This window comes from Elgaria multicarinata, chromosome 4, assembly GCF_023053635.1.
Source record: "Elgaria multicarinata webbii isolate HBS135686 ecotype San Diego chromosome 4, rElgMul1.1.pri, whole genome shotgun sequence".
In the NCBI taxonomy this organism is placed as follows: Eukaryota; Metazoa; Chordata; class Lepidosauria; order Squamata; family Anguidae; genus Elgaria; species Elgaria multicarinata.
The window spans coordinates 20,958,442-21,102,620 of NC_086174.1; the positions used below are offsets into that span (position 1 = coordinate 20,958,442).

General features: G+C 44.3%; 2 protein-coding genes across 3 annotated transcripts; one reads left to right on the forward strand and one right to left on the reverse strand.

Moving 5' to 3' along the window:
* The first annotated feature begins 29,479 nt into the window (after positions 1-29,479).
* Positions 29,480-95,403, forward strand: MRPS5 (mitochondrial ribosomal protein S5). Of its 2 annotated transcripts, none has more exons than XM_063123915.1 (11): positions 29,480-29,616; positions 41,936-42,073; positions 46,611-46,736; positions 47,864-48,097; positions 51,964-51,998; positions 71,831-71,921; positions 75,731-75,777; positions 78,521-78,578; positions 80,964-81,026; positions 89,576-89,744; positions 91,778-91,793. In XM_063123915.1, coding segments are annotated over exons 1-11 (1,032 nt in total). In that variant the 5' UTR covers positions 29,480-29,546; the 3' UTR covers positions 91,779-91,793. The 2 variants fall into 2 exon arrangements, with proteins under 2 accessions (XP_062979985.1, XP_062979983.1); XM_063123913.1 differs by lacking the exon at positions 91,778-91,793 and adding an exon at positions 94,817-95,403 and having other exon boundaries at positions 29,484-29,616; positions 89,576-89,712.
* A 10,097-nt stretch (positions 95,404-105,500) lies between these two features.
* Positions 105,501-136,740, reverse strand: MAL (mal, T cell differentiation protein). The gene is made up of 4 exons (XM_063125541.1): positions 136,654-136,740; positions 111,859-112,026; positions 107,530-107,655; positions 105,501-105,575 (listed from the first exon to the last, which is right to left on the reverse strand). Exons 1-4 carry the CDS (start codon positions 136,738-136,740, stop codon positions 105,501-105,503), a joined length of 456 nt encoding a protein of 151 aa, XP_062981611.1.
* Between the last annotated feature and the right edge of the window lie 7,439 nt (positions 136,741-144,179).

Consider the following 144,179-nt stretch of genomic DNA (forward strand, 5'->3'; position numbering starts at 1 on the left):
AAAGAGGAGTAAGAAAGAAAGAAGTCCCAGTGTTGGCATCCTATTAATGGAAGGATCTTCTCAGAGAGCCTCACCTGGCCAATTGTAGTCTTTTCAGTTGCAGGTGAAGACCTTCTTTGCATCCCAAGCATTTTAATCCTTTGGTTGTGTTTTTAAATGTGTTATTGTACTTTTCTATCTATCCACTGCTGCTGGCTTTTGCTGTGCTTTTTCTTTAGTTTTATTCTGTTTTAAACATCTAAAGTTTAATATTTCATCATGTTGTATTTTATGGTTTTAATTTTTGTTAAGCACCCAGAGAGCTTTGGCTATTGGGTGGTTTAGAAACATTAAAACCAAAAGGCTATTTGTGGCAGCTATCTGGAAGATCTGAGCAAGATTTCATACAATCAAATAACCAAACATGTAAGTTGTCTTTCAGCCTAGCTCAAGTATGTCTTTGAGCTGATGATGCAGCAACAAATCACAACTGACTGAAAGCAATGTGTATATTAACTGAATCCAAGTGCTCTAAAACTACCATAAAACTTATCGTCAGTGATGCTGGCCTGAAGCATTCTGCCATAAAGAACTACTACTGAAAAATGCAGGAAGATGCAACACTTGGACAAAACCAAGAAACCCATACCTGCCATCAACTGAAAAAAAAATCTAAATTAGGGACATTAAATCTCCTTGCCCTGACTTTGAAGCCTGCCATTTGTTTCCATCCATCTACTTTAATGTTTACATTCATCCAGATGATATTCCTAAATGCAGGGGAAGAACTGCACCTTAGTGTTAGGGTTCTTCGCCCCAGGGACGGGATCCAATCAGCCTCTAAGCACGACTCCACACTTCTGTGACAGAGGGTTCAAAAGCGCTTTATTGATTATTAATCAAGGTCCGGTCTCTTGAAGGCGAGCAGTCAGACAAAGAGTCAGGGAATTCGGTATAGCATTTGTAGCCTGCAAAGGGCAGCGCCTAGTAACAGCATGAACCAATCAGAACATAACACTGGGGCATAACGGTCTTCCTAATCTTTGCTAAACAACCCCGTTGCTCGACTGTAAACTAACCTTCGTGCTGGAGCCAGAGGCTCTTGTTTTTGGTAGATAAGACAGACACAAGATGGCACCCTTGAATACGTGGCGCCTCGCTTGCTATATAATGGCTGCGTCATAGTTTCCTTTTTAAAATGGAGTCACTTATGCTAACGGTAGAGGACCTGCTTTGCATGCAGAAGGTCCCGGGTTCAAGCCCCGGCAACTGCAGATAGGGCAGGAAAAGCTCAGAATCAGAGGCAGCAAGCCTGTATACAGCAGTTGCTGGGGAACATGGGTGGGAGGGTGCTGTTGCACCATGTCCTGCTTATGGGTCCCTGGTCGACAGCTGGTTGGCCACTGTGTGAACAGAATTCTGGACTAGATGGACCCTTGGTCTGATCCAGCAGGGCTCTTCTGATGTTATGTTCTTAAGTCCCGCCTGAGACCCTGGAGAGCCACTGCCAGTAAGTGTTGATAATACTGGGCTAAATGGACCTATGGTGTGATGCAGTATGAGGAAACTCCCTACGTTCCCATCTGCTAACAGCGCATTCATGAAAAACCATTATGTTAGCTCTGCTCATGTTTGTACAGACTTTATCATTGTGCTCTGGCATTTCCTATTTAGTTTCCTGGAAAATAAGCTAAAGGCACAATCTTATGAAGGTTTAGACAGAAAGAAGTCCTACAATTCCCAGCATGCCCCAGCCAGCCAAGCTGGGAGTTGTAGACCTTTTTTCCTGTCTAAATATGCATAGGATTGAACCTAAGTTGCTCTTGTGCATGGAAGATGCATTTCAGACTGTAGTTTCCATTCCACCCATGTGCAGCATGATACTGTACATGTGTGAGAACAGCTGGAATCTTTGTGCACATGAACAGCATGCTACATACAGATCAGAGCCTCCTCCCCATGTTAGTGGGGCACAGGGAGAGCTGAATTCATTTGAGCAGTCCCAGGTCTACCAGTCGAGGAGCTCTTCAGTCCACTGCAGCACCTACAATGCCCCCTCAAGACCGAGGAACAGCTTCCAGAAAATTCTGCTGAAATTTCACAGGTGTTTCTCCATAGGCGAATCCCAGGGGAGGCTGGTGGCTCTGGTTTCGGTAGGGCTATGAATCCCTTCTGGGTTTCAGTCAGGACCAGCCAGAACTTTAGAGAAGCTCTCCAAGGTGCTGAACCAAGTGCTTAAATTGGAGCCACCAAGCTCCACTGCTGAATTCTAGATCTGACATTTTGTATGAATGCATCTAGCGTCGGCATAAGACAGCCTTCCCCAACCTGGGTCCTCCCAGATGTATTGGATTACAATTCCCATCATTCCCAGGGCCATGCTGGCTGGGGATGATGTTATTTCATTTATGGCATTTCTGTATCCCCCCCAATAGCCAAAGCTCTCTAGGCGGTTTACGGAGATTAAAGAACTTAATAATGCAATATTGTACATAATACATACAAACCATATAAACAATCAGCACACACACATACATACATATCCAAACAAGGTTAACAATCATTAAGAAATCCCATGACCTGATTAAAATCGTTGGGGAAGGCTGGCTTCAGCTAATGATGAAGATGACCCAGAAACATCCCACCCAGTGGTCTTTCTCAGCTCCATGATCAAATCCAGACTAACCACTACTCTGGAACTTTGGCCGTATGTTTTGGTGGAACTAAACTCCAGTCCCTCTCCATCCCCAACTCAAATATGTTCAGACCAGAACCACAGTGCTCCTTCTTGCAGATCTCTAGTCCCCTAAAAGGACTGGGACCCTCAAATACAGCTGCAATTTTTAGTTCCACCTTCAGTATAGGTGAACAGGCTCCTCAACAGCAGCTGAGAAGGTTTCGTCGAGATGCTGCAAATCACCGATAAGCAAAAATAGTGTTAACATTTCATATTAACGAAACTAAGTGCTGCAGGTCTTGAAGATAATAGACATCAAGTTGTCATTCTGAATATTTTAGGGAAGAAAGAACCCCACCAGCAGTCACTTCTCATCCAGAAAAGGGAGGAAAGACGATTTGCCCAGAGAATATTTTAGCAGCTCATTAAACACAGCTGCATATTGCGTGCAGTATTAAAGCAACTCACTAAGCAATTAGCCAAATTTATGACAAGGCTTTTTGCGCTAATATTACTCACACGGATGGATGTGTCTTTCTTTAACTGTGCTGCTGAGGGTTTCATGGGAAATGTGAACATGTAGGCTGCATTCAGACATAACACCAGACCATGCTTTGGTGGCTACATGTGGACCTACACTGATTTAGAAATGGTGGCTTGTGCAGGGCTGCAAAACTGACTTGCAAACCACTGTCTGGATTCAGAAACCACTGACAAACCACAATCCCAGCCATTGCTCTGCCTCAAGAGGCTGCTGGACCATGGAGTATGGGAGTGGATTTAAGAACTTTTGAAGCTGAGTTCCAAGTAGACAGAAAACCAAATCAGACAAGCAGATTGGCTGTTGTACATTTTCAACCTCAAATCATGGTATGGCTTCTTAACCATGGTTAGAACACACCATGATTTGGCATGATGCCTGTATCCAGTTCGGACAATGCCTTAGTACAGGGATGGGCCACTGGCGGCCCTCCAGATGTTTTGGCCTACAACTCCTGTCAGCCCTGGCCAGCGTAGCCAGTGCGGATGGCTGATGGGAGTCGTAGGCCAAAACTGGAGGGATGCAAGGTGCCCATCCCTGGTTTATTATTTTATTTATTTATTTAAAACATTTGTATCCTGCCCTATATCATTAAGATCTCAGGGCGGAGTACAGATAAAAGCATACAGTATAGAACAATAAATATACACAGCTAAGAACAACTTAAACCATGAACCAAGTTAAAACAATATATAACTTAAACGCAGTAAAAACAATTAAAACAGTTAAAACAATGTGCCCCCCTCCCCTCTACTCTTCTAGCATAACCACAAGGAGGAGATGGGAAGCATCCATCTTTAAACTAATCAGAACTTCTCATTATGTCCAGACTCATAGTGAATAAACCAGAAACTATAGTTTGGATCTATATGAGGAAGCTACAGTTTGATCTTGGCTTGTTTGAACAAACCATAGTTTAAACTGATTTTGGCTTGCTTGAACAAACCATAGTTTAAACTAACTAGATTTTCCCCAAGTTCACGTATAGTGGGAAGGTCTGGTTAATTTAAAAGTGGAAGCAGAACTTTCATATCTCTTCCTTGGAGCCACATCAGAGGAGGGGAGAGGAGAGCATATGAGACAGAGGCTTATGAACATAACGTCGAATTAACCTTCCCCAACCTGGGTCCTTCCAAAAGTTTTGGCATACATCTCCTATCATCCATGATCATTGGCCATACTGGCTGGGAGTGATGGGAGTTGTAGGTCAAAGCATCTGGAAGGACTCAGATTCAGGGAGGCTGCCACCAGCAATACCAGAAGCAGCACATGAGCCTAGATTCTATCAAGGGTAGGACATGGCCAAATGCAGAAATAATAATATCTGCATCATGAAAAATGACACCTTAAATTAAAGAGTAAATAATTCATTGCTGAACTTTCAGACATGCATCATTATACCTGCATTACAGTCTCAGTAGATACAAGAAAACTGTAGCCTTGGGTTTTCTGTGTGAACACCTTGGGGTGACATTTTAACTGTATCTGTCACTACAGTATCCCACTCATTTGTAACATGAATGTTGGCAAGGAATAAGTGACATTTAACAAGAATCACTTTTCCCAGAAGGCAGTGTGTCTGTCACCATGGTAATGGGTGAGCAAAATATTTCTCTTTCAAAAAGAAGAAAGAAATAGCTTTGCTTGCATCGTGGTAAATGTTTCATGATGACAAAGTGGGTTTTCCACTTTGGTAACTAGGCCTTGGATAGGACTTCTTCCAGGTCAATTCACTTTTCTTTAATATTATCACAGATAAGAATAAAGTGACATATAGAGCAGATCTGGAAGCTATGATACTGCAAAAGGAACAGGAAGCATCTCTGCCATACATTTCTGGTTTAGCTCAAGCTCACACATGTCTCTAGTGGGTGTGAGAGGGTGACCCAGATAATGACCTTGAACAGGGGTGGGGAGAAGATATATCTCCAGATGTTTAGGACTTCAACTCCCAGAAGCCCCCGCCAGCATGGCCAATGGTCAGGGACGCTGGGAGCTGAAATCCAAAATATCTGAAAAGCAAATTTCTGCCCACCCATGACCTAGAAGACATGAGAGCAGAGCATTTACAGAATGAAATTGACTTAGGACACAATCCTATGCAGGTTTAGACAGAAAAAAGCCCTACAATTCCCAGCATGCCCTAACTATCAATGCTTGCTAGGGCATGCTGGGAATTGTAGGACTTTTTCTGTTTAAACCTGTATAGGATTGTGCCCTTACACAAATGACTTCTTCCGATTTGGTCTAGCAAGTTCGCCATTCTGATTCCTTGGAATTAGATGAAGAGGCTCGGGGAAAATTAATAAGTAGGAAAAAATATTCTACTTGCATGTTGAGATCTTTGCTTCACATTTCACCCTTATGAGATTTGGCCAGTGAGATTACAAAGGCTCTGGATCAAAAGTTTTTAAAAATCCAGCTACTGATAATAGTTAGATATTGAATTCGCTACTCAAAATTGTGCTTTTCCATGATGAAGCCTTTGGTACCGCCCTGATATCTCCACTCTAACTAAGCCTATGTAGATGTAACTCAGGGATTCTCAATCATTTTAGGTCCGTGGGCACATCTGAATGTGTGTTGTGGGTGCTCTCATAAAATGCCTGCGCACAAGTGGGGTGGCTTTGCCATTCATAAAATGGCTCCCATGTTGGACATGGCCTGTCACAAAAGACTCATTTCACATAAAGCAAACCAATGAGGTTAAAAGAAAAGTAATTTGTTCCAAAAAAATCTAAGACCTTAGCTAGACGTACCTGTGGTTCTGGGGGAGAGGAGGGGAGACCTCGCATTATGAATAAAGCGAGATCTCGCCCTCATTTACATGTAAGGCACGACGGCCTCAAGAAGAGAGGTGTCGCATCCGCCATTTTTTTTTAATTCTTAAAGATCCTGTGCAAAGGTAAGTGGTTTTTTTTTTAATTTTACCAACTTTCCCCGCTCGCCCCACCCTAGCCCTTATGGGCACAGCTCCCAGCGCCGCACGAGTAATCACGCGGAGTTGGGAAAAGCCGTGGAAATGGGCCACACGCTCCCTGGGTGTCATCCCCTGTGCGTATCAGCCCGGGATAACCACTGGTCTAGCTAAGGCCTCAGTACAAGGCAGAGGTGGAAGTCTGAGCTGCAAACCATAAAGCCACTGTTTTGAACCCCAACAAAAAAGGGCACTGGAGGCAACCCTTCACTTTGCAGCATGTCAGCCACCTCATTAAAAAAAAACAAGAAGAAAATAAAATAGAATCAATCATAGAATAGCAGAGTTGGAAGGGGCCTACAAGGCCATCGAGTCCAACCCCCTGCTCAATGCAGGAATCCACCCTAAAGCATCCCTGACAGATGGTTATCCAGCTGCCTCTTGAATGCCTCTAGTGTGGGAGAGCCCACAACCTCCCTAGGTAGCTGATTCCACCGTCGCACTGCTCTAACAGTCAGGAAGTTTTTCCTGATGTCCAGCCGGAATCTGGCTTCCTTTAACTTGAGCCCGTTATTCCGTGTCCTGCACTCTGGGAGGATCGAGAAGAGATCCTGGCCCTCCTCTGTGTGACAACCTTTTAAGTATTTGAAGACTGCTATCATGTCTCCCCTCAATCTTCTCTTCTCCAGGCTAAACATGCCCAGTTCTTTCAGTCTCTCTTCATAGGGCTTTGCTTCTAGACCTCTGATCATCCTGGTTGCCCTCTTCTGAACACGCTCCAGCTTGTCTGCGTCCTTCTTGAATTGTGGAGCCCAGAACTGGACGCAATACTCTAGATGAGGCCTAACCAGGGCCGAATAGAGAGGAACCAGTACCTCACGTGATTTGGAAGCTATACTTCTATTAATGCAGCCCAAAATAGCATTTGCCTTTCTTGCAGCCATATCGCACTGTTGGCTCATATTCAGCTTGTGATCTACAACAATTCCAAGATCTTTCTCGTTTGTAGTATTGCTGAGCCAAGTGTCCCCCATCTTGTAACTGTGCATTTGGTTTCTATTCCCTAAATGTAGAACTTGGCATTTATCCCTATTAAATTTCATTCTGTTGTTTTCAGCCCAGCACTCCAGCCTATCAAGATCACTTTGAAGTTTGTTTCTGTCTTCCAGGGTATTAGCTATCCCACCCAATTTGGTGTCATCTGCAAATTTGATCAGCGTTCCCTGCACCTCCTCGTCCAAATCATTAATAAAAATGTTGAAGAGCACTGGGCCCAGGACTGAGCCCTGCGGCACCCCACTCGTTGCCTCTCCCCAGTTTGAGAAGGTTCCATTGAAAAGTACTCTTTGAGTCCGATTCTGTAGCCAACTGTGGATCTACCTAATAGTTGTTCCATCTAGCCCACTTTTAGCTAGTTTGTTAATCAGAATGTCATGTGGTACTTTGTCAAAAGCTTTGCTGAAGTCAAGATATATGACATCCACAGCATTCCCACAGTCCACAAGGGAGGTTATCCTATCAAAAAATGAGATCAAATTAGTCTGACAGGATTTGTTCCTGACAAATCCATGTTGGCTTCTAGAAATCAGGCACCAAGAGAGGTGTCCAGGGGCAATGTAGTGAAGGCCCCAACCTAATAAGAAATCTTCTCCTTACCAAGGATGTGGGGATTGAGGCACTTTTCTGGGCTTGATCTGTTTTGGAGAGCTCAATTCTGCTCAGACGTTTTGTGAAATAAGTTATCTGCCGGGGAGCTGTTCATAGTCCTACAGACCTTTTTATCTGACAGATGCCTTGTCTTGCAACTTGCTATACCTGTTGGATCACCAACAGCTCTGGTCCAGGCCTTTGGCTTCAGTTCACCACTGAAGTTCACCTCTGCCTACAGGACTCATAGCTTATTTGAAATAGCTTATTTATGGAATTCCGCCATTGCTGGTAACCATTTCAGCACTTTCCCAGCTGCTGTGTGACTGTCCACATGTAAATATATGTACTGATGATACCTTCTGCAGAGCTCAAAACAATATTCACAGCTTTGAATGACATCCCCGTGTGGATCATTCATACCATTAAGTTTCTAGTACCAAGCTCTCCTGCTGTTTGATCGATTGAACAGTATTGTGCATTGCGCAGTATAGCATTGGATTGTAATATGATCTCAGAAAAATCATTCAGGAAGGGTTAAGTCATTCTTTTGAATAAGTTTAACCTTATAGTGGCCATTCATTTGTAAAGTAGATGTGTCATTGCCGTTCCTGGCTTTTACCATATTGCTGCTGAAATCTTGTCTTTAAAAAAAAAAAAGAATGAAAGAAAAATCCTCACGGTCCAAATTGAATACCCAAATATGAACACAGGAATTACCATTAGCAGCTGAAGCTAGCTAAACAGTCAATTATATTTCAATGCATTTGATTGCGAGTAGGCAGATTTTATTGTATGAATATTAATAAACACCGTTTGTTTCAGTGCTGGGTTTTTCATCTTGTTAAATGTACTGTGTAACTATGGAAACTATGGAATCCAGTTAGTGCAAGTTACACACACACACTTAAGCAAAGGAACAGCAGAAATAATGCTTCTTGGCAAAGTTTTGGAAACCTACAAGAGCTGTGAAATCTGCTGAACACAGGATTATGAAGTAGGTCTTTGTTTTAAATTAGCAAAAAGCAAAAGGGGGCTGCAACAAAATGTTGCAGTGTGGCAAAGTGCTCCTGTTAACAGTTCTAGCCAGCCAGACATACCCTTTTCCTGAATATTCCATTCCATTCCCTCTTCCTCTAATGTTCCATCCCCTCCCCCAGGGGACTACAATGCTTTGGTCTATAACTTCCATAATTCCTGACCATTGGCCATACTGGCTGATGCTTCAGAACATAAGCAAAGAAAGCCATGCTGGATCAGGCCAAAGTCCAGCGCAACAAGCATTCTGTTCATACAGTGACCAAGGGAAACCCACAAGCAGGACATGAATGCATCAGCACTCTACAGCCCAAGTTCCCCAGCAACTGGTTTACATACACATTTTGTCTCTGATACTGGAGATAGAATATAGCCATTTTCTGTACAACTGTTAAAAATACAGGAGCCCTGTCCTCCTTTTCATATGGACACCCTACTCATAGGTGTTCGGATCATGGGTGTTCGGATCATGGGCACCCAACTGGGTCTATCGGATGCCCAGAATCAGTCAGGCACCTGCAACATCCCTTATCCACATCATGCATAATTTTGTGCACCTCTATCAAAACTTTTTTCTAAGCTAAACAGTCCTGGGCGTTGTAACCTTTCCTCGTAAGGGAGTTGCTCCAGCCCCAGGACAATTTCAGCTGCTCTTTTCTCCGCTTTATGGGAGTTGTGGTCCAAAACATCTGGCAGGCACCAGAATTGCCTTGTCCTGACCTAACCCATGACATGAAATCAAGATTTCGTGTGTTCCCATACCATTGCTTCCAGTTAACAAGGAAATGTACAATGCCATGGCATCTTGACATAAAGGAAATGTTTAGACACACTATAGAGGAGGAGAATTTGACATGGGGTTCCATTTCCGCTGGCAGGGTGCAAGCGAATATTCTTTGACAATCATAAACTAGAGTCCAAGTTTGAACAACTGGGTTTGGGATGCATCCTCTCATCTCTTACCATTGCCATCCTCATAATTTCCATGGAAACAACCTAATAAGCATGCTTCCCTCCATTAAAAAAATTGCCTATTCTATGGAAACATGGAAGCAGCAGCAGATAACCTTGAACGCTGTTTGTTCTACTGACAATGAATGTAAATAAAACCCAGCCAGCTGCCTTAGAGACAGAACAGGTCTCTTAGGATAGTACTACAGAGAATAATAAGTCACACAAATTGCATTGAGTTTTGTTTAAACACACACGTACACTAGTGAATTAGGTTTAAGGTCATGGAAGACACTGAATGTAAAAAACAAAACAAAAAACAAGCCACTGAAATGTTACTCTCGCTTGTCAAGTAAGGCTTCTTGCTACAAAATTGGGTCCATAAATTGATATTGATTGATAAATAATAAATTGATGAATAATTCAAGCTGCCATTCTAGGCACAATTACTTGGAAGTATGTCCCATGCATTCAATGAGCCTTACCTCTTCAGTGATTATGCATCGGACTACATTTTTTAAATTATAAACCCTAGGCCAGCCTCCCCAACCCAGTGCCCCCAAGATGTTTCAGGGTACAACTCCCTGCATTCCTGACCATGGGCTGATCACATATATACACCAAACCCCCCAGGTTTGCTGTCAGTGAGAATGGGATCGCCCAGGGTGAAGTTCAAGTTTTGCCTTCTCTGTAACACTGTCTCCAAGTGCCATCCTTTACTTTTCCCCATAAGAGTGGGAGGCAAACACTGATTGAAAGAGAAAGTGAAGGCATGCCCATTAAGGTATGGGTGGTGATAAATCAGGGTGACTATATGAAAAGGAGGACAGGGCTCATGTATCTTTAAAAGTTGCAGAGAAAAGGGCATTTCAGCAGGTGTCATTTGTATGCACACAGCACCTGTTGAAATTCCCTCTTCAACACAAAAGTTCAAGCTGCAGGAGCCCTGCCCTCTTTTGTATCTGGTCACGCTAAGCAGGGCTCCTGCAGCTTTAACTGTTGTGATGAAGAAGGAGTTTCACCAGATGCTGCAGGCATACAAATAACACCTGCTGAAATTCCTTTTTCAATACAGCTGTTAAAGATACAGGAGCCCTGACCACCTTTCCATATAGTCAGCCTTAGGGTGACCATCATACCCGGAAAAGCCCGGCGTCCTCTGGCAAAAGGAGGCTTGCCCGGCACAACCAGGGGTGGGGGCCAATTTGCCGGGGAAAAGGGCACCCACGATGATGGTCAAGCCTCGTTTTTCAGCCGCTTGCTTTTCCAGGAACAAGTTTCAAATCTCACAACACGGAAGTCTAGCGAGATTTGAGACTGGGAAAGAAAAGCACACCAAGAAGACCCTGGCTGGCTGGCTATCTGCGCAGCTGCACCAGCAGCGGGGCCTGGCAGCGCCAGCAGCATAGGCACCAGGCCAGCAGCATCAGAGGCAGCCCCAGGCCAGCAGCAGCATCGGTGCGGCCCCAGACCAGTGCAGCCCCAGACCAGCCACAGCAGAGGCATCTGACCAGTGGCAGCAGCATGGGCACCAGACTGGTGGCAGCAGAGGAGGCGGAAGACCAGCGGCAAAAGCACCACTGCAGCAAAGAGGTACCAACCAGAGGCTGCTCAGTCGGTCCTCCTTCTCCAGCTGCGGCATGCACATGGCTGCCCAGGGCCTGCTCTCCCACCTGGGAGTTCAGCAACCAAGCTGGCCATCCTCCTCCCCAACCATACTCAGCCGCGTGGCGCACCTGGCTTGAGCTGCCTGGGTGGGCCTGTTCCAGCAGCCCAGGGCTCCTAGGGTGACCATAAGAAAAGGAGGACAGGGCTCCTGTATCTTTAACAGTTGTATTGGGAAGGGAATTTCAGCAGGTGTCATTTGTATATATGGGGAACCTGTGAAATTTCCTCTTCATCACTACAGTTAAAGCTGCAGGTGCCCTGCCCTCTTTTAAATCTGCTCACTCTAGTATAGCTCCTGCAGCTGTAACTGTTGTGAGGAAGAGGGAATTTCACCAGGTTCTCCATATATACAAATGATACCTGCTGAAATTCCTTTTTCTATGCAACTATTAAAGATACAGGAGCCCTGTCCTCCTTTTCATATGGTCACCCTAATGGGCTCCCAGCCATTGCCATCCCTCAGCCATGTCACTCAAGCGGCTTGATTTGGGGGCCTGCTCCAGTGCAGCGCTTTGTTGATGTCCAGCAACTCCAGGAGAGGAGGGCAACTGTGTAAGCCGGCTGCTTGGGTGGGAGACAACGATGATAAAGATTGATGATGATAATTATGCTGAGGATAGTGATAATGATTGATGATAATGATAACACATTTGGAACATTCGATGAAAAGGACTGAAGTTTATGCTTAAGTTAAATGCCTTGGCTAGAGATGTTGGAATAAGCAACAGCCATTTGCTGAAACTATTGTACGGAGGGAGAAATAACTGGTTGAAAAGTCACTAAATGATTAATACATATGGGGAGCTGTGGGGGTTGGTTTTGGTTTCGGTTTTGCCTACTTTACTTTGCCTGCTTTAGTTGTAAGAAGAAAAGATGCCTGTTCATGTTAAGCAAAAAGCCTGTTTAGAGCTTGCCGTTGTCTTCTGTCTCAAGTGTGGTCAGACAAAACTTACTCTGCAATGAGATAAAGGGCAGTGATGACCTGTAAAAGTTATATTTCACTTTTAGACCATAATGAGATACTTTCCATCTAGCATCACAAGACTGGTATATAAAATAAGTGGTGAACAGTATAACAGCATATAATACTCTCACCAATGAACAAGTTGCCTTGTTGTTTTTATATGTGCCATTTGCCTGACTTTAAATAAATTGAGAGGGCACCTGGGAAATGTAGTAATGTGCTCTTGTGCAGGGTTTCATGTATAGTAAATAATGTCAAGTAGCAGAACTATGACTGTCCCAAACATGATTAATTCACTAGGACTCTTGTTCAGGTAGTACCTTTAAATTTTAAAGATGCTCCATTTAAGCTTGTGTGTGTGTGTGCGTGTGTGCATTTAAGCCTGGTTTTATAGATTCAGTTAAAAATATTCCAGGGCACATCAGGAGGAAGGAAAGTCTTAAAATTTTTACAGCAACTAAAAAAAATGTTAATTTCCAATACATTGAATGTCTTACATGTTCTTTATTTCAGTGGTTTTAATATTGACATATTATATAGAACAAGTTTGTCTTAATTGTGTGGTATAGAATTAGACAGGTGACCAAGGCCACGTCCCCTTGGGGCCCAGACATGTCAAGATGGCCCCACCTTGGGGGCTGGGCACGCCTCCTTGAGGGCAGCCATATTGTCCTCCTTTTTGGTTTCCAAAATATGGCCAGCCTAGATAAATCATTGCCACTCCCTGGTAATACAGCCATTGCAAATCAAGCCTTTGTTTTCTCATATCTATCCTGGATTCTTTTTCTTTGCCACAGTAGACCAGGAGAACAGAACCACTGGCCCATGAGACACCCCCATCGAGCCTGTGCAGCATCTTGGGGTTCCTTCTGGGGATGGGGCTTAAGCTCCAAGCCCCATCCCCTGAAGAAATACCATCAGAGGGCATCCCCCCACTATCTCAGATCAGAGACAACAGCAGGGGTTTCAGAATTAGCAGCAGCGTTGAGGGGCAGCCTTGATCCTTTTCTCCATGCTAGGAGGTGGCCCAGTTCCATGCCTCCTTCCAGCATGAAGGGGGGAAATGGGGTGATGTCAGGGCACGGAGCCACACTCCATAACATTATCCAGCCTGTAGCAAGCCTGGTAGGGATCAATCTGCCCTTCCAACACTAAAACAGTACCGCTCCCTGCACTAGCATGTAATGGAACATTGTTGGAAATATTGTAACCTTGTCAGCAAATTACAGAAAGGGGGCAGTGTTACAGTTTGCTAGTTAACACATGGGAACTTTGGGCATAGCTAGCCTTAGGATCTCTATAACCTACACTGTGGTTTCCTGCTCCTCACCATCCTGCCCCCCCACCTCTCTCTCTCTGACCTCCTCCATTGCTGGGAGCACATGTGCTTGCCCTCTCATACTCCTGCCTGTGTAATGGCACACCAAATGGACTGAACAAACTTAAGGTGGCCATATGAAAAGGAGGACAGGGCTTCTGTATCTTTAACAGTTGTTGTTGTTTATTTCATTGTTTATTCGTTCAGTCGTTTCCGACTCTTCGTGACTTCATGGACCAGCCCACGCCAGAGCTTTTTGTCGGCCGTTGCCACCCCTAGCTCCCCCAAGGTCAAGTCTGTCACCTCCAGAATATCATCCATCCATCTTGCCCTTGGTCGGCCCCTCTTCCTTTTGCCTTCCACTTTCCCTAGCATCAGCCTTTTCTCCAGGGTATCCTGTCTTCTCATTATGTGGCCAAAGTACTTCAGTTTTGCCTTTAATACCATTCCCTCAAGTGAGCAATCTGGCTTTATTTCCTGGAGTATGGACTGGTTTGATCTTCTTGCAGTCCAAGGCACTCTCAGAATTTTCCTCCAACACCACTCTTCATCACAACAGTTAAAGCTGCAGGTGCCCTGCCCTCTTTTAAATCTGGTCACTCTAGTATAGCTCCTGAACCTTTAACTGTTGTGAGGAAGAGGGAATTTCACCAGGTTTTCCATATATACAAATGACACCTGCTGAAATTCCCTTTTCTATGCAACTGCTAAAGATACAGGAGCCCTGTCCTCCTTTCGATATCCTAAACAAACTGTCACCCTAAACAAACTGCTTTTGAACCCCTACATCTATATGCAAGAATGTTTGCAAGTAAAGCTGTTTTCTTTCCTTTACTAACGAATGGTGTGGTCTCTCTCTTTAGCCTTGTGTGCCCGTGGGACTGGTGAATGCTCATTCCGTTTTGTCTTTTGTTTTTTCTCTGCTAACTGCCTTTTTAACAGAAAGATGAGAAAGCCAGTTCTCATCAACATTGAGAACTGGCTTTTATCAATATAATGCCAGAACCAAACAATGGAAGCTTATCTCGGTGTCCAATTCCCTAAACACAAATCTCACAAAGTAATATTCTTAACAAGGAGGGAAAGCAGAAAATAATCTGGAGCCTTCACATCCAAGATGGAGTCACATTGGCCAGTCCCCTACCAATCAAGCCAATTTCTCTGTCTTCACGACTAACACTTTGGAAATCAGCAGAATCAATAAGCTCAATTAACTCATGTGAATTTGCACCAGAAGAGCTGAATGAGCAGGATAATTGCCAAGAATTTCTGTCACTGAACACAGTGTTAAAATGAGCATAATTTTCAATTAGTTGAAAAGGGTAAAGCAATTGACTGTGTAACATTATTAAAATCATTCCACCATGTTCTTTATTTGAATAGCTTCACAGTTAACATAAGGACCCCTGGGTAGGAGTTGTGGTGGCGAGGAGTATGATGGGAGACCATTAGGGTGTTTACATGAAGCATCATGCTGCTTTTTCAACAGAAATTGATTAAGTCGCAGTTACCCAAAGCTTAAAACACACACACACACACACACAAGCAAAAGTCATTTTAAGATTTTTTTCCAGCTCCTATTTATGTGAACCATGGGAAAAAAGGATTTCCTGAAACTGTTCTGTCCCACTCAGGTTTTGTTTTTGCTGCTACAGTAATCACTCTCCCTACTGTTGCAGCCCATTTCTTTCCCCCAAAATCTTCTTGTGTTCCTACCCAAAAGTCACTGTGTTCTTCTGCCCTGGCTCTGTCTGTTACAAATTGCTGGCATTACAGGGTGAGATACAGATTGAGGCTCAAAAACCTAGAAACCTTTATTTAGATAAACTGCAATTAGATACAATTCATTCACACTTTCTACATTCACTCAAATCGTTCCCCATCGACAGTTGTCACCCAGACAGCAGATTGAGCAGGCACAAGAGTCTTCCCCACTACGGTGAGATGTAATGTATTCTATTTAAACTAGTATAAAACCCATGTCGCCTTGGGGCTAGTAGTCTGAGAAAACAAAGCAAAAATTCGCTAAATCAGTCTGACACATAAAATCCGCACTGAATCTTCTTTCAAAGGTGAAAACAAAACAAAAATGAGCAAAATCTTGTCGGGTACACAAAGGTAAAAACAAGCAAACAAAAATATTCTTTTTTAAAAGATCATTTAGCATTTCTTTAAGGTTGAGTCTGAAAATGCAAGATGCCAGATTAGGCGCTGTTTGGCACATCATTTTGAAAAAGACCATTTAGCATTTCTTTAAGTTTCAGGGTAAACAACACAGCTGCTGTTTGGGACAGAGGAAATAAAGCAGCACTGAACCATAGACTCAAAGGAGACTGTTTGGCGCAGAGCAAATAAACATACTGTTATGTTACTAAAGCTCAAGCTTTGAACGTTTTTGAAGTTTCAGAATTTTCTGCACATCTACATTGCTCAAGCTTCAGTTTTAAAAAATTGACCAAAATCAGTCTAGTAGATCTCTAGTAATAAGCGTTACACTAACGTATTCTTATATACATTGTAGTTATTATTCCTTAATTCGCATCATAGAATCATAGAATAATAGAATAGTAGAGTTGGAAGGGGCCTATAAGGCCATCAAGGATCAATGCAGGAATCCACCCTAAAGCATCCCTGACAGATGGCTATCCAGCTGCCTCTTGAATGCCTCCAGTGTGGGAGAGCCCACAGCCTCCCTAGGTAAATGGTTCCATTGTCGCATCTATACATATAAATTAGCATATGCAAATGTTATGCAAATAAGTGTTTTTTTTCTTATCTTTTTTGGGTGATGTGTAAGTGGCTATCCTGCATAGTTCTGAAGGCTGACTAAGTTATTTTGGCACTTGAGGCAGAAAATCAGACAAGTGCCTATTTCTGGGAGTAAAAATAAATAAGCTTTCAACTGGCTGCCCTTTTCTGAACCTTCAAGACCAGGTGCCTGAGGTAGGGATGCATGGATTCACCTGCATCCAACTCGACTAATGTTAACTCCACCACTGCTGTCCACCTCCACTTGCAGCATCCCATGAGCTTCCTTTGAGGCTCAGCATCATCCGCCCTCATCCAGAACCTCCATTGCGTGCTATTACTCTTTCATAAATGGGTCCTTTATGGCCGCCATTTATACAAGGGGGGAAATCTGTAATTTCTGGCGCCTTCTTCGTTGCACACAATGGAGGCTCCGGACAGGGGCAGGCAGCTGCCCGGCGCTGCTCAGGCTACATGGGCATTCGAAGTGCGAGCCCGCAAACGCACTGCAGATGCCCAATTGGGTCTGGAGGGGGCCAACACAGGGGAGTCCACTGGACTCTTGGACCCAGTCAGGCACCAGCAACATCCCTAGCCAAAAGTGGCCACTTCACTCTACCTAAAAGTAGAGTGTTTTATCTTCTGGAGAGGAAGGTGTTTGCCTGCAGAAATGGAGCCCCTTCCGAGCTCTGGAGCTGGCAAATGAGACGGTGAAGCTGGGCAAGGGGCAGCCATCATGGCTCAGCTCCAATGGAAAACGCAATAGCAAAGGATAACCACTGCAGCCTCTTGTTTGCATTCATGGCCATGCCACAAACCACAGTCCTGATTTTGTTCCTAACCCGTCAGGTACTGCACATCCTTACGCTTCTCCTGGAACTTGACTGAGCAGAAACGTGGAAATCACAGGCTGTACTGGCCATGTCTCCGCTCCAGTTTGCAAAGTGGAATTTATGTGTCTTCCATCTTAGAAAAGTAGCTCAGGTCCCCTGTTTGTAATAAAAGTGTGGAAATGTCTTTGTTCCTCCAACCAAAGGCCTGTATTTATAAACCAGCCTTATAGTGTATCAGACCATGGGTCCACCTAGCCCAGTATTGTTGACACTGACTGGCAGTAACTCTCCAGGGTTTCAGGTTGGATTCTTTCCTAGCCCTACCTAGAAATACCAGGATCAGACCTGGGTCCCTCTGCATCCCTGGCTTCTAAGGCCTCTCCCTAGGGAACCTGGTTGCGCAAGCGTCAGAGGTGTGGTGATTCTGACATTACTGATGAGCAACAACAGCTCCCCTCCCACGCGCCTTATTCTGACACACACATACACCCTCAGGCAGACGTATACACATGGCACACAGGCACCACGAATTTCCAACACACGCCACTAAATTCCAAAGAACGATGTGTTGCATTCACTATTTCTTTTAAGAAAAAGAATAATCCAGAGTATCAACCCAAATCTGTCACATCAAGGCATACATATTTTCAGATGCTTGACAAGAACCTAGAATTGTAGTGCAAGGAACTGCCAATCACACGAAACCAAAATCCCAAATTGTGCAAAGTTATCTCTTTGTGTTTTCTGGTTCCTTGGCCCATTTGTTATTAGCTCAGTATGGAAGTGTTTACAAGAGTGCCGGGGTTTAAAATGATTTTAGTACAAATCACCACATGTCAAAACAAACAAACCAGGAGCTGGAAAGAAATATGTCATTTTCCTTCTGTAACATGCAGCTTTACAGTCCCATCTGTTTAGACTGAAAGGCATCTGAGCCTCACTTCCAGGCCGGCCATGACAAAGTGGAATACTGGCACAACTGCCAAGGCCCTGGTTTGGAGGGCCCACTACCAAACCATCCCAGACCAGACCTCCCTTCCCTATTGCCAGAAAAATAGGAGGGCTGTGTGTGTCTCCTGCCCCAAATCCTTTCCCTCTGCTTATATTTGCCCCTAGTGGAAGCTGGTGGCTCCAAAGTCAGTAGGGCGGTGAATCCACTCTTGCTTTTCAGTCAGAACTAGTCAGGAGCTATCTAGGCACTTTGCACCTTGGATGGCTCCGTAGAGTTTTGACTGGTTCTGACTGAAACCTGGAGTAGCTTCACCACTCCATTGACATCAGAGCCACCTGCCTTCACTGAATGATGTCCCTTTTACTGGAAATAGCACCTTCAGAGAAAAGAATCCAGGTACAGAGCCCTAATCCAGATTGGCAGTGCTTTCTGGAATGGGGCCTGCCAATGCTTTTTCTTAGGAACAGAAGTGGCCCATTTAAGCATGCTTTTTAGAAAGTTTAAAAAAAAACAATGTTCAAAATTAGAAAAATTGCAAAGCGTTGTTTCTCAAGCTCTCATCTCCTGGGCAATGTCTCTGCCCCACCTCTGAAGGTGAAATCACCTGTTCAGGCAAAGGCATCTGCAGTCCTCAAGAAATATTAACACTCTTTTTGTCCCATCAGTGTCCAATCAGACTTTACATTATGCAAAACCACTGTGATAGACCATTTGCCGTAATCAGAGAGCAAGTTCACAACAGCATATATGGAAATACCATTAAAATTAGAAACCAGCAGACCACCAGTTTCATGAATGTTGGGCCAAGGTTGTGGACTGACTCAGTTTCTAAGGCACTAAGTTAGATGGAAGACCAATTCTAGAGCTGGTTTCTTTGAGTTTAATATTATGGCTTTTAAAATGCTAAGAGTGGGTATTTAAACAGATATAACACTAAATTTTGAGTAAGGTGTCTTCCATTTAAATTATTGACACACGTTTATGACCCTCTCTTGAATTGGGCAATGCATTTTGTCTGGAAATCTATTTTTAACTGAGTACGGTGGAGGAACACAACCCTAATTCAATTAAGACTTGTCTCAGTCTATTCATAATCAATACTTAGCATGATCTGTAAGGCTTCCCGTTCCTTTAAGGACCTTTCACAGATCTCAGGCAGATGCTGCAAAGTTGTGTGTGCAACCGCCACATTACAACCACTCCTTACATGTGCAGGAATTCTGGGGTGCATGGCAGGGATTCCACATTCTTTTCAGGGATGGGGGGCAGCTCCCTATGCACAGCCACCCAGGGCCAACGCTACCATTAGGCCAACTAGGCAGCTGCCTAGGGCGCAGACCTCAGAGGGGCACAGTACTGCCCTTTAAGAGTCACAGTTTTATACAAATTAGTTGTTTTAAGAAAAAACACAATAAAAGGGAAATATAATAGTTCAGAAACTTTTCTTGAACAGCACAATCGAATCATAGAATCATAGAATCATAGAATAGCAGAGTTGGAAGGGGCCTACAAGGCCATTGAGTCCAACCCCCTGCTCAATGCAGGAATCCACCCTAAAGCATCCCTGACAGATGGTTGTCCAGCTGCCTCTTGAATGACTCTAGAGTGGGAGAGCCCACAAGTTGGCAAGTTAAATTTTTTTGGGGTGTGTGTGCAAGTAGCTCGCCTCTACGCATCGTGTTCGAAGGGCAAGGCGCCGATAGGAAGACTACAGCCCCTGTGGTGCTTTGCATGCGTAGTAGGGATCGCTCCCTCCAGGTGCGGGCGGCGGCTGGCGTCACATTGGCTAGTCGCCCATGAATAAGGAGGTGAGAAGGGTTTGGCAGAAAAGGGGGAGAAGAAGGGGAGCACAATTACTGGTGCCTGAAAAGTTTTATTTTAAGAACCCACCGGGTTTGGCAGTGGGGCAGCGGAAGAGGGACTTGAAAGCTGAAGAAGAGATCCTCCTAACGTTCGCCACTTTGATTCTGGAAATGCCACACAGTTGGAACTAACATGGATGGAGGCTGAGAATATTAAAGAGGCCGCTCTACTCAGCCTATTTTCCCTAGGATGCTTTCGAAGCATGGCAATAAATGAACCGTGTCCCTATGTGAGCTTCGCTAACTTGGAGACAGAAACCGGAAAGGTCTGTAAGGGTGCCAAATTTTTAATAGACCGCTGTAGCTGTGCCTTTAACAGGCGCTTGGCAGCCTGCAGAGTAAAGCTGCAATCCTATGCCGTTAGGCACACCCATTGATTACAATGGGTTTAGGAGTACCTAAGGCACAATTTTATGCATGTTTAGACAGGGGGAAAAGCTTTGCCTAGGGCGCACAATAGTCTGGCACTGGCCCTGCAGCCACATTGCGTATGCAATATTTTCTCAACCGTTTGGTGAACTGGAAGACATTCAATGGCATGGATGGCCGCTTGCAAAGAAGTTAGAGGTTGGATTGTAGCTCAGTGGCGGAGATTTTGTGCTTGGCATGCAGAAGGTCCTAGGCTCAATGCCCAGCATCTAATCGGTAATGTGAGACACCTCTGCCCAAGATACTACAAGCCAGAGCAGGCAATTTTAGGCTGGACAGATATATATTCTGGTGTGGTATAAGGCAGCTTCTTAGGTTGCTGCCAGTGGGGGAGTGAGACCCAAATCCATAGGAACATGAGCTCAGGTTGTGTGGGCACACAGTCCGCCTTTTTGTCCAGTAAACTAGCATCACAGATTGCCAGTTTGATTTTTTAGCTCCTGATTGTCAACATTCTTGCTTACACAGAAACTTACGACCCATTAAGACAACAATAAATGAGAACAGCCCCTTTTGTGGGTCATAAGAACATAAAAAGAGCCCTGCTGGATCAGACCAAGGGTCCATCTCATCCAGCATTCTGTTCACACAGTGGCCAAGTAGCTGTCGAAAGGAAACCCACAAGCAGGACATGAGTGCAAGAGCACCCTCCTGCCCATGTTCCCCAGCAATTGGTGTACATGGGCTTACTGCCTCTGATAGGTTAGTAGTACGTCACATATTATTGAACTAATCCCAAACAATGGAAACAGTTTCTGGAGCTGAGATCCAGGTATCCAGATGAAATCGTGGTTAAAGTTAAAACCTGCAGCGTGGTCCACCCACGAGACCAGTATCTGCTACCAGTACGGATAATGTTTCTGTTCTGCGCCAACGCACTCAGCATGTCCTGTAGTGGAGGTAATGAGTTCCTAATAACTGAAACTTGCAGAGATTTCTTTTCATTAGCACTGCAGCAGCAGTTAGTTCTATTATTACTTCACTGCCGAGTCACTAAAATGAGCTTAAGCATTCCAAAGTTGCCCCACAGAGTTTCTGAAGTCGGTGCGGTAAACCAAGAAAGGGAAGGGAAAGAGAGACTTCTCCACCATCGTTGAATTGCATCCATAAGTAATGACCCCAAGGACACATAATAGGAACATTGGAAGCTGCCTTATACTGAGCCAGATCCTTGGTCCATCGAGCCCACTATTGTCAACACTGACTGGCAGTGGCTCTCCAGGGTTTCAGGCAGGAATATTTCCAGCCTTACCTGGAGATGATGGGAATTGTACCGGGACCTTCTGCATGCAAAGCATTAACTCTACCGTTAAGTAATAGTTATCCACTGCCAATTACATTAAAAAAATAAAAAATGACTTTGGCCAGAAAGAAAAGCATTAAGTCTTTAGAACATAAGCCAAAAAAGTGCCTCTATATATGAATCCAACGTAAATCGAGGGTAATTAAACTGTGTTCGTTTGTATTAGATTTACCCCGCAGTTCATTGTACTGCAATGATACAATATGGTTATCTAATTGACCAAAGAATACTGTTCAAATGACTTCTACTTGCTTGTGCATCAAGCACAGAAAAAAGCCCTAACTACACTTCAAGAAAACTATATTCGAGTTATACCATGTTACCTCCCCTAATTCAATCAAAGATGCCAGCAGTAGCACTTGAATAAAGCAGAACTGAATCAAGAAAGTGAAGGGCTTGGTGAACTTCATTGAGTCATAATTAGATAGTCCCCTGGCTAAAATAGTCAGAAGTATAAAAGAGCAGAGCAGGCCAGGCTTCTAACAGAATAAAAGCATCACTACCACAGTGTGATCAGAGTGCTGGACTAGGTGGACCCTTGGTCTGATCCAACATAGATCTTCTTATGTTCTTATATCCCCAAAATACCATGACTGAAAAAGTGTGGCTACTGTCAGCGCCCAATGCCAGATTTCAGGGGAACTGGGCTAGGTCCCCTGCATTGGGCCTACCAGATGGCTCCTTGCCCATGGCCCACCAGCGCTACCCTGGCCACTCAAATCTGATGCACACATCTAGAGTACCCTATTTCTTCAATTCTAAGATGCACTTTCTTCCCATATAAACATCTCTAAAAATGGGGTGCGTCTTAGAATCGCGGGTGTGTCTTAGAGGGTTTTTTTCTGTTGGTGGTACTGAAATTAGTGTGCGTCTTACAATCGATGGTGTCTTACAATCGAAGAAATACAGTATATGGCAAGAATGGGGAAACAATGTTTTGGGACTGCAATTCCCATCATCCTTCACCATTGGCTAGGGCTGATGGGAGTTGCAGTCCCCCAAAGTCCCCCAACCCTGTTGTATAGGAAAAGGTGATCCTATGCAACTTTTTCTCACATCTTTATTCCAGTAAGGCTTTGGCGGAAGGAACTCGCCGGCATTAGAATTCTCTCTAGCCCTTTAAAACAAAATACCTGAGAAGTACTGAGATATAGTATACCCTCTCATGCGGCTGCTGTTCCATAATAGGATAGCTTAGTCTAAGTACTTTCATTAGTGATCTAACACAGATAATAAACCCCAGGGTTCCAATAAGATGCTCTATCGCACATTGCATGTCCCTTGCTCTTTGCAGATCTCTGATCAGACCTGGATCCACCACACTCTGCATTCAATTTCTCCTTTCCCCACCCCCTCCCCTCTCCTTTAATCCTGTGCGTAATTTACTACAAGCACACAAATCTGAGAAATTATTACTTTTGCCGGAGCCTCATTACTGCCTCTTGATTCTTTTACTGGTTAAACTTCATGCCATTATGTAAAATACCACGAGCGAATGACAGCTGATTTCCTTAATCCCCTTCAGGCAGAGTCCCTCAGATGCATCAATGAGAAATGTATTCCAGGGGAGAGAACACAAGAGGCGGCTAAATTAGGATTTGCCTCCTTTGCCATTCAGAGGACAAAGTGAGAATTATGTTTCTTGCTTTTATGAGCCTCGCATTTCTGCAAACAGCAGAGAGAAAAGGAATGAAGAATGGGCCTCTCCTATGCTACTTTCTTGGGGCCTTCTGAAAGACAAGTTGATGGCCATTTATTTACTGTAATAATGATTGTTCCACAAGAAACATGGGGAAGTAACTTCACTAAGGTTCAGGAGCTACCATGGCCAGACCTGGGAAGGCATGTCCACGTCCAGAGCTATCCCAATGTGGTGAGCCTGGGCTGGGTTGACCCAAGACATTTTGCTTCCTGAGGTGAAGAACAAAATGGCACCCTCTCCCATTCTATGTACAAAAACCAACCAGACTGTTTCTTCAACAATGGCAATGGAACAGGATCTTCCCCTGCACCTGAAGGAACAGGCTAGCTTAGGGGATGCAGGCCAGGCCACTTGGTACACGGCTCTCTTCCAACACCTGAGGTGACTGCCTCATTCTGCCTAATGGTAGAGATGGCTCTGAGCCTGGGGTCCCCAATGTTTGTGGGTCAGTAGGCACATTTGGAATTTTGAAAGAATACCATGGGCACTTTCACAAAATGGCACGGAGCCTGACAGACACCAAGGGAGGTATGCATGAGGCACAGTGGTTGCCCACAGACCCCACGTTGGAGTCCCCAAATGAGGGCTATTCACAAGGTAATGAAGGGCTCCCAGGGACTGGAATGTTCCACTCACCTAAGGTGGCCATTGGCTCTCCTTGATAGGAAGACTTCCTCTTCAGGCTGGGACTTTGCTAGGGTAACCACTTGTGCATCACTAAAAAAGAGGACAAAAGTGGACATTGTTTTGCATAAAAATTTGCCTGTCCTAATTTAGATGCATAGACAAAATTTAGTAGGGAAGGTTGTAACTGATGGGATTGGTTTAGTATTGCTGCCTCTTATTAGAAAGGTAGTTAGCAGGGGGTGGGGAAGGCCAAAGAGAATGAGCTTTTACCAGTCCCATACCCACACAAGGCTAAAAGAGAGGCCATGCCTTTCTTTAGTGAAGAAAAGATAAAATGTTTTACTTGTAATATTGTTACATTTACTTATTTATTTTATTATTGCATTTTTATCCCACCTTTCTTCCATCGTGGAACTCAAGGTGGCTACATGTGGTTCCCAGGTGGCCTCCCTTCCAAGCACTGACCAGACCCAGCATTGCTTAGCTCCAACAAGGTGGCTGCTTCATATACCTCCAGACCATGCCCTGGGGCCATATATAGACGCAGGTACAACAAAAGGAGTTTGTTCAGTCCTTTTTGCGTCCCATTACACATGCAGGAGAGAGAGCAAGCACACCATGTGCTCCCAGCAATACAGGAAGGCAGAGTGAAGACCCATTCACACACACGGAGGGGGGTGATTATGGGACCTATGTGGCAGGAAGAAGTAGGAAAACCACTGCAAGGGGGCCCATCACACAACTGCAAACGATGGGCTGCCCTGTGGTTCACTTACCCTCCCCAAAGCATGAGTCCCACGTCATCCTCCTGCCACCTCCATCAGGTATCCCGACAGTTGGTGCAGCACAAAAATGTGTGCACAGGCCACTCCATCCATTGTAATGCAATGGATGCCATCCAAAAAGTCTGTGGTGGCAGCAGCATCGGTGGAAGTGGTGGACACTCTTGCTGGCAGACTCTATTGTTGGCCATTTTTTTCTCGGTTGCACAGCCAAATGAGTGGTTCCTGTCACATGATGCAGGAACCACCCCAACAGCCCACTACCTCCACTGCAAAAGGTAAGCAGTAGTCATGGGTACTTGAGCCATCATGAGTCAGGGGGTGTACACACAACATACTAAGCGACTGTGGATCACATTTTTGAGCAATCCATGGTGGCCTAGCATGACATCTGAACATGCCCAGATAGAGGGGAAGAAAGAGGAGGAACAGGAAACCAGTGTAGGCTATCAAGATCGTAAGGCTAGCTATGCCAGTGCATTAACTAACTATAACACTGCCCCCTTCCTATAACTTTCAGACAAGGTTGCAATATTCTCATTGCTACCACTTGCGTGCTTGACAGCCAGGGAACAAGTAGGTAGCATCATCTCCTGTTCCTCCTTCTCACCACCACAGTTGTCTGGGTCAGAGCGACAGGCAGGTGAGGAAGTGGGCTGCAGCGGTGAAGAGGAACCACTTCAGGGGGCTTTTGTCAATGGGCCCCTGTTAGGCTGTAGGTCCTCAGCAAGTGCCCAACCATGCCTACCCTTGGCACAGACCTTGGTGGTTTAATTGTCAAGCCATGTTACTCTGCAGCTGTGTTGCAGTGAAGTATCGCTGGTTATGTGGTGGGCATATCTATAGTACATGTGTTCATTTATGGAATGTTGGGTTGCAGCTTTCAAACAGTCGCCTGGATTTTAAACATTTTAACTTTAAAAGTATGTAATTGAATGAAGTTGCAAATCAAAAGAAGAAAAGCATTACATGAAATATTACCAGCCAGTGCTGGCTCCAGGTTTTTGAGGGGTCTTGTTTAAGGCATCCTTGGTCGTTCTTCCCACCCCACCCCAGCGAGCCTACCTTCTCACCACAATTATCATGCTGGCTGGGACATGCTGGGAGTTGTAGGACTTTTTCCTGTCTAAACATTCTTATAGCTTCATCCCACGTACCTGTTTCCCTTGAATTATCCCCTACAGCGCTAAGCTGTCGCCATTGTTGTTGTTAGCTAAATCCCACCCCGGGTGGCAGCGCTCCTAAGATCCTTTGCATACCAGGAAATGGGTTTAAGGGGGGAAATGTAAAAAATCATAAAAGATGACCCAATCCAATTCAAATTTGGTATGCTTAAAGCTCTCCTTAATATCTATTACTGTGCCAATTTTGATGTCTTTAGCTTTAAAACTTACACAGATGTAAGCATTTGTTTAATTTTTCTTTAAATATATCAAATCCTGCTCCTGTGCCCCCAGTGGCCGCTCGGAAAACAACAAATGATTCGCTCCAAAACTAGTAGCAAAATAGGTCGATTCTTTTGCCTTTATAGCACAATTAAAGCAAGATGCATGGGAGTACTTCACAGTCAAAGCAGATTATAAACTGGAAAACTTCAGAGTACTTCACAATAAAAGCAGATTATAAGCTGGAAAACTTCGGAGTCCTTTGCACGCAATTTGCAGTAATTACACAGTATAACGCTGGTGTGATAAAGTTCATAGATTTGCGCCCTTCAACAGCTATTCTTACAGGGAAAGTGTTATGTAACCAGTCTGTAAGAGCTACTGAATTCTGAACAGCAAGCGGATTTCTCCAGGTTGCCAGTTATGTCCATCAGAGCAGAAGCTTAATTAGATTTGTATAATCTAAGATTGCTTATCAGAACTGAATAATTGACGGAGTGCAACAAAACTGTGTGCGGGAGAAACTCTCTCGGTATAATTTGTGATGGGCAAATTGGTTTTTATAATCACCTTGCACCGCAGGGCTTAGATACATTTTAGCACTAGCGCAGAGGTTATTGCAAGAATAGATAAATCCAAAAGGTGCAGGACAAGGAAGATAACCTCAGGTCTCCCGTCTGTTTTCCTACAAAAGAAACAGTATCTAGCAGAAGGAACGGAGAACATTGGAGGGGAATGTGAAGGTAACGAAAAGCAGGGTTTCGGGAGTACCGCTCAACTCGAAAGAGCATAGAAGACGACTCATGGCTGTTGCTCTACTCCCAACTTCCTCTGAGTGGTCAGTTCCAGGGGCACAGTATTGGGTGGGTTACACTATGCCATCACGACCAAAACAGGAATGTTTCCATAAGAATGCCCCATCTAGAAAGAAATACTAGGAGTAATATTTGTATGTAATAAAGCATACTACATAGGATGCTTCCAAAAGAGGTGTTTAGTGTGCAATCGCACTGCCCTGTTCACACAATTTTGCAGGAGCTCCAGACATCGTAGCCTTCTATTCCTAACCACTTTTTTTTTCTTTTTTTTAATCATAGAAATCCATTAAGTAAGAAAATAGCTGCACAATACTTTCTGATTATTAGTGTGAGGCCTCCGCTGGCTGGAATCACCCTCTGTGGTGAGAGAAAAGGTGGGAAGAAGTGGTGGGAAAACATGGGAGGATTACACATGGCAGATGTTGCTGTTTTCCATGCACATACACATGTAAAATCCCATGCGTAAGGCAGGGCAATGGCGCTGTAAAAGCCCCTGAAAGTAAAATCCGTGCTAGGAGCCCTCTATTTGGAAGCACAGTCTTTGTTTTCTATAAATTGAGGGCATATTTTGGGAGTCATGATAATCTAGGGCAAGAGTAGGCAATCTGATGCCCTCTAGATGTTTTGGACTACAATTCCCCAAACCCTTGGCGATTGGCCATTTTGGCTCAGGCTGATGGGAGTTGTAGTCCAAAACAACCAAGTGGCCTGCCTGATCCAGCAGCTTTTCTATTGTGCACTATCATTCTGTACTCATGGTTGCTTACAGGTTCTTTAGATGCCGTCATGACCCTCCAGTTTCGCTTCTGTTTGTAAACAACACTTTCCCTGAGTTTGGGTTTTTTTAGAGCAGGGAAAATGCTATTTCTGAAAGCAAAAGACAACAGTTTCCACTTCTGCATTTGCGCCACTATTCTGCTATATTGCGGTGCCACCTAGAGGTTATGTAGTGGAAAAGCAGGAAAGGAAATGTTCCTCCCATAGTGCTCAGATCTCAATTCTGCAATCGAAAGTAGATATAGCGGATTAACAGCCTCATGTAGAAAAGGCCCAGGCATTAATGTAATATTACCCCTAGCAAAGATGGAAAGAAGTCCCACGGATTGTCCTGTGAAATAGGAACAGGAGTTGGTGGCACTGGGGGTGGGGGGAGTGAGTACAACATTAGAATCTGCTCCTGTTCAACTGGTTTTCAGACAGTGAGTGCTATGAAGTCTCCAGACGAAAAGCAGAATATAAATGTACTAAGTTCTGTTTTTGTTTGTATTTTATGCTTTTTAATTTTGTATATTTCTTTTAATGTTAACTATTTTTAATTTTTGTAAACCACCCAGAGAGCTTCAGCTATGGGGCGGTATATAAATGTAATAAATAATAGTAAGTAGCAAGACGGACCTCCCTGCCCCAACCACCCCACACTCAGTATCGGTAAAGGAGAGCACCGATGCTGTACAAACATTACAATGAAAGTTAGCCTCTAGCTCAGCTGGTGGGGAATATGCAGCCGTCTAGATGTTGTTGGACTGCAACTCCCATCATTGGTTGTGAAGGCTAAGGCTAATGGGAGTTGCAGTCCAACAAATACCTGGAGGGCCATATGTCTCCCCACTTTCCCAGTCTAGATCAATGATCGGTTTATTAATTAAGGACGCATTCCTAGGCATATTCAGATCCCAAAAAAGTCTACAGCATTCCCCAGCCAGCATGGCTGGTTGGAGAATGCTGGGAGTTGTGGGTTGTTGTTGTTTTGTCTAAACATGCCTAGGATTGCAAACTAAATTTTATAAAGCAAATAGGTATCTTATTTATTTATTTCATTTTTATACCGCCCAATAGCCGATGCTCTTCCTCGGAGTGTGTGTGTGTGATATTTCCTCTTTTTTAGCAATGCATAAGTGGCCATCCTATATAGTTTTGTTAGTTGTTCTCTTAAGGCATACTCTTTTCTGCCTAAACGTGCAGAGCATTGTGCCCTAAGTAGCATTTTCTACATTACTTTCTGCGTACAGCCTCCACTCAGAGCCCCGTTCGCGAAGAGCCGGGGAGTAGTTTCTCAGACCTTCCAAATCGAACCCGGAAGTGACACTAAAACCGCATGGGACTGTAACCCTTTGAACGGGTTCTAGCGTCTGGACTGCCTTGGCTATGCACGCAGCGGAGTTTGGGTCCTAACGGGAAGCGCCCCATCCACCCACGAGGGAAGGAGAGTCTGTCTTCAGTACTGCCTGTCGTGCTGACTGACTCGCGTGGCGCGTCGAGACGTTTTCGTCCCCGTTGATCGCTGTCCTGAGCGCGCCGAAAAACGGAGCTGACGCCCCCCGCTGCGGCCGCCGCCCGGAAGATCATCCAGGTGCGGGGAAAGGCGGTGTGACGGAGTACGGTGGCCGCGAAGGGACGTTGCAAACATGGCGGGGGCCATCGCTGCGGTGGCCCACAGAGCCTGCAGCGCCGGAGTCCTTAGAGCCGCGTGGAGAGGTGAAGTCCCCGTTCTGCTTTCGTGTTTCTGCGGCGAGGTCGGGGAGGTGCCGGTGCAATTTCTCACACGAGGCCGCCGCCCCGCGCTCCCCTGGGCCGTCGCTTCTTCGGCCTGCCCCGCTCCTCCCGGCATTCGGGTCTCTCTACCTTCGCCCGCTGTTGCCCTGACAGCGGCTATAGGCGTAGCATCGTTGATAACAGCTAGATCCGAAATGATAGGGAGAAAATGAATAGGGAGACATCTTAAAATGCTAGAACCCAACGGGGTCATCCCATGAAGGTGATTGGTGGGAGATCCAGGACAGATAAAAGGAAGTACATCTTCCCACAGCCATAATTCAACTGTGCAGTTCTCTACCGCAAGATGTTGTGATGGCCACCAATTCGGATGCCTTCAAAGGGGGGGGGGCGGATAAATTCATGGACGAGAAGGCTATCCCTGGCTATGTGATGGCCATGTGCTACCTCTAGTGTCAGAGGCAGTATACCTATATACGCCAGTTGCTGCAGAACAAGGGTGGGAGGGTGCTGTTGCACTCATGTCCTGCTTTTGGGTTTCCTCTGGGCAGCTGGTTGGCCACTGTGTGAATTGAATGTTGGGCTAGATGGACCCTTGTTCTGATCCAACATGGCTTCTCTTATGTTTTCATACAATGTTTGCTAGTTGGTCCTGCAGAGTGAGCTTAATCCCAGGCCTAGGATTGCAATCTAAAGCTGCAAACCAGTACATGTTTATCTGGGAGTACGCCCGGTTGAACACAGTGCCCAATGTTAGTCATGCTTAGAATAGACCCAGTAACCTAGGCTATTTCTACACCTGCCTTTTTTCCAGGGATCGTCCCAGGATTATCCCTGCATATGCAAATGACACACAGGGGATCCCAGGATCAGGCATGGACGATCCCTCCATTTGCCCGGAATAATCCTTAGGTGTAGAAAGGGCCCTAGGTTCAGAACCTTGGATAGCCCCTTTAGAGTTCTGTCTGGTTCTGACTAAAACCCACAATGGGTTCACAGCCCCACCAGAATTGGACCCACCACCTCCACTGATCAGTTCCATTTCACTCTTGAGACATATTTCAGTGACATATACTGTATGTATTTTCTCATATACTTGCTAAGGATAATCACTGAAAAACATTAATTACAACTTGCTTAATATTGCATTTACAGTTGGGATGCATTCATTGTTACTAAGTAATTCATACTTTGATGCAGCATTAATAATCATCATCATCATTAAGCACCTTACTTATTAATTAGGCTATACAATCAATATAATGATCTCAAGTCTGAGCTGTCCTCTCTTGGGCCAACCTAACCCCTAATGGATCTCCTTTGACAAAGGGCGTTACTAGACGAGGCTCTAGCGCGCGTTACCTTCCGCAGTCACGTCGAGGCTTCCAGATGACGTTCACGAGGATCCGCCGTTATCCCGCGGTGAAGCCTCTTTCTCCCGACTTTAAAAAAGTGAGTTTTAGGGCGCCTTTTCCTGCTGTCCCGCGGTAATTCGGAGTACGTGTGGGAGGATGTGAGGTCACTGCGGTCGGCACTGGTCAGGAAAAGGCGTGCTAAGGGGGAGTGGCCAGCGGCTTCGGTCAAGCCGCCTCCGCCATTTGCGCGCAGTCCGCCAGCTGGGGCAGCGCGGCGGAGCGGCTTTTTTTTATTATTTCCCCAGTGACAGTTTGCGCAGGACCGGAGGACCGGAAAAGTGGCTGGTGACTCCTTGCGGTGGGCAGCTACCGTGGCCGCATAATGGCGGTGCTGTACGCTGCCTGTTAGTGTGGGTACCAGGCTGGCAGAGGGCAGAGCTGTTTGTGGGCTGCTGCCATGGCTACGGCCAGATGTGGGTTGGCTCCTTGGGATGGGGCACAGGGCACAGAGGCGGTCATCTCCGCCGACACCTCAGAGGCATGATGGGAGATGTAGGCACAGAGTGGCCATGCAGACGATTGACCTCGGGTCATATGACACCCGCCACGACCCCCATCAGGAAGTGAGCGCATCAATGTTGACCCTCAACAGCACCAGCAGCACTTCAGCTGGCACTGGCACTGCCGCCGCTGCCGCCGCCAGGGCCGGCGGCGGCATCGCTGACGGCTGCGCAAGTTTGCGGTCTTTCGGACGTGCGCAAACCGTGCAGCGAGCGAAAAAAAAAGCCGCGGCAATCAGGCCGGTGTGGCTGCGCAACCGTTCTCGCGGCGGCAGCAGCACAACCGGCGCAAACTTCCGCCACAAATCGAAGGCAGGTGAGGAGCATGAGGCGTCACGGCTGAACGGGAAAAGCCGCTTTCACCGCTCCTCAACGACGGAACACCCGGTAGGTCTAGCAACGCCCAAAATGAACTAACCTGCCCATTCACTGTCATCATAAGAGTTCCTGCTCCAGCACCTGGTTTCAGAAGCTAACCTCCAGTTATGGAATATGTTCTCCCCAGAGACACTTGTTTGGCTCCTATCTCATCATTTATGTGCCAAGTTAAAACCGTTTTATCCTCTTAAGCTTTTGAAGAGTACTACTTCATTGCTTTCTCATTTTCTTGCAGCAGGTGATATTGCTGTTTTATGTATCTTTATTAGCTCAATTGCTTTAATTTATGTGGATCTTATTTGACATTATTTTATTTGTATTTTTTAATCTTCATTATTCTTGTTTTCATTAGTAGCTTAAAAGGTGCAGAAAAGAATAACCAATGCCCTTATGAGGAGGTTACGATGTCTGGGATTGTTTAGCTTAGAAAAAGGATAACTATAGGGAGACATTACAGAGGTGTGCAAAATTATGCATGGTGTGGAGAAAGTGGATAATACTAGAATCTGCAGTCATCCTGTGAAGCCGAATGGTGGGAGATTCAGGATTGATAAAAGGAAGTATTTCTTCACACGGTGCATATTTAAATTATGGAATTTGCTACCACAAGATGTAGTAATGGCCAGTAACTTGGATGTCTTTCAAAGGGATTAGACAAATTCATGGAGAAGAAGGCTGTCAATGGCGAGTGGTCATGATAGGAATATGCTACCTCCAGGATCGGAGGCAATATTATTATTATTATTATTATTATTATTATTATTATTATTTATTGCATTTTTATACCGCCCAATAGCCGAAGCTCCCTGGGCGGTTCACAAAAACTAAAACAATTCAAAGTGTAAAACAAACCGTATAAAAACATGAGATAAAATACACATTAAAACGAATTAAAACATACCATACATGATTAATACTTCCTGAAAACATTCTAAAATTTCACTGGATAGGCCTGCCAGAATAGATCAGTCTTTATTGCTTTTTTAAATTCTAAAAGACTGTCAAGTTGACGAATCTCCTCCGGCAGGCCATTCCACAGTCTGGGAGCAGCAGAAGAGAAGGTCCTCTGGGTAACAGTTGTTAATCTAGTTTTTTCTAGCTGAAGTGGATTCTTCCCAGAGGACCTGAGTGTGCAGGGCGGATTGTATGGGAGAAGGCGATCCTGCAGGTAGCCTGGACCCAAACCATGTAGGGCTTTAAAGGTAATAACCAACACTTTGTACTTTGCCCGGAAACTAATCGGCAGCCAGTGAAGAGATTTTAAAACTAGTGTAATGTGGTCACCCCTAGGTGTACCAGTGACCAGCCTGGCTGCGATATTTTGGACTAATTGAAGTTTCCGGACTAGGCACAGAGGTAGGCCCATGTAGAGCGCATTACAGAAGTCAAGCCTCGAAGTTACCAGTGCGTGCACTACCGTCTTTAGGTCTTCCAACTCTAGGAAGGGGCGCAGCTCTAATATGCCTCTTGGTAACAGTTGCTAGAAAACAAGAGCAGGTGGGTGCTGCTGTGCTCATGTCCTGCTTGTGGGGTTTCCACAAGGGCAGCTGGTTGGCAACTTCGTAACAGAATGCTGGACAAGATAAGCCTTTGGTCTGATTCAGTATGGCTGTTATGTTAACATCTGAGTAGCCCATTTGAGACATGTACGTGTTTATTTTGGAATGGAAGCTGCCTTTTGTTGGGAAGATAGAAATACACATGTTGTAAATAAATATACAAACAGCAGCCTCTTGTGTACATTATTACAAAATAAGAACATAAGAAGAGCCCTGCTGGATCAGACCGAGGGTCCATCTAGTCCAGCACTCTGTTCACACAGTGGCCAACCAGCCATCGAACCAGGGACCAACAAAGCAGGACATGGTGCAACAGCACCCTCCCCCCCATGTTCCCCAGCAACTTGTGTACACAGACTTACTGCCTTGGATACTGGAGGTAGCACAATACCAGGGCTTGTAGCCATTGATAGCCTTCTCCTGAATCAGGAGATTCCTGGCTGGCTGGTGATATTTTTTTTAACAGAGACCATGTTTTGAAATGAGCAATGGCTGAAGGGCAAACGACAATTGGCTGAGCCTGCTAGCACCATTACAGACAATTATATACATGTCCACTCAGAAATAAGTCCCGTTGTATTCAGTGGGGTTTTCTCCCAGGTAAGTGTAGGATTGCAACCTTAATTTCTCTTCTCCCACCCCTGGTTGTGAACAGTGACTGTGAACTTCCTTGCTATGTACGTCAGCTACTCAATCCAGGACACATGCAAAGCAGCCGTAGGTTAAAATTGCAGGTGAATTTTAAAGTGTTTGAGTCACTTAGTAATCTTCCTGTATTTTGGTTAACACACATTACCAGCATTCACAAATTATGGTATTCCCTCCAGCTAGGGCTGGGGAAAACATTTCCTCACCTGCCTACATCAGCATCTATTCAATTACCCAGTTCAGATAACACGCTAAGCCACGGTGGTTAAGCACTTTAAGCTAAACATGATGGCTTGGTGTATTGTGTGAACCATTCCTAACCATGGTGGCTACATAACCACGGTTTAAACACACTCCTTAACCATTTTCTGCAAAGGGATTTGTGGCCAAACCATGGCTTAGCATGTTTGAACAGGCCCAATGAAATTGTCAAGTTTTCCCCCTAGCATTTTCAGGAAACTAACCTTGGTGAAAGAAGTGCTTTCCTAGTCCCCACAGTAGAGGGGGGCAGATGTGGCACTCCCAATGTTTTGGCCTTCAAGTCTCATCATCCCTTATCAACTAAAACATCTGGAGGGTCACAAGTTGCCCACCCCTTTGCTACAGAGAGGGGGATCTTTGTCACGTGGCTGTCTTCTTTTTAAAACAATTTGGATTATTGGGAAGAACTTGCTGATGAACGATCCCTCCTGCTTTTGCAGCAAACAGTGTGTAGCCCAATATAGCCTAGCTGCCTTTGCGCTTTAGCCTTCAGTATACCTAGCCTACAAGGAAGAGAGATTAGCTTGAGTAGAAAAAAAAACATTCCCAAATGTGTACAACCCTGTGGGAAGTCAGCAATGTGTGGAGGATTAAAAATTTGCTTGAATTCATCTGTTTACAAGTGACATAAGTAATCCAGGAAAGTTGGAATAGATTTGAAAATCCACCTTCCTGCATAAGCATGGATCCATTGAAAATCCTGGTAGAAGTACATTTAAAACTGCATTTTTGTCATTTATTTATTTATTACATTTCTATACCGCCCAATAGCCGAAGCTCTCTGGGCGGTTCACATTCCCACATGTTATTCCCATATGTGCATCAAAAGTGGGAGATGAATTCAAAAGCCCTTTAACCTAGGCTGTGAACTCTGTGCTAGAAAGCATCTTAAGAACATAAGAAATGCCATGCTGGATCAGACCAAGGGTCGATCTAGTCCAGCACTCAACTAGCAGCCTGTGTAACAACATACAGATTAATCACAAATAGTGCCAGACCTGTTGCATAAAGTCTGTTGCTCCATGCCATTTCAAAATCACCTTATTAAATGAAACATATGGGCATGTATATAAAAGCTACCAATTTGTCAAAAGAACTTGAACGTAGTAGACTCCTGTTTAGCCTTTTTTAAAAAGAAGCAACAGAGTAGTGGTTAAGACGAATCCAAAATATCTGTCTGTATTGTATATGTATGTAAATTCCAGTATTCCACTGAGGAATTCCCAAATTGGGTCGAAACGCATTTGGTTTGGTTTGGTTTTAAAGTTTTTATTTGAGGGTATATATGATATTACACAGTTAGGATTTATTTGAGGTATACAGATCGTTTTTGGTACGTAGTATATTAAAGACTTTTTAAGCATTTCACTCACTTGTACCAGATTATTGATAGTGGAATGATTAGAAGCTTTCCCACCCCTTTCTTTCCAGTTCACAGAAGTACATTTAAAACTGCATTTTTATCATTCCCACATGTGCATCAAAAGTGGGAGATGAACTCAAAAGCCCTTTAACCTAGACTGTGAACTCTGCGCTAGAAAGCATCTTAAGAACATAAGAAGAGCCCTGCTGGATCAAACCAAGGGTCGATCTAGGCCATCACTCTGTTCACACAGTGACCAACCAGCTGTCCACCATCTTGAGTATGTGGTAAAAATGTGGGGCTCTTAAGACTTGAACCTATGCTGGCAGCTGGATTAGCCGGGAGGCTGTCCGTATAGCAGGAGAACTGCCTTGCTTTTGCTATCAGCCGTTGTGAAAGGATATCAAACTGTGGTTCTGCTCCTTTACTTTGGTTTGCTTTCCTTAAGAAGAGTAAAAAAGAAATTACACATGGAAAGGCTTGACCTTTTTCTTTGGTTAGGGTAACCTCCTGTCAGACTCTGAGGCATCTCTAAGCTAGGATTTTCTAAAAATAAAGGGCACCCATTATGTTCTAAGGTGTTGTCATATTTTGAAGTAAGGGGCATTTGAGCAATTGTGTCCCCAAAATGAGGTAACATTTTGAAACAAATGCAGAGCTGTGATTAACTGGACTGTACATTCCCTTAGGGCCTTGTTTAATGCACATCTTCTGTTTTGGAATACATTTTACTTTTTGCCTGTTTGGTTTCTGTTCAGATGAAAGACAGAGAAAACGTAAGGTGAAGGAGTTTGTTGCCTTGTAGAAGATAAAATTAATAAGAGTGGATGTTTTTAGAGCTGCAGTCTTGCAGCTTAATCAAGTTTTGTGCACATTAACTTTCTGAGAACATTGCAGCTATTTCAGCCCAGGGTTTTCCATTCAAAATCCTAGAAAAAATGTGTTATTTAGGGATGGGCAGAGGGAGTGTGTGTGTGTGTGCCCCCTCATATGATTATTCATGAGCCACCTCACTAGTTCTACATATTGACCTGGTTCACAGATGACCACAATCCTGAATATGGGTTGTTGTTGTTGAATTAGCGGTTGTCATAATGTGCAAACCCTACACTTATGTTTAACTGTGGATTGTTATGTACGAACAACCCAGAATTCACAACCCAACAACAAACCATGGTTTCTCTTCCTGAGTTGTTTGTGGTTAACAAACCATAGTTAAACCATAATGCAGTTTACACGAATTGACAACCCACAGTTCAATGACAACCCATATGAACCTGGACATATTTAACCCATACTCAACCTGTACTCTGGATTGTCATTACATATGAACCAGGTCTTTGAGGGACTATTGATATAAACCAGTGGTGCTCAGTTGTGTTTCAAAGAATCCCAAGGTTCCTCAGGGTCTTAGCCATACTGCCTCCAATGAAAAGGTCAGCAATAGCTGGCAAGTTTCCTTTGCTGATAGTTTATCCATCCTATCATCCTTCCCCTGCAATGTGAAGCCATAAGGGGAATTTGGAATGTATTCTCTTTTTGCAGTATAATCTCAAATATATCCAAGAAAGGATCTCTGAACCTTGCTGTGAATCTTGTCTTCTTTCTTCCCCTGAAATCTGAATGGGACTCCATCCTGGTAGTATAGCTGAGTAACTTTAATGGAAATCTAATTTTAAAGGAAGTTAATCATATCAATAACTTCTTGAAAAAGTTAGTAATATGGATCCTGAAACTGAAAACACTTCATGGAACTAGTTTTAAGAACAGTTCTTGGTTTTCTAAAGCTTATATATGGTTCACACAGACTACAGTTGAGTATGGGTTGTCATTGAATTGTGGGTCGAATCGTGGGTTGCTGTTACATATGAACTCTGCACTATGGTTTAACTATGGGTTATTAACCATGAACAACCCGGAGTTCACAGCATAACAACAAAGCATGGTTTCTCTTCCTGGGTTGTTGACACATGTGACTCAGGCCTTCATAAAATCACTTGCCAATTTGTTAGAGTAAGGATGTTTTTAATCCTACAAATAAGAATGCCCATAGAGCTCAATTACTGTGTATTATGAGGTTTACAGCCCAATCCCATGCAGAATTAGATATGTCTGACCCCATTGAAATCAATTGGCTTAAGCATAGGATCTCTGTTAGCATAAATCCATTGAAAATAGCACCTAGATATGAATATGCATGTAATTGAATAGACTGCTTAAAAGGTAAAAGCATGATTAATAACAATTCTTTAATTGGTTGTCAAAGGGTTGTTAAGTAGGGTTGGTTGTCAACCCTACTTAAGACTAACAATGATGATGACGACCGTAGTTATCGGTTGTGTAAACAGCTCTGAAATTAGGTACCTTCCAGTGTTATAACTCTTGTGTTTATCCTCTGCTTATCGCTTTTCTTTCTAATTGCCTTTGTATGCACTTGCCCATTCTCATCCAGTTGAAATCAATTTCTGTATTGAACAGCTTTTGTACACAGTTGTCTTCATTTTCTGTTTGCTATACTGATATCGAACTTGTTCTTGGAATCAGCTGCTTCTTCTCCCTCATGCTCATTCTCTTGAAATAGTTTTCACCAAATACTGATTTCCCTCTCAGTAAGGGTTGTGCTCCAGGTATTCAGGTTTCAGGACTCAGGGGAGCGAACAGGTAGCTGGCTGTCAGTCCCAGTGGGCCAGAAGCATATGTGAACTATAGGCAAGCACTGGAGGAAAGTACTCCTTCAATATCAGACAGGGATCAAGCTCCAAGGAGGGAGAAACTTAGGCATTTTTCTCATACCAGAGACAGGTTGCTCAGACTGGAGAGCAAGCCCTAGGGGTAGGGCTTTATAGGACCTGGTGGGCAGGGATTGGCTCTTGGGATCAGCTGACAGTGCTCAGGCAAGCTGGTACTGCAACCCTGATGCACCTTCAAACCACAGAGCTCAGTCTGCCAGGCTCGCAATAGAACTAGAGTTCTGGTGGCACCCAAGCCTGGTGTCTCTACGCAAGTAAGGAGAATAAAATAATGGTTTTAGATTCAGAGCTGCCTCGTGTTTTGGAAACATGCAGATATTCTTCCTGATAATCAAGTCAACTGTGGTCTATCCGCCCCCAGGGCACTACTTGTCTGTGGGAGCTTCAGTGTCCAATTATCATTCCTCCATGGAGCACATTGAATGGCACTGAGCAAGTAACTATCCCTTGTCTAAGCAGTCTTCCAGTATTCTCATGGGGATAGTTTCAGAATTTGAAAATATATCTGCCAGACAAAAATTTCTAGGGTTTGTTCACATCAAATAGAAGCCTGCGTTGTGTTTTCTCTAGATGTTAATCTTTGTAAACTGCCCAGAGAGCTTTGGCTATGGGGCAGTATGTAAATGTAAATAATAATAATAATAATAATAATAGTCAGAATTTGTTATGTTATTAGCTGTATTGGTGACCAGATACATTCCAGATATGGGTGACTGTGGTAACAATAGCAAAAGTCTTGGTTTAACTGGAACATGGGGAGCCAGGTCAGACTGTTTGTCTGTTTAGCCCAATGTTGCATACGTTGACTATAAGCAGTTCTCTGGGGGCCAATCACCTGTCCTACCTGAGCTCTTTTTTATGTGGAGATGCAGAGATTGAACCTGGGATCTTTTGCATGCAAAGCCACTGAAGTATGGCCCCTCCCCTAAAAGAGCTCCAGAAATTATAACTCTAATGCAATTTAGACTTTTCGTCTTGCATGGGGTTATGATTACTAGGAGACCTCGTGAGCCTCCCTCGGTGGAAATGTGAGGGCCAGGATAGGACCTGGATTGTTACAGTTGGGTAGCCCCAGGGTATCAGGCTGCAGAGACTTAGAAACTGTTGATTATTTTTTAATACAGGAACCTTAAAAACGTAGATCATGAATTTTGTCTTCTGATTGTAGAACTGAAAGGAGGTGGGGGTTCACTGGGAAGGAAGAACATGGTCCTTCTAGAATGAAAGTAGGAACATGCTTTCTCTTGCCTGCAGCCAGTGCCCTTCCTCCATCAGATGGGCTCCGACCTTCAGACACAAGAGAAGCAATAGCACTGGATGTGCGTGGAGCACCTCCATAGATACAGGAGGCTCCCTTCTTCAGACCATTGCTCTACACAAGCACAGGGGAATGGACACGTATGAGGAGAGCATTCCTCCTCATCTGTAGATTCCACCCAGAATCAGAATGGCTGAATTCATTTTTTGTTTTTTAATTTTTTATTGTGAATATTAACAAAACAGAACAGAAAATAAATCATGGAAAAGAAAAGAAAAGAAACATTGCATATATAGGAATATCGTCGTTTTTTTCCCGTCAAGTGTACCATTCTTTAAAAAAAAGTGGGGGAGAATTATGCATAGGTTTCAAGAAAAGCAGCAAAAAATATCCATGTATTTATCCACTTGCAGGTTGCACCTATATAACACCTGTTCAAATGTTGATAGCATTGTTAAGTCCTCAGTCCATTGCATTATGGGAGGTGAGCATTTATCCTTCCAACGTGATAATATAAGTCATTTAGCTGTCATAAGGGCTCTGAAAATCCATCAGTGAATTTGGTTTAATCACCCATGGACCATGTGGCTATCATTGGCAACTAGACTTGGTATCTATATGCTAACTCCAGGATCAGAGGGGGCATACTTCTGAATAACAGTTCCTGAGGAACGCTATTGCCCCCATGTCCTGCTAGCGGGCTTCCCAAAGACCTCTGGTTGGCCACTGTGTGAAACACGTTGCTGGACTAACTAGGTCTTTTGTCTGTCCCATGTGACTCTTCTCATTTGCTTTAACTTCTGCAGTGCTCCTACTGAGAGAGGAGTTGAAGTAAGGAAGGAGCTGGAATATTGACTCCTAATTCATAGAATCATAGAATAGTAGAGTTGGAAGGGGCCTATAAGGCCATCGAGTCCAACCCCCTGCTCAATGCAGGAATCCACCTTAAAGCATCCCTGACAGATGGCTGTCCAGCTGCCTCTTGAATGCCTCTATTGTGGGAGAACCCACCACCTCCTTAGGTAACTGGTTCCATTGTCATACTGCTTTGTCAGGAAGTTTTTCCTGATGCCCAGCTGGAATCTGGCTTCCTGTTACTTGAGCCCATTATTCTGTGTCCTGCACTCTGGGATGATCGAGAAGAGATCCTGGCCTTCCTCTGTGTGACAACCTTTCAAGTATTTGAAGAGTGCTATCAGGTCTCCCCTCAGTCTTCTCCAGGCTAAACATGCCCAGTTCTTTCAGTTCTCACCCTCAGGGCAGAAGTACACAGGTGCGTGCAACTTTCCGTCCTCCAACAAAATTAAGTGGCAGATTGGGAGGAGGAGAGTGGCTCAGTTTTTGGCCCTCCAGCTGTTTTTCTGCTGAAAATCACCTCACTACTTTTCCACTTGCTGTCAGCAAGATACAGATACCTGTTGACAAGCGGTAAAGGAAAAGTTCCCCCTTTCTATAGTGGTCCTTCCATCCTGAGGAAAGCTCCTATCCTTCCTAGAGAGCTGTGGCCGCGGCAACAACATTAAGGCCCAGAAGGCTACTGTTCTGATACCAGAGAAGTAGGTGGATTGATTTAGGCCTCAGAAGCAATTGCTTGCTTTTTAAGACACCAGACCTTAACAGGCTAAGCAGCCTTTCATTGATGACGATGGTACCTTTCTGTGCTAAATGTCTCATATAGCATGGGGAGGGGGGGATTTGTTGTTAAAATTGCAGTGAATCAGTAAGATTAATAGCTTTAAAATCTGTTAATGGACTTTAAATTACCCTTGATTTGTCAGACACTTAAAAAATGTTAATTGCTTTTAATACAGAACCTTAGCATGTAGGTCACATCTGCAGAACTGTATGTGTGAGAGTGGGTGGCTGGATGACATTAGTGGGTGTGGCCACACCCACTGACATTAATGCCCCACCCATTTAAGCTTTTCTCCGTCAGGGGTTCTAATGTAGATTGTCTTCTAAAAGAGATTTCCTGTTCTCTATCACACATTAATGATAAGAACAGCTGAGCTCCTTTTTTATGTACACAGCCCATCCAAAACACAAGCAAAGTATATTTCCTCTTCAGAAGTATTGTCTTAATCATCTAATCAATTTATCAACTAACATTTCTGCACTTGAGTGGCAGCCCTGTTTGTGAAGATAACAATGCTATGTTTTTGTCCACAGGCTGCACCTCGATTCCAGGGTATGGAATCAATTGCCAGTATGCTACCTTGGCCCGTGCTTTACAGAAACATTGCTATGTTTCTGCAGGTCGTGATGTAATGGTTCAGCAGAGCAGACAAAGCAGCTTTTTCAACAAATGTAAGTCTTTGTGAACGATAAATGAGACTTGCAACTTAAAACTTGAAGCAAAGTTGGTATTGTTTTCCTCCTCTCCTGAGCCACAACGAAGAACAAGATGGCGCCCCCTACGATTCCATGTACTACTTTGTTTCAGGCAGGCAGCCCTGCACTGATGCCCTTGAACTTGAGCATAAATAACTTGGTACAGATCTAATTTCAGCAGGATATCTTTGCTTGAATTGTGGCTGATTATCATTTCCTTTTTTTCTGGTGCACACATCCTGATTTTACCTTGTTTTTTAATCATTGTGGTCCAAAACAACTGGAGACCACCATGTTGGGGAAGGCTCCACTACAGGATGCCTGGTTAAGGGCTGGATGCAGGAGGGTCCCATCATGGGCTTCGAGCTATAAGAGAGAATGGATCGGGCCCTTCTTTTAAAAACAGTGAATCAACGTATTAACACAGGTAGGCTGCCCACTAGAGGCCGTATCAAATGCAGCTGTTGCGCAAGCAGCCCTGCTTGAGGAAGTCCCCAAACAAGTGCCGATTCTAGAGGAAGTCCCAAAACAAATGGAAACACTAGTTTCTTAATCAAGACAGGATCAGCGAGGCAACAGGCATGCAATGGAATTGGTGGAGGCGCAGCACCCCTGTTGGATTGTGCCCAAGTAAGCCTAGTAGGGGTCAATTTACTACGGGCATGTCTAAACGAGGGGGTGGAGGGGTATGATCGCGAGATCGTCCCCCTTGTCTGCACGCGGCGTCCCAGGAGGAAGAGGACATTGCGCCCGCCATTTTGTTTTTGTTTTTAAATTGGAGAAGAGCTCAGGGGCGCTCCCAAGACCACGGGAAAAATCAAAATAAAAGAGTAGGGCAATATCCTGGTGCAAGGGGAGGGGGTTCATCCCTCCCTGCTCCCGGGATGTCCTGTGCGTCATGTGGATACACTGGGATGATCCCAGGACGATCCCTGGGATATCGTCCCGTCTAGACATGCCCTACATTTACATGTCACCATTCTGCCAATGCAATCAAGGTGGCTTACAATTTAACGGACACAATACGAAGGTGAAAAGAGACAAGAAAGTGAGTGAACTGAGATGCCATGGCCTTTGTTGAGAGAGGTCTTGGAGAGGATGAGCCAAATAGCAACGAAGTTCCATCTGAGCCAATGGAGGAGGGCTTGTTAAAGCAGCCAGGTGAATCATTCGGATGTATTTCCAAGTAAACATGTTTAGGATTAAGTTATCAGTCTTTGTTATAATCTTGGCACACTTTTACTTGTTGTATTAACTGTAAGGAGTCTAGTGCCTCATGCATGTTTTGGTTTCCATGATAAACGTTTGAGGGCTCTCTGCTGTGCCTGTGGCTAGTTAAAGAGCTCCAAGCTCAGATTTTTGGGAAATTACATGAAATGATCAATTCTCTTTGATGCTGGCTACACACTGTCACGGCATGGGGGGCTGCAGGAGACTGGAAGTAGCACTTAGCAGTATTGTCACCACAAACTGTGAATTGATTCTCTCCTCTTCCACCTTGACTGTGGAAGAGGGAGGGTGGGCAGTTACTGCTTTTTTTAGAAGGGATGATTCATGTAGTTGATGGGAAAGAAAGGAAAGAAGCTAAACATGGTATACAGAACGCCAGGAGAGATGAGAGAGGAGTACCTGGGTGGGTTGGAGTTCGAGAAGGAAACAGGAGGTCTGTGCCTGTAGCAGAAAAGGAAGCTGAGAAATGACAACTGGAGGAGCTTGGGAGAAATTTGCCAATCCCCATGGACTGGTCTCAATGCAATTGACCTCAGGCCACATAAGTGTCCATAGTCCCACGGAGAAAGTCATGTGTGGACCTGGCCTATGTCATTCATGCTGTAGTCACCGCCAGGTTAGATCACTACACAATTGGAGGAACCGGTGGTCCTCCAGATGTTATTGGACTCTAATTACCATCAACCCCAGCCTAAGAAATCATGAGAGTTAATCATCAACACTTGGAGGGCCACAGGTTCCTGAGCCCTGGGTTATGGTGATCTGCTGTTTGTGGCACTGCCCTGGAAGATAGTTCAGAATAGGTTCTGAGGGGGGCTGGCTGATTGGATCATAGTAGACTGATTTTGTATCAGTTACATTAGTTGCCAGTCTACTTAGGATTTCAGTTCAAGGTGCTGGTCTTGACCTTTAAAGTCGTAAATGGTCTTGAACTAGAATATCTCAAGAATCACCTCCCCTCCCTCCCCAAATGAGCCTACCTGGAATCTTCTTTACATGTCTGAGGCCCTGCTCCAATCCCATTTCCTCATCCATATCCACCATAGAGATACATTGAGCAGATTCCTTTTCAATTGTAAAATAACCACGCAAGAGAGGTCCACATAGGCCTATCACAATGAAGACAATTTTTTAAAAAAAATAAATCAATGGTTGTTGTTTTTTTAGAGTATTGTACTTCTTAGTATGAAATGGTGCTGCCTCCTTTTTAAATCTTTTAAAAAATCTGTCCTAGCTTGTGCGAGTGTAATTATTCTTGTAATTTTTGCTTGATTATTGTGTATCATTTAATTTCTTACTGTGAGCCACATACTTCTTAGATAGTAAGTACACGGGCAACCTTTGGATTGATTTTTGAAATGAAATGTGGGCAGACCTTCTTGGTGCTACCTTGATGCAGAAATATACCTTATCTGCTTCTGGTTTACACTTTCTCCATGCAATCATGTGCCTGCAGATGGCTCACATGAGGGGAAAAAAAAGAGAGAGCTGAAAAGAATCTGTAGCAGCCTAAAGAAAGGGACAAAGACTGGCATGTTTAACAGAACTGGAAGGAAAAGATCAAGAATGAGTGGGGGCATAGAGGGGTGATCAACAGGGCTGGCCCAAGACATTTTGCTGGTTGAAAAAGAACAAGATGGCGCCTCCCTCCCATTCTTGCACAAAAGCCAAGTGGATTGGCAGTTAAATGCTTGTGAGACAGCATCCTCTACTACACTGAAGGCATCAGCCTGGCTTTCAGGTTGGAGATCAAACCATACAGAAGCTATCTCTCCCCTCCAATATTTTGCTGCCATCACTCAGCATCTACTGCCTGAGGCTACTGCCTCACTGTGCCTAACGGTAGGGCCAGCCCTGCTGAGCAATAACCTGCACAGCCACTCTCTGGACACACAACTACAACAGTCCAGGATTTGGGGGAGCAGAGAGACAAGTGAGAGCCAAAAGGGAGGGAGGGAGAGTTAAGGGGAAGAAAATAGGGCAAAGTCAGCTAGGAGGGGAGTATTGGTGCTGGTAGACACCCGATTATACAGCTGCAGCCCGTCTTTATAACTGCATTTCCATGTACATTGTTACAATTGGTAGGCATTTGGCAAGTGATGACAATAATGACTGTTCAGTATTGTTGTGGAGTTTATTATTTATTTATTTATTTAATTACATTTATATACCGCCCCACAGCCGAAGCTCTCTGGGCGGTTTACAACATTTAAAAATAGTAAACATTAAAAGTATACAATTTAAAAACACACACACACACACACATAAAAACAGTATAAAAACAACAGTATCCATTTAAAAACAACAATTGTGGGGTCCATTAAAAACAAACTTAACGTTGTTAAATGCTGTTAAAATGCTGTTAAAAATGCCTGGGAGAAGAGAAAAGTCTTGACCTGGCGCCGAAAAGATAACAATGTTGGCGCCAGGCGAGCCTCATCGGGGAGATCATTCCACAGTCGGGGGGCCACCACTGAAAAGGCCCTCTCCCTTGTTGCCATCCTCCGAGCTTCCCTTGGAGTAGGCACTCGGAGGAGGACCTTAGATGTTGAGCGCAGTGTACGGGTAGGTTCATGTCGGGAGAGGCGTTCCATCAGGTATTGTGGTCCCAAGCCATGTAGGGCTTTTTAGGTTAAGACCAGCACCTTGAATTGGGCTCGGAAGCATATAGGCAGCCAATGCAAGCGGGCCAGAATCGGTGTTACATGCTCAAACCTCCCTGTTCCAGCTATCAATCTGGCCGCCGCATTTTGCACAAGCTGCAGCTTCCGGACCGTCTTCAAAGGCAGCCCCATGTAGAGGGCATTGCAGTAATCTAATTTGGAAGTTACCAGAGTATGGACAACTGAAGCTAGGTTATCCCTGTCCAGATAGGGGCGTAGCTGGGCCACCAACCGAAGTTGGTAGAAAGCACTCCGTGCCACCGAGGCCACCTGAGCCACGTGTGTGACACGTGTGTGTGTGTGTGTGTGTGTATATATATACATACATACATGCCCCCATATATAAAAATAATTGTCCAGAGCCCTAATAGATAAGGCTGCAGACACATACGCTTGTGAGCTTGGTTTTGATCCCAGTAAACGTTCTCCCCAACCCAGTCTCGGCAGAGCTTTGACACTTTCTGGAGATGTAGCTGGGCTGACAAGCCTCAGATTAAATGACACCTGAACATGTTATTCCCCATCTCCCCCCAACCCTCAGCCGCCCGCCCATCACTTGAACGACTGTTAATAAGAAGTATCATTTCGATGAATTATGCATGAAATCTGTTTTATCACAGTGACAGCTGATGAACTCTGGAAAGGAGTTTTGGCAGAAACCGGTGCGGGTGGAAGGAAAGGAAGAGGAAAGAGGACCAAGAAAAAGCTCAAGAAGGATCTCAATAGGGGCCAGATCATTGGCGAAGGTAAATTCATAAAATGAGCAAGAGTCCAGAAATTCTTATCAGTCCCTCTAATAGGTGGTGAGTGCTGATAGAACTGGAGCCAACACAGGGCCACTGAGAAATTAGAGGGTGATGTTAACACACTGGGAGAGAACCCTGAGGCTTGCAGAAGTACCAAGAAAAAGAAGGACACTTTAAAAAGGAACAGTTGATGGGATTATAAAAAAAGCATTCCACAAAGCCGTAAAAGGACTAAGCCTGCAGAGTTTCGTGGAATGCTGAGTGTCAGTTGGCAAAGGAAAGAGAGACTATGGAATGCTTTGCTTAGAGGAAATGGCTGGCTGGAACCCTGAGCAGGAGGTGAGGATACATTGCAACATCTTTCAAGTTCCTCCACTGAGAGGAAGTAAAATGACTCTTCCCTGCAACCCCCCCATAGTGTTGGCTGTGTGAAGCTTCTGCCACAGAACAGGCTAGAGAAACAGGAAGAGCAGATGATGGGGATTTTACGGAGGATGAGAATAGCCTAATGGGATTTGGTAGCCAAAATTTACCTCAGGAAATTTGGTTCCTGATTGAATGGAGTTAACTCTGGGTGAAAACAGCCATTTCTAAAAATGTGATGGCACCATTTTCTTTTGTTACCCTTAAGAACTGAAAATTCTAGAAACTTGGGTTCCTGCCTCACTCACCTCAAATTCCCTAATGTAAATGAGCTCTTTTAACTCCTGAATGTTTTGGTCATCCAAAATTGCCTTGAGGTTTCTTATAAGTTTATCTGCCGCCTCTGCTGCTTTTCTTTTGTGATTTGCTGCTGTGTCATATTGTATTTTTATTGTTTTTGCTATTGCCGTAAGTTACACGGAAGCTGCTTGTGGCAAAAGGCAGGAGATACATTATATAAATGAGGGTTTTTGTAAAGATATTCCTGCTTCTCAATCCACAAATATGACCTTCAAGTCAGCTAAATCATTTTTATAACTAAACTTCATGCATGCTCTTTAGCTTAAGTGTAGTTTAGCGGTGAAAAGTGGGGGTGGTTCTTTCTGGAAAGCAGTTAGATTTGAACATCAGAATGTTTTGCTGTTAGAGCTGTGAACTGGAGGCATGCCAAGTGATTAGATATTCTTGTGTTCCGATACCCTTAGGACATTCTGGTTTCCTTTGGCCTGGCCTCAATGCTCCAGTGATGAAAATGGGAACTGTCCAGAAAATTGCTCAGCGAGACAAAGAAGAGCAAGAGACGCTGGTGGCCAAAAGAATCCAGCAGCGGGAAGAGTGGGACAAGAAAAGAAAAATGAGAACGAAGAGGGAGAGGGGATGGAGCGGAGCCTCCTGGGGTGGTGTCAGCCTAGGGCCCCCCGATCCAGGCCCCAATGGAGGTAAGATAATTAGGGAAGGGAGGGCTAGTTTAATAGAGAAAAGAAGTTTCATATGCTATATATATATTTATTTTTATTTAAAAAATAATAAATCAATATGTGAGGGCCTTCTCTGCAGTGGCCCCACACTTTTGGAACAAATTCCCATTGGAGATCCGCCATGCACCGTCCTTGTAGACTTTTAAGAAGGCTTTGAAAAACGTATTATTGAAAACATATTAGTTTACTGTGGCCTTCTTGTGATATGAGTATTGTTGCTGCTGCTCTTGCTATTATTGTTGCTGGTTTTATTGTTGGCTTTTATTGTTTTTAATTGGAAGTTTATTGTGTTTTATCATAGAATCATAGAATAGTAGAGTTGGAAGGGGCCTATAAGGCCATCGAGTCCAACCCCCTGCTCAATGCAGGAATCCACCTTAAAGCATACCTGACAGATGGTTGTCCTGATGCCTCTGTTTTATGTTTTCATTGCTTTTAGTATTTTCCCTGTTTTATGTATTTTATTGTGTAAGACGCGTTGCGAGGGCTTCTGCATTGGCCATCTTGGCTAGGTTGATGGGAATTGTAGTCCAAAACATCTGGAGGACACTAGGTTGGGGAAGGATGGAATACATGTTGCACTGTACACCAATGATAGTGTTTGGTTATCTAAAAACTTTTGATCAAGATCTAGAATTAATTAATTGTTTAATGATAGCTCCTATAATTTGCAAAACAGCTTTTTGAAAATCCATTCATTCTCCATCATTGCCTAAATTTGAGAGTATCAGTCAGCCAATCTAAGGTTACACATTACAGAAGATCAAAAGAAGGAACCTCCTCAAGCAATTTTATTAAATGAAGGACTTTATTAATGGCTGGAATATTGAATTTTAATTATTATCTTGTAAAAAATTCAATTAGATATATTGGGTATATTAATTTTTCACTTTTCCAGTTGCTCAAGCCAGTTTACAATGGACAATTTTAAAATGCAGATAAAACAAACAACATCAAGAAAATCTAATCATCAAATTAAACAGTCACAGAAGACTTTTCATTGGCTCAGCCCATTGATCTATTTAACCTCGTACTTCTGCTCTGGCTCGTAGTGACTCTCTGGGGCAGCCTTCCCCAGCCTGTCATCCAACTCCCAGCATGCCCCAGCCAGCAAGGTTAATGGTCAGGAATGATGGGAGATGTAGTCCAACACAAATGTGGGGACGCAAGAGAGGGCCTTCTTGGTAGCCACTCCCAGGCTGTGTTAGTCCCTTCCGAGGGAGGCTAGGTCTTCCCTCTTTGTTGACCCTCTGCCAGCAGGCAAGCATACTAAAAGCAATGAAAACATAAAACACAATAAAATTCCAATTAAAAACAATAAAAGCCAACAATAAAACCAGCAACAATAATAGCAATAGCAGCAACAACAATACTCATATCACGAGAAGGCCACGGTCAAATAATAGGTTTTCAATTATATGTTTTTCAAGGCCTTCTTAAAAGTCTGCAAGGTCGGTGCATGGTGGATCTCCAATGGGAATTTGCTCCAAAAGTGTGGGGCCACTGCAGAGAAGGCCCTCACATATTTATTTATCATGCATGCCTTTGTCATGTAAGATGGTCTCTTGCTGAAGAGACCATCTTACATTTTTAATCACTTGGGTGCTTAATTGTATTTTACTGGATCTGTTTTTATGTTATGTTTTAATTAAGATTTAGTTCTTAATCTGTATTTTATTATTATTAGCCACCTTGAGCGCCATTTTTGGTAGAAAGGTGGGATATTAATTAAATAAATGCATATATATTTTTATTATATTTTATTGTAATTGTATTAAGGCTGTTAGCTACCTTAAGTACCATGTGATGGAAAGGCAGGATAACAAATTTAAATAATAATAATAACAACAACAACAATAACTCCAGCCCAATTAACTGCAGTGCAGTGATGGTATGGCTAAATAATAAATGTTGTCTAAAGTATTTTAGTTCAGCGTTGTTTCCTTAACTCTTGAGAAATGCTGCAATGGTTGCAGTTGACTGATTACATAGATTTTTTTCCTGGCAGCCTTTTAAATTGAAATTCAACACAAGACAACTATTACACTGAGACATTATGACTGATTTGAAGCGGCTGGGGTGGGTGTTTCCCCCCGTTCCCCCTGTAATTGTAGAGGCACATGCACCAAATAAGTCTTCCTCTTGTTTGTTTGTTTATTTGTTTGCTTTGAATCATGGCAAACTGTTTGATAGTTTGTCGTCCAGGATATTCATTTCTACAATAATACCCTCTTGTGGTGTCAGCATGGTAGAAGTGAGCCATTTATACCCTGGCTGCTCTTGTTAACGTTAAAACACTCTTTGGTGTATGCATGAATGCTCAGCCAGCTTCCAATATTCCTTTGGCCAGCGGTGCGTGCAAGGAGGCAGCTGAAAATTCAGCCTGAAATGTCATCATCTGGGCATAATCTGTTTGTTTCGTAACATGGCATGCCCATTTAAATATATTTCAGACCTCCTAGAAATGAAAAGGGGCAAAAGAAGTAGTATTTCAACCTGGTCCTTCTCTCCACACTTCCATTTGAGTTTCAGTCTTTGTTACGCTTGCCTCTCCCATTCTTCCTTTCTTCCCGTTGCCTGCTCCTAACTCCACTGAAAGTCAAATTATAAACGTTGGGGGAAAAGACCTGCCTTTTTCATTGATATTTCTTTAGGGCTGGAAATAGAAAATTAGGAGAGGCCCTTAACTGTGTTAGTTAGGGGTGGAGGACCTCAGGCCCAGGGGCCAAATCTGACCATCCTGGAGTCCCAAACCAGCCCTCAGGGGTACCTCCAATGGCCACGCCCCTTCCCCCAATCACCAGTTGTTGGGTGATTTCCTACCTTTTGTGCAGTTTGTCTCCCATTTTAAAAAGTTGAAATGCTTCCTCTTAGAGCTTGAAGCTACAGTATTTTTTGCATATTTTTTTTGCCCGCCCCCTTTCCTTTGGCCCCATCCATTATTGGAATGTAGCCCCTAAGAGCTTCTCCAAAATTGAATTCCACCCCCCGGCTGAAACAGGCTTCCCAGCCCAGGTGTCGGTGTTTTCATATGACCGCTGTCTAATATTCTGCTGCTTGGGCTGACACTTACATGGGCCATGTTAGAACCCAGTAGCCTATTCACCTAGGACACAGATCAATAATAATAATAATAATAATAATAATAATAATAATAATAATAATAATAATTATTATTTCTTACCCTTTTCTCCCTCCCGAGGCGGGGAACAACATTGAATACAAATACTATAAAATACATAAAACTGATTAAAAACATATAAAACTAATACATTATTAAAATAACAACCAGACATCTTAAAATTCGACTGGGTAGGCCTGCCGGAAGAGATCAGTCTTTAAGGCTTTCTTAAATTCGGAAAGACTGTTGGCCAATCTCTCCCAGCAGGCCATTCCACAGTCTGGGAGCGGCAGAAGAGAAGGTCCTCTGGGTAACAGTTGCCAGCCTAGTTGTGGCTGACTAGAATAAACCCTTCCCAGAGGACCTGAGTGTGTGGGGTGGATTGTACAGGAGAAGGCGATCCCGCAGGTAACCTGGACCCAAACCATGTAGGGGTTTAAAGGTAATAACCAACACTTTATACTTTGCCTGGAAACTAATTGGCAGCCAGTGAAGTGATTTTAAAGTTGGTGTAATATGGTCACCCCTAGGTGTGCTGGTGCACATAAGTGACCTTTTGAACATCCACGTGGGTAAGTGCACTCCACGCAGCTTGATCACAGTTAAATCAGACCTCAGCAAGGTAATATTTGGTGCAGCGTTTGGAAGACAATGTACAAATGTACTTGTGTTGTACATCTCTGACACGCATTTCCTTAACCAACAGAAACATATGAGGATTTCGACTCCAGAGTGATTGAGGTAAGTGTTGTAAAGAAAAAGAAAAAAAATCTCCCAAGGATGTACGTTTTTAAACGTGAAAGGAAACACTCCACTTCTAGTCTTCTTATTTGCCCTTTGATAACAGCTCTATAGAAATGGGAACTAGGGAGGCCAAGGGGATTCTGAAACAGTGTTGTATTACAACTGCACAGTAAAAAAGCGCTCTTCTTTTCACTCCCCGCCCCCTACTGTGCCACGGCGTCAGACTCAAAAGACGACAGGGTTGATGTTGAAAAGCAACACTCTTAGTCATAATTTAAGGAGAGCATTTTTTATAGAGAGAGGGAGAGGAACACTTCTGTTCCATTATCAAGAGGCATGAAGTCGACGGTTAGGTTAACCACTTGAAACAGAGAGAGAGAGAGAGAGGCTCTTCTCCAGATGCTTTTTCATTTCTTCTACATTCTTCTTTCCCAGTCATGAAGCCATGCTTTAATAAAACAACTTTATCTCCCAGCTCTTGGACAAAACAATAAACACGTCAGGTTTTTTTTTCATCTTAATAATATCCTTCCGTTCCACCGTTCCTTTTGCCTTTTTCCTTGTGTATAGATATATTAGATAGGACACTTCTCTTCCAACGGATGCATTCCTGTGATCACTGGTTTAGGCTTGCCAAAGCACCTTCCTTACTAGCATTCCTGCTTTCTCCTTTTCCCTCTTGCTCTCTTTTTTTCTGACTTTGCGCCTGCATTTGTCGTCTTCCTACCTTTAACCCACATCCCCTTTGCATCTGTGATGTTTTACTGCATGTGGCTATGTGGTTAGGTGTAATATGAAAGTTTATTAAGGTTTGCAAAGTTTAAAGAAGGTACTCACTGTGTGTTTGTAGCAGAATGGTAAGTATGAAGCCATAGAGCAGCCTTCCTCAACCTGAGGCGCTCCAGATGTGTTGGACTACAACTCCCAGAATGCCCCAGCGGCTGGCTGGGGCATTCTAGGAGGTGCAGTCCAACACATCTGGAGCGCCCCAGGTTGAGGAAGGCTGCCATAGAGGGTGAGTGAGTGCTGGATGGAAGGAGAGTGCTGATTAGATGTTTGAGTGGAGTGTCTGGATTGGTGTGAGAGAAGGGGAGGAGTCAGAGGACTGTATGGTATATATGCTGCTGCTGACAGGAGAGAAGGTATGAGATGAAATTAGATGATATATGAGAGAGAGTTTTGGAATAGAGATAGGAAGGGTCTGCGTGGTTTGTTGTTTTGGTGGATTAGAGTGTGGGAGAGAGAATAGTGTGGTTTAGAAGGGGTAGAGTAGGTAGGAGTACTTATACGGTTATATTTGAAACACTGAAATGAAATTACCATCTGAAACCGTTATGCATTGTACCTTGAAACCATACGCTTGAGAACTGAGAGAAACCATTAAGCTTTTCAACCTGCATTAACGTCTTGTTATTAAATTACATTCATTTACACCTGGTGTGGTCATTAGAGTACAGGTCGATATATGGTGGCAGCGGAAGGGAGAAGTTTGTGGCGAGAGTGCAGATCTGTATAGCTGTGGGGCCTAAGCAGAAGTAGGTGCACCACAGGGATGGCTGTAGCATTCCAAACCCCTGACGAAGGCACCTGAGCTGGGTCCTTTGGGTTCCAGAAAGAATAAGAATGATCCAGAGTAAACCCAGTGCAGAGGTGGTCGTCACAGCATCATTCTGTTAGAATGCAAAATTGTGCTTGATAGGAGGCAGCTGCCCAGCAAATGTGTGAGGCTGAGCTCCCCTTCTAACCCTTCATGCATTGACCAGCTATTTGGAAGTGGTAACACTTTCCTTTGCAGAAGGCCCTGATCTTAGGAGATTCCAGAGCCTTGGTGATCTATAGCAGCCTTCCACAACGCCAGTGGCCTCCTGATGTGTGAGACTGCAACTCCCAGCATCTTCAGTCAGCATGCCAGTTGGCCTCCTGGCTGGGGATTATGGGAGTTGCAGTCCAATACATCTGGAGGGCACAAGTCTGGGGTTTATAGGCTTATTACAAATCACGCCAGCAGTATTGTTTGCATTCCCCTTGCTGATGCCTTACACGTCTTTACGGGACCCACCTTACACTTTCAGAAATGCTGGTCCAATACATTTTTAGAACTTTCAATAATTAAACATCTCACTGAGTGATTGCTTGCCCTGTTTGTCCCATTGTTTTGGATGACAAAATATAACAATGGGGCATTTCATATGTTTCCTCGGGGTGTATGAGGAAACATATGAAATGAATGTATAATTGGTAGGAAGCTGCAAAGTCAGTCACAGCTCCTTTATGATGTACATATTTGCAAACTTTGTAGGTGTGCACCTAAAAATATAAGACGTGAAGTGCTTCTGTTACCAGTAGCTCTTTGTTTAGTGTTAGGCAAGACAGTTCCAGACCATGTTTCAGTTTTCATAAAATATTTTTGCAGCCTTTCTGCATCTGCTTTCTTTTTAGTTGCTTCTTTGAAATGTACGTTAGGACTTTTTTTCTCCCCTCCGACAGGAGCAACCCGAAATGGCGCGCTGTACACAGTTAACTGTGCATTGAAGTCCGCAAATTGCTGCATCTGCAAATTGCAAATTGTTAGAACATTTCCACTTAAATGTCAGTTTTGGTTTATTGTGACTGGGAGAAGGTAGAGATACTCATTGAATGTGCTTAGCAGCAAACTGAATTACAATTCCATGTGGGCTAAAATTTGAATTTTAAAACAGCGTTGGTTGTTTTTCAATAGCGTTTTAACTGTTTCGGAGAAAGACAGATGCAGGAATTGTGATGAATGTCAGTGCTGCTTGCTAAAGGGGGCTTAACATCTTAATTGAGGTTTCTATTCCACAACTAAAGATGAATAGGTTAACATATGCTAGAGTTGGCAGCTGATCGACAGAATCCAACTGACCAGCACTTTGAAACCACCACCCCTCATCACCCTGACGATTTGTCTTGCGGTCAGGAGTGAAGCAGATAAGAGATGGAAGAGGTGGAATAGATGCCAAAAAAAAAGGGCAAACTGAAAGATAAAGGGGCTGGTGCAACTCTCCCATGAGTAAAAGTTACAAAATTGGGGGCTTTTTAGTTTTTTAAAAAAGAAGCAAGTCAGGGGGAACATGTTAGAGGTCTACAAAATAATACATGATGCATTCAAGAGGCAGCTGGACAACCATCTGTCAGGTATGCTTTAGGGTGGATTCCTGCATTGAGCAGGGGCTGGACTCGATGGCCTTAGAGGCTCCTTCCAACTCTACTATTCTATGATTCTATGAACAAAGTGGACAGGGAAAAATCTTCCTCTTTTAAAATACTAGCACCTGGAGTCATCCAATGAAGCTGAATGGTGGGAGGTTCAGGAAGATAAAAGGAGAGAGTTTAGTGTAGAGGATAAATTCCTGGAGGAGAAGGCTATCAATGGCTACCAGCTCTGATGGTTATGTGCCACTTCCAGTAGCAGAGGCAGTAAGCCTATGTACACCATTTGCTGCTGCACTGATATCCTGCTTGTGGGTTTTCCATGGGCAGCTAGTTGGGCAGCGTGTGAACAGAATGCTGGACTAGATGGTTTGATTCAACATGGCTCTTCTGATGTTTTTAAGGCGCTGTGTCCTGCTTGTGGACTTTTCATAGGCATCCGACTGGCCACTGTGCAGACAGAATGCTGGACCAGATAAGTCTCGTCTGACCCAGCTCAGGTCTCCTTATGTTCTTAAGAAGCGTGTGAACAAGAGGAGCAGAAATCACCTCCTTGCTCTTGCACAGCTTTTTCCCTTCTTTCTAAACTGTTGTCTTGGGTAATGAGAGAGAAAGAGCCTAGAGTGTATGGGTGAGATGGAGCACCCATACACAAGGGGAGGAGCAAATTGAGTGCAAATACCAGCATACTGTTCATTCTCAGTAATCCCAGGATAAGCCAGGAGTCCTGGCTGATTGTTATGTGCAAAGCCAAGCCTCAAACATGCTTTTGAAGCCCAGCTGAGTGCATATAACAGCTAATGGCTCAGTTCAGACAACACGTTTCTCAATGGTGGTTTTAGAACTCCACGATGGAGTTTTTACACCACCATTGAGAAATGTGTTGTCTGGTGGGAAAACTCCACCCCACAGTGGAGGTTTTTTTGAAAACACTCCATGCTGAATATCCACGCTGAGCAGAGGAGAGTTCCTGCACAACCATTGTGTTGTGTGTTGTGTGGCTTGCCCCGTGGAGTTTTCTGTTACCTTGAGTTGACTTTTCCCACTGGCTACAGAGTTCTCTGGCAAAAAGGAGTGAGTGCCGCTCTAGGAGAGATGCCAGGATGGTTGTTTTTTGAGCTGAGAGGGTGGAGGAATTGTCAGTCAAATGTCGCAATGGATTTTACTCAACTCCACGGTAGCCCACAGTCACACAATGGTGGAGTTAGAACATGTGTTGTGGGGAGTATCTCCTAAAAACTCAACCGTTGAGTTTTCACACTGCGTTGAGATTAACTTGTTGTCTGAACTGAGCCAATACCTTGTCCATCTAGCACCTCAAACCAGTAAGAAGGTGAGAGGCAAGGAACAAACTAGATAATAGGTTTTGTCTTGTGACTACTGGGAGGCCAGAGAGAAAATATTGTTGTAAACCGCCCAGAGAGCTTCGGCTGTGGGGCGAACATTATTATAAATGTAATTAAATAAATAAATAAATAAATAATAAAATACTCTTAAGGCTTGCTGGGATTTGTAGGCCTTTTTGCTGTCATACTATGCATAGGTTTGTTAAATTGCTTTCTACCTGTGGTATGAATTTAACACATTCTCAGCCTTCTCTCATACAACACATGGCCTTGAACGCCATGTAGTGTTGGCCTTATCAAGCCCCACAGTTGCTTGCCAGCACATTTATCTGGAAATCTTTACATGCTGCAAGGCTAAATCAAATGCTCATGTGTGCCCTTGAATTGAACATATGTAAGCAAAGGTAGCTGTCTTCTGCTGAGTTAGACCACTCTATATGAAGATTGCTGGGAGAGGGAGTAGAGAGCTTTCTCTCGCCGTCCCACGCCCAACAATCCTGATACCGCTATCTTGCTCCCCTAGAGATCCTCATGCAGATTGCTCTTTATTTGCTGGAAAGAGGGATCTCTATCACAGGTAGCAATAATTTCATTAACAGGAAGGGGGCGGGAATTGAGCAGTGGTAGGCGGGTCAGGGCACCTGGGAGCCATATTTAAGGTCTTGGGGGACCATATGGGGCACCTGGGCCGCGGTTTGTGCACCCTTGTTATAAGGCCTAGAAGATGTTAAGAGATGAAAACTGGGATCCTTGGGAGAGTGACAGATTTGGAAACCAGTGGGTGCACATGCCCCCTCCAGCCAAAGGGTGGGAACAGAGCTTAAAAAAAGCTGCTGTTGAGCTGCTGAAGGAAACCACAGCTGAGAACTTCATGTTTAGTCCTTAATGCCACAGACCACTAAGCAAGCTGTTATATTTCCTCCCAGCCCCCCACCCCAATCTTCCCAGAGGTTTTAGAATACCAAGAAGCTCGCAGCAGGCGACTCCAGGCAAACGCCCGAGCGTGTTTTTATTGCAGATCTGCTTTAACAAAGTCACTTTGAATTTTACTCTGAGACCTAATTAGCAGTGATGGACAGCGAAACCTTGTTTTTGTTTTAAAGTGCGCAAGTGCAGGGAACCACACTTTTTATTGCAACTTGGATTTTATTTTCCATCGTAAGAAATTAAATATAAGTGACGTTCCAGGCGGTGTCGGTTTAGTTTTAAGATGACTGCATGTTTCACTTCAAGTAATAAAGAGCAGTTAATAATGGAAAGCAACAGATTCTCGAATACAATGGGAGTGAACAGCTGCTTGCAACAATGCATAGATCTAGACAAATGTATTCACATTGCTTTTATGTTATTTGGGGGGGGGGGGGTTTGCTTCTTTCCAAGATTTCTGCCAAGCTGAGTAGTACAGTGCCTGTTTTGCATGCAGAATGTTCAATTCCCGGCATCCCCAGGTAGAGCTGGAAAAATTCTTTCCTGAAACCCTGGAGAGCTTCTGCCCGTCAGGGTCATCAATAGTAGGCTAGATGAACCCATGGTCTGATTCCGGGCTTTGGCCTGCAGCGAGATGGGTGAATACTCACAGTACAAAACTGCTTCCTATGGTGATTTTAATTATCCGGAACCAGTTTTAATACCTGTGAGTTGTTTTCATCAAGGGAAGCATTCCAAGGCTTTACTTAGAGAGGCACTGAATATTTTCCAATTCTGGTTTTTGGAGCAGAAACTAGCAATTTGGGTAAAGTAGAAATGTTCTCCACCGAAACACTGAGATTGTGTGAACGTTTAGCCCTTTCAATTCTGTTCAGTGCCAGTTGTTCCCCATTTTGCTTCTTCTCAGCAAGGAGCCATTCTCATTTTGGCTGAGTGACCATTCTTAAGAACATCAGAAGAGCCCTGCTGGATGAGGCCAAAGACTGGCCTCATCCAGCATTCTGCTCACATAGTAGCCAACCAGATGCCTGTAGGAAGCCGACAAGCAGGACATCGGTAAAGTAGCACTCACCCGCTCGTATTCCCCCACCGCAACTGGTATTCAGAAGCATAATGCCTCTGGAGCTAATAGATAGCCAGCATGAGTAGTAGCCACCGATTGCCTTATCCTCCATAGTTCCAGAAGTGTGGCTTGGATAAATCCATTTTAAAAAAGGAAGAAAAAGAAATCCTAAACAGAGGCAACTTCTCACGGATCCCTAGTTGGAGTTCTAGCAGAGATTCTTGTTCCCCAGCAAGCAGCAGTTTGCTTGAGTAGCAGTTCTAGGAAGTCAGATAAGCAGAAGTTGAAAGGCAATGAATGGTTGCGACAATAGGGCTCCATTCAGACTTAAGCCATGCTTAGAGGAGATGTCAATAAGTAAGCTAATTAGGGAAACTACCCTTCCTGTGCTCACCCAGCCCCGGCTTTGGCTAAAGGGGCTGCAAGTAGTCCGCCACACTCGTGCCTGCTGGGTAATTCTGTGCTCTTCCGAAATGGTCCTGATGGGAAATAGGCTCCATTCTCCGTTTTCTTTGGAAATGAAGTGTTTATGCCACTGCCATTCTTGGTGAGTCCAGCGCAGAGCCTCCATGGGAGAAAATGGGGACAATATTAGGGCCATTTGCTTTCTCCTCGTTGTCTCTACTGCTCATACCCTCCCAGCAGTCTACCATTCTTTGGTGATTGTGATGATGATTTACTGTATTTTTATCTAGATTTTCAGAGAGTTATTGATCCTATTCAGATGACAGGTTAACCCACGGTGGTTCAGCATTTTGAACTAAACATTGTGGCTTAGCACGTCGTGTGAACCATTCCTAACCATGGTGGCTACATAACCATGGTTGAAACATGCTCACTAACCATTATTATCCAGAGGACCTTCTCTTCTGCTGCTCCCAGACTGTGGAATGGCCCGCCGGAGGAGACTCGTCAACTTAAAAGTCTTTTAGCATATTTAAGAAAGCTATTAAGACCAATCTCTTCCGGCAGGCCTACCCAGTGGAATTTTAGGATGTTTTAATAATGTGTACTATGTTTTTAATCAATTTTATGTATTTATACTTATTGTTCTTCCCCGCCTCGATCCAAACGGAGAGGCGGGTAAGAATTATTATTATTATTATTATTATTATTATTATTATTATTATTATTATTGGGTTAGCGGCCTAACCATGGCTTAGCGTTTTGTCTGAACAGGCCCACTGTCTCCCAAAGTGGCTCACAGCAATCAAAGAGAGAGCAAAAGAGGTGCAGCCATCTAAAAAGTCAAGGCACACAAGGGGAAGGGAATGGAGGGGAAAGGAAGAGGAGGGAGATCAGTTTTTCAAGTCCAGAACAAGGTGATGAGCTGCAAGCCGGCATTTAAATGCACTTCAGGCCAAGCTGATCTTCCCTTTCTGGTGTTCTTGCCTCGATAGCAACTTGTAGCTCTTGTTTCTTTGCCCCATGGATGGGGACAAAGTGTTCTCTCCTCTTTCTTCTGCAGTCCCAGTTGCAGCAGAGTCTTCTTTCTGTCAGGAAGGGGGAAGCAAGTTCCCTGCAACTGCTCCTGCGTTGGCCAATAGACAGGCCTGGTTGGCCTCACCCGTGGCTTGGTGTTCTTCCTTGGAACAGAGTGTGTAGCCTCCCAGTGGCCCTATGTCCCTTGGCTGAAGCCAGTGTGCTTCTCTTCTACTCTCCAGTATCAGGACAACCGCTGGGAAATACTGTGCTCCTCCAAAATGCTCCCAAAGTAATCTATGCTCTCAGTGTTTCTAGGAAGCGAAGCATCTGTTCAGCTACTGGTCCAGGGCTGAGAAAATAGTGAAGTCTTCACAGGGGTAGGGAGATAATGTTAAGGTCCTTTCCCGCTGCCCATTGTCTCCTCTTCCCACCAGTCTTAGGTGTATGATGTCTTCATTGTGTTGGTAAATTTGGATTGCACAGCCACTTGCATGCATTTTCTAAGGGAAAGGGAAACGTGTTTTAAATACATAAGCTACTGGGGAAGAGTCCACCCAAACACATCTTGAGAGGATATCCTTCAGTTCAGATCAAGTGGACACATCTACATTACACATTTCAAGCAGTTTGATACTGCTTCAACCATCATTGCATCCTCCAAAGAATCAAGCAAATTGTAGCATGAGGAGGATAGTGAGAATTTGTGTTAAGAAATGCTCAGACAATCCTTCATAGAACCACTGTCCCCAGGTTACCTTGATTGGGACCATGGCAGTTAAACCAGTTTGAAACTAGATCAAGCTTTTAGTCCAGGCATGCCCTAAGCAGTAGCTTGAAGAATAACATGGAGCAAAATACACACATTTCTTTCTGCTGAGCTTTCATCAATAGGGAATGACTACGGTTTTTATAGGACAATCTTGTGACAAATTATGCAGGTAACTCTTATTTTTCAGCTCTTAAGTGTACCTGTGAGAGTGCTTGCTTCATCTTCACGCATAGCTCAGAATTGAGCTTTTAAGTTTACTTTTTCCCAATGAAGAAGAAACTATCAGATGATATTAAGCAATAAAGATGGCTGTATTGTATTGCACTGTGCCCCCTGCATGTGGTGCTTTATGGTAATTTCATTAGATTGAAATAAGTGCAGAGTGCTTAAGAACAGCAGGAGGCATGTGATTTTCCTTGGGTTTCTACAGTATCGAAGAGCAAAAAATATTTTTCAAATGCCTCATCACTAACAAGAAACCAGCTACAAGCTGTAGCAAGTAATTAGGAATCCTTGCAATTTATGTAATAGGCTTCTGAAATAACTACTATTCAAGTCTAGTTCAGTCTTCCCAACCTGGTGCCTCCCAGATGTGTTGGACTGCAACTCCCATCATTGGCCTTGCTGGCAGGGGTTGATGGGAATTGTAGTCTAACACATCTGGAGTACACCAGGTAGAAGAAGTTGGGTTTAGTTAATATGGGGGGGGGGGTTTGCTGGCGTTCCTGACTACCAGTGAGAATCCCTCTTCAGTAAGGCCTTTTCCACAGCAGGTAACACCTTCCGTCACACATAGTAATGCTGCTACCAGACCTTTAAGCTGAGGTCCAACCTGAGGACACACTGGCTTTATTATAACCTGTATGATTCTGTAGCCAAGAACAGATGGCATAGGATTTTATAAAACAAAGAAATCTTTATTACTTACAGCGTTAAGATGGTAAAGATTAAATAAATAACCTTTAAAGCTTCTATGTATATCCTCTCATACACATAAACCTTAGTTACCCTCTCTTTCTCTCTCTCTCTCTCTCTTACTCTTCACATTTTCTACAATTTATCTGTTCACAATAAATCTCTTCACAGACCCTATCCTGGTCTCCATCCCGATCTAAACTTCTCCCTATCTGACCTGCTTATATATCACATACACTTCCCCGCTCATTCAGCCAATCCACTCATTCAGCCAATCATCTCACATATGCAAATGCACCATGCCTCATGTCACTCATCTCACTCTCACCCTAGTACACTCACCATAGAACTCAAGAGTCATAACAGGAATACACACCTGTAGCTACAAATTCATAATATTCACCATATGTAACATCAAAGGGGGTTGGCTGCATGTGATTATTTCTCTGTGTGTGTGCAGCTCTTTTCCTAGTTTTCATTCCTGTGAGCAAGGAAAAGGGTCGTGTAAGAGTGCTTGAATTTTGGCCTACACTAATAAGCATTTCCCTGAAAATTAATTATACTGTAGAAGAAAAGACCCTTTGCGAGCATAGATGCCAAAGCAGCAGCACTAGTGTTTTATGAACAATGAATCCTAATGCTATCCTTCTGTAAACACTGATTAACATGTCTTGCTGATGCAACAAGGTATTAATAACTGTGGGTAGGGCTGTTGTATTTTTTTAATAGCTGTACTAATTCTTCTCTAATTTGTGCCATCAGACTTTTCTTTATGTACAGGTAGTGTGTGGCAAAGAGTACATGGCCTGCCCTTGAGTCCCTAAAAGATGTCTTTCCTAGAAATGTTATTCTGATCCCCATGCGCATGCCATAAAAGCAGTGCTTGATGGCAGTGTACAATAATTGCAAAGCTAGCTATTTAAACACCAGCTGAATGAGAGAACCGGACTTAATGAATAGTAAGTAAACCAATGTGGTATGAAAGCTCATAACAAGTCCCTCTGGATTTTGTTCAAAGGCAAATGAAGGGTGTTTCCTAAAGATGTGTGCTTGGCTACTAAATGACTCTTCCTTTACCAATGGCAAATGTGAGGTTGACATTCCTTAGGATTCATGATTCCTCCGCTGTTCCATAAAAACATGGAGTGCTTTATGGTACTTCCACTCTTATAGCCTTGTTTTGAGATTGCAGGTCTTCTCTGTAATGAAAGTCCACTTATATTGAGTGTCTTGTATGTTTCTGCATATATTTCCTTTGATTCCACTGCATTCTGAAGGGTCATGGTTCGTGGCAACATTTCAAGGGATCCTAGTGATATAGGGAGGGATGTTGTATCACTTTATCATCTTGCCTTCAGCCACATTCCCATGTAATGCTAAGCTCAGGTCAGAATGTGGCCCCAGCTAAAAAATGAGTTGGCTTTGGGAGATCTTTGGGGGGGATCGGAGCCAAACAAAGGTATAATGCAGGCAGGATCTTCCTGATTTACAGCTTGCCCTGTCAACCTAAGAATGAAATAATTTCTGCCTCTTTCCTTTTTTGGTTGACAGGTTAGCAGGTGCAGGGTGATTAAGTGTCAGTATTAATATGCTTTGTATCTGTTTTTTGTTAGTGTTGCTCTTGCCAAAGGAAAGTCATCCAGAAATAGTTTGTTTTTCCTTTTATTGACAGACTGTAGGGCATTTCTGATGTAACTAGTGGACATATTAACACACACACACATAAACACACAATTTTTTATCATTATTTATTTATTTATTTACAATATTTATATACTGCTCCCCATTGAAAATTTCAGAGCGGTGTACAAGATAAAATAAAATAAAAACAGAATAAAACACTTTATAATAGATTTTAAAAGAAGCAAAATGTACAATAAACTGGTCATTAAGGAACGGCTTCCTGGAATAATGTCATTTTCAGGAGGTGCTGAAAGGAATATAAAGTTGGCGCCTGCCTGACCTCCAGAGTCAGGGAATTCCATAAGAGGGGGGACACCACGCTGAAGGCTATCATAATTTATACATCTACAGCAGTCATGATGTACAAAATCCCAACTGCTTTGTGAGACACGTACATTTGGGTGACCGTATGAAAAGAAGGACAGGGCTCATGTATCTTTAACAGTTGTATAGGAAAGGAATTCCCTCTTTTGTAGCCCTGCCTTCTTTTGCATCTGGTCACTCTAGTATGGCTCCTGTAGCTTTAACTGTTGTGATGAACCTGCTGAAATTCCCTTTTCTATACAACTGTTAAAGATACAGGAGCCCTGTCCTCCTTTCCATATGGTCACCCTAATGTACATCCCTATCAGATTGATTTGTGGTAGTGTGTGTACACATACTCCTCTGAGCATGTGCATGTACACACAGTGCACAAAATCTGCTGCAAGGGTGCCCGTCATGACTGAGTTCCATGAAACAAGTTGCAACTAAGTTTAAGTCCCATTGCTTTCAAAGGGACTGGATTGAAGCCAAGGGGTCATATCCAAAGGTTGTATTCCTCCAGAGGAAGCTCCTTCCTTCAGAGGAAGAGATCCCTAGTGGGCAACCTGTGGAGATTATCTGGTAGCCAAGGAGAACATTTGTATTGGCCCATGTTTCTGTAGGTATTCATAAGGGTTTAGTTATATGAACACAGTTACTTGAACAGGGATTTCAAGTATACCTCTGCATGCAGAGCTATGGGGAAAGGGATTCACAATGTGCAGGGACAAAACATATGGCTCTGAATTCAGTATTTGAGTTATACAATTAAGGGCCAAACCAGATATGATCTCAGGAGATCTGTGACTGGATCTCCAGTGTTTGTTCATTTTTATTGATGATGATAATGATGATGATGATGATGATGATGTAGTAAAAACAGCCCAAACTGGACTGAGACCATTCCACTAGAGTTGGTGGGAGAGATTTTAATCCGCCTCTGTTTTTAATCACTCACCTGATCACCGTAGGTGACTAGAAATTTCACCTAGGTGACTGAGCAGGCGGCCAGAAAAGGGGGCGGAGTGCTCAGCCCCTTCTCCAGCTACTTGCTTAGTTTCTATGCTGGGTTTGGAAGAAAAGGCTTTGCCTAATGTAGGAATCAAGTGGGCTGTTGGGGAAGAGATGGACCACTTGGCCTTTTCCCCAGCAGCCCACTGTGTTTCTACACCAGGCAAGGAGGAGACGAAGCCGCCACAACCCAGCTTAGGAACCTATGAGATGCTGATGGAAGCACAGACCACTTCCTCCTCCTCCAGCAGCCCAGTGCATTTCCAACCTTCTGCTGGTCTACCAAAGAAGTGCAGTGGGCTGATGGCAAGGAACAGAGGGATCCGTGCCTCCGCTACCAACCTGCTGCATTTCCATACCAGTTGTGTAGGAAGGAGCATTGTCGCCTCTGCGCCTGGCATAGAAAGCTACAGGCTGGAGCAAACCATGGCTCTGTTGCCAGCCAGTTTGGTTTCTATGCTGGACTCACAGGGAGATTTAGTGCTTCCTTTCGGAAGCCCCCAAATGAGTGGAAACGCTAGTTTCTGGATTGGGACAGGTTGGCGGAACTCACTTAGGTGAGCTCTGCCAACCTGCCCCATTCCAGAAATGAGCATTTCCTCTCATTTCCAGTTCCTAGAGGAAGTGTGAAATCCCCATTGCACAAGCAGTGGGCGTCATTTGCGGAACAGAACCGGCGGTGGCCCTTGCTTGTGCAATGGCCCACTTGGATGCTGCCTCCTGCCCACCTTGCACTTCTAGCCTGCAAAATGTTTTACTAGCTTGCTTGTTGCCCCTAGGCCGGGGTAGCAAAGGACATGCAGAGAACTCTGCCCTGCTGATCCTCCACCAGCCCCTCTTAGGAATAATAATAGGCAAGTAAAAAATGTTTGCAGGCTAGTTTAAAAAAAACATTAGAGGAGGGAATTAATTTACAAGGCTTTTAATTCTTTCCCCTCCCCAGCCGTCCTATTTTCCTGATTTCAATCACATGCATATCCAGCCTGCCACTTGCCTGTGCGGTTCACATGGGACAAATAACAGCTGGGCGTGTAATTTTAATTGGGGCTGCTTTTATCTTTTGATAAACAAAGCAAAAGATCCGGATTCTCTTCTCATCACATTGGTTATGGCCCTTTAATTGTTTCAAATATTTGTCCAAAAGCAGTGTGATGGCATGAATAAAGATACAGATAAGTAGTGAGCATCAGAATGTGCATAAGCTATGGAGCCACTGCCAGGAAGCCAGTGTGACTCACAGAGGCCATGCCCAGAAGTCCCTCCCCCTGAACACGGGAGCATCTTGCAGATCACCCCTGCGTGGTTTCAGTCTCATCCACAATCCTCAGGCTTTGAAATGTGCTCTTTTCCTCTTCGATGTAAGCTGCACGTGTCAGAATTACACCCGTCGCTGCTCGCTCTGTGCCTGGGTAAGATACCAAGCGTTAGCTCTGTATTTCAAGCTGTTTCCCCTCTACCCGCCAGGTTAAAAGCCTTAAATTGATTTGCCAAGCAGTAAGCATCTTACTTCTGCGTAAAGACGTTTAGGATCGAGTTGTCTGCATTCTCAAGTACAGGTCTGAAATGGGTAGCACTGAATTATAAAGTAAAATTTGTGGATCCTGTAGGGCTTTGCAAAGCGATTATGCATTTTTAGCCGCTTTGATTTTTACTCCAAAATGTGAGCGAGAAAGAGGAAATAACTGCCTGCACTCAATGGGGGGGGGGGGGGAATGCCTTGTTTGATGTCAGGACACTTGATGTAGTAACAGTCCGTGGCTGCCTGTGCACATTATCAAGCTTGAAAGGCCTTTACAGAGTTTTAAGAGAGATGTGATAGCTCTGATTGTGATGGGTGACTGGGCACATTTCCCTTCAGAGCTGTACAGAAACAGCTGACACGGGGAGTTTTCTTTCCTTTTTCCCCCCTTGGATCAGCTCTCGTTCTCGGCTGATGCATTTCCATGTGCTGCGGTTGCCACCTTCTGGAAAAGGAGAAGGAAGCTTCCGTTCCCTACCAATTCCATCACCTTGGTGTTCCTGGGGAGGGGGAAATCTTGCCTCTCTGTGGGCTGCTTGCTACAACCACCATGATTAACCCATGATTAAAAGCAGGCCATGCGATCAGGTATTCCCAGGCCCTGTATTGCAGGAATTATTCCTCATCCGCCTTAACTATGGTTAACAATGGCCAGATTTCCTCTTAACCTTCAGGTCCTAATTTAAGTGAGAAAGCTGGGTGAGCATCAGCTACGGTTAACACTGATGTAGCTCTGAATGTAAGGAAGGTGAGGCAGGGTGATTTGTGCTGAGAATCACATGATGCTGTGGACTCCTCCCAATGTCTTATAGCGCAATCCTGTGGAGGTCTACTCTGTAGGAGGAATTTTCCGGTGGTCTTTAATATTAAGAGGTACTGAACATAGGCATAGGTTCCTGCAATACTTTGCAACAGTACTCCTTAAATTCCCCGCTACAGTAGGTGTAAGGAAGATCCGGGGATAGACATCCAGAATGATTGACTTCACTCAGACTCACAAATGCAGTGAAACTGTTATAACTTTAAAACATTTATTAAAACAATTTAAGAAAGTTAAAGTCAAATAGACATATGAACCTCCATTCAGCAAAGCAAATTGAAAGAACATACTCAGAAGACTAGCAGATTTCTGCAGAACAAGACAAACACAGACTCTGAGAAGGAGCTCTTCTCCACACAGACCATGTCATGTCCGAGGGAAATGGAAGACACGTTTTCCCTCTGTGCTCAACCTTAAATGCCCAATTTGACATCATCAGTTCCTCCTATTGACATCTTCTAAACTCCTAAACCCATTGGACCACCTCATAATTTAGACCAGTGGTTCCCAAACTTTTTTAGGTCACCGCCCCCTTGGTTCCACAAACTCATGCCCAGCGCCCCCCTACTCTACACTATAAAAATCATTATTCATAATAGTGGTTTTCAACCCACCAAGGAAGATAATAACAATAAAATTCAAAACAGTAACAATTAATTGAATACTTTATTCAAAATCCAATTGGTGTGCCCTGCCATGCTGGCTGCAAACAAAGGCATTCGCTCTCTTTTCCCTCCCTCCCTCTGCAAGCCTGGGGCGGATGCTTCCCATTTAGAGGGGATTCTAGGAGTTGAAGGACTTTTTTCTGTCTAAACATGCATAAAATTGTGCCTTTAACATCATGTCACACTAGCATGAATACAGGAATCAAATAGGATTTCCTTCTTCAGTGGAACACACTTACTTAGGAGTAAGCACCATTTTGTTATAGGAAAGGATAATGTATTTTAATTAAAATTTTAAAATAAGTATCTGCCACCTGGTACAGAGTTTTCCTATGGAAAATCTGGCTTGGACTGAAGTAGAGGGGCACTAATCTTTCTGTACTTATTGTCTTTAAATATGGTTAAATATCCCACAGTTACCTTGCTATTCTATTTCTACAATTCATTTTCTCCTGTCTTTTCTTCACCCTCTCTTCGTTTTCAGGCTGAATCCTATGCACATTTACCTCAGAGTAAGTTCTATTGATCTCAGTGGGGCTTACTTCTGAGTAGACATACTTAGGATTGTGTTGCAGCTCTGCTTTTATGGTGACACAAAATGCACATATACCATGTTTACCAAAAGAACGCTTGAAAAAAGGGGGTTGGACACCCTGAAATAAGCAAGGGCAGATAGGAATTGTTTCAGCAAGCATTCTGGAAAAAGGTGATGCTGAATCTTCTTTAGCCAGGAAAGACCTGGGGAATTGCAATTCTCTCTCCCTCCCCCTTTCCTTTTCTCTCCCAGTCCTGTTGTAGTCCAGATTTTTTGGGGGGTGGGAGCACACACACAGACACACAGCATATCTCTCTCTCTCTCTCTCTCTCTCTCTTCAACCCCCCCCCTCCCCCCAAGCCTCACAATAGCTGCCGGGCTGATTAGGACAGGAGGGCAGCAGCTCAGAGGGGAGATGGCCCCAATCTGCAACTCCTGACAGGGGAAGGGAGCCTGGTGATACCTTGCAGCAGCACAAGCAGTCCAGCTCCCCATCCAGCCTGCCGGCTGACTGCTGTTCTTGGCAGCTGCTCTGCCGCCCGCTGTCCTCCACATGCTCCTTCCTCTCCGCCGCAGGGCTGCTGCTCCCGCCTTGTGCAGCAACTATCGCGCGAGGTCTGCCGGGGCAGCTTGTAGGAGGGAGCAGCTCTAGCCGAGGGAGCGAGCGAGTGAGCAGGCGGCGGTGGCTTCAGCAGGAAATAAGCCCTGGGCCTTCTTAGGCAGGAGAAGAGTGGGCAGAGCAGCTGAATTCGCCACTGTTTCCTGCTCTACTGCCTCCTGTGGGCGCTTCCCCCACCCCCTACTTTTGGTGGGGCCGCTGTGGGCTTGAGATAGGAGGAGAGAGCGGCTGCGTGAGTGAGAAAGTCCTTCCTGAGCAAGAGTGGTGTGGGGAGAGCAGCTGAATTTGCCGCTCTTTCCTGCTCGGTCCCTGGGTTTTAGGACCTTCTGGAGAGACCACCTTGAGGGGCCCCCTGCCGCCCCTTTGCCTGTTAGCGCCCCCTGCCAGCGCCCCCCTGCAGTCCCTTTGCCTCTTAACGCCCCCCTATGCAATCCCACCACCCTCAAGGGGGCAATACCGCCCACTTTGGGAACCACTGATTTAGACCATCCTCTCCTGAATACCTCCTCCGCTTTCTCAATTAGTTGTTTATGACAATGAAAGGTCACGTTCCCTGTTCTTGTGGTTAACCTGTCTGGGTTACGTCTCTGTTCTTTTGTATAACCTCACCTGTCCTTTACCCTGGACTCTTCACGTAGTTCCCTTAAAAGGAATACATACAGTTCATATAAGTCACAAATTCATATGACTGATGTCTTTTGAGCAATACCAAGTTGCAAGTCTTCATGAGTAATGTCATTGTGCAATATCAAATCATACTTCTAAATCATTTTCTATCAGGCCTTATCCAAACTAAATCATCTAACCCTTGATGCAGTGTTCTATTTGTGTATGCCTACTTGCACTACCCCATCACTTGTACACCCATTTATACCCATTCTATGCCCACCAAAGCTTCTTTCTTTCTCCATGTTATGCCAACAATCTTTTATAACCCCAATCTTATACATATTTAGTAAAATTTCAAATGAAGAAATAATCTTACAACTCCTATTGAGTTCAGTAGAGCTTACTCCCAGATCCACGTGTATAGGTTTGCAGCCTTAGCCGTCATTAAGACATTGTAGAGCATTGTGTTTTTGTACTATCCCAAGTGCATGTCTGTAGAAAGCAAGGAGGAATTTTTAAAGAGCGCCTTTCTGGCCTTCAGGGATTGTTTTCCTCCCATAAAATCAGTGTATGAACTTTGGATGCCTACTAGCAAACTCTGGCAAATAAAGGAGGAAAGATTTAGGAGTAATAAAAGTCAGGCTTCCCATGGATCTAGGTTGTGCAGATAGCTTATCAGGGAAAACTGAATGCAGGCTCTGCAGTAGTAGAATATTTGTTGACTCAGCTGTGCTGTTGTTAAACAACAGCGATTTTACAGTGGACTTCACTGGTAAAGGTTAGCTGATGATATCTGCTGAAATCCTCCCCCATGTTGATCTTTTCTCTCTTTTCTTTTAAAAGGCTCCCTCCCTTCTTTTTTAAAAGAATGCATGTGTTACCTATTTTATATCCTTGTATACATTTTGGGATTGTGCAGAGTTTTGGTGCCAGTTTAGCAGTACAGAATCTTAGAACCAGAGCATCATAGAACACTTGCAGTGTGTGTGTGTGGCGGGGTGGTGGTGGTAATGTATGGATATGGTTGCTGCAATATGAAGCTGGGGATTTGGCCAGTTTAATTCAACCTGGGAAAAGGCCTATTTAATCTGCTTGATTCAGACTCCTTTCTGTTCCTGTGGACAGGCTCTGGTCTTGATAACTGGGCATTGCTGCTGATGGATTATGAATTCTGCCACAGCAGAGCAGAGCATTCAGGTCAGGATGAAATGGGACTTGCGTTGCATTTGAAAATAGCTGAGAGAGACGTTTCTAAGAGCCTCAAGATACTATCTCCAGACGTGTTGCACTACAGCTCCCAGCATTGCCGAGCCATCGTGTATATATACATCCAAGACTGAAGGCAGCTTACAATAGAATTGGATTGCATGTGGATGCATATGAAAAAGACTGTGGTGCATCTAGCCTTGGGAAGTTACAATATTCCCAGAAAAGAAACATGTCAACTCCAGGGAAGTCAGCTGGACTGTTTGCCACAGGGGGCACACTTGTAATGGTGATCTTGCAGAAAGACCCATTACCATGCAGTGACCCTGTTCAGATGACACAGTAAGCCATGATGGTTAAGCTTTTTGAGCCATAACGTTTAGCTCAACCGCCGTGGCTTAGCGTGTTGCCTGAACAGGGTCATTATGGCTTAGCGTGTCATGTGAACCATTCCTAACCATGGTGGCTACATCACCACGGTTTAAACATGCTCGCTAACCATTTTCTGCAAAAGGATTAGTGGCCTAACCATGGCTTAGTGTGTTGTGTGAACAGACCCATTGCCCGATTTGGGAACAGCTCCATGTGGGCTTTTTCAGAATTCCTCCTATCTGATATAGGTCCGAAGCAAGGAGGCAGGGAAGAGGCAAGTGGGAAATGGTTTATCTCTATAAAATGAAGAAAACCCTTCAGTAAAATCTTGTTCATTTGTTATTAACAGCAAGCTATGCTACATGTAATATGAACAATTATAAATATCAACACAGAGCCAATAAGTCAATACATAGTATCAATATCAGTTAATTGCAGTATAACTAAAGCACCCCTAGAACACTATACAAATAAACCAGACTAATCCAATATCTTTAGCCCAATTAGGAGAGAGGACAAAGCCTGGTGCAGAAATAAAATACAATGCATGCAATGCCCAATAGATCTCTATTCCCCTCTAAAACGGCAGCATAAGGGTCTTTCCAAATATTTGACCTTGAACAATTTACTTTGTGTGTCTGCACTCATCCCCCCCCACACACACACACACACATACACACAAAACCTTCTAACAACTTTCCCAGGCTGAGAGAAATGAAACATTGTGGATATGGATGTTCGCAAACCAATTAGAACAGTTCGAATTTAGTCCAATGAAATGACACTCTTTTTCCCCCCAGTTCTTTGCTTTTTCATTTTTTTAAATAAGCAGCAATGAGACTTAGTTTTTTCCTGTTGTGTTCTCTTTCAGTTGAAAAATGTGTTCAACATGACCGCAAAGGAAGGAAGAAAAAAGTCTGTTAGTGCCCTGGTGGTGGTGGGGAATGGAAAAGGGGCTGCTGGTAAGTGGATTTGCTCCGGAGGCGCTGGGCTTAGAACCAGAGGGTGAAGTTGCAGGGAAGCAGAATTTGGTTAAACATTAGGAGAAACATCCAAATCAGCAGAGACTGCTGGCTCTGATGTCAGTGGGGCAGTGAATCCGCTCCGGGTTTCAGTCAGAACTCCAAAGGAACTGTCCAAGGTGTGAAGTACCTTGGGAGCCTCCTTTAGAGTTCTGACTGAAACCCGGAGCGGATTCACAAACTGACATCAGAGCCAACAGCCTCCACTGGTCCAAATGGTAAGAGCTGTTTAACAGTGGAACAGACTGCATTGGGGCATGGTGGGTTTTCCTTTGCTTGGAGGTATTTGAGCAGAGGTTGGACAGCCACCTATGAGGATGCAATAGTTACAAGGCTCCTACATTTGAGTGTGTGTGTGAACTAGATTAGTGGTGGGCAGAAGGTAGATCTCCAGATGGTTTGGACTTCAATTCCCAGAAGCCCCTGCCAGCATAGCCATTGGTCAGGAATGCTGGGAGCAGAAGTCCAAAACATCTGGAGATCTCCTCTCTGCCCACCCCAGGACTAGATGACCTCTAAAATACTTTCCAACTCTAAAATACCTTCATAGAATTCTGTGATTCTATGAATGCTTTATTCTTAGAGAGCAGCTGAATACAGATTTCGCACCTTAATACAGAAGAGCTGGTATAGCATCGCAGCCTTATGTCTGCAATATGGGGATAATACTGTTGACCTACATTGCTGTAAGGACTAGTGAGACAGTGGACAGGCTTGCACGTAACAAGAAGCCACTGTGGGGGGGAATTTCTCTGTAGAGCTTCTCACTGACATAGAAGCCGCCATTTTGAATATTCAAGCCATAGCGGGGTCGCACCGTAGCTTGTTGATACATGTTAACCCAGCAAGGGAAGGCTGTTTGGGTGCTTGATAAGCCACCCAGAACCCATGGGCCCCACACCACTGACACTGTGCTTCTGGTGGGAAGGTGGCGGTTCACCCAGGGCCTGCACTGATGCTGGGATAGCTTGACCACAGTGATACGGGCATTAGCAACTGTAGTGGAATTGCTCCGTTTGGCTTAGCAATTCTCTGGCCGGAGAAGGGGGGTCTGACTCAGCCAGCCCAGACACACACCCCTTCACCGCCGCTTGTTAACCCTTTACAGTCTAGGTTCTCAAGGAAACCACGCCACACTCCAGAAATAGGGACCAAACGCTTTTATTCTTGACACCACACACTTTCATAAGGGTCCACTCATTAAGGTTAACACTTAAGATGTTTGAGGGAAGAACACGGACAAAGGAATGACACACATAGGACAGCAGGGACTAATACCTCACCCTTCCTTTTCACACGCTCAAGCCTAACAGAATTCGCACTCACTCCCCACTTAACCACCCCCACCAGCCGTAACTCCAGCAAGGTCCCTTGCCCAAATTGTACCCAAACCTATTCTAAAACAAAACAAAACACTTAACTCTGCGACTCAACCTTTGTTGCTCACCCGACTTGGCTTTACGCCACTTGAGCTAAACTCCTTCCCTCAGCGGCCGTGTGGGGCCTCCGCCATCCAGCCGGTCCGGCCTGGATGCTCTGACTCACCACACACACGCTGGTCTCCTAACACCCACAGGAAAGAGACCGGACCCTCAGGTACCTAAGCCTTTTATCCCTTTCTGGAACCCCCTTGTCACCAGACCCACCCTGACCAATAGAAACCCCATCGCAACCCACACCTCTCCCGAAGGGAGGGGGGAATGCTCCCAGACGTTGCACAGCTGCAACTTGTTACTCTCCCTGCTAACAGTCTGGGGAGGCGTTATCAGATGCCAGGCGCTTCCCTCCCAGCGCAGCCTTGGCATTTCACTTGCTACTCCCTTTTCAGTCACCAAGAAACCCCTCTCCCTCTCCCTGGGATGAAGCAAAAGATGTTCTCTTAAAGGAACCATGGGCTCAGCCCATGACAGCAACCTCAAGGCTGGATTACTGCAATGCGCTCTATGTGGAGCTGCCCTTAAGACTGCTCCAGAAGCTGCAGCTAGTGCAGAATGCAGCAGCTCGGCTGTTGTCAGGAGCTGCCTCCTTTCAGCATATAGCTCTTTTGCTGAGGGAAATCACTGGCTGGCTATTCACTACCAGGCCAGGTTTAAGTTTTTGGTACTAGTGTACAAAGCCCTAAACAACTTGGGACCAGGATACCTGAGAGAGCACCTTCTCCCTTACCATCCTGCCTGATCACTGAGGTCATTGGAGGGCCTGCTCCTGGTGGTTCCACGTGGACCTCTGTCCCGGTTAGAATCCACCAGGAGCTTATAGTGTAGTGGACCCTTCTCTGTGGAACTCCTTGCCCCTAGAGGTCAGGCAGCCGCCAACACTAGGCTGCTTCCGGCGCCTCCTGAAAACTCTGTTTCAAGAAGCCTTCCTCAACTGACTAGCCACTGTTTTTCTAGTTTCTTTGTTTTTAAATTGAACAATTTTATCTTGCTTTTTAAATCTTCTTTCTTTTACTGTTTATGCCTATGTTCACCGCTCTGGAATCTGTTTTAAATAACTGAGCGGTATATAAATATTGTAACGGTTCAGCTCACAGCAAGGGTGGTGGAGATGTAGGGTAAGGGGATGCCAGTGCATTTTGCTCCAGGTCCGCATACTTGCAGTTGATTCAAATCCCTGCTTCTGATATATGAATGAGCTGAAAGGGGAATAAAACGGACCCTTTGACAACTCCCATTGTGCCTGGGAGTTGACCTTGTTAAAGAGTAACTAATCAGGTTAAGTGTTCTGAAGTATGCTCAATGCTTGATTTTCTGGGAATACTTCTTCCCCCCCCCCCCAGGAATTCTTGAGCTTCCATCCCAATGGCATTTTTGTTTCCTTTATTTGTGTCTCCCTCTGGCCTTCGTCCTTTATGCTTGCTCTTGCATGGTTTCAGTCTGTACTGACCATAGCAGCTGAGCATGTCATCTGGTCTCTCATGTGCCGTATTTCAAGCTCTGAGTTATTTTAGATGTCCATCAGCTAAGGGATAGAAGAGGGAGGTTCTCTGCAAGGACGCAAGTAGAAAAAGTACACAGCATTGCCTAAAGCTGAGAAAGACCAAAGATGCTAAGAGAGATGCTTTTGCCCCTGAGTACAAGACTGATTCTCGTCCTCTAACTTGAGAGGACACTTTGGCCTTTGCGGCATGCAAAGTTCGACGAGCCCTGTTTGAAACGTTTGCTGATCAGGTGGCTTTTTCTTCACTGTCAGCAATTTACTCGGAAATATTCTTAAGTTAGCAAGGAGAGGCACATCTCTTGCAGCCAGAATGTAACCCAACTTCCTAAACTCAGCATCAGACACAAATTTATTTTTCGTAGGAGTAAAAATTTAATACCGTTGCTGCATTCTCAGGATATACTCTAATATTGGTTTCTTTGCCTTTAATTACTCTGTGGTTGCCGACGGCACTCTGCTGGATGAAAACAAGACCTTATGCCATTTAGACTTTTCTTGAACAGAAAGTGGTCCTTGGATTATTAAAGGAGAACATTTAGTATGGGTTTTCTTCTTTTTGTTGAAAACTGGCAAGTCTTTCCATGGAGAGAAGGGAGAGGTAAAGAATTTCACATGTGCCTCCTAATGCATTTGGGTACATCTGCAGCTCTTAATGGCCAGAGCATCATTGGGGGAAACCAAGGTGAATATGGAAGAACACCTCAGTGCTACATTTGCAAATGGAGAAAGGAGGGCTCCTTTGGGGTCAGTTTTGCAGGTTTCCATTTGTGGCCTTTGTTTACTAACTAACCTCTGCTTGCATCCATCAGGTTTCGCACTGGGGAAAGCATACGACAGAATGGTGGCGTTAAGAAAAGTATGTCATCTGAAAAGTAAACGTAATCTGTTGTGATTAGTTTGACATTCCTTACCTAATTTTGATATATAAATGTATAGTTTTGTGGTTGTGTGAGAACATTTTCCCCTTTTAAACACCACCACCCCTCCTTTAAAAAAAAAAAAGACCGTGAAAAGGATTGCAGGTTGCCAGTCAGTTCATCTAGTGCTTAGATGTTTCAGCTAAATACAGTATTTTGTTTTTCTAAATCATTGCCTCCTACTTTCTCCTGGGAGTTCTAGGCCTGCAACACCAATTTTTCCTTTGACTCAAACCTGATGTTCCAGTTCCCCACTGAAATAATGTTGATCAAATAAGTCTAATAGTCTTAAGACAGGTGTTGCAAATAGGCCTCACCTGGTCACCTGTGTTGTGGAAAGCATTGCCTGTAGGTGACCACAGTGGTGCGTGTGCAGTGCTCAGTGGTAGAATCCATGCTTTGCATGCAGAGAGTCTAAGGGCTCATCTACACCAAGCAGGATATTCCACTATGAAAGTGATATATAAAAGGCAGGGGCCACACTACTGCTTTATAGCGGTACTGAAGTGCAGTGCAGGATCTACGCTACTGCTTTATAGCAGTACTGAAGTGCACTGACAACAATCGGGGCCCATGACACATCTAACAGCCTAGCTACAGTTATCCATGCTCTGATAACCTCTCGCTTGGATTACTGCAATGCGTTATACGTGGGGCTGCCTTTGAAAACTGTCCGGAAGCTTCAGCTGGTACAAAATAGGGCAGCCCGTTTACTAACAGGTACTGGCTGGCGAGATCACATTATGCCAGTCCTTTTACAACTACATTGGCTGCCAGTCCAGGTCCGGGCCCGATTCAAAGTGCTGGTATTGACATTTAAAGCCCTAAACGGTTTGGGGCCAGGTTATCTGAAGGAACACCTCCTCCCATATGTACCTACCCGGACCTTAAGATCATCTACAGGGGCCCTTCTCCGTGAGCCCCTGCCAAAGGAAGTGAGGCAGGTGGCTACTAGGAGGAGGGCTTTCTCCGCTGTGGCACCCCGGTTGTGGAACGAGCTCCCCAGAGAGGTCCGCCTGGCGCCTACACTGTACTCCTTTCGTTGCCAGCTGAAGACCTTTTTATTCACTCAGTATTTTAACACTTAATTTTAACTTAAATTTAAATTTTACTGTTTTAACTCTGTATTTTAATCTTATAATCAACTTTGCTGTGTGGTTTTATTCTGGTTGCGCTTTTTATACTGTATTTCATAATTGTGTTTTTAACCTGTTGGATGTTTTTTGTGGTTTTAATTTTTGTGAACCGCCCAGAGAGCTTCGGCTATTGGGCGGTATAAAAATGTAATAAATAAATAAATAAATACACCAAGCAGGATATAACACTATGAAAGTGGTATGAAAGTGGTGTATGGTATGTGTCAATGGGCCCCAACAGTTGTCCGTGCACTACAATACCGCTGTAAAGCAGTAATCATCTGCTTGGTGTAGATGAGCCCTATGTTTCAATCTCCAGCATCTCCAGGAAGGAGTGGAAAAACCTCTGCCTAGAACCCTAGAAAACCTCTGCCTGTCATTGTCAATAATACTGGGCTAGATGGACTTAGGGCCTTGCTAGACCTGCCGGGATAAGCCGGCAGGGCGACGGCACGCTAACTTTAACGCGTGTTGCCCAGCCTCCTAGACGCACGACGCGCAGGGACGACGGAAGCCCTGCAGCGTCGGCCATTTTTTTTTAAGTTTAAAGGGGCCACGTGTGGCCCGAAGACTGCAGAGAAGGTAAGAGGTTTTTCTTAGTTAATGCCCCCCCATCCGCTCTTGATCCCTTCCTGATCTTTCTCTACCTCCATGTCCCGTGTGTCGTCTCTCCTCCTTCTCCCTCCGTGTGTCTGTGTCCTGTATCGTCTCTCCTCCTTCTCCCTCCGTGTGTGTGTCCTGTGTCGTCTTTCCTCCTTCTCCCTCCGTGTGTGTGTGTGTGTCCTGTGTCGTCTCTCCTCCTTCTTCCTCCGTGTGTGTGTGTCCTGTGTCGTCTCTCCTCCTTCTTCCTCCGTGTGTGTGTGTCCTATGTCGTCTTTCCTCCTTCTCCCTCCGTGTGTGTGTCCTGTGTCGTCTCTCCTCCTTCTCCCTCCCGGGATCTCCCCCGGCCGATGGGCACAGCGCTCAGCGCTGTGGCCAGTCCGCAGCTTTTTGCGGCTACTCGCGAGTAAGCGCATAGCTGCAAAAAGCCACGGAAGTAGCTAGACATTCCCCAGGCCGGGGCTGGGGAAAAGGCACGCCATAAGCGACTTTGCTTATGGCACGTTAGGGGAGGCTTCAGTGCGGCCTGGGGCCGGATTCCCCTGTGCGTCATGTGGAAGCACAGCAGGGAAACCAGCTCTCAAGGCGCTCTAAGGCCTCGTCTAGCAACGCCCTTAGTATAAGGGAGTTTCCTATGTTTCACTCAAAGCCCTACAAAACTTGGGCCTTTTAGATTCCAAATGCCTAACCTAGCATGTGTGGGCAGATACTCCGACAACTTTTCTTTACCATTGTTAGGTGGTACTTCATAACATCACTTTTATCTCGTTTTAATTTATTGAGCTAATTTGATTTCAGTGCAATACATAATGGGCAGAAATCGTTTTATGAACATGTCTTCCTTTTTATATGTAATTTGATTTAATGGTAAAATTGAAGTGGTATATTTATGTAATCATTTCTTAATAAAAAAACAACCCAATAATTTTCCTGTCCCTTACCCCAGGCAAAGAACAGAGCTATTCACTATTTGCACTATATTGAAAGATATGAAGATCACACAAGTAAGTATTAAAATTTTAAACTCTTTAAAATAAAAACTGGTTATATTACTACTCCATAAATTAATACATTTCTCATTCCTTCACGCTGTTCTCCGTCACTGGGAAATCTGGTACTTTTTTTTGTTTTGGCTTGATGGAGTTCTGCGGCGTAAATGACTCATTTTTTGTTGTTCTCTAAACTGTTTGGCTGTTCTCCAAACTCCAAGAAGTATTTTGCACATTTTGGGGGAAGGTTCTGCAAACTGCACAAATTTCTGAGCAATCTGCACAAATTACAGCTGCATTTGTGCAATTTATACATTCGGCCGTGATTTGCACAAATTGCAGAATCTTCCCCTGCATGTGCAAAATTCCTTGAAAATCTGCAAACATGCCTGATTCCCTGCAGATTAAGTTGAATGCTGCAGCAGGAAGTAAAATGAAGTCCTGTGGGCCAAGCCTAGGAAAACCCATCAAACTCCACCCTACAAACAGATTTCTCCTACGTCCGTAGGCTGTTTAGCGTTCATGTCCAAAAATGTGGATCAACATGAGAAATTGACCCAGTTCAGACATAATGGGAAACCATAGTTTTCTGCAAGAGCTGTGGCAAGCCTCCGGTTCATGCACTTTCCCTTCCCTCTTTCACGCCTGCAAGGAGCAGATTAGAAGGTTCTGGTTTTAAACTACCTACAGTTCCCCATGACAACCAGACTTGGAGTACTGAAGTTTATTTAAACTATGGGCAGGTCGGTATCAAAACGTGTTTTTTGATCCTGGCTTGTTTTCAAACCATCGTTTATACAAATCCCAGTTCCATGGGTCCAGTTGTCACTAGGAAATATAGTTAGTTTAAAATCAAAAGAAGAAGCTTCTGATCTCACAAATGTCAAAGCGGATGAAAGAAAATTTTGGAAACCTGAAACTCACCGCAGAGCAGGGAGCCATGTTTTCCTGTTAGGTCTGAACTAGACCATTGGAACGTCTTGCCAATTATTTTATAAAAGCCAATGGTCATTGCTGAGCATTGGTTTACGCATTCCTTTCTCTTTATTATGTTTATATCCTGCTGTTCTCCTGTGATGAAATTCAGTCAATCATAACCTAAATTGAACAGCAAAATAAATCTGAGGGACCCAACTAAATCTTCACTAATATGTCCAAAACATGTTAAGGCTATGTTTCAATTTTGATCATCACCTATTCAGTGAATTAGCTCATTATTGACAATTTGTGATCAGATCTTATCTGAACCCATTTTATATATAATGGGTGCAGATAATATTTTATCAGTCACCATCTGATTAGTATCATTTGACAAAAAAATAACGTCTATTTAAATATTAGTAGACATCCATCCATTTTAATCTGGCACTACCCACAAAATGGCACTAGATAGGTACTTGCTACGTGTGTGAATGACTTATCTCAGAGAAAACATGATAGAGAAAACTTTCATATTACCTTAAATAAAGGTGATGGCTGGAGGGGCCACCTCAGTTGTGGCACCCATTTATAGAACTTTCTCTCCTGGAGCGTAGATGATGATGATGATGATTTACTAGTGTAGTGCCCATGTCACCAAGGGCACTAGTAGACCTGCTCCTTTCCCGATTTTTTGCCCTTCAATCCCCTCAGCATGATGGAGGAGATAATGAATAATGCTCATGAATAATGCAAATATGGCTCATGCATAGTGAATCCCCTGTCTGAAATTTGCATGCGGTGTGCCCCGTCCCCCTCCTTCGCACGCCCTGATTGGCCATCTCTGCCCCCTTCCCCCTCCCAGCCAGGAGTGACAGCCTAACTGTACACCTGCGCCTTGGGCCCGCCTTCATGCCACACTGATTGGCTGAGCAGGGCTATTTGTCATCCCACTGGCAGAAGGTCTGCCCTGTTTGGCACAAAGGACATTAATTACTATGAAAGCTCGAGCCTTGAACTTTTTAGACGTTTCAAAGTTTTCTGCACTTCTACACTGCTCAAGCTTCAATTTAAAACAAAAATTAGTAATATCAGTCTCGTAGATCTCAAGTAATAAGCCTGACATTACCATATTCTTATATAGGGTTTTGCTGTTTTATTGATTCAAAGCTGCAGTGGCTGCAAACTGGAGGGCACTTACGTTACTTTAGCTCATTTTAAATGTTAAAAAATGCATATATCACTTTGTATAAACCGCTTTTCAGAAAGGCTTCAAAGCGGTGTACAATAACAAATGAAAATGTATCCATTTCCTATTCTGAAGTACTTCCCATAAGTGTGCTTAAGTTTTATTGAAATCAGTGGGATTTCAGCATGCTTAATTTTTTCTATGTGCACCCAGTGATGAAAACTTTGCGCTAGGCTAAGCAAAACCTATCGTATTTAACGCCTCCTTTCTATAATGCTTTTTTTTCCTCCTAGTTTATCATGATATTGCAACCAATTTTAAGAAAACAACTATCCGGATGAAGAAGCAAAACAGGGGTAGGTAAAAATATAACTGATGTAGAATTTAGTAGTATTTTCTTCCAAATGAACGTGGCCAGTGTTTTCTTCTTAACATCAACTTTCACGTAACGTGAAACAGAGTCTGCTAATATTCAAATTAATTTATCTGGATTGAAATTCAGCATGCACAGCAAAGCAGATTTAACTCCCCATTAAGTTCAATGGGCAGAAGTCCCCAGTGAATGCACGAAACTTTGATTAGACTGTTGCAGTCACAAATTGACAAATGGATAAATTCCCATTTATGAAAATAAAAAGAGCCCTGCTGGATCAGACCAAGGGCCCATCTAGTTCAGCACTCTGTTCACACAGTAGCCAACCAGCTGCCTGCAGGAAGCCCACAAGCAGGACATGAGTGCAACAGCCCCCTCCTGCCCATGTTCCCCAACAACTGGTGTGCATAGGCATATTGCCTGTGATACTGGAGGTAGCACTTAGCCATCAGGACTAGTAGCCATTGATAGCCTTCTCCAGGAATTTATTAAACCCCGTTTTAAAGCCATCCAGATTGATGGTTATCACTATGGGCTCATCTACACCAAGCAGGATATTCCAGTATGAAAGCGGTATAAAAAAGGCAGGAGCCACGCTACTGTTTTATAGTGGTACTGAAATGCACTAACAACTGTTGGGGCCCATGACGCATCTACACCAAACAGGATATAGCGCAATGAATACTGTATGAAAGCAGTATGTGGTATGTGTCAATGAGCCCCAACAGTTGTTAGTGCACTCCAATACCACTATAAAGCAGTAGTGTGGCTCCTGCCTTTTATATACCACTTTCATAGTGAAATATCCTGCTTGGTGTAGATGAGCCCTATATCTTCTGGAAGTGAATTCCACAGTTTAACTCCGTGCTGTGTGAAGAAGTGCTTCCTTTTATCTGTCCTTAATCTCCCACCAATCAGCTTCATGGGATGATCCCAGTTTCTAGCATTATGAGAAGAAGAAAAATGTCTCCCTGTCCACTTTCTCCATGCCATGCATAATTTTGTACACCTCTATCATGCCTCCCCTTACTCACCTTTTCTCCAAGTTAAACAATCCCAGCTGCTGTAGCCTTTCCTCGTTTTCTGCACCTTTCCCAATCCTTTTCCAACTTCATGGGATGATCCCAGTTTCTAGCATTACGAGAGGGAGAAAAATGTCTTCCAATCCACTTTTTCCAGGCCATGGATTATTTTGTACACCTATACGATGTCTCCTCTTGCGGCCATCTTTTCTGAGCTAAACAGTCCCACATATATTGTTACGTTTCCTCAAAGGGAGTGGCTCCAGCCCTTTTCTGCACTTTTTCAAACTCTACAGATGTAGTGACGAGACCAGTACACAGTATTCCAAGTGTATTCGGACCATAGATTTTTATAAGAGGAGCATGAATGGGGCACTGATGGAAGTGGTGGTGTTCATCATTACTGGTAGTAATAGGCATTGTTCCGTAGGCTGAGCACTCCGTGGAGTGAAGTCCACATAATCCAGTGATGACCCTTAAGCTTTTTTTATAATACTGGTGACGGGTCATGCACCAGTTAAGTGGTGAGTTAATACTGGTGAAGGATCACTCAGAAAAAAGGAAAGATGGGGGAGTACCAAATGCAAGAATGTGAAGAGTAAACTTGAGCAATGTTCTGAGGACAGTCTCTTGGCCCAATTCATCTCTGTTGGTGCTTCTTTGGGGACAACTGATTTAGCTCTTTCAGAAAATGACCCAAAATATCTTTCACACCCTCTCAAAAAGAGGAGGGTCACACAGGTGCATAGCCACGCAAGACCATAGCAGTATACCATTGATTGTGAACGTAATGGCCGGTAACACACGCTCTGTCCTAACTTAATGAAACAGTATGCAAGATCTGGCAAAGGGGAGGAGGGAATCGCTTTAATGCAGCAATAATACTTTGATCAGGCTGCAGGCAAACTTTGAGTAGCTAAAAGCATCCCTGTTTTCAGGGCTGTTTTTACATCACGATTTTGTGGGAGATCAAAGAAAAATGCGGGAAGTGGCAATTGGTGAAGAATTCATTTTCCTGGGACTGTTTCCTTTCTTTTGCCTTTAAAAACAAAAGGGTTCAAGATTCTATCCTTAGACTGCAACGATACATTTGAAAGCATGTGAACACTGCCTGCTGAAATCTCAGAATCGAGAGGGATGGTGAACCAGATTTTCAGTGATTGGGGTGGGTGGATTCCAACGCCCATGCTCTTTCCCATGACTAGCAAAATAATAAATTATGCAGAATAAGAGAACATGCAAATTATTCAATTTGCATAATTTATACAGGCTGCTAAATTCAGGTTTCCTTGGCACAAAAATTCAATTGCCTGGGTGAGGGTTTCTCATTTCTTAAACGCAGAGTCCTATTTCCAAAGTTAAATGCAAAAGGAGCTAGCAAAATTGAGCCTTGCTTGGATGGATTGGGTTGCAAGAGAGACTGCAAGTCTCCTTTCTTCCCAGATTATTGTATTGATTTTTGCTGCGGAATTACCATCTATTACCCTTTAAATGGAAATATTTTACTAGGGCTTTTACTTAGAACGAAATCGTCCTCTTAAGTTGCCCAACGTACGCTTGCTTCATGTGGCTCAGGCCTATAAATCTTCTAAAAACCCAAGTGTGATCTAATGCATTTTTATTAAAAAGCCATTAAGACGGCTCTTCAAGATTATTCCCATCTGCAGCGCAAGCTTGGCGCTCAGCAAATGGAGGAAAGGAAAACTATTAGCAGGCCACAAGATTTGCTGTACTAATATTTCCCCTTCCCCCCACTCCCCATCCATAATTGAAAAACAAGCGATAGCCATCTCAAGCCATTTGTTCTGCCATTTTGAGAAAGTATCGATTTCATGCTTGGAGACAGAATCAGGTTTTCGACATAATTATGTTTGACTGATCTCTGAAAAGGCCGTTTATCAAGAGTTTCATTTGGTAGCAGCCCCCAATACGCAATGTTGGAAGTGCCAGCTTTTCCGCCTCCTCCAACTCTAAATTGGTCTAGGTTATTTCTAGCAAATGAATATCATAGAATCATAGAATAGCAGAGTTGGAAGGGGCCTGCAAGGCCATCGAGTCCAACCCCCTGCTCAGTGCAGGAATCCACGTTAAAGCATCCCTGACAGATGGCTGTCCAGCTGCCTCTTGAAGGCCTCTAGTGTGGGAGAGCCCACAACCTCCCTATGTCATTGGTTCCATTGCCGCACTGCTCTATCAGTTAGGAAGTTTTTCCTGATGTCCAGCCAAAATTTGGCTTCCCATAACTTGAGCCCATTATTCCGTGTCCTGCACTCTGGGAGGATCGAGAAGAGATCCTGGCCCTCCTCTGCGTGACAGCCTTTCAAGTATTTGAAAAGTGCTATCATGTCTCCCTTCAGTCTCTTCTTCTCAAGGCTAAACAAGCCCAGTTCTTTCAGTCTCTCCTCATAGGGCTTTGTTTCCTGATTGTTCAGTTTGCATTGGGAAACAATCATCCGCTAGCCTGGATTTCTTTGAGATGTGAACTCAGTAAAAACATTGCTCCTGCCCAGAGACGGAAGTGTGGTTGGAGCTTGGAGAACGATCTTTCTTCCATGCCACCAAAGAGAGATGTGTCCAGATAATTGTGGCTCCAGTGCATGTGAACCATTTTGTGCAAATAGAGGCTTCTCTTGCTTTTTGCCTCTACATCAGCATAGAGCATACTTCTCTCTCTCTCTCTCTCTCTCTCTCTCTCTCTCCCTCCCTCTGTCTCTCTCTCTCTCTCTCTCTCTCTCTCTCACACACACACACACACACACTCCAAAAGCTGTGTCCGTGCTTTTCTCTGAGGGTTGTGTGACACAATTTACATCTGGATGAGGTTCCACTCCCCCTGAAGGAGCAGGTTCATAGCTTGGAGGTTCTTCTAGAACCATCTTTGTCACTTCAGGCCCTGATGGCCTCAGTGGCACAGAGTGCCTTCTACCAGCTTCGGTTGGTGGCCCAGCTACGCCCCTATCTGGACAGGGATAACCTAGCTTCAGTTGCCTATGCTCTGGTAACCTCCAGATTAGATTACTGCAATGCGCTATACGTGGGGCTGCCTTTGAAGATGGTTTAGAAGCTGCAGCTTGTGCAAAATGCAGCGGCCAAATTGATAACTGGAACCAGAAGGTTCGAGCATATAAGACTGACTTTGGTCCACTTGCATTGGCTGCCTGTATGTTTCCGAGCCCAATTCAAGGTGCTGGTTATAACCTATAAAGCCTTACACAGCTTCAGACCACAATACCTGACGGAATGCCTCTCCTGACATGAACCTACCCGTACACTATGCTCAACATCTAAGGTCCTCCTCTGGGTGCCTACCCCGAGGGAAGCTCAGAGAATGGCAACCAGGGAGAAGGCCTTCTTAGTGGTGGCCCCTCAATTATGGAATGATCTCCCTGACGAGGCTCTCCTGGCACCAACATTGTTATCTTTTCAGCGCCAGGTCAAGACTTTTCTCTTCTCCCAGGCATTTAACAGCATATGTGGAGTTTTTTAACTGACCCCAGATAAATGGATATTGTCTGTTTTTGTTTGTATTTTATGCTGTTCATGGTTTTAAATTTTGTATATTTCTTTTTAATGTTCACTGTTTTTAACTTTTGTAAACCGCCCAGAGAGCTTCGGCTATGGGGCGGTATATAAATGTAAATAATAATAATAATAATAATAATAATAATAATAATAATAATAATAATAATAAAAATCTGCTGTGTTGTGAAAGTGGGTCCGTGCAGCATTTGTCAAGTTCAAGAGGCATGAAAGTGGCCTTTTGATTGCTTCAGCAGCTGCTTAGTTTAGCTTGTGCTCCAGCCCGCTTTTACCACCTCACTCCTGATGCTGTTGCGTGTCATAGTAAAGATAAGCTGAGTTGATCATTTGTCAAAGGTTTTTGTCACTCCAACTTAGCCTCAGTTACAGCATTCTTAAAAAGTACTAATTGAAGCATTCATGAAGTTGAGAAAACCACGGATGGGTAGCTGGCAACAAAATGTAGCAGTCTGAAGACGCTTACAATGGAAACTCTATTCCATTCCTCCTCCCAACCCAGTTTTCTGTTGTCCATCACCACCAAACAATGGGTCAAACATTCTCTGCCTACTGAACATACTCAGTTTTCATAAGACTAGGGGTTTTTTGGGGGGGGGGGAGTTAGAGTAGGGTGTGGGATGTCCTCTTAGGTATTTTATACTTCTGCAAATGTTGAGGTTCCCCACACATGCTGTTGTCTCCTTCTTGTGCATGGATGGTGCCATATTAGCTATACAAGGACCAGCCCTTAATTAATAGAGATCACCAGGATTCTTTAATGGATGTGTTTCATTTTTGTTTTCCATTCATTCGTTCATTCATTACATTTCTATACTTCCCAATAGCCAAAGCCCTCTGCGCAGTTCACAGCACGATAAAATAGAACATAAAAACCATTTAAAATTCAAAAATTTAAAACAGTTTAAAAACAAGTTAAAAGCGATTGACAATAAAGCTACCAGATCTTGATGAGGAAAACTACAAACACCCCATCATAGGTTGTCAAATGCTTGGGAGTAAAGTCTTGACTTGCCGTCAGAAAGATTGTTGCTGCCAAGCACACCACAGTGGGGAGGGGGGAATTCCACAATGAGGAGCTACCACCGAGAAGGCCCTTTCTCCTTGTTGCCTTCCTCCAAAACTAACTCGGAGGAGGCAGTCAGAGAAAGGCCTCAGATGTAGATTGCAGTGTATGGGTAGGTACTGCAGTCCCAAGCTGTGTAAGACTTCGTAGATGAAGTCCAGCACCTTGAACTGAGCTCAGAAACGTACAGGCTCTTCCTTTGATAATCTCAGGGCATCTCATATTGAAGTCTTTGCAGCTCCCCTTCAGGACCGCTCCAGCCCACACCGATTTCGCTTCAACAACACTACAGCATCAGATGTAGCTGGATCATTCTCCCCCATATGACTGTGGGATTTCCATTCCTCTGCCTTGAGAAGCAATCTTCATGCTATCAGTATTATGGTGCCTAGCCCACACATCACACCACATACGCGATGAACAGTGGTAGCAGTGCACAAAACAGCGCATGACTTGGCTCAAAACTGGCCGGCAGGCTTGAAGCTTCTGTCATTGCAAAAGATGGAAATGAGTAGCCAAAGAACCCAGTTTTGATGACAATCCCTGCAGCCTGCCCCTTTATGGGTACCACTTGGACCAGTTTTGCAGAATGCAAGAGCTTTGGGCAAGTGGCATGTCTAAACGGCAAAATAAAGCACCGCTGGGGTTTGCTTAGCCACAGAGCAGCGACCAGCCGTTTCAAGATGAGGCAGCCTCATTCGCGTAACAAGCCCATGTTTCCACACACACACATACACAACTCCAGAAATTTGTGCCATTCAGACCCTGTTACTTTTGCAGAGATTTCATAGCAAGCGTTCCTTTTAGCTTTCTGGAAGCACTGACCTCTTCCAAGAGTCTCAAGCGCTGCTCTTGTTCTATTCAGGCTCTTACAAAGAACAGCTTAATGGTGCGGAGGACGGGGAGTGGGAGTTTCTACCAAAGCTCAATTATTCCAAAAGGGTAAATCTCATTTTAGATCATTTGCGGCGGAAGGCTTTGAGGTCAGAGATCTGTAAAACCTCACTGTGAATTTCAAGTTCCACCGTTGCTATAAATGATGCAGAGAGGAGAGAGCTGATTCCATGCATTTCATCTCCATCCTTGGCAATATCTGGGTGGGATTTCCCATCCCCCACCCCACCAAATTTGGGATGTTTCAACACAGACTCTTACATCCCTTTGAATAACAGTCTAAGCCGAAGGCCCCAAGTTGCACCGTTGGCTTCTGGAAGGCAAGACATAAGTTCAAGAGGCATGAATGCAAACTGGATCAGGCATTAAGGGAGAGGACATGTGTTCTCTGTTCTTTTCTTTTTTCCCCTTAAATCAGATCTGATCAAAGTTACAGCCTGGGGGCTGCATGTGTCTCTGATTTCTGTTAGATCCTCTATTCGTAGGAAGGGGCCGTTCTCGGGAGCTTTGCAAACTATCTGTGGATTGGTTTGGCATGACCTCAGGGTGCAAATTAAGGGTGCCACCGCTAGTGCAACAGATAAAGAATCTGATCTCCAGACGGGAGGCAGGCTCTACCCTAGGGCCAACTCACCCCTTTGATCACCCCTCTCCACTAGGTAATCCCACCCTTCACATCTGTTGCCCTCTTTAAACTGCACCCCTTTTTTAACATACTTTCCCCCCCCCCCCAAGGTAGTAGCAACTGGAAACAAGTGAAAACGCTCATGGATAGGGGCTGCGGGAGCTGGAGGCCAACCACATTTGTAGGGCCACAGTTTTCCCCACCCCTGGTGTAGATCATTCTTGCAGATGGGACTTAGTCAAAGGAACTGGTGGATAAGGAGGAGGAGGAAGGACTTGGCCAGAGTTTGCAGCTGGACATGTAAATAGGAGGTTGAGTAGGTAGAGTTGGGAATGGAGTCATGAGCACTGTAGAAGCAGGGTAGGGAGCACCAGCTGTCTCTGTGCAGGTGCACATTTAAATCATTACCCTGGTAGCCAAATGTTAATTAAAATATTTCTCCACAGTAAATTAGTTCAGAAAGTTTCTGATTAAAAAAAATGCTTTATCGGCAACTAGATATCCTAGGAAAATGCCTTATGCAAGACTTCTTGTCCACTTGGCCTATGGGTAGGCAACCTGGTACACTCCAGATGTTTTGAACTACAGCTCCCATAATCCCTGACCATTGGCCATGTTGGCTGGGGCTAATGGGAGTTGTGGTCCCCAAAAATCTGGAGAGCACCAGGTGACCTGCCCCCTGGTCTAGCTCAAATATTGTGGCTCTGACTGGCAGCATCCCTCCAGGATCTTGGGCCGAGATGCCTTCCCTCTCCCTTGCTTACAGAACCTTTGAAGTGGAGGTGCCAGGAATTGAACCCAGGACATGCAAAGCATGGCCTCTACCACTCTGTTACGAGCCCTTCCCAAACTGGTTTTACAGAAGGCCACTTTGAAGAAGACATGGAGGGTGGTGAGCCAGGGCTTTCTCCCCCAAAGTGGACCACCAAGAATTCCCATTGCCAGTACCCATCTTTCCCACACACATTTCTCTTGCTTCTTCAGCCAGCTGATACTTCCCATGGGGACTGATCTTGATCCAGGGCCTTCAGTTACTGGTCATTATTCTAGAGAAGTCTTATTAGAACAGTTGTAACAGCAAAGAACCGCCCTGGCTTCAAGACAGCTGAACAAACATAACAATGGCTGCTTCAGTATTATTTGGTTCTCAAGGGACCCACCCTCGACAGATTGGACACCCCTCATGTAAGATATTCATCAAATTTTGGAGACTTTAGCGAATTTTGGAGACTTTGCCTATTCCGTGCTCAGGTATAGGCACAAACACATAGTCCAAAACTGCATACTCTGAATTTTGTAGTATATTATTTCATGCTAATAGCAATTGCTTACAATAATGAGTTTACTGCACTCTTTTTTTAAAAACTCTAATCAACTACTTTTCCCAGGATATGGTCTTCACTGTCACCGAGCTATCATTACCATCTGCAAACTGATTGGGATTAAAGACATGTACGCCAAGCGTTATGGATCCAGGAATTTACTGAATCTCACTAAAGCACTCTTCAAGGGATTATCAAAGCAGGTAAAACTGTGTGATTTAAGACTTGTTCATTAGTATATAAGATTTGGTTTTATCCTGTGGCCCATTTTTATTTATTTAAGTATATAAAATACATTGACATGTAAATACAGTTCTGGAACTCTTGAGTATATTGTGACATATATTTAGGCAAGAAGACCCCCATTGGAGATGCAACTTTCTTCAAGTAGACCAGGGTCTCCAGAATTTTTTGGACCTGTGGGCACATTTGGAAATTTGAGAAACTGCCGTGGGCACCATAACAAAATGGCTCCCATGAAGGTTGTGGCTAGTCACATAATAGCTGCTGTGGGGGCTCAGCTAGTAAAAAACACACCAAGTAATTCACTCAAGAAACTTGAGTACAAGCAAAGGAAGGGTGTGAATTTCCAAGCCAGTCCACATGCTAGCCAGCTGCAGGCCTTTTCCTCCATGGTTTAGCAATATTAAGAGAGAAAGATACTTACCACAGTATTTTCAAGACCTGAATTTCCTTGCTTTCAGAAAGGCCTTTACTGCCCTCCATTTCCAAACAATGCCTAATTTATTTATTTATTTATTGCATTTCTATACTGCCCAGTAGCCGGAGCTCTCTGGGCGGTTCACAAAAATTAAAACCATTCAAAGTATAAAACAACAGTATAAAACCATAATATAAAATACAATATAAAAGCCCAACCAGATAAAAACAGCAGCAATGCAAAATTACAAATTTAAAACACCAAGTTAAAATTTGTTTATAGACTGTTAAAATACTGGGAGAATCAAAAGGTCTTCACCTGGCGTCTAAAGGCATATAATGTAGGTGCCAAGCGAACCTCCCAGCTTATCTGGAGGGGAAGTATAAAGGGATTCCCTGTGCCCAGCAGACAACAGAACCAATTACCTAGGGAGTAGCAAGGGGGTTGGACTCGATGGCCTTATAGGCCCCTTCCAGCTCTACTATTCTATGTTTTACCCCACAGAAGCACAACAAAGTATCCATTTAAGATTGCAATCCTGTGCATGCTTACATGAAACTCAGTGGGAATTACTTGTGAGTAGGCCTACCTAGGAATGTTCTGCTCATCCTGTCAACATACACAAACCTTACCACAGCCCTAAAAGGAAAGAAAACGTTTTCCATCCTGCAACCCCAGATGCAACCATTCCATTCCCCACCTGCCCCCCCCCACCTGCCTCCTCCTCTGCCATCAGAGCCCCTGCCTGGGAAGATGCTCTGGGTGGGTGTGAAGTATAAGAAAAGTGGCTGGGAAGGGAGGGGGAAAAAGAGCAAGGCTGTAGACTAGAATGAGGAAGAAATACGGAGAGAAAGGAGAGAAGGAGAAAAAGAGCAAGGCAAGGGACTGAGAGAGAAGGGGAAGTAGTGAGAGAAAGAGCAAAGGCTAAGGAGTAGGAGTGGGGAGAAACAGTGAGGTAAAGCGGTGCAGGGAGAAATAGTGGGGCTCGAGGCTGGGAGGGAAAAGGAAAGAGCAAGGTAGAGGGGAGAGAAGGAGCAAGGCGAGGGTGTAGGGGGGGCAGGGAGAAACAGCAAGGTAAAGATGTAGGCAGGATCTACACTACTGCTTTATAGTGGTACTGAAGTGCACTGACAACTGTTGGGGCCCATGACACATCTACAGCAAGCAGGATATTGCACTATGAAAGCGGTATGTAATAGGCAGGAGCCACACCAAGCAGGATATAGCACTATGAAAGCGGCATACGGTATGTGTCAATGGGCCCTGACAGTTGTCAGTGCACTTCAATGCCACTATAAAGCAGTAGTGTGGCTCCTGCCTTTTATATACCACTTTCATAGTGGAATATCCTGCTTGGTGTAGATCTATCTTTAGAGGAGAAATAGCCAGGCTGGGAGTGAAGAGAAATCATGAGATAAAGGGGTGAGTGGGGGAGAGAGAGAGAGAGAGAGAGAGAGAGAGAGAGAGAGAGAGAGAAGGCTAGGGATGGAGAAGGGAGTGAAATAGTGAGGAACGGGTTTGTGGAAGAGGAATTACAAGGTTAGAGTCTGGGAGTGTGGGGAGAGAGCGAGAGCTCAAAGGGAAAAGGTCTGTATGGATGGAAGAAGGTTGGGTGGGGCCAGGAAGCAACTCTTTCCTTCTCTACCTGCCCACAGAACAGCTGTTCAGCAGCAGGTTCAGGAACAAGAAGGAGAACTTGGCATCCTAACATTTTTTCAAGTTTTTTTTTATTATTATTAAATATAAATTTTTGAAGAGGGGAGAAGTTCTGTCAGGCGCCACATTGGAGACCCATGAAACAGATTGTGGATAAAAGCATTGCAGCACTGCATTTTTCCACCACCCCCAAAAAATGCCCTGGCTGGAAATGGGACAGGCGTATGACCAGCACAGTGCCCATCTACGATGAAGCCATAAGTGGCCGCAAGTAAGATAGCTACAGGAGTCTTGTGGGGAGAAGAGAAGACCAGTAGGCTGGGTAGGGTGCGGCCAGTTTGATCGGCAGTCCCAGAGTTGCTTGACTGACACTTCTGGGTGGCTATTGAATGCAGCCATGGAGCTGACAACCTAACCCAGACTGGATCCAGAGGAAGACTCCTCCCTATCTGCATCATGGTCTTTCCCCCTAAATGGCAGCTTTTGAATGGGAACAGGGAGTGACTCTCACACTAGCCTCTTCTTAACTCTATGGCAGAGGCAGCTTTCATGTGATAACTGTGAGGGAAAGGCAGAGAGTATTACTGTGACAGCGACGTCTCCTCACCCATGGAGAATACCCTTAGAGGCACAAGTGGACATCTGGGAGTTCTTTACACAGGGGCTCAAGGCTCCTGATGCCAAGCCTGTAGCAATTTTTAACTAAGGGGGTTTGAGGGGGGACATAGGAAGGCAGGTCAGCCACTGGGCTGGATCCAGTGAAATTAATGTGACTTCAGTTCATAGAAACATAAGATAGTAGAGTTGACAGGGGCCTATAAGGCCATCGAGTCCAACCCCCCTGCTCAATGCAGGAATCCTGATGACTGATTAAAGTCCCATTGATTTCAGTGGCTCTACTCTTAAGTATGATTTCCTCTGGATCCAACCCTATTTGTCCATTTAGCCCAGGGGTGGGCAACTTCAGGAGGTGGTGTCAAGGGCCCTTTTTCTTCTGCAGGCCACAGTGGAGTGCCACAGAATCCATGGGAGTAAAGGGAAATCAGCAGTTGTTTGCCAAAATTTAGAGGCGAACCACAATAGACACAGGAAGGCAGATTCCGGCTGGACATCAGGAAAAGCTTCCTGACTGTTAGAGCAGTACGACAATGGAACCAATTACCTAGGGAGGTTGTGGCCTCTCCCACACTGGAGGCATTTAAGAGGCAGCTGGACAACCATCTGTCAGGGATGCTTTAGGGTGTATTCCTGCATTGAGCAGGGGGTTGGAGTCGATGGCCTTATAGGCCCCTTCCAACTCTAGTATTCTATGATTCTATGAGACCATAGTGGTTTTCAGGCTAAATTTGACCCTTTTAGCACTCCGTAGGCACTACAGTCTATTGTAAATATAACTAGAACCATGAACCTTCTGCATGCAAAAGCATGTGCTCTACCACTGAGCTATGGACCCTTCCTTCCTTCCTTCTTTCTAATCCAAGGGCATTTAAAGAAGACATCAAGTAAATCAAGTTTAAATTTGCTTTCCTCACCATGGCTTTGCATAGTCGCCATAGTGAATGGATTGTTTGCTTTCATCATTAGTATTTTTAACATGCTGAGAAACAGCTAATCTTCATCTGACCTTCTATCCAATTTGTATTCAAAGGAGTCTTCTAATGGTGGGAAAGGGTGCCATATGGTTTCTGCACCAATCTGTGGCAAGTCTAGTTACCATTGAAAGGGCATTTTGATGTTTTGAATCATCACCCTGTAGGTTTGAAGAGAGTTTCTTTATACCCAGATGAGAGCTAGGCATTTCAATGGGTCTTTGGGAATTACTCATTTGTTAGCTTGACTGCTGTTGCATTGCTATGGAAAGCTATCCAAACAGGTGGAAGACAAAGGAGAATGCATTCAGATCTATTTTTAAAAATATGGCCATTAAAAGCAATAGGACATGAGCAAGGTTGTGTGCCCCGAGGTTTGCACAAGAATAGGAAAGAACACAGAAGGGGGGGTAGAGGATACGGAACACAGCTTCATGGGATCTCGGCTTTCATTGTTAAAACATTTCTAACACTTCTGGTGGCAAAACAAATAAAAGGTTTAGACTTCATTAGAAGTCATCTAGCCTTTTTTAAAAAAATCGACATTATGTCAGGGGTGGTGAGCGTGTGGCCCTCCAGATGATGTTGGATTGCAGTTCCCATGAACTCCAGCCACCATAGCCAATGGGGAGAGAAGATGGGGGTTGAAGTCCAATCCAATCTTTCTCTATCCCTGCAGTATACAGATCCTTACAGATAAAGAAACTGTGGAAGAAGAGGTAGTGAGAAAGCCATTTCTGTGGAATCACAGAAAATAAAAATGGTTTCCTATAGCTGGTTATCTTTCCCAGAAATTGATGGCTCCCATCTCATTATTTTGGGCTGTACTAACATCCCCACCACCACCCCGCAAGTCACGAGACTTGAAAAACCAAAATGCAATTATTTTGTTTCTTGACTTGCTCTCTGGGTTTGTAGCACCTGCCCATTTTTAAGTTTACCCTTGCATCCGTGATGGCTAGCAACATGTATTATATCTGTCTGTTGTTGTAATGCATTTTGTCTTGGACACCACCTTACAAGTGGCCTAAACATATTTAAAATAAAGAAACACATTTTGAAATCTGGGATTATCAGAGTTTTTGCTGGTGCCTGCTTTGTGAGCCATATGCAGCTCATATTGGATCCTAAAACTTTGCTTCGGGTGCAATCCTATGCATTTAGGACCTTTTCTGTCTAAGCCACTCCCTGCATGCCCCAGCCCACCATGCTGGCTGGGGCATGCTGGGAGTTATAGGGCTTTTTTCTGTCTAAACATGCACCCTTCATTTGTATAAAAAAGATGGCAAGTCTCTCTTGCCACTTGTACTAAAGCCTAGAGTTGAGTGTGCAAGATTGAAATTCAAAAAAAACCTGTGTTTCCTATGGCTTAGAACACTCTCCTTTTACTTTCCCAAACAGGAAACTCACCAAGACCTAGCAAATAAGAAAGGGCTCTACGTTGTAGAATTTCGCGAGGAATGTGGCCTCCTGCCCATCATAGCTGCAAAACCCCAGGGGGAGCTCAGAGAAGACCCTGAGCCAGCGGATGAAGTTCCTGATGTCCCACTGGAGTGGAATGAAGTGAAGGCAGCACAAGGAATGAAGAAGAGTGACTGGACAAATGTCAAAAGAACAATTTGGTAGTCCGGCTCAATATTAAGATGTACAGTACTAAGGGAGATCCAGCATAATCACATGATACCGAAATATTTGGGAAGATAAGTGAAGGTGGTGAAGATCCAACTGGGTTCTCATGATGATTGCAGCCATTGTAACTTTAGGGGCTCAAAACAACTTGGCCATCTGTCTTCAGCTGACAATTCTGTTTTGAATGCAAGTGTCTGATGTTGCGGCAGGCTGTGAAGTGGAAATTGATCTGTTTCGTAATTCCATCCCCTCTGTTGCTGTTGGGGAAAAGGAGTCCGTAATCAGCATTTTTCCCTCCACGAATAACTTTGGGAACCTTTCAGTCAACATGACAGAAATAAAGTTATAACCAAATGTTATCTTGCCTAACTTCCGTTTGTTTTGGTTCATGTTTGGAACTGCTTCTTATCACCTCTAAGAAAGGGGTCTCTTGGCAAACTGACTTTAATTGGCACTTGGCCAGGCTTGTGCCAGAAGGTACATTTACATGGTTGATATGCAAAGGAGAAAATAATGTACAAATGTAGCAGGTGGAGAGTTGGAAGGAATCTCAGCAAAACCAAAACCTTTTGGGGAAGCACCTGTATAGGAGGGCCATGGCTCAGTAGTGGAGAAACAGGCTTTGTATGCTGACGGTCTCAGGTTCAGTTTCTGGCATCTACAGTTTAAAAGAATCACAGGTAGCTGGGCTCAGAAAGACCCTGAAGAATTGCTAAATAAATAGATAATACAAGGCCAGGTGGACAACTAGTTTGACTTGATATAAAGCTGCTTCATACATGTTGCTAATTCAGGCCACCCTGGTGTGCAATCTGAGATGTGCTTCCCAAGATTTATTATTTTATTTTATTTTATTACATTTATATACCGCCCCACAGCTGAAGCTCTCTGGGCAGTTAACAACAATTAAAAATGGTAAACATTAAAACTATACAAAATTTTAAAACCATCAAAAACATAAAAAACGTAAAAAACAGTATAAAAACAACAGTATCCATTTAAAAACAACAATTCTGGGGTCCATTAAAAACAAACTTAACGTTGTTAAATGCTGTTAAAATGCTGTTAAAAATGCCTGGGAGAAGAGAAAAGTCTTGACCTGGCGCCAAAAAGATAACAATGTTGGCGCCAGGCGAGCCTCATCGGGGAGGTCATTCCACAGTCGGGGGGCAACCTCTGAAAAGGCCCTCTCCCTTGTTGCCATCCTCCGACCTTCCCTCGGAGGAGGACCTTAGATGTTGAGCGCAGTGTACGGGTAGGTTCATGTCGGGAGAGGCGTTCCATCAGGTATTGCGGTCCCTTGCAGCACTGCAAACAAACACGGGGCGCAGACCTACTTGCATGAAATAATGGGATCCAACTGCTACACCTTAGTATGTTCTGCAAGAGTGCAGGCGATCCGTGTTGTGCCTCTCAAGATTAAACACTCAGCCACATCATGGTAAGCCCTTAAAACTTGTCACCCAGACAATTGTTTGGAATACTTAGGGGGCTCAGCCAGCTTTGGGAGGTGTATATAGCCAGTTGAAGAGAGCAGGGGAGAGTGAATGTATATGTGATAAAGAAAGTAGGGTGAGATGAGGAACACTGTACCTGTGTCCCAACTATGGCCTCCTCTACACCAAGCAGGATATTGTACAATGAAAGCAGTATATAAAAGGCAGGAGCCACACTACTGCTTTAGAGTAGTATTGAAGTGCACTGACAACTGTTGGGGCCCATTGACACATACCATATACCGCTTTCATACCACTACATCCTGCTTGGTGTGGCTCCTGCCTTTTATATACTGCTTTCATCATGCAATATCCTGCTTGGTGTAGATGAGGCCCAAGTCTGCAGCTTTCTGCAAATCTGCAATGAAGACACGCAGAGCACACCTTTAATTCTGTACTTATTCTATTAATAAGTGCTGATCAACTTACAAATATTTTTTTCCATTAAGAAACCATATCAGATAAATGACATTTCTGTTGCCAGTCTCTTAGATAATATTGTTACCTTTTGTCTAGTGCATAACAGAAGTGTGAGATACATGGGTCAAAATGAGATTCAAGAATTATTCCCAGCAGGATGGAGAAATTTCAACCTAGTTTTCTGCACAATCTCTCTGTGTTTATCCTTTTTAATGCAGAAGAGTACTGGTGCATTTAACAGACTCATATCCTTCCCCTGAAGGAATTTCAAATACTCGGTTAGCTTTTTAGTCCAACAAAACAGTGGCTCCCACTGTATGGCTGCTTGCCGATCAGCGAATTTTTAAAAACTGCAATAAAAAATACATTTTCTGATTAAGGAAGATATATTGAGAGCATGCTCAGGTGATAAATAATGGTTCGATATCAGCTGTTTTGGTGTTTTAATACTTAGTATTACAAAATGTTGTTTTAAAATCTATTTGCATAATGCAATCTACATGTTGAAAGCCAGATCTCATCTCTCTGTCAGAACTAGGAGAGATTTATGCACTTGAAGGGGAAGGTTTGACTCTCAGTGGCTAGAGCCAGAAACCACATTTAGCCTGCCACCCTATTGGTGTTTTTGAGTGCACCCTTTTGTTTGTTCTAGATGCATGAGTGGTTGATGGGGGAAGGTCTATAGCTCAGCGGTTGAGCACATGTTTTTCTGGCATAAGGCTTCAGTTTCAATTCCCAGCATCTACATGGACCAATGACTCAAGGTGGCTTCATATGTTCATTGCCTTTTACTTATATTGGGGGAAAGTTCTGCACTTGCACACAGTTTTCTACGGAGAGCATTCATGACGCTAGGTAGCCAGGTCTTTACTCACACGGTTCCCTTAGAGCAGGAGTGGGGAATGTGACTCTCCAGATGTTTTGGCTTACTGTTGGCTAGGCTGATGGCAGCTGTAGGCCTAACCACATGGAGAGCCTTAAGTTGCCCACCCCTGTCTTACAGCAAAAGATCTCTGTACACACAGCATTCCAGGGTTCCTTGAAATACACACACACACTTACCCTGCTGTCATAATGACTGGCATGTTGCTAGTGTATTATAATCATCTTTTTTCTCTGGGATCTAATTCTAACATGAAAATGAATTCAAACAGAGGAACAAATTTATTTAGTACATTTAGCGTATTGAGTGGGGGTGGGGGGTTGAACTCGATGGCCTTATAGGCCCCTTCCAACTCTACTATTCTATGATTGATTCTAAATCCTACCATTTCTCCATTAAGGTGAGGTACATAGGGAATCCTAGGAGGTCTCCCATCCAGGCACTGACCTGACCCAGAACTGCTTAGCTTCAGGCTACGTCACATACCTTAGAATAGAAAAGAGCTGCTTGTCACGGTGGCTATATGCTACTGAGCTTGGTCCACCATCAGATGAAAAGCCAATGGAAGGAGCTCAATGCTGCTGTGACAAAACTAGGTACAGCTTCAGTTATCCATTGGCAGAGCCAGATTTATGACTACTATAATCCCTGCCATGCTGTCACCCAGGCAAACACACACACGCACACACACGCACACTTTAGACCCCTGTTTTGTACCCAAGTCTCTCCAGTACATCCAAAGCTGTTCATTTGCCACATCAATATGGCATCATTTGTGGCTAGCCACCGTGAGGTAAATGTTCCCTATTTTGGCTTCAGCTGTCACCCAGAACTTTCCTTCTGCTGCAGACCTAATGAGGGAACTCACTGTTTCAGATTTGCCTTAGGCCTCTCAATCAGGCTTTATAAAAGTTTACTGAGCTCTTCTGGTAGGTCCCTTGGGCTCTACAGGCTATAGCTTTAACTTGAGGGTTGTGGGATGTTTCGTCTGCTTGACAACTAAGTGCCAGAACAAATTCCCCTTTAGGAAACACAGCCTGTGTTTTTTTTAGTCCAAGAAGGCTCCATGTCAAATATTTTATCTTAGAAGCATTCAGAGATTAGCATCTTCCAAGCTCTCTCTCTCGCTCTCCATCTCTCTCCATCTGCCAGAGAAAGGGGAGTTTTAAGCTGAGCTCCCAGGGAGAATCAACACAGCTGACACAAAAAATCTAGACTGTCTGACTCAAGAAGTGGGGAGCTCTTGAACTGCAGGGTTTGGAAGGCACTGACAGGAGAGATCAAATGGGCATTTTCAGAGTCTGAATGACACCACAAGGCCCATGTCAAAATCATCCCACTTCTCCAATATGTTTGAAAGAAATGTTTGTGGCTTTTCCTAAGGCACATGTGCAGCGTGATCCTCATAAATCCACAGTGTTGACATGGAAAGTGATTAGATGGATGGATGGATGGATGGATGGATGGATGGATGGATGGATGTAGATAGATCAAACTTAGAAAATAATATGCAACCCATATCCTCCATTTACACAATTTAGACTTTCACAGCAGGGAAACCCTTCTGTGTATGGTCATTTGACTTGTAAGGGAATGTGGCGTGTGTGTTGCAAAGGGAGACTGCTAGACTCCTCTGGCATCCGCTATGTGGTGTTATTTCCTGACATGTGATTTTGGTAGGACCAGCAGTTACCTGAGCACCTTTGAACCTGCATCGCCTTTGCTCAGCACCACCCGTCGTGACATCGTCGCATTCTGCTTGAGGCTGAATCAGTCACCAGTCTTTCCAACCCCTCTCTACAAGAGTGGCCTCCCAGGGATGGTGTGGAGGGAGGCACAGCAATGACAACCATGAAGGAATGCTGCTCCTCAGGCCCCAATGTCAAGCGCACCCTTTCCCCCTCCCCCTCCCTCCCCGCACACATACATGCTGTTCTTTTCTTTTTGCGTGACGTCCTGGGGTTTGCATGCTTCTGGTATTAGCATAGGTGTATGTTGCAACATATGTTCCCTAGCGAAGCAGAGTTTGAACTCTACAAGGGCAACACCCTGGGAAGATGTAATCAGGGCCTAGGTCAAGTTGGCATGGCTGGGCACTGGCCAAGAGTCCACAGCCTAGGAGAGGGGTTACTAACAAGAGCCCCCTGCCTGGACCAGCTCTTCCCCACTTGTCAATGAAGTGGGAAAGTGATTTGGGGCTAGTCACTGACTCTCAGCCTAACCTACCTCATAGGATTGTTGTGATGGTAAAACAGAAAGGAAAAGGACTATGTATGCTGTGTTGGGCTCCTAAGAGGGAAAGGCAAGATATAAATGTAATAAATAAATAAATAAATTGCCCAAGCCCCCACCCCTCAAAACCTGGAGCTGGCATTGGGTGTAACCAGCCCCTGCTATGGGAAAGACTGCCGTAAAACAGAACCAAATGAGACAGCATCATTTGGGATTAATAATCCTGTCAGGATTCAAAACTAAACAGACATCCATTACATCCAAATGAGCAGTGGAGGCCGGTGGCTCCGATGTGAGTGGGGCAGCAAATCCGCAATGGGTTTCAGTCAGAACTGAAGCAGAACACAAGAACCAAAGCACCTTGGATAGCTCTTTTAGAGTTCTGACAAGTTCTGACTGAAACCAAAACGGACTCACCACCCCACTGACATTGGAGCCACCAGCCTCCACTGCAAATGAGGAAACTGTGATTTAATCCCAGTTTAGTAATCAAGATGTTTCCCAGCTTGCTGTAACTGTGATTTAAACAACCCATGAGATCAGCAACAAACCTGGGGGGGTGTCTTTAGAACGCCGCTTTGCTGCTTATTCCCACAAAACCATGCCGCATCGGAGCTGGGGGGGTGGGAACAATAAATCCCGGTGGCAGGCGGGAGCATGGGCTATCCAGCTGGAAAAGTCACAGTGCCGGCTGCCATTTAGCTCATCGAACCCACCCCCTGCCCTCTGCCCTGCCTTCCCGCGACCTATTCTAGGCTTTGATTCACACCCACCCCCAGGAATGCCCACAACCTCAACCCAAAGCAAGGTCACCACTGACAGATGGGGGAAAGAAGGTGGTGACCTCGGAGAAAAGGGGGAAATTGTGGTGAGTCAGCATTTTTAAAAAGCACCATTTCGGGAGAAAAGCCCATGGTAGCTGCATCACATAAAGCAGTGCAGCACTACTGTGGAGCCAGAATGGCATATAGACAAGGCCCAATGTGGACTAGGGGAGCATACAAGCACATAGCATGTTTGAAAGCAAAGAGGAAGGTACTAGAAGCAGCAAAGAAACAGACAAAAAGAAGGTGGCAACGCTGTGTTTGAGCGCAATGGTTGACAGCGGAGGCCTTTTGAACAATTCCGTAGTGGCTGGCTCAGGCGCCTCGTTCATTCAGACCGAAGGAACGGGTGATCCTGAGGTAACACGAGGGAAACGCGGCTCAAAACAGGAAGCCAAAACAAATTCACAAAGAGGAAAGTGTTTGTCTTTGCAATCCAATGGGGATAGTTCAAACACAGCTGAGAGCCAAACCACCTCCTGCCTTGCCAAATCTCTTTGTTCTGCCCCTCATCCCCCTTGAAATGGTTGCCACACACACACTTGCCAAGCAGCCTCCTAGCTTGCCAAATTCCTCCTGCAATGGATGTTTGGTTGCCATATAAAGGGGTAAGCCGGCATAATTCATGTTTATCCACTTTCAAAGCCGTATTTTGTACCGCGAAACATAGCCTGGTTGCTTGAGTTGGTAGAAAGCCCAGGCAACCTTCTGTAAAGGTGTCCCTCCTCTGTTTCCCATCAACACAGGTGTAATTGTCAAACTGTGACTTGAGTAGTTGGAAGACCAACCTGATGTTAGGAAGCCTGCTGTTCCGAAAGCTCCCTAGAAGCCTTCCCAAACCAACAGGGCTTCCAAGCCAGAGCACTTGAGACCAAGAACTAATTCAGTCATGCAGGCGATACAATCCAACACACCAGGGGTGGGCAAATGTCAGCCTTGTGGAAGCTACTTTGCTTTTTAATAGGACCTCAAGGTCACCTACCAGAGCCTAGTGCAAAAAGTGGGGGAAGGGCAGTGGCTTAGTGGTAGAGCACCTGCTTTGCACGCAGAAGGTCCCAAGTTCAATCCCTGGCATCTCCAGGTAGGGCAGGGAAATTTACTGCCTGAAATCCCAGGCAGCCAATGCCAGTCAGTGTCAGTAATACTGGGCTAGGTGGATCCATGGTGTAGTGATGATCACCAATTTCGATGGCTTTAAAAGGGGGTCGGATAAATTCCTGGAGGAGAAGGCCTACTAGTCCTGATGCCTATGTGCTACCTCCAGCACATAGGCAGTGAGCTTATATACACCAATTGCTGTGGAACATGGGTGAGGGGGGGCGGTACTGTACCTGTGTCCTGCTTGTGGGTCCCTGGCCAACAGCTGCTTGGCCACTGTGAACAGAGTGCTGGACTAGATTGACCCGTTGGTCTGATCCAGCAGGGCTCTTCTTATGTTCTTATGTTCATCTGGAATCAGCCACTGCATTCTTTCATTGCTCATTTCTTATTTTGAGCCAAATCCTTGTTTTATCAATATTAAGGGATAACTTTAAATAGGGTGAGCATATGAAAAGGAGGACACGGCTCCTGTATCTTTAACAGTTGCATAGGAAAGGGAATTTCAGCAGGTGTCATTTGTATATATGGAGAACATGATGAAATTCCCTCTTCATCACAACAGTTAAAGGTGCAGGAGCTATACTACAGTGCCCAGATTTAAAAGAGGGTGGGGCACCTGCAGCTTTAACTGTTGTGATGAAGAGTGTTAGAAATATGACAATGGAAAAAGGGGAGCGGAATGAAGGGGGTGGGATGCACAAAGAAAAAGGGGAGTGGAATACATTTACACAACCTGTGTGAGAGAAGTGGGATACAATTATAAAACTTGTGTGAGAGGAGTGGGCTAAACAGGATACCTTTACTTAATCCCATCTCCCTTCCTTGCCATTCCACATCTCTCTGGAATGTGTGAGTCAGCCACTTCCTCTTGCAGGGTCCACAGAAAGCACAAAGGGCAGCTTAGAGTTCAATTAACCCCTTCATTTCTTACAAAGAGGAAAACTCACCAGGTGCTGCCTGTATACAAATGGCACCTGCTGAAATTCCCTTTTCAATACAACTGTTAAAGATACAGGAGCCCTGTCCTCCTTTTCATATGGTCACCCTAGTGAACAAGTATCTACAGAGATTAACTGGCCACTGCTGTTGCCATGGAGATAGCCCAGGCGGAATGCAAACATGGACATTCTGATGTCATGCATGATGTCACAAGCAGGATAACTATAAAGCTTTGGCACAGTGAGGGGCAGTTAACAGTCTGCACTCTGACAAGGTGGATCTCCGTAGCATGAAGGTGATGTGATGCATTTATTTGACGGTTGTATATTAACTTCTACCAAAAGGGACGATTTTGGGGATTAAGAGTTCTCTTGAGCCCCATGCAGTGAATAAGATAATTTGGGGAATAAAATAATAAAATAATGACCTCTACATAAAAAGGAAGAGGCAGAGAAGAATGAAAAACAAGCGGCAAATGTTGAACGTTTCAAAGTGGTTTTAGTATTCTAACTGATGATGAAGGGGAAATTTCACCAGGTTCCCCATATATACAAATGACACCTGATAAACTTCACTTTTCAATACAACTCTTAAAGATACAGGAGCCCTGTCCTCCTTTTCATATGGTCACCCTACTTTAAAAGAATTCCATCTATGCCAGTACAAACTGGCTCTTGATGCAATTCGTAGAGGAGCCATCATTCATGTTTTAACAGCCTCCACCGTCGTATGTCTGTATGCAACAGGTACGAGAACCCAGAGCCCGACAAGGCATTTTCTTTTATAAGCAGTTCTGCCACATATTTCTCATTGTTTGCAAGAAGTGGGGCTAAAGCACACAGAATTTATTAGGCACTTGGGCTTGACTCTTAGCGAAAGAAGCAGGACATACCAGGATGCCCTCTCCTCACCTCTAGATACCTCATTATCCTTTTGTTCCACCTGTTCCTTAAGAATTTATTGCACAAAAGTGTGTATCAATGCTGTCGTTTGATAAATGAGAGCATGTTCAGTGAAGGCCCTTCCTTTCCAGGGTCGTTAAAAGTTCATCCATTCTGCATACTTATTGAGGGTGAGCCATTTCTCTCAGCCAGTAGACCCCAAAACATGAGGGCCTTCTCCATGGAAACAAAGCCCTATGAAGAGAGACTGAAAGAACTGGGCATGTTTAGCCTGGAGAAGAGAAGATTGAGGGGAGACATGATAGCACTCTTCAAATACTTAAAAGGTTGTCACACACAGGAGGGCCAGGATCTCTTCTCGATCCTCCCAGAGTTCAGGACACGGAATAACGGGCTCAAGTTAAAGGAAGCCAGATTCCAGCTAGACATCAGGAAAAACTTCCTGGCTGTTAGAGCAGTGCAACAATGGAATCAGTTGCCTAGGGAGGTTGTGGAGGCATTCTAGAGGCAGCTGGACAAGCATCTGTCAAGGATGCTTTAGGGTGGATTCCTGCATTCAGGGGGTTGGACTCGATGGCCTTGTAGGCCCCTTCCAACTCTGCAATTCTATGATTCTATGATTCTAAGTCTTTGGCTAAAAAAGAATTCTTCAAAATGCTTTGGAATCTAGCAGTAGAATCTTCCAAACCCAAGTGGTATGTTGGACCCTATAAAGGAGAAAATATTCTCATGTGCCCAAAATAACATTTCTTATGCCCAGAGCTTTTCAGAAAGGACTTTCCTTCCTCAGGAACCACTTACTGGGAATGATGGGAGTTGTCGTACCATACATCTGGAGGGCAACAGGTTGTGGAAGGCTACCATAATAAACTTTTGTGTTGGTTGCAACAGATGAGCATGTCAACTCTTCTGGCTTGTCCTTGGTACTATGTTATTTCCTTCAGCAGCCTTCTCCAACCTGCTGCCAGCCAGATATGTTGGCGACCAGGAAGAGGGCCTTCTCAGTGGTGGTCCCTCCAGTTATGAAAAAGATTGCATTTGGTTTTGGTTTTTAAAAATGCCTATTTGGGAAGATCCTTTTGGAGCTCTTTGCAATCAGGTTGTTTGCTTGTTTGTTTTGTTTTTTGCTACCCCAAATAATTTGTTGTGGTCTGCAAACTATCCCATCTCATTGCACATGTAAGGAGTTATCTTCCAGGCAGTAGCTACACTACTGTTTTATAATGGTTCATAATGGCATTGACAACTGTTGGGACCCGTGATATGTTCCATATACTGTTTTCAACCCGCTTCCAAAGTGTTATATCCTGCTTGGTGTAGATCTGGCCCCAGTGAAGAAAGTGTAAAAAAGAACAGCCAATAATTCCCAGCCAACCTATTGTGAAGCTTTTTATTTTACAAATTTGACCTCCCTTTACATAAAAGGCATTTTAATGCAAATATATTGTAAGAGAGATCCTCCATTCCATAAACTATGTGACCAAAACTGTGTGTATGCAGGGTAGGTGGGGGGGAGAGATTAGGTTAAAATATAGATACTCAATTATTTTCCTGTTACAATACAATAAAGTACACTCTTTAGACATTCTTTAGACACATACAGATAGTAACAAACAAATAAACCTGCAAAATCCATTTTAAAAAGAACGTTCGAAGGTTTTAAGAGGCTTTCCATCTCAGTAGTGAGAACACCATATGGATCACATATGTCAGTGTGACTGCAAAGGCAAAAACCTAGAAGAGAAGTGAAGGATATTTTAGCACGTGGATTTGGCAAGTGTAGTTGATGTGCACCTGGGCTGCCATTTTCCCTCCATGTGGTCATTTTCCACATTGCATCCTTTTTATTCCTCATATCCAGATTTCCTCCCTATGCAATGCATTATCTTTCAAACTCAATTTTCCTAGCCTTTAACACAGACCTTTTTTACACAGTGCTGTTAATCTGCTTTATCTACTTTCAGTTTCATCGCATAATTGAGATCTGAGCACTACACAAGAGTGTCTCTTTTCCTGCTATTACACTGCATAACCTCTAGGTGGCACTGTGGCATAGCAGAATAATGCAAATACACAAGTGAAAAAAGCAGTTTCTTTCACTTTCACAATTTTCCCTGCTCTAAAAGAGTTTTTGTACATGAGTTATTTATTATGCATTCATGATTACACATGGTTATTTACAGGTTCTTTAGACAAGGTTGTGACCCTCCAGTTTTGCTTCTGTTTTGTAAGAGCATTTTCCTGGTGGGGGGAGGGTTAGAGTAGGAGAAATGAGTATTATTTAAAAAAGCAAAAGAAAAGGTATTTTCCTATTTGTATGATGGCAATATTCCAGTACAGCACAGCACCACCTAGAGATTATGCAGTGGAAAAACGGGAAAGAAAAAGCTCTTCATGTAGAGCTTAGATCACGGTTCTGTGATGAAACCAAAAGTAGGTTCAGCAAATAACAGCCTTATGTAGAAAAACTCAAAAACTTGCCAACAGGGCTCATTAGTCACAGCAGAGAAACTGGGGTTGCAACATCATCTAAAAAAGTCATAAACAACCATGAGTAAGGAATGACAAATGCACAATAAATGCTTTGTGTAGAATAGCCCTTGGTCTTCAGCCCAAGCCCACTGACAGTGACTCTTCTTGCCTATCCTTTATAAGTCTTATTTATTTATTGCATTTGTATCCCGCTTTTTCCCCTCCAAGGAATCCAAGGCGGCTTTCATAATCATCCTCCTCTCCATTTTATCCTCACAACAACAACTTTGTGAGGTGGGTTGGGCTGAGAGTCTATGACTGGCCCAAAGTCACCCAGTGAGCTTCCATGGCTGAGTGGGGGACTAGAACCCGGATCTCCCGATTCTCAGTCTGACACTCTAACCACTGCACCACACTGGCTCTCCCCCCCCCCTCCCGCTGTGCTAAAGTTAGATCAGCCTTTGGGTCACAGGCCCATTATTTATTTATTTATTTATTTATTTGTTTGTTTGTTTGTTAAATGTATATACCACCAAAATCGGAAATGCCCTCAAGGTAGTTTACAATAACAAAAACACCCACACAATAAAACAACAACAACAACAAATACAACTATAAAAATATCAAAATAATATAATATGAAACATTAAAATTATTACAGAGCCAGCAGTAAAATTAATAATCAGAGCAACAAACCAAAGATTAAATCCCTGTGGGAAGAGGAAGATCTTAATGTTGTATCTACATGTGTACAGTTATGCTATGCTTTTCTGTAAAGCTATATGCACACCAGTGTCAAGGCAAGATTGTCTAGACTTGACACCATTGGTGCAATGTAAGTAACCCTCAACTAGAAGAACCCTTAGTCAATTGTGTCCATCAGTAAAATATGCTGTTGTTTTTAGACGATGCATGCACATATGTGACATACTAGAGATCTTGGAAGAGGCATTCCATTTTGTATGAGGGCAAAGAAGCATCCTGTCCTGTGCCCATACATCGGATGGAATGCCTCTTCCCTTAAAATGTGCCTTGCCCTCTGAAGATTTTGTAAGTACTTTTTCAAAAATCATCATCATCATCTGCTGCCTTATTAATCAGGGTACCTTGGTATCCAAAGAGGTGTTATTTTTAAAAAAACAAAAAACAAAAAAAAACAGTTAATCAAACTTATTAAACATTCCAGCCCTAGTTGTAAGATAAGCTGCATACTCACCACTGCTGCAATATCTATTTGGTAGGTTTTGTGTAGCCCGACGTTTCTTAACATGTAGGTAGTGTAGGCTTGCAAAACTGCTGCACTCAAGTAAAATATGGAAGCAGTGACCTGGTAGAATGCATCCTAGAAAAGAAACCATCACAAAAGATCTTAAGCACACTGCTGGAGGAGGCATTATTTGAAAAGCCGGCATCGCCACTCCACCCTTGTGTCACAGTAAACACTGGATGCCAGTGGAAAGTTGGTTTTGCATTGTTCTCAACAATGCAAACCAGAGTTTCCCGCTATGTGTGTGAACTACCATGAGCCTTGGGTTCACACCTTCCCACTCTCCTCTGTTCTTTTTTCACAGTCACAAGGAGAAGATTGGAAGCAACTGCTCCCACTTTTCAACAAGGCACTGTTTCCTGTTATGTCTGAGCTTGGGAAATGTTGGCTTGCTTAAACTTATATTCAGCCTTACATTTAACTACTCACCTGGTTGCCATGGGTGTCCAGGAATTCTGTGCAGGTGAATGCATGGAATTCTGTCCAGATAAGTGAGTGGGCTGCCAGAGAAGGGCTGGGTCATTCCATACCTGCTCCACCAATGTCTTTTTCCAATGCTGGACATAGAGGAAGTTAAACTCCTTCCTCTCAAATCAGCATGGAAAGACTGTGGATGGATTGCCCCATTCTTCCTCTACTAACCCCTGCATTTCCACACTGCTGGAGGATGAAGGCTAATCCTTTCCTTCACATCATCCTTCATGGAACTACAGCAGGCTTGTGGAGGAGAGATACAGTAATCCATCCCTCCTCTGCCAGTCCACCTGGTAAAGAACCAAGAAAAGGTTTCCTACATAGGCATGCACAGCACATTACATTAGGATCTGTACCCAAGGATTTATTTATTTCTGAAAGATGAACATGTACTGACTACTCAGCCATAAAGGTCATTATTTTTAGGGATATGCTCCGCTTCTAATCGGCCCGCGAATTAGAAGCGGAGCGGGGGGCTTCGCCTGCCCTTAAGGTGGAGGCGAAGAGGATTGGGGGGCCGGCGGAGCGTGGCGAAGAGGATCGAGGTGAAGGCGGATCCTTCGCCTCGATCCGGAGCTCCTCCGGAAAAGTAAGTGGGGTTTACCGGGCCCTGCCGCTGTCGCTGTCGCCCATGCGGCGACAGCGGCAGGGCCCGGTAACCCCCCCGCCCTCCTCTCCCTTACCTGCCTCCGTCCGCGGTCCGTCGGCGTCTTCAATTGAGCCCACAGTTCAACCAGGAAGTCTGGGCCGCTTGCGGCCCAGACTTCCTGGTTGAACCGCGGGCTCAATTGAAGACGCCGACGGACCGCGGACGGAGGCAGGTAAGGCCCCCCTCCCCCTTGGTCCCTTACCGGGCTCTGCCGCCATCGCCGCACAGGCGGCGATGGCGGCAGGGCCCGGTAAACCTCCCGCCCTCCTCTCCCGGCCTTACCTGGCGCCACTCCCCTCCACTGCGGAGCTCCGATTCGGAGCCGGAGCTCCGCGGCGAAGAGGAGCGGAGTATGGGCGGAGCAGAGCGGAGCAGGCCGACCCAAAATTTTCGGATCGGCCCACAGGGCGGAGCGGGGGGTCCGTGCACACCCCTAATTATTTTTATTCATTTATTTATTAAACACTTTAGACACTGATGCCTTACTCTGTGTTCGGCTTGCCTGACCATGGGAGGGCTGTTGCAGGTGGGGTGGGTAGGGTGACCATATGAAAAGGAGGACAGGGCTCCTGTATCTTGAATAGTTGCATAGAAAAGAGAATTTCAGCAGGTAATATTTGTATATATGGAGAACCTGGTGAAATTCCCTCTTCATCACAGCATTTAAAGGTGCAGGACCTATACTAGAGTGACCAGAGTTAAAAGAGGGCAGGGCACCTGCAGGTTTAACAGTTGTGATGAAGAGGAAATTTCACCAGGTTCCCCTTATATACAAACGACACCTGCTGAAATTTCCTTTTCAGTACAACTGTTAAAGATACAGGAGCCCTATCCTCCTTTTCGTATGGTCATCCTAGGGGTGGGAGGAGACGCTCCTCAAGCCCCAGCACTGGTGGGGCTTTGTGGTGACACTGGCCTTTTCATTCCTGCTGCCGGGAGTGATGGTGCTATCTTGGAGGCAACAGTTCTTCAGTGCAGCGGCAGGGCAGCCGGAGGGCTGTTCCTGCTGTGTCTGGATCCCCTTCTGGATCCCTACTCAATGGCTCCCTCAATTCGGCACTTTTTGCTTGAGACATTAGGGTGTGCCCGGGCACACCCGCTGCATTCCCTTGTGCACGCCTATTGTTTCCTACCTTGCTAGTCTATTACCAGGCTATTAAGTTCCCTGGCCTTTTATACAAGGCTGCTCTCAGTTGTTAACTAAGGAGGAACAGAATCCATTGTCTGATCGTAGTTTGTTTGAACTAGCTAGAATTTGAACAGTTTAAACAAACCACAGTTCCCAAGTTCAGGCATTTAGAGTCCAGCTTACCTCAGCATCACAGAGCAACTCAGCTCCCGTGTGATGGTGAATATCATACAAAACCCCTTGTACCAATTCCATTTAGCATCCTAAACAGACAAGGCTCTAAGTCTTCTGGGCTTGGTGACCTCATTACCCCGCTCCCAGGTCCCACCTACCCCCCCTGCTGCACTGCTGAATATTTGGCAGTGATGTGGTGGTGGTCTAGGGGGCAGTGGAGGCCACTAAAATGGCCAGGGAGGCTGCAGTCGGCCTGCACTCCTCATGTTGTTGCTCAGCCCTGCTCTAAGAAGAGGAGACCCAAAGAGCCAGGGAAAGAACTCAGCACTATTTCCCATTGTCAAAATGTGGAGATGTGTTCGTACGTTGTGGCAAAGTAGGACACAGCCTTGTATTCCTGCTAGCAAACAAAAAACTATGGAAAGAGCAGTGGTGAGCAGCCTAGGCCAGCAGTTGCTGTTGATGCTGAGGAGAGCCAACCCTAACAGGAGCAGCCATGCTGGAGAAGAACAAACAGGCACCACCTGGTTCAGCATTGCTTCCAAAAGCAGCCAGCCAGTTATTTTTTGACACCCACAAAGACAAAAAAAGAAACGGCTACTCCTGTTTGCCCCCAGCATCCAGGAGACAGATTCTGTTTGGCTTTCAAGGCTGAGTGAATTTCAGGTTGCCACATCTCTAGAGCGTCATCAGTTGGCAGGAAATCGCTTTTCCTTACCATTGCTTCCACACACACACACGCCCCAGATTCTGTCCCACAATACTTCCTCTTTCTTAGGGTGACCATATTTGGGAAACCAAAAAAGAGGACACCTAGTGTGTGTGGGGGGAAGCAGCTTTCTGAGTCCTGCAGAAAGTACGTTATTCCCCCGCCACCTTAAAGAACCCGATTGGAGTGGAAGAGGGGGAAAGTTTTCATTCTGCACCACCACCATCCACTCCAATTGGGGCCTTTTCTATAACGTCCACAAATGACCCACTTTCCCCTTTAAGACCTCAATTGGAGCTCGGGGTGGGGGAATGATGTGCCTCAAGAAAGCATGTCACTCCATCCTGCCATGCTAATGGCAGCCTTAAAGAGGAAGGTGTGTCATTCCAGGACATTATTGAAAATTATAGAAAATCCCCCCTGACACCATGGAAAGAACAAAAACCAGGACAAATCCAGGGAAATCCTGACAGTTGGTCACCCTACTCTTTCTTTACACGGGGAAGAAAGAGGAAGTAAACAATGACCATGTGGTCCATTCAGTGGACGTTTTTATCCCACTGCTTCTCCTGAACACAGCAGGAAATGGCGGCATGCTTCGCTACAGCCAAAAAAGTCAGATTTTCCAGGTCTTTTTTTGTGACAGGAAAATGAGCAGAAGGGTCAGGAGACACTTCAGGAGGTGGGTGGCATTGTCAAAAAGGCCCACACAAAAAATGTGAGTGGCCAGTAAGGAGCATGCAATAAAATGCTCATCTGATGACGTGTGTGATCAGAGTGCTGGACTAGATGGACCCTTGGTGTGATCCAGCATGGCACTTCTTATGTTATGTTCTTATGTTCCTACTTAGCTCCCAACTGCTCCAGTCTTACCTCCCCATCTGCACTGAGTCTACATCATTTGAAGCCATTTGCATCAATACTTGTAAATGGTTTTATACTTGGAATAATATATTTTTAAAGGTTTTTAATCTTTGTAAACTGCCCAGTGAACTTCAGCTATGGGGCGGTATAGAAATGTAATGACTGAATGACTGAAATGAATGAAGGACAGGGGGACACCTGATGCATGTATGGATAGCCTTGCATTTTGGGTGGGTGGGAGCAATTTAACGGTGTTTTATTCCCTCTCAAAAGACTTACCACAGCAACCCAAGCAGACTTCCCACAGTGGGCTCCACACATATATAGGAATAAAAGCAATGTTGAAATTACGAAGCAAAACACTGAGACGAACATCACCCAGCCTTGACTCATGGTGACAGCAACTTTAGTAGAAGCCACCAGGATCCAAACCAGGCCACCAAAAACCTACAAGAAAGCGTAAAGATAATCGGTCACTAGGAAAGCACAACACAGGCTCAGGTAAAACAACACAGTCAACACAGTGTGAAAACTCCACTCAACGGTAGAGTTTTTAGGGGGTTCTTCCCACCCAACATGTTCTAACTCAACTGTTGTGGTGACTGTGGGCTATTGTGGAGTTGAGTAAAATCCATCATGAAGTTTGATTGACAGTTCCTCCACCCTCTCTCCTCCCCCGGCCCACCTGATGGTATTCCATCAGCCATTGCTCCAAAAAACCCACAATCCCAGCAGCTCTCCTAGAGCGGCACTTGCTCTTTTCACCACTCTTGCCAGGGAACTCTGTAGCCAGTGGGAAAAGTCAACTGAACACAATGGAAAACTCCATGGAGCCCACCACACAACATGCAACACAATGGTTGTGCAAGAACTCTCCTCTGCACAGTGTGGATATTCTGCGAGGAGTGTTTTCCAAAAAAAACCTCCAGCATTGCATGGAGTTTTCATGCCAGACAACACATTTCTCAACAGTGGTGTAAAGAATCCACCATGGAGTTCTAAAACCACCATTGAAGAATGTGTTGTCCGAACTGAGCCTAGAATCATTTCAAGACTAGGGTGACCATATGAAAAGTAGGACAGGGCTCCTGTACCTTTAACAGTTATGTAGAAAAGGGAATTTCAGCAGGTGTCATTTGTATGCAGGCAGCACCTGGTGAAATTCCCTCTTCATCGCAACAGTTGCAGGAGCCCCACCCTGTTTTGTATCTGGTCACGCTAGCTATAGTCCTGCAGCTTTAATTGTTGTGATGAAGAGGGAATTTCACCAGGTACTGCATGCATAGGAGTAGGGAGCAGGTGCCTGTGTTATGCCAAGAGGTTGCCCTAAGTTCTTGCCAGAAGGAAGTTATACGTAACAAGCAGACAGTAAAAAAAATCCATCGCAGAGATAAACCACCCAATACAACAAGAGGATCTTGGGTGTCATAGGAAGACTGGACCTTGAAGCTGGACCTGGTTGTAAGGGTATTTGGCTGAGGTGGAGGTTTAGGGAATTTGGCCTGAGGTAAAAGAAGTCCTCAGAGGCTTGTAATAGCAACAGTGTCTGTTGAGTCCTAAAGAATTGTCACTAAGCAGTCTTTTGAAAACCCCAAAGTAAATACTAGTAATATCTTATGTACAAATTATGCCTTTAATAAATTAGTTGTTTTTAATAGTTCATCTTGTCTCTAGAACTGATGCGCATCTCACGCCTAAACCTGCTATAGCAGCTACTGGGAGTTTTTCAAATATTCTAACAGAATTGGTGCCAGTGGGAAAGGATCAGCTTGTGAAACTCTGAGTTGTAGTGTAGAGTGACCATATGAAAAATCTTTAACAGTTGTATTGAAAAGGGAATTTCAGCAGCATGCAGCACCTGGTGAAATTCCCTCTTCATCACAACAGTTAAAGCTGCAGGAGCCCTGCCTAGCGTGACCAGATACAAAAGATACAGGTGCCCTGTCCTCCTTTTCATATGGTCACCCTAACGTCAGCATTAAATAAAAGGTGTAATTGACAGGGATGGGGGTGCAAAGACTCCACTAAGGTATAGAACTATCGACAACATCAAGAGACCTGAGGAAATTTTGGGAGTGCAGTGTTTTAGTGGACAAATGGTCGTGCTGCTCTATAGGCACCTTGACACTATGCTCTGGTTGCATCATTGTTCTTTAACTATGCACATTCTTCAGCACTCCCGTCCTGAGCAAAGGAGGGACCTTAGCAGAGCACATGTATGCCTGCAAAGGGTGCCCTGTCTAAGACCCAGGGGAGCTGCAGCTAGTCACAGTAGATTATATTAGGCAAAATGGACAAATAGACTGACCCAGTTAAGGCGATTTCCTATGTGAAGACTTTGCTAAACCAAACTACTAGGAGATCCAGTGACCTTTACTGTCAGGTCATCAAAGTCTTCAAGACAATGAGTTACTAAATCTGGATACACATTGATGCCCGGGTCAAGATCAAGCACTACCATGGGCTGTTCTGAACAGCAGTCACACTTGGGATAAATCCACACAACAGATTCAGTCCCTAGACATGTCTTTCAATGGGTGAAATGGAATGATTGAACAAGGCCATTGCTTTTTGCCACAACTGGGAGAAGTGTCAGTACGAACGCGGACTGCTGCTAGCTAGTTATATCTCCCGGCTAATCTGTGCTTGTGTAACGGCCATGATGTCCCTGATACTTCACTCTTCCTCCAAGGAGCTCAGAGAAGGTTACATATAAGTCATCAACATCGTGTCAGCTCCTGGCTTCTGAGGGCTTTTGGGCACAACACTCTCAATGAGCCGCCTCCCTCAATGAGCCTGCCTTCTCATTGCCATTGTCACCAGCTGCTATTTCTCCTTCTCATCTTTCCTCATCTTTGCTACCATTTGCTTACTTGATAGGCCGGGAGCCAGGGAGCAAGTAAGCATTGGCATCTACTTCCTTTTTTCTCACCACCACCACCACTGTCTGGGTCAGAGCGAGAGGCAGGTGAACAAGCAGGTTGCCATGGTGAAGAGGAGAGCAAGTTCGGGAGTTCCTGTCAGCGGGGCCCTGCTAGGTGTGGGCCCAACCACACCTAGCTTTGATGCTGCCCCTGATCAACATCAACTCCTCCTGGCCCCTGACACGCACAGACGAAGCAATAATACCCTTATGGGAATTCAGATACGAAACGGTGTTGAACCATTTGCCCAGTTGGCATGATGCCAACATCTTAGTGATACGGCACTGTTAAAATATTTGCTATCCAGCACCTTGCTTGCACCAACATTCCTTCGAAACTTCCTCTAGCATTTTTCTTCTTCCCACACTGAGCTCCTTTTACTCATATGTGCTTTATTACTGATGTGTGAATGTGTGCTTTTTTTAAAAAAAAAAAAATCAATGTTCACTTGCCGCTCACTCTTGCCAGGAGCACTCAGATGACCCTATGACCCCATTTCACCTAAAAGTAGCTGCATTTGCTTAGCAGAGTCGGAAGGGTATGCCAAAGGATGCGAAATGTTTTGGGAATAATGATGCAAAAATTGTGGCTTTCTGAGTGGCGCTAATGCAGCATTCCCCAATCTAGTGCCCTCTGCATGTGTTCAATTACAACTCCCAGAATCCCTCAGCCAGCATAGGTGGCTGAGGGATTCTGGGAGGAACATAGGAAGTTGCCTTACTGAGTCAGACCATTGGTCCGATCTAGCTGAGTATTATTGACACTGACTGGCAGCAGCTCTTCAGGGTTTCAGGGAGAACTATTTCCCAGCCCTACCTGAAGTAGCCTGGCATTGAACCTAGGACCTTCTGCAGGCAATGCACGTGCTCTACCACTGAGCAAGTGTCCCTCCCATGTTGTAGCCCAACACACAAGTAGAGCACCAGTTTGGGGAAGGGTGCACTAAAGAGATACAGCATGTGCCTTGATATGAGAAGGAACCATTGGTGAACCTATGAAAGGTATATTTAGATAGATTGGTATGGACAGCCATTCAGGTGTAAACATATATGCCTGAGGGAAAGCATTTGGCAATTTGTAAGCATCTGGGATTTGTTTAGTTATTTATCATAAACATTTATACACCACCTTTCCCACCTTTTTCCTTTTGTTGGCTAAAAAGCAATAAATAATGTAGAAGTTCAATATCTGAGGGCAGGCAGAAGCAGATGCATCTTACTTTGAATGTACATAAATATAAATGGACACCAAGTGCTAATGTCATTCCAATTCCCTCCATAATTGCCCCTCTGAATACATTCTGCCTTCCAGATATTCCATCATAAGTATGATCAGATTCATTCAAAGTTTGTTTTCTTTTTTGAAGGAAACAAACTATGACTATGGGCCAGTTCACACAATCGCTGTAACCAACCATGGCTTATTTAAGCCACGGTATGTTGTGGTGCATACCGGCAGCCATTTCGAAAATTCAAGCTGCAGCAAGACGGGATTGTGTTCTCTGAACCTGGCAAGGATAAGTTGTTGTCATGGTTAATAAACCACCTACAACTCTAAAACAGCCCATCAACATTAGCTGCTTGTATAATCATAGAATCATAGTATCATAGAATAGCAGAGTTGGAAGGGGCCTACAAGGCCATCGAGTCCAACCCCCTGCTCAATGCAGGAATCCACCCTAAAGCATCCCTGACAGATGCTTGTCCAGCTGCCTCTTGAAGGCCTCTAGTGTGGGAGAGCCCACAACCTCCCTAGGTAACTGATTCCATTGTTGTACTGCTCTAACAGTCAGGAAGTTTTTCCTGATGTCCAGCTGGAATCTGGCTTCCTTTAACTTCTAATGTGATAGAAGAAATGTTTAAAGCTCAAAAACACCACTGTAACTTTTCCATCTTGGCGAGTTAGAAGAAAACAAAACAGTATTGCTGAATAAAGCAAGGCCCGTTGATCATATTGTCTAATAAAAGGTAGGCTGTAATTCAGCCTCCCCTAACCTGGTGCACTTTAGATGTATTGGAATACAACTCCCATCATCCCCAGCCAGCATGGCCATTGGAGGGCAGCAGTTTGGGGAAAGCTGCTTTCACTGCTATTTCAACCAGGTTTACAACTACTCAGAAGGAAGCCCCACTGAGTTCAATAGGTCTTACTCTCAAGTGTATAGGATTTTGCAGCATTGGTGGATTAAAATTGCAGCCCTGGTTAATCAGTGCTTCTGTTAGAGAGAACTTGGGGAGTGGGGGGGGCACTCTTTATCTGACCCACATTCCAGAGTTGCTACAAGGCTAAACAGGATTAGGGCTGTATTTTAACTCACCCCATGTAAGAAATGAATAGTTGTCTACAAAATGCCACGCTAACAGCTAGTGTGGCCAACAGACCGGAACAAACGGGTCAGGTTTTGTTTTCTGGGCCGTTATCAGTAAGGTGGAAAAACACTTTTTTAAAAAATCTGCTGTTGTTGTTTTTAAATATTTTCTTTAAATTCTCTTTGTGCAGTCATGTACGTTGCCTAAAATGTCACTGTTCTGGCGGGATAGGCGAGCCAGAAACCCACAAAACTGCTTTATACTGAGTCAGACCTTCAGTTCATCTAGCTCGGTATTGTCTACATCAGACTTGCCCAAGCTGGTGTCTTCCAGATGTTTTAGAAATCAGTTCCCATCTGCCCCAGTCAGCATGAACAATGGTCTGAAATGCTGGGACATAAGAACATAAGAAGAGCCCTGCTGGATCAGACCAAGGGTCCATCTAGTCTAGTATTCTGTTCACACAGTGGCCAACCAGCTGTCGGCCAGGGACCCACAAGCAGGACACGAGCGCAACAGCAACACCCGGTCATCTTCCATGTAACTGGTGTACATAGATCTACTGCCTCTGATACTGGAGGTAGCACATAGCCATCAGGACTAGTAGTCATTGATAGCTTTCATTGTAGTCTATGGAGGGCACCAGGTTGGAGAAGTCTGTTCTACATTGACTAAAAGCAGCAAAAAACGTAAGAACAGCCCTGCTGGCCTTTTTTAGTTTACCATGGTTTTCCTATAGCGGCCAACCAATACAGCCATAGGTGTATTTTTTTTTTCTACATGAGGCTTTTAACCTGCATCTTTACTGTGGCTTCTTTTTCCAGATTCTTTGTGAGGTTATGGTCAGCTCCTTTACACGTATTTTTTTCTGAGGTTTTTCTTTCTCTGCCTTTCTACATGTTTCATTACACAACCACTAGATGGGACTGTGGTATAGCAAATTATGCTAATACACCAGAGTCTTGTTCCGCCATTTCAAAATAATACCTCACTTTCCTTGAAGTAAAAAGTGCCGGGGAGATGTAAAGAGAGGGAAAGGCCGTGGAGGATGACAATGTCATGTAAAGGACCCACAAAGCAATCACAAGTGCACACACAAAAAAGTCTTGTGTAGAAAGTCTCATAAGCACAATAGCACCTTCCTGCTCATGTAAGACTAGCCTGTTCCAGCAGGCCTACCCAGATTAACATAAAAGAATTTTTAAAATGTGTTGATTCCTGTACTAACCCGCCTCGATCCAAAGGGAGAGGCGGGTAAGAAATAAATAGATGATGATGATGATGATGATGATGATGATGATGATGATGTATCCCAGCAACTGGTATAGAAAGGCATACTGCCTCCAATACTGAGTGCTATTTTCTTGGTGCTATTTTTTTGGAAAGGTGAGGTACAAATCAAATCAAATCCAAAAATAGTATAGTATAGTACCAATATGTGTGGTAGCCATTGAAAGTGCTATCCTCCATTGAAGTTCTCTAGGGGTATTTTATTTTTAAAATTTATTTATTTCTATGCTGCCCAATAGCCAAATTAAAAAAAAATCAGCTGGAAATACTGGAGATTGAACTTGAGACCTTCTGCACGCAAAACAAGTACTCTATCACTGTGATACTCTGGCCCTTTTCATTATTTTCTTGGGCTCCAGAAACAGTTGCCTTGAGACCATGGGTGAAAGACAGCCTCATCAACTGGGGAACCTCATCGTGCAGGAAGATTGGACTTCGGCAAAACTATCAGGAGATAACACAAAATGCATAACATACTCACAGAGATTTGAACGGTCTACCCAATGGCTCTCTTTTCCCCCTGGCCCCAACCACCCTATGGCTTCAGCCTCCCCACCACCCCACATTCACATGCAATTGAATGGCAGGCTTCTGGGAGCTCAGTCTTGGGATGGCAAGCAATGCAACTTTAGGGTGACCAGATGCACGGGAAACCCCGGAAAATTGAGGTCTCTGGGGCAACTGCGACTGGGCCCCAATTTACCAGGGAAAAGGGCTGGAAGATGTGTTCCCGGACTTCCGGGAACGTGTCCTCTAGCCCTCCGATCTAGCACAGAAGAAGGCTAGATCGGCGCTTGGGGCAGGGGCTGGAGAACATGTTCCCTGACTTCCAGGAACGCGTCCTCCAGTCTCCCACCCACCCACCCCTGGGCTGATTTCAGCCTTCTCCTGCACTGGTGCAATCACACCAGCACAGGAGAAGGCTGAAATCGGCCCTGGAGGGAGGAGCTGGTAGACATATTCCTGGACTTCCGGGAATGCGTCTTCCAGTCCCCACCCCCAAGCACCGATCTAGCCTTCTAGTAGCTATACTATTTATCTGAAAATGCTTAACCACCATGGCTTGTGAACAGGGTCTGTCCTGTGGCTAAATGCAGGTGTACCATCATAAGCAGATGAACTATCATCTTGATGGTGTAGTGAGCTATGGCGGATGCGGGCAATACTATGTGTGGATGGCTAGGTAGAGCTTCTCAGAGGAGAATGGTAAGGACATGCAATACTAGGTCAGCAGTTTTGCACTAGCTCTTGTCCCAGACACAGGAACAGAGGAAGCTGCCTTACACCGAGCCAAACCATTGGTCCATCTAGCCCAGTATGGTTGACACTGATTGATCTCAGCCCTCCAGGGTTTCTGGTAGGAGTGTTTCCATCCCTACCTGGAGATGCCCGGGATGCCCCAGAATTGTTGTTTTAAATGGATACTATTGTTGTTTTTATACTGTTTTTATGTTTTTAAAAAATTTTGTATACTTTTAATGTTTACTATTTTTAATTGTTGTAAACCTCCCAGAGAGCTTTGGCTGGGGGGCGGTATATAAATGTAATAAAATAAATAAATAAATAAATAAATAAATAAATAAATAAATAAATTGAACCTGGGGCATTCTGTATGCAAAGCAGGGCTCAGCCACAAAGCCACAGCCCACAACATGACTCCAGAACCCACCCAGGTGCCAGAATTTTCATTTCAAGAATTGGCAACTTGGCTTGTTTGTGTGGAAACAGAAGTTGGCACATCATTCCTCAAGTGAAGTCAGACACAGCAGCCCCAGGCAATGCAGGTTTTAATTTTCCTTCCTGGTGAAGTCATTTGCTTTAAAGCAAAACAGTAGTGATACTTTTTTTTAGTACTGTGAACAGGTACTTTGCTGGCCCTGGCCCTCTGTGCTACCCTTTGCACTGAAATATCCCTACCCGCTGTAACTACCAAGCCTGGAGATTCTTGGTCAACTATTTTGAGGATTTTGCTCTAGGCTTGCTGCAGGGCTGGCCCAAAACAGTTTGCTGGCCCAGCTTAGGTGACCAATGGCACCCACCCACCCACTTCTCTCAAAGTTTATAGCACCAAAGGCTGGCCGATCCATTTTGGCACCTGAGGTAGACAATCCCACAAGCACTTGTCCCTGACAATAAAAAATAAGCACTGAGAAATCAAATACCTAACACTTTGCTGCCCTTTCATGACATTCAAGATCAACTGTGCATTCTAGGAAATATGAGTTACACACACACACACACACACCATGTGCCATTTGTTGTAGGACCATCCAGAAAGTGGCACATATCAAGTGGCTAGAAAAGTTGTGACGAAGACAGGATAAAATGGGGCAAGATAATTAGATGGAAGGAGAATTATTGTTTTTAGAAGGGCTTTTAAGCATGGATGGCCTCAAGAGGGAGTATGGTCAGCAAGGGCTTACATCCCATCAGGGGGCCACCTCTGGTAAGAGCCTCCTGAAGTTGCTTCTCTTCCTGCTCACCATTGCAGCCTGCTTCTTCACCTTCCTCTTGCTCTGGCCCAGATGATGGTGGTGGTGCGGAGGAAGAGCAGGAGATGCCATGGCCTGCTTGTTTACTGCCTCTCCATGTGCCATAGAAGTAAGTGTTAGCAAGGTTGAGGAAGAGAATGAGGAGGAATAGCAGCCGATGACACTGGCGGTGAGAAGCTTGACTCGCTGAGGAGGGGGCCCATGGAGAGTGCCTTGCCCATGGACCTTCCAAAACCTGGAAACGGCACTGGCCCAGTATCGCAGATGACAGTGGGGCATTTACATGGGAAGTGTCCCTATGGCTTCAGTCCAATACTTTGGCTGCATTTGGAGAAGCGTCCACTCAGGCAAGTCCAGAGTGCAGAATGTACATAGGGCAGTGGTTCCCAATTGGGGGTCCATGGACCCCAGAGGGTCTGCGTAACCCACCCAGGGAGTCTGTGGCACCATTCACATATTCACCATTCATTTCTGGAGTCCACTGACAACGAATTCCTACCAGAAGTAAAATATAACATCACTGAGCACCTGCGACTAGCTTCAGAGATTACTTCCCTGCACCTAATCCTGAAAACCCATGGATAAGGAATCCTTTTGAATGTGGTGATGTACAAACTAACAACTCTATCTGAGGAAGAGCAAGATGCACTTGTTGACGTGACTTGTGATGGTTCATTGAAATCATTTTTCAAAGAATATAGACTGGACCAATTCTGGGTGACAGTTTTTCCTGATTATAAGAAGTTAGGTGAAAAAGCTTTGAAACATCTAGTTCCCTTTTGTTCCACATATCTTTGTGAACAAACATTTTCGACATTTTGTTATATGAAGAACAAGCATAGAAATCGTCTCGATGTTGATCCAGATTTGACATTAAAAGTAGGAAATATTGATCCGAATGTGGAAGGGATTGTTCGGGACAAAAAGAGGCATGATTTCTTCCATCACATTTAGGTTTAGTAGCTGCTAGACATGTCATAATTTGTTCAATTGTAAACTAGACATTAGTAAAATTAAATTCGTCTTTATATTCCTAACTAAATCATTGTCATTTTTGCGTGGTAATATCACAAATATCACAAAATTTATGGTCTGTTTTTAGTATACCTAAAATCCTTTGCTTATTAGGGGCTATCCCTTATTTTCTCAAAAAAATTGCTTCGCACAGGTAACTACCATAGAGATAACAATTTTTTCAAAAGTAGGGGGTCCATGGCTTGGTATTTGAAAAACAAGGGGTCTGCAGTACTTAGCTAATTGGGAAGCACTGACATAGGGTATTCCTTCACTGAATACTAGCCTACTCTAGTTGGCACCACTTTAAAGTTGCAACAGGTTTTAAGGATGCAACTCTCAGTGGGGTAGTTATGCCTGTTGTTTTTGCTGCAACAAATTAAGAGTCCTGCAGACCCATACATGGCTAACAAATTTATTATGGCATAAGCTTTCAGATGCTGCCAGTGCTCCTGCGTCTGATGGTGGAAAGCGTAAGCCATAAGGCATTTGTTTGTCTTTAAGATGCTATGGGATGTTACAGGTGGTCCATGTTACGGCTTGGATTGCATCCAATATTGGAGCTGACTTGTAACCGGGGCCTCTTCTTAGGCAAGACAGTGCTATGACTTCACACACAAACTGGACAAGACTGCTTTTCGCCAGCCACGTCCTGCAACTGAGTGACGTGGCATGACAAGAATGATGGATGTTGAACACAAGGATGGCTTTCTGGGGTAGAGGGGAATGCACGATTTCAAAATACCTGCCGCAGGGCGCGGCTGCCAGACCATGTGCAAGTGCATTTGGCCTGCTATTACCAAATTCTTGACAAAGGCATACCAGGTTCCCTTTGGGAGGCCCCTAAGCTGCTTCACATGTTCTTCCCCAACATAGGCATGCGGCAAAATTGGTGGGTTCACTGTGCCCCCACACACACACCCAAAAGAAATCCTCCTAAAGATTCTTCACATGGTGAATTACAGAGGAAGGCTCTGTTATAGGCTGTGCTTCATATGAAATGCCATGGTTTCTTATAGAGTACCTTCTCAATCATTCCAGAGTGCAGGACAAGGAATAATGGGCTTAAGTTACAGGAAGCCCGATTCCAGCTGGATCAGGAAAAACTTCCTGACTGTTAGAGCAGTACGACAATGGAACCAGTTACCTGGGGAGGTGGTGGGCTCTCCCACACTAGAAGCCTTCAAGAGGCAGCTGGACAGCCATCTGTCAGAGATGCTTTAAGGTAGATTCTTGCCTTCAGCAGGGGGTTGGACTTGATGGCCCCATAGACCTCTTCCAACTCTACTATTCTGTGATTCTATGATCTGTCACAAGCACAAATGGAAGTGGTGGGAGGATCAGGGTGGAGCAACATCTCCAGAGGCAAAGAAGGATTTCCCAGACACGTTTGGTCATGCTAAGGTGGGAGAAAAGGATCAGTGGATGGGTGGGCTTGCTTAAGCCTTCCCTGGCCCTTGGCCCTATCTCTCCCCCTGGCCATTTTGTTAGACATCACCTCCCACCCAGTCCCCAGCAACTAGGCTATAAGACCAGAAATCAGTGGAGGCTAGTGGCTCAAATGACAGTGGAGGCTGGTGAATCTGTTCCTGGTTTCACTCAGAACTCCAAAGGACCTCTCCAAGGTGTGGAGCTCCTTTAGAGTTCTGACAAAAACCCGGAGCTGATTCACCACCCCACTGACATTGCAGCCACCAGCCTCCACTGCCAGAAATTATGCTTCCCAGGCCATTTGCCACCACACTGCACTGTTCCCTCCCGACATCTCTGTTCATGCACCTCCTCTCCCCTTCCACACTCAAATTCTTAAGCAATCACAGCAAGACATTAAACCAAAGCCCCATACAAACATGAAGAACATAAGAACAGCCCTACTTATGCAGGGCTCCTCTTATGGTCCATCTAGTCCTGCATTCTGTTTCCCACAGTGGCCAACCCGATGCCCATGGGAAGTGCATAAGAAGGACATGACTTTCACAGCCCTTTCACACTGCTGCTCCCTAGCAAGTGGTATTCAGAGGTATGCTGCCTCTGATCCTGGAAGCTGCATATAATAGGGTGACCATATGGAAAGGAGCACAGGGCTCCTGTATCTTTAACAGTTGCATAGAAAAGGGAATTTCAGCAGGTGTCATTCGTATGCATGTCGCACCTGGTGAAATTTCCTTTTCATCACAACAGTTAAAGCTGCAGGAGCTATACTGCAGCTATACTGTGACCAGATTTAAAAGAGGGCAGGGCACCTGCAGCTTTAACCGTTGTGATAAAGAGGGAATTTCACTAGGTGCTGCATGCATACAAATGACACCTGCTGAAATTCCCTTTTCAATACAACTGTTAAAGATACAGGAGCCCTGTCCTCCTTTTCATATGGTCACCCTAGCATATAACCATCATGACAAGTAGCCATTGATAATAGCCTTCGCTTCCATAAATTTGTCTAATCCCCCATTTAAAGTTGGTGGCCGTCACTACATCTTGTGGTAGCAAATTCCATAGTTTAGTTATGCTACCCTTCCCCAACCTGGTTGCCCTGCAGATGTTTTGGGCTTTAATTCCCATCAGCCCCAGCCAGCATGGTCAATGGTTAGGAATCCTGGGAGCTGTAGTCCAAAACACTTGGAGGACACCAATTTGAGGAAGGCTGCGTAAAGAAGTTCTTCCTTTTGTCTATCCTGAATCTCCCACAATTCAGCCTCGCTGAAAATCTCTTGAGTCAGAGGGGGAGCAAAACTTCTCTCTACCTGCTTTCTCCACACCACGCATAATTGTAGAAACCTCTCTATCCCTTTACTTGGGCAAGGTGCTTGAGCGGGTGGTTGCAGGACAACTCCAGGCACTCTTGAATGAAACGGATTATCTAGATCCATTTCAATCGGGCTTCAGGCCTGGTTTTGGAACGGAAACTGCCTTGGTCGCCCTGTGGGATGACCTCTGTCGGGAGAGAGACAGGGGGAGTGCGACCCTGTTGGTTCTCCTGGACCTCTCAGCGGCCTTCGATACCATCGACCATGGTATCCTTCTGGATAGGTTGTCTGAGCTGGGAGTTGGAGGTACTGCGTTGCAGTGGTTCCGCTCCTACTTGGATGGCCGATTCCAGAAGGTGGTGCTGGGGGATTATTGCTCTGTGCCGTGGCACCTAAGCCATGGGGTTCCACAGGGCTCTATCTTATCCCCTATGCTGTTTAACATATACATGAAGCCGCTGGGGGAGGTTATCCGGAGATGTGGACTGAGGTGTCATCAATATGCGGATGATACCCAGCTCTACCTTTCCTTTTCATCAAACCCAGGTGAGGCAGTGGCTGTTCTGAACCAGTGCCTGGGCACGGTAATGGACTGGATGAGGGCTAATAAACTGAAACTCAATCCAGACAAGACGGAGGTACTGTTAGCGGGTGGTTCTTCTGTCCGGCGAGGTGATGTTTGCCCTGTCCTGGACGGGGTTGCACTCCCCCTAAAGGATCGGGTCCGTAGTTTGGGGGTGCTCTTCGATCCAGAACTGTCACTTGAGGCACAGGTGAACTCAGTGGCAAAGAGCACCTTTTATCAGCTCAGGCTGATATACCAGCTGCGCCCTTATCTGGACAGAGATAGCTTAGCTACAGTTATCCATGCTCTGATAACCTCTCGTTTGGATTACTGCAATGCGTTATACGTGGGGCTGCCTTTGAAAACGGTCCGGAAACTTCAACTGGTGCAAAACAGGGCAGCAAGGTTATTAACAGGGACTGGCCGGCGAGATCACATTACGCCAGTCCTTTTACAACTTCATTGGCTGCCAGTCCAGGTCCGGGCCCAATTCAAAGTGCTGGTATTGACATTTAAAGCCCTAAACGGTTTGGGGCCAGGTTATCTGAAGGAACGCCTCCTCCCATATGTACCTACCCGGACCTTAAGATCATCTACAGGGGGCCTTCTCCGTGAGCCCCTGCCAAAGGAAGTGAGGCAGGTGGCTACTAGGAGGAGGGCTTTCTCCGCTGTGGCACCCCGGTTGTGGAACGAGCTCCCCAGAGAGGTCCGCTTGGCGCCTACACTGTACTGCTTTCGTCGCCAGCTGAAGACCTTTTTATTCACTCAATATTTTAACACTTAATTTTAACTTAAATTTAAATTTTACTGTTTTAACTCTGTATTTTAATCCTATATCAACTTTGCTGTGTGGTTTTATCCTGGTTGCGCTTTTTATACTGTATTTCGTAATTGTGTTTTAAACTGTTGGGTGTTTTACTGTGGTTTTAATTTTTGTGAACCGCCCAGAGAGCTTCGGCTATTGGGCGGTATAAAAATGTAATAAATAAATAAATAAATAAATATTAAGGGACCGAAACATAACCGTGTCTCACAGGGGGAGTTGCTCTGGTCTCCTCATCATTTTGATTGCCCTTGCTGCACCTTTTCCAGTTCTACCATCGCCCACCTCTCCTTTTACTTAACGGGAGAACTTCCAACTCAAGTCTGAAGGGGACTTCTAGTCTTCTACACACGTTGGGCTTCATGTGCTTCAGAGCTTTCCCATGATCAGGTGCCTGTTTTATCAGGGCTCCCACTTCCGCGGAGGCCTCTAAGTGCATTTTGCTTTCTGCATACAGAAGCCCCCTTCAGACATTCCTGCTCAAGGCAGGAGTGGAGGGGGGGGACTGGCCCGCGAGGGGCGTGGAAGGCAGCACATGCAGCAACAGCACCCCCTACACAAGTTGAAATCCCCTCTTTAGGCATAAGGCCTGAATAGGGCTGGTGTCCTTCAAGATGCAGCAACCAGATACACAGTATTCCAAGTCAGGATGGACCACCGCTTTGTACAAAGACATTACAATATTGGCAGTTTTCTTTTCAGTCCCTTTCCTAACGATTCCTAGCATGGAATGTGTAAAGTGAAGAAAGGGGCTCTTTGCCCCCATGTGCATCACTTTAGACTTGCTTACATGGAACCATGTTTGTGTCGTGGAAATTTAGCTGGTTCTTTTACTATGCCCCTAGGTATAGGAAAATGGCCTATAATCCTTAGCTATAGTTCATAAAGTTCATGGCTTCCTGTTCTTTTAAAACTTATTTTTAATGCTGCAATTGCTTTTAGAATTAAGTTGATGCTGAAACTGTGTGACAAAACAGGCGTTGTCCACCCTAGCAGTCAGAGGGTGGAAGACGTCTGTAAGGCAAGATAACTAAGAAAGTAACAGATGGAGATGTTTTTCTTCCCTGTCAGAGAAGCATTCAAACTCTGTACATGCCTAAATGCTTGGCTTCTCATTGGTTGCTGTGTTGCAGAGCTGTATTACGTATTATGATTGGTGTATTATGATTGGTGAGAAAGTTCTGCCATTATATCTAAGGGGAACTGACCCTATAAATATGTTGACATTTCCTGAAATTATTGGGCAGTTTTTTTAGACTGCCACCTTGCAGCGCTGCTTGTAATAAACCTTCTAAGGAGAGAGAAATTGTGTCTTGAGAGTCTTTGACCACCACTCAGCGAACCACAGGAACCCGTGGTTTCGGGTTCCACCACAGTTTGCCCACTCACCCATTTTGTAGAAATCCTTTTGGAGCTCTTCACAATCCTGTTTCTTTCTCTCGCTCTTTTTTTTTTACCTCCCTGATTAACTTTGATGCCATCAGCAAACCTGATCACCTCACAGCTCAACCCTAATTCTAGTCAGGGGTGGGCAGCTTGTGGTCTTCCACATGTTTTGGCCTACAGCACCCATCAGGCCTAGCCAGTGTAGTCAATGGTGAAGAGGTTGAGAGTTGCAGGCCAAAAGATCTGTAGGACCACAAATTGGCTATCCCCACCCCCCACCCCAATAGGTAACATGAACTCAGGGCTAGAATTACATACAAGCTAAACAAGCTACAGCTTAGGGGCTCACATTATGAGGGGCCTCATGTTAGAAAGGGGGGGGGAAACGTTTACAACATTGCCACCAGGAAAGCATAAACATCATACAAAATGAAGACCTCTTCAGTAGGGGGAATAGTATTATGTGGTTGGGGTCAGTCTAAATTATCTCCAGGTGTACCTTACTCAGTGCCTCTGATCGCAAAGAGATTGAAGATTCCCCCCAACTCTGTTACTCTTGAAGTTACATGACTATCAAATTATGTTTAATTGTACAGCCCATATTTTGCATTTTAAAAAATATATTATTTGTTGAAGAGGGAAGGGCCTCACACATGTTATAGCTTAGGGCCACAACAAGTTTAAATCCAGCCCTGCATGAACCAGTTTAATTACAGGTCTTCTCCCAATACAGATCCTTGTGGGATGGAACCCAACTCCTAACATCCCTCTACATTCAGGACACACAGAAGCAACACATGGCGTGGAGAATGTGGACAGGGAGATATTTTTCTTCCTCTCACATAAAACTAGAACTTCTTTTGTATCTGGTCAAGAGGGCAGGGCTCCTGCAGCTTTAACTGTTGTGATGAAGAGGGACTGTCACCAGGTGCTGCATACATACAAATGGCACCTGCTGAAATTCCCTTTTCTATGCAACTGTTAAAGATACAGGAGCCCTGTCCTCCTTTTCATATGGTCACCCTAACCCCACCCTCTTTGCTCCAACCACCTATCATTTGGTGACTTCCTGATATAGACAGATAGATAGATAGATAATCAGTCCCCCCCCCCCCATTCTAAAAGGTTGTAATGCCTCTCTCCTATGGCATAGTTCCCGGCAGGAGGAACTTTCAGCAAAAATATACTGGTATTTTTGCCCACCATTTTTGCCTCCAGCCCTGTCCACACTAGAATGCGGGGGCCCGAAAACTTCGGGGAGGGGGCAATCAGTAGTCTCCGGTGGCGCTATGAATTTTGGAAGGGGAGGTTATCTGGAAGGAGGGACAGCCCTGCAGATGGGGAAGTCAGGGTCAACTCCCCAAGCCCCTGTCCACAGCTCTCTAGGTGCTGCCAATAACCCTTTTCGCCAGCTGCGCAGGGGTGCTGGAGTCTTTGTTCCTTAGTGGACAGCCCGGTTTAACAGGTTTCTGGATGCTTCTGCACATGATTGCAATCAAATGGGCCATTAATCCTTCCTCCCCCTCCCTCCAGCTCTGGAGCCACGGGTTTCGGCCCCTTTCCTGCTCTGCCACTACCCTCTGCTTAATCTTTGCTCACTATCGGATTCTCTGCTATTGTATCAACTGGGTGGGAAGTTGATTTTAAGCCACCAAACTCTGCACCCATTCTCTAATCTTTCATTGGGTGGGCACCACCTGTGCCAGCTTTAGTTCTCGCTATCTCTACAGCAGGTCTCCAGCATATTATCAGTTTGCCTAATGAAGGAAAACAGACTGGGCGGGCAAGAACCCTTCGGCTATTGCAACAGGTACATAGTTTGGTCATCCCTTTGCCACTACCTTCTTGCCTGGGTGTTACTATACCTTTAGCTCAATTCACTGTGTACTTGCCCAGCTGCCATTGCTATTTCAGGAAAAAGTGTGGCAAAGGCAGGCCAGTTTTATGGAACACTAGGATCTAAGCCATGTTGCACCATACACCAGATTGCAACACAACCGCCATCTCTAGTTTCGCGTACACTTCTTGCTAACAGTCCTTTTCAGAGCCCAATTCAAATTGTATCTGGTCAAGAGGGCAGGGCTCCTGCAGCTTTAACTGTTGTGAGGAAGAGGGAATTTCACCAGGTGATGCATGCTGGTATTAACATTGAAAGCCCTAAACAGCTTTGGGCCAGGTTACCTGAAGGATCGCCTCCTCCCACATATACTTGCCTAGACCCTAAGGTCATCTTCTGGGTCCTTCTCTGGAAGCTTCCTGTGAAAAGAAGCGAGGCAAGTAGCTACTAGGAAAAGAGCCTTTTCTGCTGTGGCACCCCAGTTATGGAATGAGCTTCCTAGAGAGGTTCGCCTAGTACCTATGATGTACTCCTCTTGACGCCAGGTGAAGACCTTTTTATTTTCCCAAACGTTTTGAGCATTTTAGCATTCCGAGTTTTAGCTCTGCTATTTTAAATCTGCTGTTGCATTTTGAATTCTCTGCACTGCGGTTAGTTTTTACTCCGGTTACACTTTTATACTGCAGTTCTAAGCCAGTACGTCTGACATTGTATTTTATGCTGTAATTTGTGGTTTTAATTTTTGGGAACTGCCCAGAGAGCTTTGGCTATTGGGTGGCATAAAAATATAATTAATTAAATAAATAAATAAATGAACATACAAACAGAGATGATGTTTTGCTTTCTATGATGCTTGCATTTTTGAGCATGAGTTTGTTCTATCCTGTATCCACAACAGTTTGTGATTTTTTTAAAAAAAAAAAAAGTCTGCACAAAAAACTGTATTCATTCTTGCATGCATTTATGTGTGTGCACAGAAGTTGGTAAGCATTTTTGTACACACTTCCCTTCAATATGTGCCTTTTTCTATGCAGTTTCCCCTAGTGTCTGAATATTTTTGATCAGAGAAGTGCATTGCAAATTTCAGAGAAGTGCAAAACCAAAGGAGAATTGGGTTGCATACTAGTTTGAGAAGGTCAAACCTGGTTGGTCCATATTAAAATGCAAACCCATCTAACTTAACTCCCATCCCTTCTAGCAACAACTTGGGCCAGATCTACACCAAGCAGGATATTTCACTATGAAAGCGGTATATAAGAGGCAGGAGCTACACTACTGCTTTATAGTGGTATTGAAGTGCACAGACAACTGTTGGGGCCCAAGGACACATACCATACACCACTTTCTAGCCCCAGCTTCTTCTTCTAGGATCTCCTCATCACTTCTTCTAGCAGTAACCTGGTTCCAGAGGTTAATTAGAGGTGTGTTTTAATCGTGACAAAAGCTTGCAGAGTTAACGTCTTCACCTCAAAACGCAGCTAAACCCGCATGGTGGAACACTTGAAAAAATGCGCTTTTAACAGTCAAGGGGGCACTGTTGATGGTACACTCCAAGTATGGGTGGAGTACGGTGACCATATGAAAAGGAGGACAGGGCTCCTGTATCTTTAACAGTTGTACAGACAAGGGAAATTCAGCAGGTGTCATTTATAGATATGGAGAACCTGGTGAAATTCCATCTTCATCACAACAGTTAAAGTGCAGGAGCTATACTAGAGTGACCAGATTTAAAAGAGGGCAGGGCACCAGCAGCTTCAACTGTGGTGATGAAGATGGAATTTCACCAGGTTCTCCATATATACGAATGACACCTGCTGAAATGCCTTTTTCTATGCAACTGTTAAAGATACAGGAGTCCTGTCCTCTTCATATGGTCACTCTTCGGTGGAGGATCCAAGTTTTAGGGCAAACAGTTCACCTCCCAGAGGCAAGATCTACACTACTGCTTTGAAATGGTTTATAGCAGCTTTGACAACTGTTGGGGCCCAGGACACACTATATGTACAGTTTCCAAAACGTTTTTAAAGTGTTTTATCCTGCTTGGTGTAGATCTGGTCTGTGGCCCCAACTGTTTTCTTCCTCAGCTGCATTTCAATACCTGAAGCTGCCCCTTGGATGGGAGCTAAATGAGTCACTTGAATTTGCATGCTGTTGGTTTTACTGTTAGCTTCAGCCACAGCTAGGGGGTGCCGGTGGCATTTGTCCTACTTTATAGAGGCTAGTCCTCTGTTTGTAGGCATTCTCTGTTTGAAGGGCTGTTCATCCAAGTCCAGTTTAAAGATAAAGAAACATCAGAAGAAGAGCGGTGCCTTGAAGAGGCCCATCCAGTTGGCATCTCAACTGGAGGTTGTGCCCAGGGGACTTCCTGCTTTGTCCCTGCTCACTTTTCTCCACTATGGTGGGACATACTGAATTTCTATTAAGGGGTGGACAACTTGTGGCCTTCCAGATGTTTGGGCCGATAACTCCCATGATTCCTCACTGTTGATTATGCTTGCTAGGGCTGATGGGAGTTATAGGGAGTACAAGTTGCCCACAATTGATTTAAATGACATGGTAATTAACTCTTAATTTTCATCTACACATATTGATTAGTATATGCAAGGTGTATGCAGCTTGGTATCCTCTTTTGTCCTCTATTTTGGTGATGCCTAAGTGGCCACTCAATCCAGAGAACTCAGTCAGGGTCAGGATCCAAGCAAACCAGGGTATTTGGGAATTCCTCCACTGTTACAACCCCAAATACATTTCCCTTCCGGAAGCTGCTACAATGGCAGCTTTTCTATTGGGCCAATTGGGATCTTTGCTCCTGGAGCTAAAAGTAGCTTTGGGATAGCTTATTTTCCTCAGGGCCATAGCGGGCAAGGAAACAGTGAAACTCTTGATCCCTTCATCACAGTCCTGAGCCCCTCCCCCTATGATTAGCATTTTTTTTAAAAAAAGACATGTAAACTTTTTCATGGTTGGGGGGGCAACACTGAGAAGGCTCTCTCCCTGCTTGCCAACACATCTGGAAGGAGACATGCTCATCTATTGCAATTAATGCAAAAGTTTATTATGGCAGCCTTCTCCAACCTGCCACACACCAGATGTGTTGGATTACAACTCCCATAATTCCTAGTCAGTGTGGCCAATGCTGACTGGGAATTAAGATGGCTGGACCACAACTCCCATGTGTTGGACTTCAACTCCCAGATGTATTGGACCACAACTCCCATAATTCCCAGTCAATTATAGGAGTTGTGGTCCAACACATCTGGAGGGCACCAGGTTGGAGAATATAAAGATGAACGTATGTGTGCAGGTTTGTATGTCCGGAAATGTTTACCTATTTCTAGAGGAGCTAGAAACTTGAAATTTGGGACGCTGATAGGTCATCCTTTATAATGTACCAAACAATCCTAAAACCCATTTTTTTATGTTTTTACTATTTTAAAACAATTTAGAACAAATCCTATGCTCGTGCTTACAACTCCCAGCATGCCTACAACTCCCAGTAACTGTTGAGGAAGTGTCTCTCAGAGGATGGGGCCAGTTGCAGAATGCCAAAGGCTTGTTGAGAGGTGTAGGCATTTCAGAGATCTTGCAGGATTACATGTGTAGGGTGGCCATATGAAAAGGAGGACAGGGCTCCTGTATCTTTAACAGTTGTATAGACAAGGGAATTTCAGCAGGTGTCATTTGTATATATGGAGAACCTGGTGAAATTTCCTCTTCATCACAATAGTTAAAGCTGCAGGAGCTGTACTAGAGTGACCAGATTTAAAAGAGGGCAGGGCACCTGCAGCTTTAACTGTGGTGATGAAGACGGAATTTCACCAGGTTCTCCATATATACAAATGACACCTGCTGAAATTCCCTTTTCAGTACAACAGTTAAAGATACAGGAGCCCTGACCTCCTTTTCATATGGGCTGGATCTACACTACTGCTTTAAAGCGCTTTATAACAGTTTCATAGCGTTTTAAAGCAGTTAAAGCACTTTATAACTGTTATAAAGCACTTTAAAGCAGTAGTGTAGATCAGGTCATGGTCACTCTATACATGCAGCCACATGGGCAATCACCTGAGATCTCTGAAACAGCTACCCATCCCAGCATGCCTTGCTTGGATCTGCCCACATCCACTGAGAGCCACTTTCCTCCACTCCTTGGCAATGCTACTCCTCTAGAGAGCGGCAAGGAGCAGCATCAGCGATAAGTGAATCAACATTATTCAGGACCCCAAGCAACACCAAGAATATCTGCTAGTATGGTATAAACATTTGTGGGCCAGAGTTTACCTATTACTGTCTCAAATTGCTTGAGTTTTTGGCTTCACTAGGGTGACCATTTGAAAAGGAGGTCAGGGCTCCTGTATCTTTAACAGTTGCATAGAAAAGGGAATTTCAGCAGGTGTCATTTGTATATATGGAGAACCTGGTGAAATTCCCACTTCATCACAACAGTTAAAGGTGCAGGAGCTATTCTGGAGTGACAGAGGGCAGGGCACCTGTTGTGATGAAGAGGAAATTTCACCAGGTTCTCCATATATACAAATGACACCTGCTGAAATTCCCTTTTCTATGCAACTGTTAAAGTTACAGGAGTCCTGTCCTCCTTTTCACATGGTCACCCTAGGCATGTGACCATTAAGAACAGATTCTAAAATTACTTAAACGCACTACTGATCGAGTGCGCCAACTTGTGCAAGCAGAAGCACTTTCCACTACAGCAAAGGCACCATTGGTCATGCAACCCATTGGTTTTAATGGCAAGACTGCAACCCAAACCTGTTGCTAGGGGCTTCGAGAGATTTCTCTTCTCTCCTTAGACTCTTAGAGCATAGCTGGGGACTGGGGTTGCCCTTCTTTTTCCTTACAGAAGGACATTCCGTGCCTTTAACAATTGCGAAACGCAGACCAAGAAAAACAGGTGGAGTTCACCCAATACCATAGGACAACTTCCAGTCAGAAAAGACCATTTTCCACATGTTCTCCTGTGGTTAAAGGCACAGGCTCCGTCGACAGAGTGGCAACCTTAATTGGCTGCTGAAGTAGCCAGACCCATCCCCCTAGGCCACAAGTAGTAGTTGCAAAGGTTTTGGAATTTCCCCAGAGTTTAACTGGTTATAGCAATAACAATAACCCAGCACTGCCCTGACTAGCTGCTGGGGACTCCCTAAATGGAGGGAATGAGTAAACACAGCTGGTGTAGTGGCGTAGCTTGAGTGTTAAGGCCAAACAGGCGTGATTGATATCCACAATCTTCCATCCAATATGCATACTTCAGCATTTTAAAGAGCATAGTTACTTCCCATTTAAGGAAGAAAGATCTGGGCAGCCCTTTAAAAGCAGTGCCTATAAGCTTTAAAAAGTCACAAGTACAGCTTTAATTAGGGTGACCCTATGAAAAGGAGGACAGGGCTCCTGTATCTTTAACAGTTGCATAGAAAAAGGAATTCCAGCAGGTGTCATTTGTATATAAGGAGAACCTGGTGAAATTTCCTCTTCATCACAACAGTTAAGGCTGCAGGCGCCCTGGCCTCTTTTAAATCTGGTCACCCTAGTATAGCTCCTGCAGCTTTAACTGTTGTGATAAAGAGGGAATTTCACCAGGTTCTCCACATATACAAATGACACCTGCTGAAATTCGCTTTTCTATGCAACTGTTAAAGATACAGGAGCCCTGTCCCCCTTTTCATATGGTCACCCTACAATAATAGCAGGCTCAGGAAGGTAAGTATGGGCAGGTAAATATATGAATCTGTAGCTCCAATCTTTCAGGCAGAAGCAGTTTGATGCGAAAACTACACCTGTTGAATTTCTGCCTGTGCTATAGCTGCTCAAGTCATAAGTAGAATCATAGAATAGCAGAGTTGGAAGGGGCCTACAAGGCCATCGAGTTCAACTCCCCACCCCACTCAATACACTAAATGTACTAAATAAATTTGTTCCTCTGTTTGAATTCATTTTCGTGTTAGAATTAGATCCCAGAGAAAAAGGATGATTATAATACACTAGCAACATGCCAGTCATTAGTGTGGGAGAGCCCACAACCTCCCTAGGTAATTGATTCCATTGTCGCACTGCTCTAACAGTCAGGAAGTTTTTCCTGATGTCCAGCTGGAATCTGGCTTCCTTTAACTTGAGCCCGTTATTCCCTGTCCTGCACTCTGGAAGGATCGAGAAGAGATCCTGGCCCTAATGTTCCTGACCCTAATGTTCTACTGTGGCCTTTCCCGACCTGGTGACCTCTGGATGGTTTGGACTACAATTCCTATCAGCCCCAGCCAGCATGGAAAAATGTCAGGGATAATGGGAGATAAAGTTAAAAACAAGTGGAGGGCCCCAGGCTCAGGACGGCTGTTCTACCGCAATGGTTCGAGTGTTGGAAATCCAGCTTCAAAACCTCACTCAGACACGAAGCCTGCTAGGTGACTTTGCACCAGTCACACATCTTCAGCCTAACCTATCTCACAGGGTTGTTGTGAGGATAAGAGGGAGAAAGAGAGTCATGCATATGCTCCTTGAGAGAAGAGCCGGATAAAAGTGTAATAAATAATTTCCTGGCATGGAAATGGAGAAAGCATCGTCCACAAAGTAAGATCAGACCAGCTACTGTAAAAGAACTTAGGGGCAGGTATAGAAAGATGTTCTCAGTCTGACTTGTCCCTTACGATTTCTGCAATTTCTCTAGCTGTACGATCCTCAAACCTCTGCAATTTGCCCTACAGACTTTAATATACATTAAAGCGGTCATGTACCTGGCCGTTCTTCATTTCAGAGAGCAACCAGCCATGCCTTTCTAGCGAGCTGCATGCTCAGTAGACCTTACCGATTTGCTTTAGTACTATATAGGCCATCCGTTCCGCTGCATAATTAGCTGCCTGAATACTACACACACCTGCACGAGGCACGGCTGTTCCCTGCATGGCTTAGCAGCTGAGTATAACCTTGAGGGTCAACCAACTACTCCGGGAATAAAACATTACTAAGCAAGAGGGTCAGAAAAAGAGTTTAAACACCCCAAAACCCATGAGCATCAGAGAGAAAGGGGGCAAAAACCCCTCTTTTCCTAGTCTGCTTAAATACATACACACACACACACACACACACACCAGTCTAAATCTCTGATGGAAGTTACTATTTGTTCCAGCAAAGATATTTTAAAGGTGAGAAGATATATAAGAAAACTGGAAAATTTAGAAATTTTACTGAGAAAAGTACTTCAAGACAGAGGTCTCCAATCAAAAGATTTTATTTATTTCATTTGTTTACTGAATTGCCAAAGCTCTCTGGGCAGTTCATGTTGTTCATCTATTTCATCTTTCCTTTCTTAACAGTTTTTTTTTTATTATTATTCTTTATTCTTTCTTTTTTGGATGATAGGAAAAGAGTGGGAAGAAACGGCAGGGAAACACAGGAGGGTAACAAGTAGAAGATGACTTTGTCTGGATTCCTGTAAAATTCCGTGAATGAGGTTGGATGGATTTGTGCACGCGTGCACACACACACGTCTGGATTCACCTGAAGTCCCTAAGGGTCTGAGGCTACAAATCTTAGGGCACGTTTATTAGGGAATAGGCCACTTTAGACATTGTGGGGCCCGCTTTTGAATAAATATGCACAGGCATCCACCAGAGTGTCTCCCCATTAACCCACCTCAGCAACTGAACTACTTTTTAAAAGAAAAGAAGGATATACTTACAAATTCAGGGAGTACGAGAACATCAGGGAAAGAAGCCAACACCTTGATGCCAGTGGGTAAGGTGGCACCGGTGGTGGCTGAAGACATCTTCCTGGCTGAGTTCCAAAATTCACCACAAGCACACAAGTCCTCACACTTGCAAAGCCAATTTTGTTTTTCCTTCCCTCTTCTGGGGCAGGGGAGTTCTTAACTGTTCAGTTATGTTAATGGTGCCCGCCCTCAGGGGAAGGAGTTCAGCAGCATAGGTGTGGCCGCCTAACTGGAGGTACCTGCCTCTGTGTGTTTCGGTGCCCTGAAAGGAGTGAAGGAACTGCTCCGAAACAATGGCATTGTTTCATTTGTCACACAACAGTTATTATCATCCTATCTGTAGGGCAGGTGCAGTAAATGTCATTTAAAACCTAAGGTGCTTTTGACTCACAGACTGAACAGCTCTAAACTTTAAGCTTCTAGGGCACAGCCCCTGGACGGGGCAGCGGGGGGGGGGGGGTGTTTAATACCAATGTCATTGGTGGAATTATGCTACCTAATTACTACTATAAGTGTCAGTATGGACTTTGGTTGAAAAGCTGAGCAGTGGCTCCCATAGAAACACTTGCAAAATACAAAGGACTTCAGATATTTTGAAGGTGAGGAGAAAGGTGGCTGAAGGGGCAAAACACAAGGAGAGGCCAATGAAGGTAATGCCTGAACATCTTCTGACAAATGGATAACAAAAGAACCCTCAAATACAGAATCTCACTCTTGTGCTCTCCATCAACTCTGCCAGAAAAATTAGGGTGACCTTATGAAAAGGAGGATAGGTCTCCTGTATCTTTAGCAGTTGTGCAGAAAAGGGAATTTCAGCAGGTGTCATTTGTAGGCATGCAGCACCTGGTGAAGTTCCTGCCTCATCACAACAGTGAAAGCTGCAGGAGCTATACTAGAGTGACCACATTTAAAAGAGGGCAGGGCTCCTGCAGCTTTAAATATTGTGATGAAGAGGAAATTTCACCAGGTGTTACGTGCATACAAATGACACCTGCTGAAATTTCCTTTTCTATGCAACTGTTAAAGATACAGGAGCCCTGTCCTCCTTTCCATATGGCTAGGATGACCATATTCAAAGGAGGACAGGGCTCCTGTATCTTTAACAGTTGCATAGAAAATGGAATTTCAGCAGGTGTCATTTGTATATATGGAGAACCTGGTGAAATGCCCTCTTCATCACAGCAGTTAAAGCTGCAGGAGCCCTGCCCTCTTTTGTATCTGGTCAAGAGGGCAGAGCTCCTGCAGCTTTAACTATTGTGATGAAGAGAGGACTGCATGCATACAAATGACACCTGCTGAAATTCCCTTTTCTACACAACTGTTAAAGATACAGGAGCCCTATCCTCCTTTTCATACAGTCACCCTAGAAAAAGTAACATGTTTGCCTCCTGATTTTACACTCACAATCTATAATTATGTGGGTGTGTGAGGGAGATGTACTCTGCCTGCAGGGCTTGCTTTGCAATGGGTTGAAGGAATTGTATAAATGAGCCTTTAGAGTCTTTCTACACAAACCTTTTTATTGTGCACCTACAGTAGATTGAAGGTCCTTTATATGATGTCATCATCCGCCAGAGCCTCTCCCGTCAGTCCAGGCTGGTGGCTTCAACATCGGCGGAGCTGTGATTTAATTCTGGGTTTTAGCCAGAACCAGATGGAACTCCAAAGTGCTGAACACTAGATCCTTTAGAGTTTTGACTGGTTCTGAGTAAAACCCAGAACGGAATCACAGTCCTACCAAAATCACAGCCACCAACCTCCACTGCCTCCCATGTTCTGCAACCATTATCGTATTTTTTTTCTTAACAAGGAAAGCCTGGTATTTTTCTGAATGGTGTTACAGAACCCTTGTGTATATGTGTAATTCTGCTATACCACAGCACCACCTACTGGCGGTGTAATGAAACATACAGTAAGGCAGAGAAAGAAAACCCCTGGAAGAAAAGCCCTTAATGACTACTATTAGTACAAAGGAGGAAATAAGCAACCTCTGTTAAGTGGTCTTCAGGATGGCCAAGTCTTGTTTTAAAACAGGGATGCAGAACCTGTGGCCTGCAGAGTTTCCGCATCCAGCATGCAGAGCCTTTTGGCTTCCTCTTCCTGCTACTATGTCTGATCTCGGATCAGTGCTAACAGAAGGGATTGGTGGGTGGTGAGTGGAGGAGACACTCTTCCCAGCATGAGCTGAGTCTATTCCCATGGTGCACATTGACTAATGGCTCTGCTGGCTGGGGCTGATGGGAGTTATAGGGCAACATATCCAGAGGGCACAAGGTTGGGGACGTCTTCCCTAAACACCTTTTTTCTAAACTAAAAAAGCTCCATAGAGTTTTTCCTTCTACAGAAGATTTGCCAACCACACCACCACACCTTCCTCTAATAACTTTGATTCAGTGTTGTTTTCTCCAGGTACTGAGAGGGGGAGGGTCAAATTTGGGGTGGGGGGCAGGGGTTGGTGAGAGCCTTCGCTCTTGGTGAATGGGAACTTAGGCTCCATGGCACCACATTTTTTTTAAAAAATGAAAAATTCACAGTCATTAGATCTAACTTAATTTTTAATTCAAAGTTATCTGCATTTATAGTCTTCTGACTTGCCTCTTGTAATTTTGCACAACTCTGTTAATGAAATTCTTGAATGTGGTATGTTGATTTCAAGTGTCTGTAGGGTCCTTCAACTGCTAAAACTATCAATTCAATCACATGATCAGGAAGAAAGAGGTCTCTTTCAGATCATAACACTATAATTATTGGTGGAAAAGAATACTAGATTGGGTCCAGACTTAGTCATATTTAGGCCAGACCCATTGAAATCAATGGGGCTTACATTCATCCTAACTAATTTAAATTCCATTGATTTCAATGGGTCTAGTCAAAGTATCACTAAGACCTTCTGTACATGAGCAATTTATTGCAAGCTCATGACTAGGTACTCACAGAAATTTGTGGGTCCTTCACATGATGCTCCAGGACGTCTCTCATACCTTCTCCTAGATATCTCGCTAAAAAACAAACAAACCCATAGATAATCCAGTATCTAAAATAATTGTGGGGTTAATTCCACCACTAGATGGTGCTGTTTCATTTAGCTTTATGGAACATTTACCAGATGGAAGGTTTGAATTACAAATCACATGGTCATTTCTGAAGGAGCCCACAGTGACTGTGAAAAGGCCTGAGGCGGGAGGGGAAGTCTGGTAGGGAGGCAGATTTTTTTCTTATTGTAGAAACACTCTAAGTCTGGATCCATCCATTGAACTATAATTGTTTGGAAATAACCAGAGATACATTTCTACTTCTTTCATTCCAGGTCAAAATGGGGCAAAGAAGCGTGAACATTAGCTCCTGCAGCTTTAACTGTTATGATGAAGAGGGAATTCACCAGGTTCTCCATAAATACAAATGACACCTGCTGAAATTCCCTTTCCTATTCAACTGTTAAAGATACAGGAGCCCTGTCCTCCTTTTCATATGGTCACCCTATAATGTTCACGCTTCTTTGCCCCATTTTGACCTGGAATGAAAGAAGTAGAAATGTATCTCTGGTTATTTCCAAACAATTATAGTTCAATGGATGGATCCAGACTTAGAGTGTTTCACTGAACAAGTATCTACAGAGATTAACTGGCCACCACTGTTGCCATGGAGATAGCCCAGGCGGAATGCAAACATGGACATTCTGATGTCACGCATGATGTCACAAGCAGGATAACTATAAAGCTTTGGCACAGTGAGGGGCAGTTAACAGTCTGCACTCTGACAAGGTGGATCTCCGTAGCATGAAGGTGATGTGATGCATTTATTTGACAGTTGTATATTAACTTCTACCAAAAGGGACGATTTTGGGGATTAAGAGTACTCTTGAGCCCCGTGCAGTGAATAAGATAATTTGGGGAATAAAATAATAAAATAATGACTTCTACATAAAAAGGAGGAGGCAGAGAAGAATGAAAAACAAGTGGCAAATGTTGAACGTTTCAAAATGGTTTTAGTATTCTAACTTTTAACATGGTATAAAAAGCTGGAAAGGAGAGAGTATGTGGAGGTGAATTTATTTACAACCATAGTTGTTGATAAGAAAGTATATATCAGGATTAATTGACAAAGGTTCTGGGTCAACTAGTTTTCAAAATACTGGAAACAGGTTTTCAGGTTACACATAACTCTTTATCAGATTGAAGTTAGCAAAAAGAGACCTCAAATTTGTTGGATGGTTAGGCTGATGATTATCTAACTGCAAAGGTTTATTGGCCCTTTCTGTTGTCATGGAGATAGCCTAGGCGGAATGCAAACATGCCATTCTGATGTCATGGATGACATCACAAGCCAAATAGGCTCAAAAGTCTTGGCAGAGTGAGAGACAGTTAACAGGTCTAGTCTGAGCTCTAGCAAGATGGATCTTTGTGGCAGGTGACAAATTTACTTTGCAGTGATGACGGGCATATTTTTACCTTAGGGGAAGAGTTTGGGAATGTTTTGCAGACTGGGTTATCATTTCTTAACCAATCAGCCAATTTAGGCCAACCAATGCTCATTCTGAACATCTTGCTCATCAAAGATTCAACTTTACATGATGTGAGTATTTCAGCCGATTCACACAACCATGTTGGAAATGTAAATCCATCGTAATGTGACTGTCTTTAACTTTTGTAAACTGCCCAGAGAGCTTCCGCTATGGGGCGGTATATAAATTTAATTAATAAATAAATTTCTACTCTGATCCCACATGGTATCATCACTTTTTGTAGCATTTCCCAGGACATGGTAACTAATTGGCCCAGGGCAGGGCAGGATCTACACTACTGCTTTAAAACAGTTTATAACAGTTTTGACAACTGAAGTTTTGACAACTGTTAGGGCCCATGACACACTCCATATACAATTTTCAAAACGTTTTCAAAGTGTTTTTTCCTGCTTGGTGTAGAAGTTGATGAATCCATCAATCCCTCATTCCCGGTCCTTTCTGCACCAGTTTAACTACAGCTAGAAGCACAAATTTGCCAGTGAATTCTTCCTGTAAGGAGAGAAATTAGCATTTAATGACATTACATTTCTGGCAGATAAACCTATTTGTTTGATAAAGTTTATTCCACCTTCTGGAGATAAAGTACCGTTTAGAAATCATCTTCAAATGATTGGCTTGTAAGTTTAAAAAAAATACACACATTTTTTTAAAAAAATTGCCCAAATATCTTCCAAAATATTGACCCTCGGTCTCTAAACTCACGATCCTTGTAATAAACTTGCTTGACATCTATTTCAGAAATGAAATTTTATACTAATGGAAGTGTTGTTCTATGTGCCAACTTCCCATTAAGCTATGATCTTTCTTCCTTTTCTGCTAACATTCGTTAATTTCACGAATTGCCTAAACTGCATATTCAAGATGACTAGGGTGACCATATTTGGGAAACCAAAAAAGAGGACACCTAGTGTGTGTGGGGGGAAGCAGCTTTCTGAGTCCTGCAGAAAGTACGTTATTCCCCCGCCACCTTAAAGAACCCAATTGGAGTGGAGGAGGGGAAAGGATTTCATTCTGCACCACCACCATCCACTCCAATTGGGGCCTTTTCTATAATGTCCACGAATGACCCACTTTCCCCTTTAAGACCTCAATTGGAGCTCGGGGTGGGGGAATGATGTGCCTCAAGAAAGCATGTCATTCCCTCCTGCCATGCTAATGGCAGCCTTAAAGGGGAAGGTGTGTCATTCCAGGACATTATTGAAAATTATAGAAAATCCCCCCTGACACTATGGAAAGAACAAAAACCAGGACAAATCCAGGGAAATCCTGACAGTTGGTCACCCTAAAGTTGACTCAACCATGTCTCTTTCTGGGAGCAAGAAAATATACCGACATGTATCAGACTCTTATAGCAATATAGATTGTTCTGTTTCCAGCTGGAAAAAATCCACGACGTTAAAATTTAAATGAGATATGTAGCATTGCGGAAGCCTAGTCAAGAGACAACTGTTACTCCAGTATCTATCACACGATTAGAATAAATAGCTGAGAATAACCTTTATCCAATTATCTCTTTCCTAGCAGATGTTTCTGAACAAAAGATATCCTTCCGCTCCCAGGCTATGAGTAGGGTCCTTCACTCTCTGCTATCCTTCTAATAGCAAGCAAAGGCCGCTTTACTCAAGAAGGCCTTTGGCCTGGACGTGGGTTGTGTGGCCTTTTCATTCTGTAATTGTTATGTTTTTATTGTATTTTAATGAGTTTTATTGTTTAAACTATTGAAATTGTTTTTCTAAGGCATGTTGAGTGAATTTTTTTGCTAGAAAGGCAGGACATCATCATCATCATCATCATCATCATCATTGAAATGTATGAAAAGTACCGGAATATGAGTTTGTTCTAACATCTAGTTGGCATTATTTTCATCTGAGACAAACTGCTCTGTTAACCATTTCTGGATAGAAATTAATTTGGGGCACTCTTGTTTCGTATCTGCTCTTACTTCCTTTTTTCATGTGTTCTCTTAAACAGGGTTGTGCTAAAATATTAAAGTAAAATGTTCCCCCACCACTCCAGTGCCTCCTTCCACAATAGCTTCCCCCATACTGGCACATCCCAGATGTGTGAGATTAGAACTCCCATAATTCCCAGCCAGCATGGCCAATATCCAATGTCCATAATAGCTTGGAATTATGGGAGTTGCAGTCCAACAGATTTGGAAGGTGCCAGGTTTGGGGAAGGTGGCTCAAGATAAACCAAAAGCTGGGCTTCCTCCAAGACCATCTGACTCAAACTGGACCTTTTTAGATCTCCAACCAGTGGTGCCACAATCCCTTCCCAACTATCCCTTGAGCCGCTAATCCCCCTCTCAAACATATGCCTATGAACCTAAGGGTTTTTTTACCCAAGGCTTTTAATCTGCTGCATCTACTTTCAGTTTCATTGCACTACACAAAGAGTATTTCCTGGTTTTCAGCTACATAACCTCTAGGTGGCACTGTGATAGAGTGGAATAGTGCAAATACACAACAGGAAATTGTGCTTTCTTTCACCATCAGAAATAATATCCCATTTCCCCTGCTCTGTTAAACTTGCTGTCTACAAACAGAAGAAAAACTGGAAGTCTCTCTTCCTTTTTGTCTTTACTGAAGCCAGAGCTAAATATGAGGGTAGAAGGGGAAGCAACCCATAATAATCTGTGATGGAGACCTTTGAGGAGATTATGCCTGGGTCATAGTACAGGTATGGGGCAATATCCAATGCTGCAAGTCTGAGAGGAGGGCCGACTGCCATGTCTGTTCCATGAGCAGCCAGGTGTCATGTCTAGCCCTGCTCCCCCTAGGTTGGGAGAAGGTGTTTCAGGTGATCAATCAGAATCAGACTCTGAAGTAGAGGAGTCGGCGCCAGTAACAGGCCAGCCTGTACCAGTGGGGGAGAAAGCTTTCATGGGCTCTTCACCAGCTGAGAATGAACCCTCTCTAGAGCTTATGTCGTCAAGGGCAAATAATACACAGTCAGTGGGAGGACAACATTC

Coding starts and splice junctions, on each gene's coding strand:
- MRPS5 (XM_063123913.1), top strand. CDS start 29,547: ATGGCGGGGGCCATCGCTGCGGTGGCCCACAGAGCCTGCAGCGCCGGA. Junction 71,922..75,730: donor GAATGGAAAAGGGGCTGCTG/GTAAGTGGATTT, acceptor TGCATCCATCAG/GTTTCGCACTGGGGAAAGCA. Junction 81,027..89,575: donor GATGAAGAAGCAAAACAGGG/GTAGGTAAAAAT, acceptor TACTTTTCCCAG/GATATGGTCTTCACTGTCAC.
- MAL (XM_063125541.1), bottom strand. CDS start 136,740: ATGTCTTCAGCCACCACCGGTGCCACCTTACCCACTGGCATCAAGGTG. Junction 107,656..111,858: donor AGTCTGCTTGGGTTGCTGTG/GTAAGTCTTTTG, acceptor TTTCTTTTCTAG/GATGCATTCTACCAGGTCAC. Junction 105,576..107,529: donor AAATAGATATTGCAGCAGTG/GTGAGTATGCAG, acceptor CTTCTCTTCTAG/GTTTTTGCCTTTGCAGTCAC.